General features: G+C 47.6%; 1 protein-coding gene across 1 annotated transcript; it reads right to left on the bottom strand.

Annotated features, from left to right (window-relative positions):
* Positions 1-45,357: 45,357 nt before the first annotated feature.
* LOC144172592 (luciferin 4-monooxygenase-like) lies at positions 45,358-104,621 on the bottom strand. The gene is made up of 10 exons (XM_077701248.1): positions 104,501-104,621; positions 90,064-90,189; positions 85,298-85,499; positions 82,433-82,536; positions 80,573-80,760; positions 69,522-69,690; positions 62,708-62,992; positions 60,421-60,568; positions 51,609-51,866; positions 45,358-45,641 (listed from the first exon to the last, which is right to left on the bottom strand). The coding sequence occupies exons 2-10, from the start codon at positions 90,187-90,189 to the stop codon at positions 45,505-45,507; spliced, it is 1,617 nt and encodes a 538-aa protein (XP_077557374.1). The 5' UTR covers positions 104,501-104,621; the 3' UTR covers positions 45,358-45,504.
* Positions 104,622-144,179: the final 39,558 nt, after the last annotated feature.

Raw genomic sequence — 144,179 nt, 5'->3', positions numbered from 1 at the left:
TTTGTGAGCGCTCGCGTTGCCGGTAAGCAGCCGCCGCTGCAGTTACTGCAGTACGCTGTATGATACGAAGCTGTCGTCGTCATCCTGTGCGGGCGTTTGGCCTTGAGCGTGAAGTACCGTTCTACCGTTTAGTCCCTCCTGTGTCTGTGCTACCCACGTTATCGCACCAGTGTCTGCAACAGGGGGCGATAACTCCTTGTTTATTTCTCGTAGATTACGCCAGCAAGTTATTAACGCCATGGACAGTACGGACGGGGCGAAACGCAAGCCACGCGACGGCGCGCGCTGCATTTCGTTAAAGCATATATGTCGAGCCGTGTGTCCCAAGTCCATGTCGGGCGCAAGCGTATTCGCCCAAATTGTGATCAAGTTGCCAAATACAAGAAGCAGAATTTTCGCACTTTTTGACCGTGAATGCGTACGAGCTGTAGCTTAGCTACGTGATGGGATTTAATATGCCACCTTTTCTATTTTTTTTCTCGGTTACGCCGAGATACCATTGTTAAATGTGTTAATTGCCACAAGTATGTTTTTGTCGCCTGTTTTTTGTTGGAGTGCCTTAAGTTGTTGTTTCGGACAAAAACCTTTGTGAATTAAATACGAATAGGCATCTGCTTTGAGTTTGCATTGTCTATGATAATTAAGATTCCACAGGAGTGTTACCACTGTAAGTTCAATTTCATTGTCCCGTTTATGCTTTGTGAATGAGCTGTGGTTCGCGATAGTGACATTGCATTAAGCTAGATTTCAGCGGTATGACCAGCTGCAACAATGCATGTGAAGACATGAAACGCAGCACTGAAATCAAATAAACCACCTTTCAGCTTTTTCTACACATGCGCATGCATATTGTTCACCAAATCAAATTCTTGCATGAGATGTGCATTATTGAAGCTATATAGACACTGCCCGCCTTGTGTTTGTCTCTTAAGTAAGAAGCTGCTGCTGCAATGGTCATCTGCATGCACGTGCTCTAAATTCAAAATAGAGCATTCAGGGTGGAAAACAACTCAGCATTTCATCCATTCTCACTGTTGCGTCACAAGTGGCCGCTGGAGCGAGAAGCTCGCTGCTCCAAGTCAAATAGCAAGCTGCTGCTTGCCACAGCACTGTTCGCAACTCAACTCGTGCAATGTCTACACATATATTAGGAGTGTAAATCACAATGACAGAACATGAATTGATGCCCACTTCATAACACAGGCAATGAAGTCTGTTTGAAGGGTTACGTAGTGATCTGCACTGATTGATGACATGTCGGTTGAGTTGATGCATGGAACCACACATATGGTACACATCGCTGCACTGAAACTGGTCAATGCATATCATACTTTTCTTGCTAAGCAAAGGCAAAATCGGATCATATGTTCAGGAGGAAATTTATAATCTCGCCAAATATGCACTACATGAAATGATTCCCATACATGGGAGGATCGATTGAAACCAACCTTGTTTCCCCTTCCCAAAGCTTTGGGGATTGTTTTTAACATTGTGATTCTGCATTTTATCCAGTGGAGTAGGCAACAGATAAAACCTATTTATCCTAAGTCGTGCGTAAGACAGCAGATAGCTAAATAGAATCAAATTAGAAATAAAACACCGAAGCAACGTTTCTTGTCCTCACTGCTGTATCCTGTCAGATTTGGCTCAGACAGCTAAACAGACGCACTGCTGAATTATGCATAGCAAATGAAACGAGCAATAAGACACTTAAACAGATTTATTTGTTCTCAATGTTCTACAAGAAGACAACTTGGCTCAGCCAGCCACACGGACACAGAATGTTCAGTTACATGCGTTCACGTAGGCATTTAATTTGCAACTTTGTTTCTGCATCCAATACACGCATAAGTGTCCAAACAATGTAAAAAACGTGGGGTGAAAACTCGAGCTAGCGTCTTTTCCTGTAGGTGAAACTTGCCTTTATAGCCATTTATATAGTGTCGCACAAGGAGCCGTAGAGCCACACACTACAGATGATTCTGCTTGAAGTGAATTTGCGAACTCGCTTGACTCTGCTTGCACACACATCATGCTACACATGCGAATAGCCATCCTCCCTGTGCAGCGAAAACTATCGCATAGTGCAAGCGTGGCCCTGCTTCCAGAAAATAGTTTGGAACAGTGTGGGTTTCCTCTAGCTCGAGATGTACAATTTTCTTTTATGGATACGTCTGCCACGCAGTGTCTTGTCAGGACTGCATTCATTCGGCCTAATTCCTGCACCACACTTGCAAGAAATGAAATCAGAAACCAAGCACTGCAACAGCCTTTTCTGATTCTCATAGCTACATATCAAGGCAACCAGTCCTGAGCCAGCACCACACAATACACCGCTCGGTTCACTACAGCAAATGATATCATGCATCGATTGTTGAAATAACTTGTCACCCTCACTGTCATACTGGAAAATCCCTGTCGACTCTACAACACAGCATACAACATTCAGTAATGGCAAATGAAATAAAAACCAAACACTGCAATTGCATCTTCTGATTCTCATAGCTACATATCAAAGCAATCAACCATGAACAAGTTACGCTGCACACACAGGCTGCTCAGTTAACTCCAGAAATAAGTCTTAATAACGCACACAAACAGCATGTCTGGTCTTCTCTGCTGTCTGATGGAGTTTCTTGCTCCTGCAGCTATGGAAACACACCTACTTAAGCTAAATTGCGCACTCCACACTAACTGAAAGGGGCAAAGGCGGCACTGGCGAATAGCTGGCCGCCTTACACATCTTCAAAGGACTCAATACCAGATAGGTCACTGTCGGAGTCCATGTCATCTTCATCCAGATGGATTATAATAGGTTGAACATGCGCACTTGCTCCACCGTCTCCCCTGAACTTTTTTTCAATGCTGATCACATGCTGAACTGCGTTTGCCCAGTGTTGAGCTGTTACCTTGGCAGCTTCTTCCCTCAGGAGCACCTCTACATCTGCCAGCTTAAATGTGGAATTTCTGGCTGCGACACCTCGTTTCATCTGCGCCCATATGAGCTCAATGGGATTGAGGTCACAATGGTACGGTGGGAGCCTAAGTACAATACATCCTGCCCTTTCAGCTGCACCGTCAATACGATATTTGATATACCGTGTCTTTACAGAGGCCACAAGGCTGAGGAGCTCCTTTTTAAGCATTTTTTCATCCCAAGCAAGTCCTTTGGACGTCAGCCAGTCCTGAACGACCTGTTCGCGCGAAGACGTCGTAGGCACTGCTTCTTCCAGCCGCGAGTGGTACGAGGCATTGTCCATGACAATTACACTACCTTGTGGCAGTTGCGGCAAAACGGCGCCAAACCACCTTTCAAAGCGGGTGCCGTCCATCTCCTCGTGGTAGTCGCCGGTCTTCGTACCCCGAAAGATATCCAGGCAACCACTGACGAAGCCGTCCTCGCTGCCGATGTGCGTTACAATCAGGCGCTGTCCTTTCCCTGACGGCTGCTTCAAACCTGTCGTCAGACCACGCATGAAGGCGTCGTGGTGGGAAGCAACCGTCGTGTCCGTCCAAACAGTCGATAGCGTGTGTCCCGCATTCACCCAGGTTTCATCAAGGTAGAAGATTTTTCGACCTTCCATCCTGTACCTGGCGACGTCGTAGAGGTACTTCTGCTGCCACGCGACAATGTCGTCCCGCTCGATCAGCAGCGAGTTCCGGCCCCTCTTCTCATACCTGAACCCGATGTCATTCAGCAGGCGGCGCACAGTCCATGGCTTGAGAGGAGTAACATCGCCGCTAGCGTTGAAATCCGCAGCAATTGCCTTCACTGTCGGAATCTCATTGCTGCGAAAAAAACGATGCACGGACGACCGCAATGCGCACTTCGTAAGTCGTCGTACACTACTGTGCGTCGTCTCTTTCCGGCGCTTCGCGGGCGCTTTCGGGAGGGCGTCGCAACATTTCCGTCGTTATTTTTCATCTCCTTCTTCACGTCCATCACCAAGCTCACGCTGACTCCAAGAAGATCGGTCACGGTCGCGGCCGTTTCTTCAACGCTGCGCTCTGGGTGAAGATGCCGCAAACGAACGTACGCGTTCCGGATCATCTCCCGTCCGCAGCTGCAGATGACACGGCCGCTTTTGTTTTTCTTGTACCATCGGCGTGGCGTATATAGATGGCAACACACCACAATTCTCAGTCGAGAACGATAAAGCACATTCAGATGCGACTTCTTCGGGATCCATGGCGGGAAATGGGGCCGGCAGTGCATAAAACCAGAAGCTGCCAGAAGCAAGCGGCTGAGGGAAAACCCGGAAGAGCAGAAATTCACCATCAGGAATATAATTGAAACTCGCTACTGCAGCTGACGATAAATTCTTTCACGCATTGCATTAAAACGGGCAGAAAGAATTTTAGCTAAGGTTTTTATCTCCGCTCAAAGTGAAGGCGCCCTTACGAACTACTTTTCGGCACGGACGCATTACGGAAAGCTTGGCTCCGAGCGCTGCCTGCAGGTGCAAGGCGGTCGGCCACGACGTCACCTTGATAGAGCGACACTATTGGCTGGAAGGGGGTGGTGGAAGTGGGGGATTAGGCGACGCCCCTTTTTTCTTGACTTGTATCCGAGTATAGTAGAGCATCTTCCGTTTCGTGTGCCTTTTTCCCCTTTTATGCTGTCGTCGTCGTGCTAAGTTCAGCGCTATTTGTTCCAGTATGTCTAGATACCAACTAGCCCAACACCAAGCTTTATTGAAGTTAATTTCTAGTACCTCGGGCCTCTCTGTTCCTCATCTTAAGTCAGCTACGCTGTTTTAGGAGATTTCACAGGCGTTGAACGGTAATTTTTTATAGACCGCTTACAGGGCGGCGACCTGGGCGCGGCCATGTTGGACTATTTGACGCATTCGCTTTGGTAGCCTACAAAACGCGTTTTTAGCCCTGGCCTTGGCTGATGCCCGTGCGCTTAGACGAGCGTAGGCGTGGGTTGATGGTGAATATGGTATTTTAAAGACGACCGTCTGTCTTTGGCTACTTAAACGCAGAAGTTTTGGTCTGTCTGTCTGTCTGTCTGTCTGTCTGTCTGTCTGTCTGTCTGTCTGTCTGTCTGTCTGTCTGTCTGTCGAGCCAGCAGGGTAAAGATTAAAAAATTTCTTAGACGTTTATATATGCAAAAATATTTCCAAACTACTTAATCTGATGGCAATGTTCATACTTGTCAACATTGTTCAGCGCGACACTATGCTCGGTTACAACTCAAGAACGGCACCACCTCATGTAGTGTATCACTCCGCCAAAGCGCCGGACCCGTGACGTCAGTGCGCGCGCGTTTTGAAAGGGGTTTGCTATGAATGCGTGATATCGTCTGCCTTGTCTCACGCAGCTTGTTTGTCGTCACTGGAGTCGTTTATAAGCATATTAAGTCCAAAAAATCACGGGAACAGCTCACGCCATGTTCAAAATATTCCCAGTAACGCTCTACTTGCGCCGCGCGGAGAAACATCCGGCTACGGTGATAAGGCACAGCGGCAACTTCCGGTGCCGTTCTTAAGTTGTCACCGAGTATACGCCTCGAGCGCGGCCTGTAGGGGCGCCACTGAAATCCCCCTAGCGGCCCGTTTCGAAAGCAGGCGCGGGAGTCCCCGGCCCGCTCCCCGCTGTCGCCGTTGCTTTTGGGGCTCGTTCAAGACAGCGATTTACCGTTTGTCCACGTTCGAAATACCGAATAACGTGCAGCAGGCACTCTGTTTGCAAGCGTGCTGTGTTCACGAGAGTATAAACGTTTATGACGCGATCTTAGTGAGATCGATATGAGCGCCGGGCGTTTATCACAGGCCGGCGTCCCGAAGCCAACATTTGCATGCAGCTGATTGCAATTCCGTTGCCCTGAAATTTAGTGGCAGTGTCTCCGTAAGCAGTGTTTCCTCCGATGGTCATGTTGCGGCCATACACACTATGATGTAAATCGACTTTGTGCACTTACAAAAACCAGCGGAGCACTCATACCTGACAGCACGCAAGTTACGCCTGCCAATATCACATATCAGATATTGGTCAGTACCATGAACAAGCCAATGCGGCATAATCCGCGTCCGTCACCAAACTCGTCTTCGAAACATCGTCAAATGACACAGGGAGACTAAAGAATCTAGCATAAACCGAAATCAGATACCCTTATCAGATACGACACTCTTCCAACGAGCCCGTGTGTACGAGATTTCGGCGCACGTTAAGGATCTCCAGGTGTTCAAAATTAATCCCGAGCCCTCCACTACGGCGTGCCTCATCGTGTCTGTTGCGTTAGCGCGTTAAACCCTGCAATCAATCAATCAACTCTTCCAACGACACCTCGTGTCGCTTGTGAACTGCCTACCCTGTATTCTTCAAAAAATGCGTCCGCCGAGTGCTCAGCCGTTCGCTGAAGGCGAAAAACAAACGAAAAGTGAACACGCAGCTTGTGTGTGTGATTACTAAAACGTTCATTCGTTGATTTCGCTCCGCATTTGTAAACAACAACGATAGTTGAGCGTCCTCCTCCTCCTCCTCACCCCCCCCCCCCCCCCCCCCCCCATGACTAGCGAAATATCATTGCATTTCGCATCTAGTTGGTCTGGTGAATACTACCTTGCTCAAACAAACGTCTTTAGCATTTCAGAAGCTGCACTCTGTTTTTTTTATTGCCGTGTACGACTATTCTATTTATTCCTGACTTGCAGACCATTCATTTTCCCGTGGTTTCATTAACATATACCTCGGTTCTTACTATAAGGCATGAGTGGGCACATATCTGACAATGCACAGCCTTTGAGTGTACTTAACATTTTCGCGTGTCTTATATTCCCATAATAGGCACAAGTTTTTGTCAGCTATTGGGTTATCACATCCCCGCAACATATTTTTCTACGACGTACATATCCGAAGCAAAGCCGCATTTGTTGTCTGCGCTGGAAAACGAACCAACCTCTTACAGTGCCAATATAAGGTCTAAACAAGACAACAATAAATAGAATTCACTTGTGCTAACGTGTTCGAAGGTGACAGCGGTGATATGCTGCTGCCGTCGCCGACGCCCGCAAGTGCGGCCAAGAAGCGCGCAGAACCGCCTCCCCGGGTAGCTCTTGTTGGCGTTAGAGCGCTCTGCCAAGACGCGGCTGTTTCTTTTAAGTGCCCTAAACGTGCAGTTAACTTACAGACGTCACCATAACAAGTTGTTTAGTGCGCGGAAAGGCAAAGAGAAGCGAAAGAGAACCAAAACACTGCATGACCACCTATCAGCCACGCAGCGCTAATCCCGCAAACGCCGCGGAGAAGCGGCGGCAGGCGGCGCAGCGATCGCGAATCTCGAGGCGTATAGCCCTACTGGCGGCATTCCAAGTAATCCAACGCTCAATAAAGATTCAACTGCGTTGCGGTGAAGCAGTGGAGCGCGCTAAAATTGAATTGACTGGAGCAAACCTCTGCCGTGTTCATCGTAGGAATATCAAAACAGAAGGCGAAAAGCGTGACAGGTGTGCGGGAAAGAGCAGGGAGGCCTGTACGTGGCAGCGGCGGCACAAGGATACTGTGTTTCGATATTTGCAACGAAGTGAGCAGATACGCGGTCAACTCTCCATTCGAGTTTTGCTGTGCCTGCGGGCTTAGCCTCCAATTACGTAGTGTCCAATGTTCAGAGATGACTTGGTCAGACACAATCGTTCATAGAGGGGGTTTAAGCTCTGTTTTCTTTGACGTCCTGTTTCCTGTTCGCGTGTTTGGGCCAACATGAAGCTATGCGATGACTTTAATTTTTTTTTCTTTGCGTGTGCAAGACCTCTGTTCCAGCAGCAAAGCTTAACGACTGTAACGTCGTGCAATATGACACATCATCTGCATGTATTAGTAATGGTTCTATAGATTGCTTATGAAAGTTTTCCTTTCCAGCGTATGCTAAAAGGGTTGGTTGCTGGCGCACAATTTTATGAATACGAAGAGCTGTAATAGCCTTTCAGGGGTATGAAAGTTCGTTCTCTTCGAGCGCTTCTGTTTCTTTGGGCGCGTGGTAAAACATCGGCAGCGCTCAGCGCCAATTGTCAGCTGACGTACTATTAACACGGGAAGCCTTGCATACCTATTCTCCATTATCACATGTTGCCTGTTCGGTGTGTGCTATCAGGAGGCTACACAAACACGCAAGTTCAATCTGCCATACTTCGCAAGCAGTGGACGGAAAAAGCGCGTATGCGTGACAATTAACGTGAAGCCGGCTCGTGCGCAAGTCGCAGAAATAAAACTTAGGGCGTGCAGTGAAGTTCCTAACCGCCCAGCTAGAAAGAGTATTTTCGTCGTTTTTTAGCATATGTTTTTTTTTTTGTCGAGCTGGCACTAAAGGCTGTTGTCGCGAGAATTTCCTTGCATCCTTGCATATGCATGACGGAATTTGCTTGACAGCTAAAGTGACATGATAATTTTAGGTCCTCCATGTTATCTGTTTTTCCTTCAGTCTTCATGCAGCTTGGTTGCCGTATCTTCAGCAATAAATGTTTTGTATTCCTAGCCTGGTTGCCTAAATGAAATAAGCATACATGCACGCGATTGAAACCTTAGGTAGGATTTTATTGCTGGGAGTTCACGCAACAAAATTCGCTTTTGGGGCAGCCATTCAGCTGCGGCGCTTCGTCAGTCTACGCTGAAAATGCAGCGGCTGATCCGCTTCAATGTTGCTAAGACTTGCGCTATGAAATGTATCACTTGACATTTCACAATTCAGAGGTGGCTTTCACAAGGTACAGTACTTGTGAAAATTTAGCAGGCCACGGTTAGCGTGGCCGGAGCAGCTGCGTGGTCAAATAGGGGCGCTGCTGTTGCCGCTGTCGGCTGGTTGCGCGGCTAAAGAGAAGGAGGGGAACATTAGTTCTGGCATTCGTAGTGTGCTGGGGTGGTAAGTGTAGCTTTCGGCCGGTTTCTCATAGACGGCAGTTTGTTTCTCATAGACGGCAGTTTGTTTCGGCGAAGGCAGTTCGCGCCGCAGTGACACAGTCGGTTAATATTACACAGTCGGTTAACACTATGTATATGCCACATTATGGCAAAAGTAACGTGGACTTACTACCTATTTCACCGCAGGCTGTAGCCATTTACTCATTAATATGAAGCACTTAAAATTGTGCACGTACTACACCACAGCTAGATGATAGCTGAGCGCTGAACAAAAACCGCTGTTTCTTCGACGCTTTGTGAACCAAATGCACAACTACAGAAAGGGGGTCCTGCAATTTCTTCTTTTCCCTAAAATATTCTCCTCTCGACGTTTTTAATGCTTTCTACGCTGTTGATATAGAAGTGGGATTCTGTTTTGTATTAAAGGACATCACTAATATTACGTCTTCGCTGCCTCATAAAAGTGCTTTGCTGCAAGGCAGTTTCATAGATGTCGGCGAATCTTATTAAATTTTATATGTGGTGTGCGCGTCTATTTTAAAGGAGCAAGTGCATCTTCGGTCAAGAAGAACCATATGTATATATATATATATATATATATATATATATATATATATATATATATATATATATATATATATATATATATATATATATAGTGGCGCTGGCTACCACCCTCAAGCGTCAGATACAGTTGTAGTATATATAAATACCCCAGAAAGTGAAGCGGAACACAGTCGCCCAGATAGCCGAATTGGTAAGGCATTCGAGATCTAATCGAAAGGCGTGGGTTCGGTCCCCACTCTGGGCGCGTGTTTTTCTTTCTTTCTTTCTCACGTAATTAATAATAATAAATAATAATGTAACCTCACTAACGGTAAAAAATATTCTAACCATTCCCCTATGCCTTCTTTGGCGTTGTAGACTGCCGGCATTTCTTCCTGTATTTTCTAACGAGCCCCTCATTTACAAACCCTATTATCATGCGAAAGCTTAGCGAGGGCCTCGGTTCTGGCAGCCTTGATGCCAAGGTAGCATAAGAGGGTTTCCCGCCAGTTACCCGCTTATGACAGGCTGTAGACGTTCGCGTCACGCCCCGGGGGTTGAAAAGAAGGTCCCCTTCTCCCCGTGTAGTCTGAGTGGCGCTGGCTACCACCCTCAAGCGTCAGATACAGTTGTAGTATATATAAATACCCCAGAAAGTGAAGCGGAACACAGTCGCCCAGATAGCCGAATTGGTAAGGCATTCGAGATCTAATCGAAAGGCGTGGGTTCGGTCCCCACTCTGGGCGCGTGTTTTTCTTTCTTTCTTTCTCACGTAATTAATAATAATAAATAATAATGTAACCTCACTAACGGTAAAAAATATTCTAACCATTCCCCTATGCCTTCTTTGGCGTTGTAGACTGCCGGCATTTCTTCCTGTATTTTCTAACGAGCCCCTCATTTACAAACCCTATTATCATGCGAAAGCTTAGCGAGGGCCTCGGTTCTGGCAGCCTTGATGCCAAGGTAGCATAAGAGGGTTCCCCGCAAGTTACCCGCTTACGACAGGCTGTAGACGTTCGCGTCACGCCCCGGGGGTTGAAAAGAAGGTCCCCTTCTCCCCGTGTAGTCTGAGTGGCGCTGGCTACCACCCTCAAGCGTCAGATACAGTTGTAGTATATATAAATACCCCAGAAAGTGAAGCGGAACACAGTCGCCCAGATAGCCGAATTGGTAAGGCATTCGAGATCTAATCGAAAGGCGTGGGTTCGGTCCCCACTCTGGGCGCGTGTTTTTCTTTCTTTCTTTCTCACGTAATTAATAATAATAAATAATAATGTAACCTCACTAACGGTAAAAAATATTCTAACCATTCCCCTATGCCTTCTTTGGCGTTGTAGACTGCCGGCATTTCTTCCTGTATATATATATATATATATATATAGCGAATCAGAATAGTAAATGAGGGGCTCGTTGAAAATAACACAGAAATAAGGGTTGGCAGTCGAGAAAACCTCGGAAAGCAAAGGGGAGGATGTGGTAGATCATTGAAACAGATTAAGAATTTGGAAAGAAAGAAAGAAAGTGAAGAAAAAATGCCCGCCAGGTGGGATCCGAACCCACGACCTCCAGAATACCGGTCTGGTGCGATAACCACTACGCTACCGGCGGGGCGATTTTCCCATTCACTTTCTGGGGTATTTATGTTAGGTATGTTTGTTTCCTGTGCTTGGGGGTGGTAGCCAGCGCCATTCGGACTAATCGGGGTGAAGGGGACCTTCTTTTTAACCCCCGGGTCGTGACTCGAGTGTCTACGACATGTCCAGAGTGGTCGACCAGCTTTGAACCCTCTTAAGCTCCCTTTGGCAACAAGACTGCCAGAACAGAGGCCCTCGCTATGCATGTAGCGAATCAGAATAGGAAATGAGGGGCTCGTTGAAAATAACACAGAAATAAGGGTTGGCAGTCGAGAAAACCTCGGAAAGCAAAGGGGAGGATGTGGTAGATCATTGAAACAGATTAAGAATTTGGAAAGAAAGAAAGAAAGTGAAGAAAAAATGCCCGCCAGGTGGGATCCGAACCCACGACCTCCAGAATACCGGTCTGGTGCGATAACCACTACGCTACCGGCGGGGCGATTTTCCCATTCACTTTCTGGGGTATTTATGTTAGGTATGTTTGTTTCCTGTGCTTGGGGGTGGTAGCCAGCGCCATTCGGACTAATCGGGGTGAAGGGGACCTTCTTTTTAACCCCCGGGTCGTGACTCGAGTGTCTACGACATGTCCAGAGTGGTCGACCAGCTTTGAACCCTCTTAAAGGAGTACTGACACGAAATTTTTATGTTACGTTTTTTTCGCTGCTATGCGTGCCTACCAGCCCACTAATCATAGAATGACAGATTAGACGGCCGAGCGCAGCGTAAACATTCATTTACGGCGTCGCTTATTCGTGCCAGTTTCGGTTTCGACTGAAAAACGCCGAGCGGCCGCCATGACAGCATGTATAACATGACGTCACCATTCTTGCCGTATCGCTGCCTCTCTGGAAGCGCGCGCGAGCGAGCGCACGCGCGCGCCCAGACCGGCCGAGGTCCTCGCCGTCCCCACAGGCCCGGGCAGCATGACGTCAGTCCCAAAACCATGACGTGTACACACGCCCGAGCAGCGCGCGCCAACCACAGCCAGCGCGTCGGCTTCGTCACGGGAGCCCCGACGTCGGCAGTTTGGGGCACGTAGCAGATGATGTCACGTCGGCCCGCTCTGGGCTTTCTCGTGCGGGCGAAGATTAAAATGGATTTTAAATATGTTTCGCTGAACGGTTGCTGTTGAAACTTGCTGGGAGATATCTCCTGATAAAAAGGAAGCGTTTTACATAGTTATCTCAGCTTTGAAATTTCGTGTCAGTACTCCTTTAAGCTCCCTTTGGCAACAAGACTGCCAGAACAGAGGCCCTCGCTATGCATGTAGCGAATCAGAATAGGAAATGAGGGGCTCGTTGAAAATAACACAGAAATAAGGGTTGGCAGTCGAGGATGTGGTAGATCATTGAAACAGATTTCTTTCTTTCTTTCCAAATTCTTAATCTGTTTCAATGATCTACCACATCCTCCCCTTTGCTTTCCGAGGTTTTCTCGACTGCCAACCCTTATTTCTGTGTTATTTTCAACGAGCCCCTCATTTCCTATTCTGATTCGCTACATGCATTGCGAGGGCCTCTGTTCTGGCAGTCTTGTTGCCAAAGGGAGCTTAAGAGGGTTCAAAGCTGGTCGACCACTCTGGACATGTCGTAGACACTCGAGTCACGACCCGGGGGTTAAAAAGAAGGTCCCCTTCACCCCGATTAGTCCGAATGGCGCTGGCTACCACCCCCAAGCACAGGAAACAAACATACCTAACATAAATACCCCAGAAAGTGAATGGGAAAATCGCCCCGCCGGTAGCGTAGTGGTTATCGCACCAGACCGGTATTCTGGAGGTCGTGGGCTCGGATCCCACCTGGCGGGCATTTTTTCTTCACTTTCTTTCTTTCTTTCCAAATTCTTAATCTGTTTCAATGATCTACCACATCCTCCCCTTTGCTTTCCGAGGTTTTCTCGACTGCCAACCCTTATTTCTGTGTTATTTTCAACGAGCCCCTCATTTCCTATTCTGATTCGCTACATGCATTGCGAGGGCCTCTGTTCTGGCAGTCTTGTTGCCAAAGGGAGCTTAAGAGGGTTCAAAGCTGGTCGACCACTCTGGACATGTCGTAGACACTCGAGTCACGACCCGGGGGTTAAAAAGAAGGTCCCCTTCACCCCGATTAGTCCGAATGGCGCTGGCTACCACCCCCAAGCACAGGAAACAAACATACCTAACATAAATACCCCAGAAAGTGAATGGGAAAATCGACCCGCCGGTAGCGTAGTGGTTATCGCACCAGACCGGTATTCTGGAGGTCGTGGGTTCGGATCCCACCTGGCGGGCATTTTTTCTTCACTTTCTTTCTTTCCAAATTCTCAATCTGTTTCAATGATCTACCACATCCTCCCCTTTGCTTTCCGAGGTTTTCTCGACTGCCAACCCTTATTTCTGTGTTATTTTCAACGAGCCCCTCATTTCCTATTCTGATTCGCTACATGCATAGCGAGGGCCTCTGTTCTGGCAGTCTTGTTGCCAAAGGGAGCTTAAGAGGGTTCAAAGCTGGTCGACCACTCTGGACATGTCGTAGACACTCGAGTCACGACCCGGGGGTTAAAAAGAAGGTCCCCTTCACCCCGATTAGTCCGAATGGCGCTGGCTACCACCCCCAAGCACAGGAAACAAACATACCTAACATAAATACCCCAGAAAGTGAATGGGAAAATCGCCCCGCCGGTAGCGTAGTGGTTATCGCACCAGACCGGTATTCTGGAGGTCGTGGGTTCGGATCCCACCTGGCGGGCATTTTTTCTTCACTTTCTTTCTTTCTTTCCAAATTCTTAATCTGTTTCAATGATCTACCACATCCTCCCCTTTGCTTTCCGAGGTTTTCTCGACTGCCAACCCTTATTTCTGTGTTATTTTCAACGAGCCCCTCATTTCCTATTCTGATTCGCTACATGCATAGCGAGGGCCTCTGTTCTGGCAGTCTTGTTGCCAAAGGGAGCTTAAGAGGGTTCAAAGGTGGTCGACCACTCTGGACATGTCGTAGACACTCGAGTCACGACCCGGGGGTTAAAAAGAAGGTCCCCTTCACCCCGATTAGTCCGAATGGCGCTGGCTACCACCCCCAAGCACAGGAAACAAACATACCTAACATAAATACCCCAGAAAGTGAATGGGAAAATCGCCCCGCCGGTAGCGTAGTGGTTATCGCACCAGACCGGTATTCTGGAGGTCGTGGGTTCGGATCCCACCTGGCGGGCATTTTTTCTTCACTTTCTTTCTTTCTTTCCAAATTCTTAATCTGTTTCAATGATCTACCACATCCTCCCCTTTGCTTTCCGAGGTTTTCTCGACTGCCAACCCTTATTTCTGTGTATATATATATATATATATATATATATATATATATATATATATATATATATATATATATATAACAACGGAAATAAGGGTTGGCAGCCGAGAAAACCTCGGAAAGCAAAGGGGAGGTTGTGGTAGGTCATTGAAACAGATAAAGAATTTGGAAAGAAAGAAAGAAAGCGGCGAAAAAAATGCCCGCCAGGTGGGATCCGAACCCACGACCTCCAGAATACCGGTCTGGTGCGATAACCACTACGCTACCGGCGGGGCGATTCCCCCCCCCCCCCCGTTTTCTGGGGTATTTATGTCAATGTAATTTTTTCCTGTGCTTGGGGGTGGTAGCCAGCGCCACTCTGACTTCTCGGGGTGAAGGGGACCTTCTTTTTAATCCCCGCACCGTGACTCGAGTGTCTACGACATGTCGAGAGTGGTAGATCAGCGTTGAACCCTCTTAAGCTCCCTATGGCACCAAGACTGCCAGAACAGAGGCCCTCGCTATGCATGTAGCGAATCAGAATAGGAAATGAGGGGCTCGTAGAAATAACACATAAATAAGGGTTGGCAGCCAAGAAAACCTCGGAAAGCAAAGGGGAGGTTGTGGTAGGTCATTGAAACAGATAAAGAATTTGGAAAGAAAGAAAGAAAGCGGAGGAAAAATGCCCGCCACGTAAGATCCGAACCCACGTACCCGTATAAGACATCATAATGCACGCCTCATAAATAGGGCACTGCACTGTCGAACGTATCTATTCTATTCGAGGGTAGCCAATGAGAGGCCTCTACAGTGATAACCTTATAACACTTTTTTATGTTATGTTTTTGTTATCGTCTTCCCATTCACAACTATGTTGCGGACACGGCAAGTCGTCATCGCTTTCTCAGATTTTTTTTGTCTGTGGCGAATTTGAAGTATATAGTTAAGCTCTGTCACCCCTCCTCCATTGTTTGGAACCCACCTTACAGAAGGCCCTACAAAGTGCCTTGTAAAAACTTCACAGTAAAACATTTTTATATTAACCTTGCAGAAGGTGGGCTATAGCCATACAGCGCAACCTTACGTAGCCTACCTAACATATTTGAGTTTACCCCAACCCACTAAATGTCTTGTGCGTCGATCGATTTATAATTGAAGCAACAAAGAGACTGCCGAAAGGTATCTCCCACGAAAGCAAACGTGTTATCCCATCTAAGCAGAAGAATGTCTTACTACGCTGGACATGTTCTCCCTTCTTACGTAAACAAGCACCTGTGTTAGGCCTAGCTGGCTTTCTTTATGCGCCGGTCCTTGTTCTGAATGGGGTGCACGTTGGTGGGCAGCGGGGGTATGTATAGACTGCCGTACTCTTTTTTCTTCCGGTATGTCGGTTTCTTGCCCTTGCTGTGCTTCATGGGTGATGTATAACGGGTCCACGATGTATTCCTGTAGAATGTTTGTTGTTGCCCGTTCTAGTTGAGCGGTTACGTGTGAAGGGAACGGTGAGGGAACGCGGGATGCTAATAAGGGAGTGGGAAATGGAGGTTGCTTCGTAGTGTGCTGGTGGGGAGGTTGCAAGGAGAGCAGAACTTGGGATCGTGAGGGGTCGAAGGGCACAGGGGGTAAGACACGAGGGAATGAGAAGGACGATGACTTTTGTCTCAAGTGCTATGAAACAAACCTCAGAGTGTGACGGATGGGAGAAGATAGCAGGGGAGGAGAGGTACAGATGGGAGAATATGACAGAGTGTGAGGGCAATAGAAGCAGGGAGAGGAATTTTGTGGGACGATAGAACGTTGAAGGAAGAAAGATATGAAGGTGAAGGGTGGTAGTAGAGTCAATGAATGATAGCAGGGAATAGGGAAAAGGATAGATAGCGAGTCGAGTGGATAGGGATAGTTGAAGGGAAAAGCGGTGATGTGTTGGGGAGCACGATGAGGAGGTAGGTGTCGTTAAAAGGGACCAGTAGGAGTTGGAGAAAGGGGAGGGGAGGGTATTTGATGCGACCAGCGGGAAGAGAACGAGGAAAACATGAATGGTTTACAAATATGGCCGATGCAGGAGTTTGAAAGGTGTGGAAGGGTTTGAATTAAGGCCAAGGCCAGAAGGGGAAGGAGTGGTAAGGGTGAGTGGCGTTACGTGCAACGGGCAACAGGAACGCATGTATTGTTGAGTACATTTGCAGCGAAGAAAGCTAATACCTTTTTATACTTTACCCACACGCAGACAGAACAATAACCGCACAAGTTTTTGTTCAAATAGACAAGCTCAGGCAGAAACATCCGCTGAGTGGTCACTCAAAATGTCGCCGACGTTGACGTCAGGGTGTTTCGCATTTGAATGTTAAGAGACAACGTTTAGGCATAACAAGCGACTGAATACTCGCAATAATCGTTTTCTCTATCTCTCTCTACGCAGAGTATATTGCACGTGGGATAGTATAATGACACTTCAGCGTACACAAAGAACACAGAGTTATTACATGTGACCAAGTTGAACTTTCTCTATAACATTCAAGAAAAAAAATTAGTATTTGTTTACTAGGTTACATACCGAGAAATTCTCGAGCGCCTGCAGGTTCACAAAGACCGTGTCGTTGGTGTGAACAAACAGACGTAGCGGTTGGTGCCCTTGACCGCAACGCTCCAGCACCCAGCGCACCGCATCCCTCGCTATGTCAGGCGCATTGTTGTCCGTGGGCTTGTGAGGGGACACGAGGATGTTTTCTTGACCGGCGATTTCCGCGCGAACGTACTGTGTGCTGAAAAAAAGTACGATTTTCAAGGTAAAAAGAATACAAAATGTCTTAACTCTTGAGAAGCAAATCATAGGAAATTCATGGCTTCGCAAATGTGAACGTTGTTGATTGAAGAACCGATGCCCACAAAACAGGAAACACACGACTGATGTGGAAGTTGCGCCGTTTGCATCAACATGCAGTAGCCGACGGCGGTCAACGGTCAACTATTCTCACAGCAGGGGATGGTGTTGTCTGGCCACTGTTACCCAAGCTGCATCTGCACGACCCGTTAGTGGTGTTTTTCCTACTGAACAGAAATCGCGCGCTGTGTGCTTACTGTCGTGCTGATTGAGGTTCCTGCAGCTGCGGTCGCAGTAATGCGGTACCATCAAGCACCCACACCTAACTATATATGGACAAACACCAGCATTCAATGGGTAAAGGAAGCTGAATATTTCTACGTGATAATGGCCACCAGCACTCGTTTTTTGCGAGGCCAATAACACCATAATATCCTCACAAGACGCTATTGTAGTCAGAAAGTTACTGTAGGTATTGCAGTAAAGTTATTGTTCGAATTACATTATGTCTTTATCTTTACACAAAAACCCATCTGGGTTCGAAGAAAATGCAAATTTGCGCAACAGGATTTTAAACATCTGATAATGCTCAGTTTGCAAACTGGCCGACTGGTCGACTCAGTTTGCAAACTGAGTCGACCCCATACGTCAGATGAGTGGTTATAGCAAGAGAGGTAGAGATGCGCAAGTCTGTTTAATCTGAACGCCTCAGTCATCCAACTGCTTGCGGGTCACGCCAGCTCGATTTTGCCATTTTTTTTTTGTGCGCAACATGAGAGATTTACAATAAACAAATTTTCCGCAGGGAAATGTAAGCAACAGTTCCTACCTTATTACAGGTGGCATCATATTTTATCACGGGTCTCCCGTTCTTTCTGCACACTGAGCAGTAATATTGAATACTTTCTTGTTCGAGAACAAGTTTTTTAAAACTAAAACTATGGCTGGTAGAATAAAATTATCATTCAAGCACAAGTAATTTCATTCTTCGAATGTTGAAGCCACGTTTGGGATTGTTCGCTGACAGCCGGCTCAGCATAGAACGCAGCGGTTGAGACCGATTCCGCAAACATGGCCGTGTTAACGAAAGACGGTTGTTATTCACTTCTGAAATTACCAGGTAAGCGCTGATGCCCATATACATAGCCCATTGAATGCAATCGTCATGGGAACGACGTGTATACACATGCACTTATTGTGGCAACGTCGCTGCAGCGTCTGCGAAAAAGGTAGGACCAATGCATCCAAGAATGAAATCAATTGAAATGAAGCAGGAGAAGGACATACTAACAGTACACACATTTCCTCTTAAATCAGCTGTATTGCGCTTTAAGACGTTCGCAGTGGCAACAATATTCTCAATTCTGGTCTTAAGTATACAACTCTAGAATAGCGCTTAAAATTTAATTTTTGTTTCGAACGTGGAATGAAATAAATTTATTGAATTAAAACAAACTCTTTGCGTGTTACAATCTTTGTAATTTGAATTTTCCTACAAGATGCATATTAAATAAGATACATAGTAAAGGCCTGTTCTGCCAAAGTGTGTTATCCGGCGCGTCCACTATGCTGTTTGAAATTCCGTCGGCGGAGATCGTCAGTGTACCAACCAAGAATTCTCACTTACTACCCCAAATGTATCGTAATCGTGGCGGTCCCATTCGTCAACAACCCAATCAAAACTGAATGAGCGCTTTGTCTCACGCGGTTTACATTGCATTTCTGTAGGATGCAGTGTTTCGCCTCTACCTGAGCCGAGCGGACCTGTGACCCCACGGAAGTATAACTTGATTACAGTTAGGGTAGAGTGTACTAGAAGTTTTAGAGTGGCCCGAGCGGCGGCCTCTCCCATTGCTCCGCCGGGTCGACTTTCGCGCAGAAAATAAAACCGGTATAGCGGCGGCGCTGCTGTCGTCAACAACTGAACAGCCGGCGCTCCCCGGCACCAGCTCCCTGCCTGCGCGCGGCAATATTTGCGTTGCTCGCTGCGGTGTTTTGCGCTTGCGAAGCTGATTTATTTTGGATTATGAGGTTTAACGCGCCGGCGCTACACAGGCGATGAGGCAAGCGCTACTGGAGGGCTCCGGATTAATTTTGACCACCTGGGGATCTTTAACGTGCGCCGAAATCTCGAAGACACGGGCGTTTTTCGCTTTTATCCTCCATCACAAAAGCAGCCGCCGTGGCCGGGAATCGATCCTGCGCCTTTGGTCAGCTGGCTTAGAAAGTAGACGCAGAAACGTTATGACTCCGCTTGAGCAAACTTTAAACTAGTACGACCCGCCATAAAATTATCGACCTCCCCTCCTCCCCCCCCCCCCCCCCCCCAACAATACTTTCTCATTTTGTATGCGTTTTCTGAAAACGTTAATTGTTGATATACAGTAACCTCTCGTTAACTCAAAGTCGTAAAATTAGCTGAAAATTTTCAGATAAGCGCGGAGTTTCGAGTTAAATCAAATGCAGAAAATTTGTAGCCAGGTCCCTGAAATAACAGCTATATATATAGTGCTGCTAAAAAAAGCACTATTGCACAGGGGAGATTTCGTAATAAAGGCAAAATAATTCGCAAGAAAAAGAAACTTTTATTATTGCAGAAGAAAGAAACAGCTGTGTTGCGCTCGGGTGATTCGCGTTCGCATCTGCATCCCAGAAAAGCGTACCCGAGAATTCTCAACGCATCGCATGAATTGGTGGTCGCCACCGCTACATTCTACCTTGTTACAAAGCAGACGCAGCATGTATGTTGTTTCTGCCGTTGCAGGCACTTCTGGAAGCTCCTCCTCGTCCGCATGATCAGCTGCGTCGTCCACAGCTATCTTATGCGCCAAACAGCATTAATTCCGGTAATGGGGACGCGTAGTCCGCGTAAACTTGCACTTCACGATCGCGTTCGGCGAGTAGTGGGAGTAATCATTCGAACGGGGACCTTATCAGCTGCCTGCAGCGGACTTTGGCTTGCGTACTCTCTGCCAGTATTTCAAGACATCCGTGGTTCTCCGAAAAAACGTTTTGAGATAAAGCGGGCAAATGCGTACCGCCTATGGGAGGTAAACACGGTGAGAAAAAGTTTCGAGAAGATATTTTGAGATATAGCAGAGTTCGAGTTAACGAGGGATTAATTTGACGGACAGGCACCAGGAATGTTCTTCCCTTCCCCTTCTTGACTGCGCATGAAGCAAAAGCGGCGGGGCGCACATTCTATGCTGCAAAAAGTTTACTGTTTTTTACGTTCCTATTTGGAACGAAAATACCAAAAGCCTTCTTCTGGGATACCCCTACCGTTGATGCGTGTACTGTCGTTAGTGGGCTTATTTTATTAACCCACTTTGTCGCAGGCACTTGGTAAGAAAGTGTGTACTGAAAACAAAGTGCCAAGTCTGCGGGACCAACTACTGCTTCCTGCATGCCAGGGGATGATGCCGCTGTGTTTACTACCTCTTGTAATTTGGGGGGACTTCTGAATCCTTCCGCGCATTTTTTAAAGTTTATTAGCGATCTCTAGGACGTTTTTACCGGTTGCTTCAGCGACAAGGAGCTCCACCATGACAGCGTTATAGATGTGCTGCAGCCCTTATTCACAACAAACACCTTAACGGCGTTGGTTGCGACCAGCACGTGAGACCTTGACCGCAAATTTGGTTTGGTCCTGTATACATTTCGACACGGATTCATTTCTACATAAAATGTTTAAACAAGTTCCGTGATTACATGCGGAGATGGGAGCAACACCTTAAACTTAGCCGTCGCTAATGATCGACGGCGTGTTATGAAAATGCGTTGACCAAAAATGTCAATTTAAATCTCCATGTTACCGTTATTTCTAAACCTTTACATGTGTAGACTTTGTGCATGATTTCCCGCGTTACATTTCATTTGCTGGGCTATTGAAAATGAAAACAAAATGTGTATTTGTTCCAGTTCCGTTTATTTGAACCTCCATGTTAGCCTTCTTGAACCTTTACCTCTATAGTAGACGTGTTATATTTCATTTTTGTCGTGGTCAATATATCTTCTGATCTATGTTTTGCATTTGTTTTATGTGCGTGTAATTGTACTCTCAGCATACTTGAGAATTAAATTTGTGTTAATCTGATTCAACTCCTTTCTTGATCGAATCAGGTGAAAGGTAGTGCCATTAATAGAACGTTGCGGGAATAGTTCTATGAAAGATGGTCATTGGGACAACTGAGCTAACTGAGTTAACCACTCTAAAAAGATCTCTCGCTTGCGCGTGTCATTTTCTGTTCGGCCACCACGGTGACCCGTAATTATCCCAAGCGGGCCACTGCTTAAATACTGCTATAATAACAACTCACGCAATAAAAAACAAACGCAACAACTTACGATAGTAACCCACATAACTGCAGTCCGAGCGTAAATTGCAAGACAATAACTAAGACATTTTTCTGAGAAGCTATCATCCCAGTCCTCATATTTTTTTCGTGTCATGTTCATCAAGCAGCCCAATAAAGACACAATCATAAAGCAATCATAAACTGGTTCATATTAGTTAATTCAACGCAAAATACGTTTTTATAGGAGATTGGAATAGTGAAAATGTCGCTGCAATTACTTTATTTAGAATCCGTTACGAATGCTGCACTGAAGGAAAATCCGTAATTTTCCTTGTTGTCGAGCGGGAAAGGCAAAACTAACGCAAAATGAGCTGCAGCGTTTATTTTTCATTTCGTTACCCACAGTCCACTGTACCTGCAGTACATTTCAGCAATTGGACGACCCACAGAAAAAATTTCCAGCGCTCCACGCGTAAAGCGTTTCCTGGCCCGGCTGGGCGCGCGGCCGTGCGCGCGGCCAGCCGCTTCTTTCGCTTTCAATGGTCGTTGACTACAGCGCCGCCGCTATTTTCTGCGCGAAACGAGCACCTCTCCGGGACCTGACGTTCAGGAACGGTGGACGAGCACTACTGCGCATGCGTCAACTAGACATCAAAAAACAAAGAAAGTGACTTTTTTTTTGCCGGATGTGACGTCATGGTTCAAGAAAAATGGCAGCTCTTGCGCGGTCATCTCGCTGCGCTCTTCTCGTCGTGATTTTTGCCTGCCGTTGCAGCGGTGCATAGGTGTTTGGCTTACGATTGTGATGAAGGTGCTCTCGAAGAACTTCTGGAGAGCACTTACGGGGGTGTACAGCGTGTGATCGGGACGCAGAGCGTGTGCGATTGCCTAATTTTCGCGTAGTACGTTGCGCCGGTGACCACGGGCGCTCTGCATCAGTTCTGCCGCCTCGATTTACGACAGTGATGAGTGCGTTCCCGTCGAACTTCTGCATTGTGTTTTATTAGAGCGCCGTGTTGAGGCCGCTGGGCGTTTCGCCGCCTACGTGCCGTGGCGAGAGGCAGCAACGCCGGTCAGACGAGGGCACTGGGATGGCACATGACCACTCCCATCGTAACCAAGCTAGCCACTGCAAACGTAGACCACTTCTACGTAGACCACAGGGCTGTGTTTTTGTCCCAGTAAAACGGAGTTAACCTGTACGAAGGTATAATGGTGTGTTCGGAGTCGTGAGGCAGGCAGGTAATGTTCACCATTGCGAAGGTGTAGTAACTATCATAATCTGTTTGCTAATCACTTTATTGGTCTGAAACCTTAAGCCAGCTGATAATAGGACATGCAGCCCGGTGGGAGGTAGGGCTGCGCACAGGACAAAGGTTTTTTTTGTTGTTGTTGTTGTTGTTACCAGCTGTAGGAACCAAGCCTTAATAATACACATCCAGGCTTCAAGTAGTGATGAGAAAATATTAACTAGTTGCACTTAGCCCTGGTGCCAAGCATTTTTTTTTTTCGTGGGCCCTTTCAAGCTACGGTTTTTAAAATTATCCCTTCTAAGGCACGTTCAAGCTGGTATAATGCCATGCATTCAACAGATGCTGGACAGTTCACCCAATATGTCCTTGCTGTGTGCTGTCACATGCCGAAGAACAATATTGTACTTCATTTGGTACTTTTAGGAACAGATCTTATGATGTGCAATGCTTTCAAGTTCATTTCTTCTGTGTTTAGCGTGACTGAGGACTTTTCTGCAGCAATCTTACCGCAAATAAGTTATTGCTTGTCGAACAGCACAAAAGTACCACTACAACTTAAAACTGAAATTAGTCAGGGATGAGGTTTTGCTTGTCAGTTTTCTCTCTCCAGCAGTGATTGCAATGGCAGCTTAGCAGTGGCGTTGCTGGGTAAACTTGCACCCGGGGCCCAGGAAATTTGTCTCCCCCTCACATATACAAAACAATTATTAATAATAAAACTAGTGTTATGGTTATTATTGATAATATTAATGTCTTCTATTGTTAGCATATGAAGGCTGGTTCACACTTGCGACTGGAGCTACCAAAAGCGATTTCTGTCACTCTTGTCACTCGGCATTTCTCTCATCGCGCAACAAGAGCGATTGGTCTCGACAAATTTTGTGTCTTTCATTTGGATACCAATGTAAAAAAAAATTTTTACAGCTACTTAATGCATGGGCTTCGAAACGTCGATGCAAGCATGCATAATATGTGACATGCGATGCGAAATGAAGCAACAGGATACCTGATGTGTAGTTATTTATAAAGAACTGGCAATATAGTATTAGAAAAGTAAGCAGCAAGATAAGAAGCCGTGTGTTATTTAGGCAATAATAGCTACACGAGCTTGGTTTAGAGAACCCCAGACGACGACTCTGGTGCAGTTCTTGATACACAACACCAACCTTTTCAGTGAATTAGGCATCGATAAAAATCCTGACAGTAAGGAGCATCATGGTGTGTCACTCGTGAGCACGAAAACACCATTAGCAGCCGAGAAAGGAGTGGCCAAGAGCTACTTGCAGCAGCACAGGGTGTAATGCGCCAAGCCAAAGTAGGGTAGGGGAAAAGTGAAGGCTGATATGCAGCAGTGTGAGAGTACCACATCTTACAGTCGATACCAAGCGAATGGATGCCTGCAAGAGCAATGAAGGTGTGAGAGAGTCTCGGGCCTCGTCAGAAAATGACACTATAAGGTGGTCGCCAGAGGCGTTCGGAAAGCTTTGCAGCCCGCTGTGCCGACTAAATCATGCAGATGTCCCATGGGCCTGGAGGAGGGTGGCCAGCAATGATAGGGCTGTTTAAAGGCAACACATGCAAGACAAATAGTCGCTTCATTCACATCAATTTTCCTGTGTCTAGGAACACACCTTGAACAAATTATGCTTGAAGGACCACAGGCGGAGCCTGGTGAAAGAAGGCTGGGGGAGAAATAGACGTTGTCGCAGCAAATAAACAACAGCTGGACTTAAAAAAAGCTATTTCCAAGTATTGTGCAAGAAAAGTGGTATACTATGTGAAAGAAACGGTCGCCCCATAAATTAGGAAAAACTGCCTGCGCCTGCCTGTTTGTCACTAAAGGCAGCCTCTGTGGCAGCATGCAACTGCTGGAAATTTCTCTAAGTGAGAATTTCAGTACGTTTGAAATAGATACATTGTCGGGTCTCTTTATTTTTATGGTTATGTGATTACTGAGAATGGAAGCAGATAGAAAGGGAACATTTAGCGTTGAAAGAGACGACTGGCCGTACATGAGTCGTCTAAGCGGCCAGTGCACGGCTAGTCGTGTGGATGTTTGTCTGCGACAATGTTGTCTTTTCCTTTCGTACGTTGTAAAAAGATTCCACCACACATTTGCAAATAAGTTAACATTGACATTGGCGTCTTGGGAAAATGAACACAGTATAACGTATAAAATGTGAGGTTCGGGCTTACCAGTGAAGCAGCCACCAGCCAATGGAGGAAATGTGAATCGAAGGAGGTTATGAGGCGATAAAGAAAGAACTCTTGAGTAAAATATCAGATTCGTACGGGCCCGAGTGTATCAGCACCACACGCTGGCTCACAACCGTTCGGTCGCGCCCATCCCGATGTGTTGGTGACGATTTCATTGACGTCGTTGTACAGTCGACTAGCTCAAGACAGATCCTAGATGAAACAACCTTTTCCCAGTAGCTGAGGAAATAATATCGCCCTCTCCAACCAAAAGTAATAACCAAGAACAAGACGTTTGGGACCAATCTCGATTCCCTCTTCCTTCAGGGGATACTGGGGTCGCGTTGTAGCGCCGGTCACTCACAAAGTGCCTCGCTGTGGAGCGCGGTGCCCGCATGTACACAAGTGGGAGGATTCGGAGGGAAGTATTTATGTTCTTTGCATCTTTTCCTCCAGTTGGTCACACTTCTGGAGCGTTTCACCGAAATCTCTTTTGTGGTCTGATGTTTTGCAGTACTGGGCGACGGTTTTGCAGCCGGACGTCGTCATGCTGCCTGAGTCGTTCCAGTAGATTTTTCCTCCCCAATGCATGGGGAGGGGCACTCAGCTCAAAAATCGTGTATCCGACACCGGGTGTCCTGTCCTTTGTCACACAGTCTTCAACATTTTTTTTCTAGTAATTTTCACAAAGCACTCAGCAGAACCTTTCACTAACACAGAAACTGCCCCTCACTCCCACCTCAATTATCGTGGGGTCTCCCGACCATATTCCGGGATGGGAGCACTCAGCGGATCGAATGCTTAATGATGGAAAGTGGGTGACGTTGTTTATCTTTTTGTTATGCACTTAATTCGTTGTCCTGTCCTTTTTTTTTTCTCACCCTCCACCATGAAAGATGAACCTACCAGAGCAAAATATTTAGGTCATCAGCTTCAAATATTTCTTCACTTAGAACTCCTTGGGACGGCCACACGAAAACCATGATAAAATGGAAAGAAGATGAACACACGGCTATCCGCTTTATTTATGTGCGCAACGCAGATACTCATTTATATTGCTCTTAAATTACAGGGGAATGAAATAAAAAAACGTAGATTTACCTGATTAAAAGTTAGGTAAATAAAATAAATGCCCACATAACTGTTCTATTTCTTGCATAATTTGTTCGACAAGCTAGTTGTCCGTTGTTCTTTTAGTTTAATTACACGGGGCCGCATAGGATACGCCCCTTCCATATAATGCCATCTTCGTACAATTGACATGTGCTGGCTGCGTCACTGGACACAATGAAGGAAAGTCAACGACATAAAAAATATGAGCTATCAACACCCGATATCAGATCCTTCGCGATTGCTTAAATCGCAAATTGGTTGGTAAGTGCAAGCACTGAAGGAATCTGGTGCAACCAAGGGGAAATCGCGACAACCCATTTGTCTCGCCTAATGTTGGACAACCGAGCTCCCACCCCTCCTCTTCCACATGCGCCCCTCCTCCCAACACAGGCTTTGTACAGTTAGCTCCCCCGCACCAACCTTCATTGCATGTTTCACACTTACTTTCGTTTCTTTTTAATTATCAGTCCCCGCTTCCTCAAGATTCAATCTTCCCCATATTTTTTTTTTTCCGGTCATTCTCACCTTGGTTTCCTTCTGAAAATATGACAACCGGACCGGGGTACACGGCCTCCGACGCGTCACTGTGAAGACTCCAGAAAATGCTAAACATTCACCATGACCCGTACACAACATCTCATGTGCGTAAAAAAAGCCACATAAATAACCTCCGAGGACACATGACCAAAGTCTCGTAGGCTTGGATGCCTCCCCCTTCACTCCTCTTCCCTACTGATCTCGTCCGCCACCCCAACAGTGGTTGTGGACGTGATGAAGGGGCTTTGTTAGGCCCCTGTCGTCCCATTGAAAAGCAAGCTCGCCCGTTCGACACCCCTCCGAGCGTCGCAGTCGTATACCGACACACCCCCTCTCCAGGAATCGTTCCTTGTTTGCATCCGCTCACCCTGCAGCCAATTAACTCCTCAAGCCACACCCATCCTCAACTACCGCGACATTCCTGGTTGCCAAAATTCTCCTCGCTTTCTTCCATTGTACCAGGAAACAAGTTTGAATAGACTGGTGGGGACGTAAATTGAACAGGCCAAAGCTGTGGTCTCGTTACAGTTGTCTTCCAGTTTTTGACGTCAGCATTACACATTGTAGGGGCACAAGTGGCACCCCCCCCCCCCTTTACCGAGGGGCTAGTACCCGGGGCCCAGGGACCCCCGGCCCCCCGTTAGCGACGCCACTGCAGCTGAGTGTTTTTTGTCACTACAAACCACAACTTACCTTTTTTATATATGTTTAGAGGTGTGTGATTATCAACTTTGCGTTTGCGAATTGAATACAAGTTAAACTTGGCTGTGAATTCAATAAAATATTTTTGAATACGAATAGTAAAAGCTGGCTGCGAATTGAATATTTTCAAACCACACTATCTTTGTTTTGGTGTTTCTAGAGTGTATAAAACATAACTACACCAAAAAAGACAGCTTAGGCAGTCAGAACTAGACACATCTCTGTTCGGGTACTTGCGCTTGACATACAAAAAATTTAATGTAACAGAGAAAATAAAACACAGACATGCAAACCAGTGCAACAAGAATTTTGCATACATTGCCATAAAGAAAAATGGGTTCCTCAAAATACTGTGAACACACTAAGCATATTAGGCATATTTAATATGATAGACAGCAGTCCCCCCACTCTCCTCAATGATTGAAAGGAGGCTAGTTGCCGGTGGGACCTCACCAACAAGCCAGCAATAACGTTTTATTTATCACTTCTGCTATTATATTTATAGGAAACCTATTTTAGATTATAAATTTTGCTTTCGTAGTGTTGCACTTGACCTAACATACACCACAGTTAGCAACACTTGCTTGGTGCAAGGCTTCTGCATTAGGCTTTTGGCACGGCTTCGGTGTCATGCAGAAAAACCAACCCGCAAGGTCTTACCATGTAGTGAAGCTTGAAAGTTTGCACGTCTTCAGATAGATCAAACATTCGTTCCTCTACTATTTGTAAATTTCAAATATTTGAAACAGAGCTGCAAATCGAATATCAAAAAGTACTCGCACAGTATTGTAAGTTGCGAATGTTCACACACCTTCAAATATACTGCCTGGTCATTTCAGTACAAGTGTATAATTTACACAAATAATTTCATGAATGAGAGTTAAAAATCCAGTAAGGTGTTTCATGCAAGTTTGACGCATTTATTTGAAATCACTGATAAGCATTGGGTGCAGTTTATTGGATACTTAACCTCTCTGTCTTCCCTGTACTATCTCCCACATCCCCTCAAACTCAACGGGCATGGCTTCTGCTTTCCTCTCTTTCTCCACCGGATTCGACCTCCCTCGAAGAATACGCCATTGCCCTTGCAATAGAGCACGCTACTCTTAATGTTCCTCCCACCACGCCAGTATATAACTTCTCCGACTGTCAGTCAACCCTTCGTAATTTCACTAACCATAAGACCCACCCACACACCACTGATTTTGTAACTCCGATACTTGCATCGAATCCTCGGCCACGCTTCACACTGGTTTGGGTTCCTGGCCACGCTGGCATGTGCGGAAACGCCTTAGCAGACGCGCTCACCCGAGTACCTTTCCCGGGTTTGCCCATGTCCTGGCCAACCTTGTACCACCCGCCGACGGTTCATACTCAACACCGCGCTTCCCGCCATTACCAATTACAAGCCCAACGCCTATTACGCACCCTGTACCCACCCCCCAGTTCCCGTCTAACTCGTGAGGCTGCGTGCCTCATTCGACAGGCTCAAACCTCCTCACTCCCCTCCCATCACATTCTTCACCGCATCTATCCGTGCCCTGGCCATCCTTCCTGCCCCAGGTGTTCTTCCTACTCATCCAACGCTCATTCTTATGGGGAATACACCCCACCATCTCTTACCCAATCCCTCGCTTTCATCACTTCCTGGGAGCTCTGGCTGTCTCCCCCGCTGAAAGTGAACATCCAGGCTGCCCAGGAAGCTCTCTACAAACACGTGCACCGGATCCGCACAGGCATTCGGGAGTACTACGTGGATCCGGTGAATTGAACTTTCAAATTAGGACCAGTCATTCAGGAGTACTACGCAGATCCGGTAAATTGAACCTTCAAATTAGGACCTGGCCTTAGAAATAAGTGTTTGTTCTTACTCTCTCTCCTTCCTTCCTTTTCAGGGTGGGCATTCATAGGGGCACTTGTTGGGTAATATGTTGTGTTGTAGTATGTGTGGGTTTGTAGGCATCTGTAAAACGGCTTTGGACTTAGAGGTTGGTGAGGGAATCTGGCAGGTCTTTTCTGCTTTCTACGAATCCGTGGCTAGTAAATTTGAGGGCAGCAGTGCGTGCCGCCTCATTCCCTTGTAGAAAGGCGTGATGTCCAGATGAGGTAGATGATCACTAGCTTTTGCATGCGTCGTAGTGTATTTGAGGTGTGATGCATCCTTCTTGATAAAGGGACATGCTTACTGGGAAGCACGGTGAAATCTGTCGTGGCTGTGCTTGCATCTGTTTTTTGCAAAGTTGTGGAAGTGGTAGTGGTGAGTGTGGCGGGCATCAAGGGTTTCTTATGAGTGATTAATGGTAGACGTTCCAGGGTTTTGTGCTTAAATATGCATCAAAACAGTGAACTGAACGAAGGTGGCTACGCAGGCTAGTTGAGACTTCATCTTGGAAATTTTGGTCAAATGTCAGGCATGACTCAAGGAAAGGATAGAGACAGGAATGAGCTTCATCAACGAAGCTTCATTTCCCTCTGACAGTGATTACAAAGTAAACAAAACCCTCATGTGACACTGCTTTAACACCACATGTAAAAAGCAATTACAGATGCTGCACACTTCACACTAATTATTCAGTATTCTATAGTGCATCTGTCTCCCACCTTTATCACATAAGCCTCAAAAATTTCTCATGCCTGTTTTGTGCCATACAACTTCAGCACTCTCGTCGTATCAAATTCTGGCATGTAGCCACCTGACGTGCATTGAGTCTTGGAGTGGAGCACCAAATCGGTTTCTGTTCAAGTCGTCAGCAATGCGGCATGCTCCCACCACCGCCTGTTAGGGCCTTGTCTGCCCTATGTACCATCAATATACATTGAAATAGGAACAACAAACCATGTGACTTTCAGTATATGCTGTGCATCATGGTGACGGGCTGTGTAGCCACAGGAGGAACGGCCTTGTCTGCCCTATGTACCATCAATATACATTGAAATAGGAACAACAAACCATGTGACTTTCAGTATATGCTGTGCATCATGGTGACGGGCTGTGTAGCCACAGGAGGAACAAAGTTACAAGAATTCGTGTCCAACAGTGTTATGGAAATAGCATTTGAGAATGTAAATTTGGCCCACTGCCACATGTAGTGCGGGGTCCCGCTACGGTTATCAAACTTTGTCACTGTGTAGGATCAAGCAGAACACGACGAAGGCTGATAGCAGAAGCACAAATGGGCACCAAATATGGCGGTGGGCGAAATAAATATTTTCACAGACCGAACAGTGCCCTCTCGACACCCACGTGCAAGTTGGTCGAACTGGAAGTGCATAATACCTTAGATAAACTGCACGAAGCTTACCATCACTCCCAAACCTCCCGCCTCAACCACCTACCAGACGAGACACCCTTGAACTCCTCGTATATCCAGCGCCCCAAGAACAGCTACAAAGTGTGCCCCTCCACATCCGTCAACACATTTGTACAGCTCCCATACCGCGATATCGCCAGGAAAGCAACCCTCTGGAGACCAACGAAACTAACGTGGATAATTGCAAACTTTTCATTTCTGCGCGCCAAGAGTCCTCTGCAATGATTTAACAAGAATATGCAGCAGGACCATGACCTCCTGAATATAATGTCCCGGAGCTTATGACAGCACGCAGCGATTACAAGACACGGGGTCCGACGAACCAAAGCGACGCGCAGGAATCACCTTTGTAGGTCGCAATAGTCTTGTCTTGTTAAACGACCGTGTGGTGAGCGACAAGAGTTTCGTGCGAACGATCGTTGATCGCTCGCGGCTGGCCATGATAGCACCGCCGTTTGAAGTTGAAGGCATACGCGCACTCGCACGTCGGAGACGAAACGCGCAGCGGCCTCAACACGGTGCTCTAATGAAATGCAGCGCAGAAGCTTGTCGCGAGCGCACTCATCACTCTCGCAAATCGAGGCGGCACAACTGATGCAGAACGCCCGTGTTCACCGTCGTAACGCACTACGCGCAAATAAGGCGGCCGCACACACTCAGCGTCTCAATCACACGCTGCACACCACCGTGAATGCTCTCCAGAAGTTCTTCGAGAGCGCCCTTATCACAATCGCAAGCCGAACACCTATGCACCGCTGCAACGGCAGACAAAAATCACGGCGAGAAGATCGCAGCAAGGAACAGCCGCCATTTTTTTAAAACCATGACGTCACGTCCGGCAAAAAAAAAAGTAGCTTTCTTTGTTTTTTGATGTCTAATTGGCGCATGCGCAGTAGGGCTCGTCCACCGTTCCTGAACGTCAGGTCTCTCCGGGCGGCCGGTCGGGCCACTCTAGTTAGGGTGAACACGGGAGCGCGTGTCATTCCGTGCGCGCGAGCCGCCTGTCGGCGTTCCGGGTAACTTCACACGAATACGCACGGCCGGGCTGGAGGAGCGGCGGCGGGCGCGCAAGGCGCGCAGTTTCATGAAAGTGCGCGCTCGCCGCTGCTCCAGTCCGGCCGTGGAATACGAGAATGCGAGTTCGTTTGCAACGAGGCTATGTGACGCGCGTGCGAAGTTACCCGCCACTCCGACAGGCGGCTCCCGCGCACGTAATGACACGCGCTCCCGTGTTCACCCTAAGTGTGATCAAGGTAGTACACTTGGGAAACACAAGTGAGAGATTACCGGAATGCCGGGCAACCAGTCAAAGCAGGTGTTCGCCGAAGCTAAACGCACAACCACCTCGCACGATATATGACGCAAAATGAACGCCTCTTAATGCAACAATGTCCACAACAACCGCCATACGAAGAATTAACACAGCGCAAGGCTAAGTCGAGAAACTACAAGCGCGAAGAGAATGCAGAAATTGTGCAACTCCCGGCGGAAGCAAAGCGCACGAACCGCCAACAAACATACGAGGATTTCTCGTACTGCACACTGAAGTTTCCTTCCAGTGTACAATGATCAAACCTTGTAGGTTCTTCTTGTGGCCGGGATGTAAACTAGTTTTGAGTTCGTTTGCTTCCCTACGCAAATTCAAAGTATATTTCTGAGCCTAAATTTCACAACATAACATGATTTCGTTAGGTGTACCTTAGCAGGAGAACAAATCAGTGTCACAGAACAGGGAGGATTTTAGAGAAGCAAAGGTCTAGCTTTGCCTGTAGTGCCAGAAAAAGCGTAGTGGCGGCGTCGTGAACTACCCAGTACGCCCGCTTGATGGCGCTGTAAACACGGCTTTGTAAACATGGCGGATGCTTTTTGCACAGGCCGCTTGAGCTCCTTAATAACATGGCTGCCCTCGCACGGCGGCCGCCGGCTCGCTGCTCCACGTATTCTAGTTCACTCTAGCTCCACGGCCGGACTCGACTCTCCTCCTCCCGCGCGCGAAAGGGGCGTCGAGTCCGGCCGTGGCTGCTCCTGCTGGCTCCTGGCTGGCACGCTGGTCGCGTGTTTACTTGCGCCGCGCTAGTGAAGTGATGTTACGCCAGGTGACCAGATGGCCTCGACTGGCACAGACCACAGTGAGCAGCAAGTGAGAACAAATCGTTTATTGACATCCGCAAGTTTACAGAGGCCAGGACATCATTTCATTTCGATCGCTGCAATTGTACGTCGCTTTCGTGACAACATTTTTTTTTTTGCCATAACAACTCGTTCACTTGCGCTAAGATTTCGAACGAAGGGCACAAATGAAGTATTGACGGCGACAACGGTTTCCTTTGCACTGTCTTTCTAGCGGAGTGCATAACACTCACCTTCTGTTGGAAGAATCGAATATTCTGGCCTCGACAGCTGCCTTCCGATGCGGAATTTCCCACATTTGTCATTCCACAAGCACTCAATTCCCGTGTTTTGCCAGTCCTCTCAACAACTGATGGACGCAAAAGCACATAACAGCAATAACAGTCACGAAACCGGTGCTCCGCGCACATTGAAACGGTCGGCCGTTGCAGCGGTTTCAATTTGAATTGGCGGCTTTGTGGTTGCGAATTCAGAAACGAGGTGGTGCACCAGTCGGCTGTTCGTAAAAAGTTGCGTACATTTTTGCTCAACGGATGTTTGATGCGGAACTTGTTAATAGTATTTTTAAATAACACATTGTAAGCGAACTGTGTGGGCTCTTTGAGTCACGGAATGAATGTTTTGTATTCTATACCAAAAGTAACATTTTGCCTGCGCCGTCTGGTGGGCTTGATGGTCGAAAACAGCGCTTTAGGTTGGTCACGTGGGGCGTCGATTTTTAGCCGCCTATAGGGAAGACAGGGAACGTCCAAGCTTGAGAGGCCTGTCAGTGTGTAACGTAAACATATATCAGGAACCACCTTCTCGGTAGGCTAATTCTCATTCTCCTGTACACCTGGCGTCGCGCTATCGAAGCGCCCACGTTTCAGTACTTCTCTCGAGTCTGTTGCCTTGGTGTAAGACATGGTCTTCTCAATCTTTCCATTTAAAACGGAGAAAGAAACGTGGTGACGTGCATCAGTGCAACTAGAAAGACTCCTCACCAAGAGATGCTGCAAAAAGAATGGGTCCGCTGTTTTACCCAACTCAGCATTCAGGGATGCACACCTGGTTTTGTCCTCGGGGAGGCCCATGTAGAAGAAATATTCCAAACCACGCAACCCAGAAGAGCCTTCGGAGATGCGAGCAATGCTTCGACGAATCGCCCTGCGCTGTGCACCTCGGTCGCCTGCTGAACGGATAGCGAGAACCACTACGGTGCTGTTCTGCGCGCAGAGAAGACTGGGGTAGTGTGACCACGTAGCGTCTGACGACCACGGTGCGTGTGACGACCACGGCGCCAGTCTTGGGCCGCAAACGTAGATTGTGAAGAGTGCCAAGGCAACCAGAAGATGGCGTCTGCAGCGGACTGCTCTGGCCAAGACTCTCCTTGCTCACGAACAGGGATATGCGTTGAACGATAAGAAATTTTAATAGTGCTCTTCAGTGAATTTTAACGCTAAATAAAAAAGAACGCCACCTGAGGAAACAGGGTGTTGTTTATTGATCTATGCAACGAAATGCTTTTTGCACTCTGAGCCCACATTTGGGCTCACCTATTTGGGAAACTGGAAATTAATCTGTTCGACACAAACCCGGCGAACGTTCGTAGTTTTCGTATGCTGAGATAATTATACGACAGCCACAGTTTCCATCAACGTTAAGAGAACCGTAGTAGTAAAAAAACCAAAGCTTTGGCGGCCGGAAATCGAACCCACAACGTCACGTACAGAGCACTAAACCGTTAGTAAAAAAATACCACAAAAAGATTCCTAATGTATCCCTATCTTTGATAGAGCATTGTTACTAAAAAGGACAAAAACTGGATGGTTTCCATGCGCAACTGTATGTACGGGAAATCGAAGCAAATCGGCCCTTAAAAGAGAACTAAAACACACATACATACGAAAATACTTTAGGTAACATTGTGTATACTTGCCTTTAAAATATCGTGCAGTATCTGAATATTTTAGGTAAAATGCGAATTGAAGGCACATACACCAGAACCTAAAATTGCCTGTAGTGTTGAATGTTAGGATGATCTTGGACTACAAAGGGGCAAATATACCTTTGGCATTGCCATCACGTGTTTATTAGATTTAATCTGCTCGCGATCAAATGGTAAGAAGTCGATTTAATATTTCTTTTCTGTCGGTTTTGAAATATCCTCGCGTGTTGCTGTCCTCATCACTCAACCGATGAACTTTCATGAATAGTGCTATTAGACGACACGATTGAAATAAGTGATTTGTTTACCATTTGAATTTCAAGGCAGCCTGTATAAAAATTTGTAATGAACATTTCGTGCTTGTATGTCTTAAAGTTGGGTCCTTATTGACTTTAGATGGCTCCACAGATCATCACGGAAAAAATTTTGGCAGGAAAACGCATACAATCGCACATTCAATCCTTAATGGATTTTTTGGATTAAACTCATGGATTTTTGGTATTAAACGTATTCATGCGACAACCATTACGCCAAAGTTAAGCCAGAAACGCATATCGTGCATAGTGACACGGTCGGCCGAAAAACGAGTCTGAAAGAAGATTTGGTACTGAATACGAAATTTGGTAACTACAATTTTTGCACAAAATGCTGCACGACATATTTCAGTTAAGAAGGTATTGCTTGAAAGAATTTAGCTAAACCCAATTTGAATGTCAGGACCATCTTTTTCGAGGGTACTGATATAGCCCGGGAAACAATTTTGTTGACTGCTTTCCGCCAGTCAAATTAACAAGCACTTCCTGCTGTCACTAGGCACACTATACACATACTTACTCGAGAGCACATTGACACACTACACAACATAATCAACACGATAATATGAACTGACACACCAATTTCTTTTTCTAGCTCCCATGCAGCTACTTCACGCCTTTAATCCCGCTTTCGATGATTGTTATCACACTTCACAGTAGGATTTTAGAGTAATTTAGATGTTGCTGTTCTACGACCACCAACAGTTTTCTTAATGTAGCAGCTAATCATCTGTTCTGTCGTTTTTGTTTGTACTAATAGCGTGTGCAGAAATTCCTGCAGTCCCATAATGGGATACAACCCTCTGCTTAAATGTTAATGTCACATCTGACGGCGAAAAAGTTTCGTTCATTTGTGCAATTCAAGTGCAATTTTTTCCGCCAAGAGTGGGGATCTTAGAATTTGGGATTACCTATTACAAAAAGTGGCATACAGCTGGTAATCTGAAAATTGTACCAGTTACATCAGACCCCAACCGAACGTCTGCCTTCTTGTCGATAATACCGAAGTCATTAACTTGAATACAAATTGTAGTAGGCCGACGAAGCAACCTTGTTGTGGCCTAAAAAGAACTACCTTGCTTTAAATGAGTTGATAATACAACTTGTGGGAGGCAATGGTGGCGGTAAGAGCGTATCACCAACTACACAGCATCTTGGAAAATAGGTTTAGTAATATGATTAGGGTAACCTCGCCAAAGTCATTCCCCAAATGAATTAAAGACTTTAGAGCAGGGCCAGTTCTCGAATGAACAATTTTTGTTCCCAGTCTTCAAATATTTTTTTTAAGAGAAGGGAGTTGGAGAATGAGAAATGGAATGTTGAAATTATCTGCGGTGAGTGCATTTTAATGCTAGAATTTCTAACCTTGGGAGAATCACTATATTAATTACTGCTCACGCATTCTCCTGTCATGAAAGTTCAGCGATAATAGCATTAAAGTGATTACTGCGAGTACTACGCTTTGTGGAAAGTACGCGACTGGTGTGTGTGTGTGTGTGTGTGTGTGTGTGTGTGTGTGCGTGCGTGCGTGCGTGTGTGCTTGTGTGTGTGTGCGCGCGCGCGTGTGTGTGTGTGTGTGTGTGTGTGCGCGCGCGTGTGTGTGTGTGTGTGTGTGTGTATGTGTGTGTGTGTGAAAGTGAAAGTGAAAGTGTGTGTGTGTGAAAGGCGGGGAGAAAGCCGGAGATGCTTTTGAACCGGGATTAGTAACCAGAGGATCCTTCCGAGGAGAACTTTAGTTGTGCAACTGAATATTCTTTTATAAAAAAGAGTATGATAAGCTAAGTAAAGTAATAATTAGGTATTTATAAGGAGTGTGGGCATTGGTATGAGCTACAGATGGAAACTCTTTTAGCTCGCTGGTTGGGGGACCTAGCGACCAGCCAACCGACCGTCCAACCCACTCAATGACTCATCATATTCGAACCAAGAAAGCTCGGCTCAGACACTCTAGGCATTACAATTGCATTATTATTCTAAAGTAAACAATGACTACGAGGAACCACCAGAAAATTGACAACAAGGGGAATCAAAAAGGTATACAGAACACACCGATCGCTCAAGTAGTTTAGCCGTGTAATTTTATCATATTTTATTACGCGACTAAAATTGATTATACTGATGTTTCAATGTAATGGTCACAATCATTTTATCAAAATTTAAACTAGACTGAACTTACATGCAGGTTGCTTCTTTCAACGGCTATGTGCAAATCACAGCAGCATCTTTACAGAAATTCACATATATGTACACGCTGTGAGGAGGTGTTTTCCGCAGAGAAATAGAAGCGAAGAAAATTAAGCGCGTGTACTGATATTGGCAAAGAGCACTAGACAAAAGCAAAAAAAAAAAAATCTCCCACCTCCCCTCGCGGGAACCCCTATGTAGATGCGACGCATAGGGGGTTCACGTTGCTACGTTGGACAGCGGAGGAACGGCGCTGGAACGATGGAGCGGAGCGGCGCAGGCACCGCGTTTTATAGCGCGCATAACGGTGAGGGGACGCGCCGGCGCCAGTGCGTCTGCCGCGGCTATGACGCAACACAATCCACTTTACTCCAATCCAATCCAAATCCAATCCAATCCAAGCCAAGCCACGCCAGGCCAATCCAAGCCAATCCATTCGAATCCAATCCAATGGCACTCGCGAGAGAGTGTTCGCTATCGGAGAAGAGAGGGGGTGAGCGGCGGAGAGCGCAGCTCACGCGGCGAGGAGAATGGGGGAGGGGCGGACGCCGACAACAACGCCGACGCCGGATGCAGGGACAAGGCGAGTGAATGAGATGCAGTAACATCTAAAAAAAAAGAGAACAGGCGAGGAACAGAAGGGACATTTCGCCGTAGTTGAAGCAGGAGGTGCAGGCGTTTCTCGGCGAGCACTGGTATTTTTTATTAGATGGGCTGCTACCAGCAGAGACCCTTCCCGTACCACCAAGGTATATCGGGTGAGCTCTCGGCTGGACTCCAACGCTGAGGAAAGCTCACAACGGAACTGCATTTTCCTCCTGGCCTTCAAGACTTCCTGAATTGGAAGAAGCCAAGCCGCCGGAAAAAGATGGCGGTGCGGAGGCGGGAAGAAGCACAGTGATGGGCGAGTTCTCGACTGGACGCCAGCGCACAGAGGATCTCAACGTCGAGCCGCCTCATCTACCTGCTTGCTTGCAAGACTGTCGACGACTGGCCAGCGTCCGAAGAACGCCGTTGATCTTTGACAGCGAGCGCACGGGCCACATCGCTCCGTATGGCATGGCTAGGACCGCGCCAACGCCAAGGAAACCGACGTCATCTGCCCACCTAGAAGATCGTCCCCGGACGTGGGCCCGGAGTTTTGTGAATAAGACTTTTTTATAGAAACTGTACCCGCAGATTTTTGCAATTCCATTTGTGCATTTTCTAAAAGTCTCGCGAATATACTTTACTCATATGTGCGACGCCAGCACGCTTCGTCTCCTCTCCACCGGGTCAGCCTAAATCTCCACATCCCAACTACATCATGCGGTACACAAGTGATTTACAATGCCAGGAAACGAGAGCGTTTGGAGTAGGAATTCGGCTGCTTCCCGAAGGCTTCATTAAGGAGGCTTGACTGGGAAAGCACTGGATTGCGGATAAGCGGAGAACACTGGAGCCATGGCAAACGACGCAGCCTTGCTAATGGAGTCTGTAGAACAACCGCAAAAATGCTCGAGGAACTGAATACAGAAAGCAATGCCCTGGGACTGAAACATTAATCTCGGGACATCTCCATTAACGTGAAACCTGGGGAGGGGCGAAGCATGCAGTGTATCAGAGTATTCAAAGATTGCAAGTCCCTCTCTTTCCACATGGCGTGCGCTGATTGGGCGCCCGAAATTCGCCGGTGAGAGAACGAATCGCGCGCTTGCTGAGGCGGTGGCGCCTTCTCCTGCGTTGAATAGGGTTTAAGCAATTTGCATACCCCGTCTGCCCAGTCTGGGGTAGTGGCAGGGGTCAGCGCGAGCGCAGTGCAATTCCCGCCGTGGAGGCTCGTCCTCACTGATCAGCAATGCCCCGGCACAACGTCAGTATGCCTTTTCTTGCTTCAACCGACCGCCCCGATGAGTCCTGACAGGCATTAAGTTTTATAACGCCAGGGCCTCAATTAGTAGGCTACTTCTTCCCCAATGCACCATGAACCCGTCCAAACATGCTTTCCATTATGATAACATGAGGAGTGAACATGAGGAGTTCTTTTTCGAAATGAATCAAATCAACAAACTAGAAATAAGGTAAAACTGTACACAGTTGCAAGCAAAACTCAGCAACCTTCCCCTACAAAAGAGGTTGGCACGAAATAGGTCCGATAAAACCCGACAAAAGCGTACGCGGATCGTATTCTTTATCAAAAATGAGCCAGACACTGTCATGGCGCGGATAAAAATAAGCCCTATCCATTTGCCCAATGGAAGTGTGCTTTTGGCGGGAACTTCAGACTGTGTTTTGGGTGTTTGCAAGTAGTTTTACTTTTTGGAGCTGGTGTAACAAGGTTTTAGTAGATGACGTACTTTCACTTACCGAGATTTGGCATAGAAAACTTCGACGTCAGTGGAAGCCCAAAAAGAGTAAGCTAGGCACCTCATCGGTGAGTATTTACTCCGTAACATGGCTTCTCTCAATTGTAGTGACTTTACACCGTGATCTTACGTAACCTGCCTGAGAGCCGCCTATGCAAGGTAAGCCACGTCGCAATGTTCAATTGTGGTATTACTACAAAATATCAAGTCTCCAAAACTTTCTCCCTTCACCTGATAAAAGCTTATCAGCTGCCGATTTTCACACTCACATAGAGATTCACAAATAGAGAACAATACCTACCCCAACGAACCCAGACAATTCTCAAACGCTTGTATCAAGTGCGATGAAATACCCACATTACTTCATGCAAAGTGGGGTTGCCCGACGAAATATAGACAGAGGAAATGCGTGTAATATATTCGTTTCTAAGATAAAATGTCGGAGCGTGAAACCCCAACCAAGTGCCATAGCTCATACGACCTTCTATATTTTTTTGATGTGGCGAAGGATGGTTCTCGAATACAGCCCTGTCTTCATAGCTTTGTGCGTCTTTGTGTGCACCGAAAGCGGCCAAAACAAGATAATAGAGCTTACTTCATGTTGAGTCGACAGCCCATGAAACAACGGCGTCCAGCAGAGCAAGAGTCGTTCTTCTTCTTCTTCAACTTCACCCAAAGGTGCTATTATTGCTCATAACGAAAAGGGGGATAGGTCATCCCTTGAGAACGACTATTTAGCTAAGAAACGCAATAATAAGAATACTAGGGAAAAGAAGAACAAATGAATAACCAGATTTGCTCCGTAAGGATTGTGGGACATAAAAAAATTTGTTCCGAGGATCAGGAGTACCTGATCTCCCGGGCGAGGGCTGCTGGGGGGCCTGAAGGCGGCCTGGACTGAGGCCACCACCCACTCTCCTTTCCTCCTCCCCTTTCCCTTAGAAAAATAAATGTTATTCCTTCTACTCCTCCTTCCCACTCTGTGATGAGGGATGACCTGCGAATCTCGACATAATAAACGAAATGCCCGAAGAAAAGAACGGTTGTTTGTAATGTGTGATCGAGCGATTAGCACTTAGCCCAATGAAACTTTCAAGGACTACATATTTATTCTAGTGGAAAAACGTGTCTGTTTCCTTCTTGCGTCGTAGGCATCTTACTGTCTGCGTACCACACCAACCAAACCCGCTCGACCACAGAGGACACCCGAAGGTTCACATTGGGGCGGAGGACGTAGACGTTTAAACCCAACGGCCATGTTATCATTGAGGGCACGAGACCTATTTCAACGCATGCACGGCCCCCGGCCCTTCCCTCCAATCCCAACTCGTGCCTGGTAAACCGTAAACCAGTTATGTGCGCGTGCTTAGAAGTCAAAAGCGCCGCCAAAATTATCGATCTCAAAGCCCTTCAAGCTGAACAAGAAATATTGGCTCAAGTAGACGTTGCTCCTCTTCGGGGAGAGATTCCCAGCTATTCGACGACCTGGAATTTGAGGTGGACATGGCGGCGGCAGCGGCTTTTAAATGCAGAGCATTTCTTTAACTCACGATGTCACCCGGCGTTGTCGGCGTGCCTCGGCGTCCGCAACAGCCGTTCCAGGTGCGCCCTCTCCCCCACTCCTCCTCTCCCGCATCACGCTACCCTCCTCGCTCTCAAAAACAGGTCCGCACCCCTCCCCCTACACTATATAAAAAATAATACTGGCACCTGGCTTCGATCCCACGACCCTGCGGGCGGAACGCAAGGTACATGGTGCTCTACCAACTGCGCCACAAAGCCGACACAGAATGAAAGGCTACGAATGCGCCTTATATCCTTGACTCATTCAAACTACGTCAAGAAGCTGCTGATACAACGCATTCACTACCACCAACTCCCCAAACACTAAACGTTAACGCAATACACCCACCCCCTATGCGACGCATTTACTCGAGTCCGCCTCGCGGGGAGATGGGCCCTTTTGTTGTTTTCGCACCAATTAGCGCTTCTGTTCCGGCAGACGCTCCTTCGATGCCCGCTGTTCTTCCTCCAGGAGAACGACCCGCATCGGTCTATAGGGAGCTAAAACCTTGAAGGACTGGAGCTTTACTCTAGTGGGAAAACATGTGGCGGTCCGTTTCCGTCCCGCGTCGTAGGCATCTCCCGCTGTGTAACACACCAGCCCAAACCCAAACCGCTGGACCATTAAAGACAGCTGACAAGCCGCACTGAGCCTCGAGACTTCCACGTTTAAATTTCCCGCCAGCACAACGTGCATGTCATCTGTAGCGGCATGAAGACTAGCTGTGCATGCCCGCCCCTCCGGCTTACACACCAACCAGTTCTCGCATAAACCGGCAACCAGTGATGGGCGCGCGCTGAGACGCGAAATACGCCGGCGAAATTGTCACGCGGAAAGCCTTTCATTCTTGAAAAGAATTATGGGCTCATGTCGGCGTTGAAAGCGGGCAGGCTGCTCTCGCAACGCCTGATAAGGGCGCTACTGCCGTTATCAGCGGATTAGTCAGCTTGTGAAGAAGGAATCGGTGGGGGAGAGGGGAGGAACAATTGTGAAAGCGGTGCCCGCGGTTGAGAGAAAGAGCGCTATACAGCGGCACCGAGTAAATCGGCTTCACCGGAATGAGAACGGAGGGTAGGAGCCGGAGGCGTTCAAATAAGGCAGGAGGATACAATTTATTTTGCTCCCAAAGGCGGCGACCTTAAAAAAACACTGCTCCTCGAATTTGGGTAATAGAAAATACGCAAGGGTTTCTTGATGGTAATTAAGACCTGCTTAGTCACGAGTTTGATAAAGCGATATCTTACGTATGTGAAAGACAGCCGTTCCAGGTGCGCCCTCTCCCCCAATCCTCCTCTCCCGCATCACGCTACCCTCCTCGCTCTCAAAAACAGGTCCGCACCCCTCCCCCTACACTATATAAAAAAATAATACTTACTGGCGCCCGGCTTCGATCCCACGACCCTGCGGGCGGAACGCAAGGTACATGGTGCTCTACCCACTGCGCCACAAAGCCGACACAGAATGGAAGGCTACGAACGCGCCTTATATCCTTGACTCATTCAAACTACGTCAAGAAGCTGCTGATACAACGTATTCACTACCTGTGGGCGGAGCGCGAGGTACATGGTGCTCTTCCCACTGCGCCATAAAACCGACACAGAATGAAAGGCTACGAACGCGCCTTATATCCTTGACTCATTCAAACTACGTCAAGAAGCTGCAGATACAACGCATTCACTACCACCAACTCCCCAAACACTAAACGTTAACGCAATACACCCACCCCCTATGCGACGCATTTACTCGAGTCCGCCTCGCGGGGAGATGGGCCCTTTTGTTGTTTTCGCACCAATTAGCGCTTCTGTTCCGGCAGACGCTCCTTCGATGCCCGCGCATGGAAAGACATCACGATGGGTTATATCAGCGGTCTTCTTCCGGCTTGCGTGTTTATTATTATATATTCTGTGACGTATTTTAACAGCGAAGCTTTTTAGCAAATCGTAATGTTTCGTGCCTGCAGTTTCAAAATATCAAGAAATTCCGGAGAACGCGCACGTGAGCGCGGAGCTCGCGGCGACCGCCGGACAGTTAGCAAAACCAAGAAAAAAACTCCCACCTCCCCTCGCGGGAACCCCTGTGTAGATGCGACGCATAGGCGGAGCGGCGAAGGGACCGCGTTTTATAGCGCGCATAACGTTGAGGGGACTGCGTAAGTCGGTCCCAGTCGATGACGACGTTGGCGTACTTGTAAAGCGGCGTGGACTCTAGGTGTTTGAGCCAAGCGGGTATGTTGCTTCGCCGGAGAACGGCACACCGGTTATATGCGCAGCGCGCCCGAAGGAGAGGAAACCGCGGAAGAGAGAGTACTGCACATGCGCCGGCCCCAGCGCGTCTGCCGTGGCTATGACGCAACGTGCCGCGGCTATGACGCAACACAATCCAACACAATCCACTTTAACCCAATCAAATCCAAATCCAATCCAAGCCAATCCAAGCCAATCCACGCCAAGCCAAGCCAAGCCAAGCCAAGCCAATCCAAGCCAATCCAATCCAATCCAATGCCACTCGCGAGAGGGTGTTCGCTATCGGAGAGGAGGGGGTGAGCGGCGGAGAGCGCAGCTGGCACGGCGAGGAAATGGGGGAGGGGCGGACAACGCTGAGGACAACGACGACGACGCCGGAGGGACAAGGCGAGGGAATCAGATGCTCTGCATCTAAAATGCGTAGCGCTCGTGTGTGCGTGCCTCACGACGAGCGCCGAGCGTCCTATGCGGGCGTTTGTAAAGCCAAATATACCCACTTAGGGAGAGTGCCCAAGATTGCGGCGACCGTCCGGCAGTTAACAAAACCAACAAAACCAACAAAACACCTGCGTTCGCCGTAACTGTGGCAACACTTGCTCGGAACGAGAAGGACTCAAGGGTTCGCCGTAATCGTGGCAATACTTGCTCGGAACAAGCAAGACACGGCATAGTAAACGCCCCTGCAACGTGGTGTCCAATGATTAACACACAAAAAAAAAGCTCACACTTCTATAAACAATAATGGAGTAAAGGTCGTTAATGTAGCGAAGAAGCAAATTGGCTGCAATTGCAGACTTAAACATTCGTGATGGTCGTGAAGGTAGCATACAGCTTCGCTGCCGTCAAGCCTTACGCGTTGGTATGAGCTGTCTTCATTTTGTTGAGGTTTGGTCACACCGCGGGCAGTCAACAGAAGTATTTAGTCGGTGACCTGAAAAATTCGACATTTATTTTGAAATCAGAACAACTGCAGACATATGAATGCTGCAATCCCAGAAAACAGGCCTGTCATTTTTGCAAATGTGCAAACTTTCTGTCATCATCGTGACTACTCGCATTTCACGCTGCTGATGTGGAAATGCGCAAGTTTTGTCAGTCTGCGAGTACTGCAAGCCACATGAAAGCCCCACGTATTTGGATACGAGAGAGTTACTCATACGACGAGTGCCCTCCGAAGAGCCAGCTACTGCCGGTACAATTCTTGAAAGAAGTGTTTAAAAATGTACACAGCGTCAGGATCACTGTTATTCAGTTAATTTCCCTTGTATATAAGGGCGTAGCCTGTCCGCGCTCCATCGTTGTGAACTCTGCGGTGCTGTTTGGTGCTGTTTCACTGTACGAGGTGGATGTTCCCGTTTATGGAATGTTATACGATGGCCACATCGTTGAAGGAGCTCTGGACGATGCAGATCATAATGAGGACGAAGACGAGTCTCGATAAGTGCCTACGACGACTGAAACAACAAAGATTCGGCGCCAGCTTCGCTCGAAGGTACGATGTATGGGTGGTGACCAACAATCGGTGCGATGCATTGAGCAGCAAGAGAACGTATCTTTGGACCAGCTACGCACGCGAAACAGGCGAGGACCACGCAGTTCTTTCTTTAGTATTAATGAAAATTGTTTTTCTCTGCGATCTTTTTTGCCTTTATTACGAAAGCTCCACTGTGCATTGGAGCTGTTATCTAATTTCAGTGACCTGGTCACAGATTTTTGGCATTTCCCTTAACTAGAAACTACGCTTATCAAAAAAATTTCAGAGGAGGGATTACTGTACATACAGTAATCCCTGGTTAACTTGAAGTCGTACAATCCGCCAAAAATTTTCAGAAAGCGGAGTTTCGAGTTAAGCGAAATGTCGAAGATTTGTGGCCAGGCCACTCAAATAAGAGCTAATTCTGGTAACAAAAATTGGAATATATACTACTGAAATATCAAAGGGTAGGACGTGGTACTGATTAGTCAGGGCACCACCTGTAAAAGAGGGAACATGGTGAATGTAACCTAATCCATGCGTTTAGTACCTTCACTTGGTAGTCCCAATGGCCTTGTTTAGAAAACAGATGCAACAACATAAAAGGTCCAGCGCTAATTTTTATTGCCACTTTAACCGGAAGTCAAGCTGGTATCTGTCAATCCCATAGTAAATATAAAACTCAGAGTTCACTTCAACATCCCTTTTACATGCGCTGTCAGCTTTGCGTTTACAACCCGCGACTAGTTGCTCTGAACATATTCTGGGTGCCGACAAGCGAGCGCCTCTAGGGAAGGTTGCCTCCTTTAAGGGAACCCATCAGCCTTCGCAGCACAAGGTAGTTGATCTTTCCCATGGATGTCCTAGGGATGGCGTCGGCAAAATAGACTCCACCATGTAAACCCTTGTGAACAGGAAGTCGTTCTGTGGGGGAAAGGGAGCAACAGGTTATGCACTGCGCTGATGGGGCTAATTTTTCCCTTTGTAAACAAATTTTACATAAAAGAGCCTTGGCTGATGGGTGTTCATTTCTTAATGTGTCGTATATAACTTCTTACGGGTCAAAACTATGTCGAAACTTGTGTTGCTAGTGGTATGTTCAACGTTTTGAGGCATTCTCAGTGTAATTCAGGAAACCTTTCTGGTGCAAAGTCTCTGTTGTATTTCAACTGATATACGATTATCACGGTCCCATTCTCTTCCTCCTAACGCTTTTTCTACTATGAATTAATTTCCTATTGGCACCACTGCAATTAATATATTCGTTTTTGTGCTGCCCTCTTGTCTGAAGATGCTGGCGAATGACTCTACATAAGACTTTCTCGGTACTTCCATTGCATCCTCCATGCCTGCTTTGTAACATGTTTGGTTTCAAAGTGCATACGATCTGTCTACATCCATGTCTTATTGGCACTACAGCTTCTTTTTTTTAAGAATCTTCAATCTTCATAACGTTTAAAATACGAATGTCAGCTAGCTTACTTTTGTAATTTAATTTCGGCAGCTCCAACAATCCTGCTTTTTAGGGCGCAGTAATACCACTTGAGAGTTTCTTCATAATTTCTTTTCTCAGGCCGCGTCCAAGTTTCTGCTGTAAATGTATCTCTAGAACAGCCACTGTTGACTCTGGGATTGTTGTTGGCATTCAGCCCGCGTGCCCTACCTTCACTTGCACTTGTACACACAGAAGTGTGTTCTAAAGTAAAAATTTCCCCGCATTTCCCCGAGGGGAAGAATGTGAAAGTGCGAATGCAGGAGTTGAATTTGCGCGGTTCGGTAATGTTCGCGAAAGAGAGATCACACACACACACACAACTACAAAGAAAGAAAGATGCATTTATTCACAGACACCTATTTGTGTTGTCGTTGTACTTGATTGCTAGAGCGGATCTCAGCTTTGAAATTTCGTGTCAGTACTCCTTTAAGCGGGTGCATTAGCCCCTCTCACGCCCGATTCCTGGCCAATCCCCCACGTGGGTATGTGCCGTGCACAGACACCTATTTGTGTTGTCGTTGTAGAGAGAGAGAGAGAAACTCTTTATTAAAGAGTACTTGATTGCTAGAGCGGATCTCAGCTTTGAAATTTCGTGTCAGTACTCCTTTAAGCGGGTGCATTAGCCCTTCTCACGCCCGATTCCTGGCCAATCCCCCACGTGGGTATGTCAGCGGCCAGGCAGCGCGCGCCCATCTCCCCCCGTTGCCAAGGAAGACGAGGAGATTCCTGGCCAATCTCCCCCCGTTGCCAAGGAAGACGAGGAGCGCGCGCACCCGCAGCTGTTGCTATGTGGACGGACGGCGGTCAACGGAATTCAGGGTCGCTTATAAAGTGCATTCGCACCTAAAATTCTAAACTTCTGCGCTCTTCCCTGAAGAGTGCATGTTGGGTTTTCTTTGTGTTTCTTCGTTCTTTTACAGAACTTGCCTTAGGCTGGCCATCAGGAGCCTCTGGTTAGAACTAATGATATTTTCTTCCATAGCTCCCTTAGCCCTCCGCATCCTACAGTCCATCCCTAACCCTCCTTACCTCTACATTCTCTGGACCCGGGGACATGAGTCTCTGGAGGGGAATTAGGCGGCTCATGCTGCCGCCTGCGCGCATATCTACCGGGCGTTCCCCTCCAACACTCCAGCATCACCGTCGGAAGTCCACCATTCTGTTCTTCAAAAATTCAAAGACATCCTCGAACATTACCGCCTCGAACGCCGCATCTATCCCCCACCCCAAGAACAGTTGACTAAGGAAGAAGCCACCACGTACCGCCGCCTTCAAACCAACACCTACCCGCAGGGCACCCTCCTCCACGCCATCCATCCCACCTCCTACTCCGCCACCTGCAAGTACTGTCCCCAACCCTGCACACTCTACCATATGGTTTGGGCGTGCTCCTACACACCATCCCTCCCCCCTACTCCCTTCCCCAACCATGAGCAGTGGGAAGGCATGCTAGCCAGCCCGGACCCCGGCGATCAGCTTCGGCTGGTTGAAAGGGCCCGCCTGTCAGCGACCGCCCAGGGACTGCTGGACTGAGAAGACCCCCCATTGCCACTACTAAAAAAACTAATATAGAAATAAAGTTTATTCCTCTTGCTCCTCCTCCACCCCAACATCCTTTCAGTACTCCGATGCCTACTTAGAATGATGTCGATGTATTACTTAGTCTCACCATTGATGGTTTTCTATGCTCGCTTACAAAGAAACGTATTCACGACCTAAGGGAAATCTGTCTTTCCAAATCAATCCGTGAACCCTTGGCTGTATTGAATGCCTTCCAATGCTTCCCACTTCTCATTCACCTCCTTACGTCTTTCCTATTTGAAAGTTAGAGGTTACCGCCCCTATTCCTTGGTCTTTCTTTATAAGTTAACGGTCTGGACTACGCGTGAAAACTGCGAACATCCTCACAGTCGTAGCTACAGGTTGACGCATGGGATTGTAAAACCTTTAAAATTGCCTTTTTTAGACTATTAATAACGGCTGCAGCTCTTTCGCCAATTCTTTAAAATTCTGCCAGCTTCTTTCCCATGTCTCTGTGGATGACGATACCAATCTTGTCTTCTGTCATTTAGCAGGCTCTTGGTTGCACAGAGTAGATTCGCTACTTGATGCCCCAATGCCCCACTCTTGCCCTTGTAACGTGGTATAAATATCTTGTAAAGCTGACGTACCCGCAAGTGAAGTGGACCCAATTCCCAATGCTTGGAACAGTATTGCTTTCCCATAGCAGTGCTACCAGCTACCACACTTACGACAAAACCGCTCCATTAAAGCTATGTTGCCGGAGTGGGTGCCCAGTCATGGAGGTGGCTGTGGCCTGGCTTCGGTGCAGGTGTAAATACGCCACGCGTGCTTTACCGGTCACGAGGAGCCATGCTTGAGAAGGCCGCCCTATGCAACTGTTATGCATTCGTGCGCAGAGAAGACCTCCTGGAGGAAAGGAATCTCGTTCGAGGAGCACTAAAAATCGGCACTAAAAATGTACCCGTTTAGTGTCCCTCAAGCTTTTGAAGTCTTTAACATCGACCATATTTAGGGGAAGTCCCCAAGGTGGAGTAAGTTTCTGTGAAAGAAAGTTTGACATCCACCTAAATGCAGCCACACGGCTACAAAGAAAACCTATACATCTTTCTCAGAAACTTCGCAGTTGAAGAAAAATTCGTCCTGGTCCAGGATTCTAACCCGGGACAACTGCTTAACCGGAGCGGTCGCTCTACCAACTGAGGTAACCAGGAAGGTAGTCGTTTGTAGCGCGAGAGCAAATTGATCAGCAACTCGAAGTGAACGACAGTTGTTAATCGACCAGATTTAGGGAAAATCCCCACGGTGGAGTAAGTTTCTGCGAAGGAAAGTTTGACATCCCCCTAAATACAGCCACACGGCTACAAAGGAAAGCTGTATGAGAGCTGTTTCTGAACGCTGTTTCTGAGAAAACTGTATGGCTTTCCTCTGTAGCCATATTGCTGCATTTAGGTGGATGTCAAACTTTCCTTCAGGGAAACTAACTCCACGTTGGGGATTTCCCCTAAATCTGGTCGATTAACACCTGTCCTTCACTTCGAGTTGTTGATCAATTCGCTCTCGCGCTACAAACGCTAGCCTCCTGGTTAGCCCAGTTGGTAGAGCGACCGTTTCGGTAAAGCGGTGGTCCCGGGTTCGAATCCTGGACAAGGCAAATTTTTCTTCAAATGCGAAGTTTCTGAGAAAGCTGTATAGCTTTCCTTTGTAGCCGTATAGCTGCATTTAGGTGGATGTCGAACTTTCCTTCTCAAGTCTTTACCATGAACACAACTTCTTTGTTCGTACCTACCCAGCTTATCGGCTACGCAGTCACCCTTACGAAAACAACAATTCGAACGTCACCCAACCCCGCCAAAGCGGACTTGCCTGAGAGTGGGATGTTTAGGCAAGTGTCCACATCTCCAATGTCAAACTAAAAGCATAGAAGTTACTGTTGGTGAAGGCACAGAACATTGAGACCATGGTCTTTATATTACTCTTAAATAATTTGTCTCTAATAGCGGCACCCCATTCTATTGGGAGGAGTTCATTAGAACGTTTGGCCTGGCTTGCGGCTCTTTTGAAGGCACCGCAGTTAAAGCATTTAGCAGCATTTCTTGTATTTTTATCACCGACAGTGCCACCTCTGCACAATATGCTACATTTTAGGACAATTATGCATTCACCCATACAAACATATCTTGGCTGCACCGCAGAACCAAAATAATAGCCCGAAGTTGGTTCTTCTTGGTAAGAACAGTGTTCAATAAAAACGGTTCAAGAAAGAGGCAGACAAGACGGGGCTACTCCAATGGTATTTTTTTTAAAAACACGCACAAAGGTATGGTACAGAATATATCATGTTAACTCTCACGAAAAACCAAGCTATAAAACCGGTTCAAAAAGTGAAAACCACCGTCAGATGCACATCGACTGAATAAAACCAATCTGCTATAAAAATCACAAAAATGAAAAAGAACAACAATATTTGTACAGCCATCGACGCAAACAAAACATACAACCATTATCTATGCAGCATATGACTGAACTAGGCGAGTTGTTCCTTTGTAAAGCTTGTAAAAGGCAAAAAAAAAGAAGGAAAACATCCCGCAATCTTTTTTTTGCGTTTTTCTTGCCAGTGACTTTGAAGTTCAATAAACACGACATGAAGACAAAATGAAAATTTGTTTCATTAGAACGACTGCTTTGTCCCAATAACAATGACACCAGTTTCATCGCAAACTTCAAAAAAGAAATAACGGAGATATTAAAGAAGACACGAGAATTAGTGGCGACCCCCTAGCCAGTTTCGGGGAACTTTTCTATGACGTCACAGAATCTTGCTTGTGCGATTGGCGGCGGCAGAGCTAACCAATCTCCAGGGCACATGACTGAACGATTGTAGTGGGGCCTCTAGTACCGTTTGATCGCACCACACCAATGGTAACGGGCGGTGAATTCACGGAAAATATTGTTTTTAGTGCTGGCCCGTATGACGCCACTCGGGCCCATAACAGGTCACCGTAGCGCGAAATTTTAAAGTTTTTGAATATTTCTTGCTTTTTTGTCGCATAAAAAACGCCTTTCGTGGCTGGAATGGGGCTGAGTGAAGTACTGAAGCCTAGCTCTTTAAAGTTAAACCCGCCGCGGTGGCTCAGTGGCTAAGGCGTTGCGCTGCTGAACACGAGGTCGCGGGTTCGATTCCCGGCCGCGGTGGACGCTTTTCTGATGGAGGCGAAAAGCAAAAACGCCCGTGTGTACGAGATTTCGGCGCACGATAAAGATCCCCAGGTGGTCAAAATTAATCCGGAGCCCTCCACTACGGCGCGCCTCATCGCCTGCGTTGCGTCGGCGCGTTAACCCCCACAATCAATCAATCATCTTTAAAGTTAAAGTTGTGTTTTGTCTTGATGGCCTTTCTAAATGATGTCGCAAAGGCGAAATAGTAAATTCATCTTCACTAGGCGCAAAAAACACGAACTAAGGCCTGAGGCAAACACAAACAGGGCACTGTGTTTCTGTTTACCGCAGTCCTTCATCCGTGTCTTTTTGCGCCGAGTGATGATGAATGTAAGCCAACTCGCCCAGTTGTCTGTTTCGATGTAATAGTAAAGTTCGAAATACGTTGCGATTATCCAAGCCTCGTATATGTTTATCGTTGGTCAAGAGGATATGGCTCTATTCGTAATCTGGCTGCAGTTATAGCGAAGACAGAAAGCAATAAATGTGTCGGAAAGACTATAAATAAACCAATGGTCCTTCATTTAAAAGCGACTCTTAGGCTGAGCCTTACTTGGGAGCTGTACGTTCGAAATGTTTTTTTTTTCTCAGTAGTATGTGAATGTTATGAGTGACCTTAATACCCGCTAAGCTAATGTTTAAAAAAGTTTTAGTACCCTTCACGTAGCAAATCAGGTCCTCGGCAAGCTGCTTATTGTCTGAACAGTCTGCCTCGGTGACGACCACTGCCGTCGGAGCATCACCGAAATGAGGTGCAGCCACGCCTACAACTCCCACATCTTTCACAACGGCGTGTTGTAGCAGGCACTGCTCAATTTCTGAAGGCAGCACTGTTTTGCCCAAACACCTTATAATGGTCTTTAGCCGGCCGCATAGGAACAGCCTTCCGTCATGGTCGTAATACCCGAGGTCACCTGAAAAGGAACGAATGCAATTAACCAAAGGACGTTTATTAGGGGCGAACTTGTGCCCAAAACAAGACAAAAAGAACCAGCGTGGCGTTCACGTTGCGAAGCACTGCCCAACTGCGCCCGCGTGATCCTCCACTTATTTTAAATGCAGAGCATTTCTTTAACTCACATGTAGCGTCCGCCGTCCGTCCGCAACAGCTCAGCGCGCAGGTGCGCCCTGTCCCCTACTCCTCCTCTCCCGCATCACGCTACCCTCCTCGCTCTCAACAACAGGTCCGCACCCCTCCCCCTACACTATATAGAAAAATAATACTTACCGGCGCCTGGTTTCGATCCCACGACCCTGCGGGCGGAACGCAAGGTACATGGTGCTCTACCCACTGCGCCACAAAGCCGACACAGAATCGAAGGCTACGAACGCGCCTTATATCCTTGACTCATTCAAACTACGTCAAGAAGCTGCTGATACAACGCATTCATTACCTGTGGGCGGAACGCGAGGTACATGGTGCTCTTCCCACTGCGCCACAAAACCGACACAGAATGAAAGGCTACGAACGCGCCTTATATCCTTGACTCATTCAAACTACGTCAAGAAGCTGCTGATACAACGCATTCACTACCACCAACTCCCCAAACACTAAACGTTAACGCAATACACCCACCCCCTATGCGACGCATTTACTCGAGTCCCCCTCGCGGGGAGATGGGCCCTTTTTTTGTTTAGATGTCGTTTAATCTGTTTTTATTGTGGCAATTATCAGCCCTAAATTGTACGCCGCGGTAAATGTAATGGGGTGTGAACATATGAAAGATACTATAAATGAACATTATACGCCACTCCGTATCAACTGCCGCTCAAGCGTTGCTATCGTCGGTGTTATCTTCACACCGCCCCAGGCAACGCGAACGTGGCGCCGCTCACTGCAGAAAGCGCCGGTGGATAGTTAGCTGCCTTCTAGAGATCGCGGTTGGCCGACACTTCGTTTGCACAGTTGCTGATAAGGAATCGTGATGATACTCAAACTTTTGAACTTCGCTCTTCTCCGGCCGAAGTGACGCAGCTCGCGGTACGCTCAGCCTGCCGCGGGTGATAGCTATCGAAGCCATTACGGCTAGTGGAGATTCTGAAGACGTCCGAAAGAATTTATTCCCGGGCATTGTGCAGGTAGCGGCAGGTTCGACGCAAACACAGCTTAGTTCGTTCGTAAGCGACATGTTCGACATGTGCGCTAATTTTCGCACGTTTTCAAGGGCCAGTCCAAATACGACGAACTACTGATATAACGACCACTTCTTGAGACACTTTCGAGTTCGTTATAAGCGCGTTTGACTGAATATCTAAAAAATATTTCCTTTATTTTATTGATTGAGCAGTTCGCAGCTCACTACGCCGTTCGACAGGTAACGATACGACCTTTTTGATTAGGCCGTGAAGTACCCGTTTCCTAAATAGCTGTTACCACAGGGCGAAGGTTCACCTCTCATTTTTTAAGAAGAACGTCAGCAAGTTTATGGATCTTAATGTTACCATTCGTGTTTCTACATTGACATACGGTATCACTCGCGTTCTTTTTTGCAGCGTTCTGTGAAGGATCAAGCTTTTCTGCGTGATCACTATTCTCACGAACAGTGCATTCAGCGCACGTTTTTACAGTGCCGCTATCCGACACTACCACGCTGCAGCCTGGGAGCGCGGAAGGACACGACTTCCTCTCCACGCCGTCGCAAATCACTGCACACAGTAGGTGCCCGCCTCTTCGCCCGCGCCCTCTGACCATAGGAGCATTTGCTACACAGGCTGCGTCTTGGAGTAGCATTGACTCGGAAGTATCTTCACACAATCGGACGAGAGGACAGCCCAGACTGCCTTCTATGCGGTTGTCCTGAGACTATCGAACATTTGCTTAGTGCTTGTCCAAAGTACTCTAGTGAGCGAATGAACCTTGAGACAGCTTTACTACGCTTGGACACTCGCCCTCTGTCCGAACAAATGATTTTGGGCACGTGGGCTGACAATAGGAAGCAAAGCCTAGCCGTTAAAGCCCTGCTTACATTTCTTGGTGACTTCTCTTTGGATTCTCGCCTCTAGGTTGCGACAAAATTGAACAGACTGCGAAATAATGTCTGAGTAGTTTCTTTTTTTTTTTCATAGATGATAGTCATGTGCTTAACAGTGAACTGTAGTCATCTGATTCAGCGCCCCGTTGTACGTGAGTCGTTTAATGGTTTACTGCTTGTACATAGTTCATTTGTCGCTTTCATTGTCATTCCCCATATCTTCCATATCCATTCCTTTCTCTTTGTGTCCCCAGTACCCTCCCCCCAGAGGGAAGTAGCAGGCCCAAGATCAATTTCTCAGGCCGACCTCTCCTCCTTTTTCAATAAGCATTTACTCTCCCCCTCTTCTCTTCTTCTCTGACCATAGTCCTTGGAAATTTGACTAGCCTACCATTTGAGGCCTCAGGTGGTGCATTTTTGGGGATGAAAACCTCGGGCAGACAGCACACCGGTCGACTGCAGCGCCTTTTCAGTAAACTGCCCGTCTTGCTAGTGGGAATTTTTTTTTCCAAAAACCAAATAGTCGTTTTGATACCTTCTCCTAGCAACATTATTTCTTTGCATCTTTTTTCGAGTCTGAATAACTGTATTAAGCAATTTTTAAAGTGTGAACCGTATACTGTGTACGCCTATCATCGTTTTCTCATCCCAGAGTGCAGACGACGACAGCTGAACGCGGCGTGGAAGCAGTCGACGGTAATCTTACACTTTTAATTGATAAAAACAATTCAGGGAAGAAAAAGTAAGCAAACAAATAAGTTGTAATAGAAAGTTACTTTAGCAGCAATTTAACAGCAATTAAGAGCAAGCGCGGCGAGTGCGCTGCATGGCGCTTTGAGAGGGCGCCCTGGTCCACCAAGGTGGTATTTTTCGCGCGCGGTCATTCCTGTTGGCGACACGCCATTGTAATGCAAAACTGGCCCGGATGGCAGACTAGCCAAATTCTACTATACGTTAACGCTCGTTGCGCGACATCGTCTCTTCGTTCTAACAATTGCTATATTCCATATAGCACCAGTCGCTGTTAAATCTGGAGAGAAGTTGTTTCCGTCAATAAATGGGTGGTCGCAGTGGGGTACTGTTGACCAAACAGGCTCAGACGCCCATAAAACTGAAATCGGCATTTACTCGTTTTAATTACGCCCTCTTTGAGTATGCTATGTGCATACCAAAAATGCTGCCTTTGCTTCGGATAATAAACACCGGACCGGAGGTTATAAATTGGTGAAAGTGGAAAACATTAGGTGAACCAGCACTCCGTGTTTTATTAAGAAAGGGTTGCCCGGAAATCCTAACATTTTTTTCAAATGTGACAACACATACCTCGACGAGACCGAGCTCCAGTCGAGCTCCACCTCGCGCTAGCGTTTAGCGACATGGTCAAGAATGTATAGCCCACGCGGTGATATACCCAAAAGCAGCAGTCCCTGAGCGACAGAAGGCGCTGCCACATTATCTTTGTGGTAACCGAAGACCTAACTCATTTACATGAACTTTGTGGCAACTTGACATATCGACTATTCTGCCACACATATCCGCCGACTGAAGCTATGTTCCATGTCATCTTTACAGTTCCTAGAAACGAGACTTGATAGAAAAGCTTTTAAACACCTCAAACTATTTTAAACCCTCTCGATTGGAGCGCCCAATCAATAGACTGGGTGGCGACACAACAAACCTTGCCAAATATTACTGATGTACATGCATCATAAATCTTCATAAGTAGCTCTTCAGTACTATTGGGGATATGATGACTTGCTTCATGCGTGCAAAGGAAGAAACGCAGAAAGTTTCCAGTGAAAATTGTCAGATAATGAGTTGGCATTTCTTCTAGCCGTCCTGCTATGCACAGTGTGATCTGTTACATTGACCTGACTGCCAGTCCCTACACATTATCGGACATTTCTCACACGAGACATTCTACGTTTTTTTAATCCACCGTTTTCATTCTATTTAGCATTGCCTCCGTGGTTTATTCTCAACCCTCATTCAATCTTTTCGCTCAAGCTGAATCTTTTTGTGAGAACTCGCTCTTAAGATCCTTCTCTCTATCTTGCACCCTGAAGCACTACCATTAATGCTGACCAGGTGACTATCAGTTACAAGAGAACCGCATTTGAGTGCCAGTATGACCAGTATGACCAGCGAAGCATTTATGCGTATTATAAAGGTTACGCAGAGTTCAATAGAGAGGTGTGCGGAGTTCTATTTCTGCATTGCGTTGACGGCGCTCATCCATAAGGAAGACGCAGAGTTACAGCCGTTTCCTGCTGAGCATTCGCGATAAATTTCCGTTACCGGAAAGCGCTTTCGTACAAGCCGAACAATAATGCCGCGAAGCTTGGCCTCTCTCCAATTCTCGATCGGGCTACTTCATTCTATACGTTAAGTAGCATCAATAAAAGAAAATTTTTTAATACTTCTTCGGGGCGTGTGCAGCCTGAGCAGTCCGAGCCCGGAGCTCCTTTCGTTATGAAGACCAGCATCCTCATGTGTTCAATGACTCTGCGGTCACCATCAAAATTATAGGCAGTTTCAAACATGAACGGACCCACACAGGAACGGTCCTTTTTCGATGCCTCCCGCTATGAAAGGGCTGACGCTTTTAACCAGTGTTGTACACGTTCCTCTAAAATAGTTCCTTCCCAATTTTGAAACGAGTTCCCGTTACAAGTTCCTTTATTGCGAAAGGAACGCGTTCCAGTTCCACTTCGAAAATTGGAACGTGTCGTTACATTAACGTTACAATTGGGTTTTTAAATTAAAATATAGGGTCGGATAAACCTGGGGCGCAATTAAGTGAGAAATTTAAAACTCACATCGAACTACGTGTATTATACGAATATTAACACCGCCGGCAGCAGATTATCTGTTGATAAAAATAATCAAAAGAAAATCTCCTAGGCGAATTTTTTCAGGGAGTACCGGGCAAACTCCAGACGGCTCTAGGACATTCGGTGCAGGATGTTTCGGTGCGGAAATTTCGGTGTACGGACATATCGGTGTATGCGCGCCTCGGTGCATGGACATTTCGGTGTACGGACATTTCGGTGCGCAAACTTTTCGGCGACCAAATTATCCGGTGCTTGCCTGTTTGCGGCAGCCGTTATATTTTTATTTCCGCTTAACGTGGGTGATGGACAACAATCTGGAGCAGGGAATTAATTTTTGATTTTTTTTAATTCTACATTTATATATTTTTGTTGAATACCTATTCCTGGTGACACCTATTATGCAGCCGACTGAATTATTTAGCACGCGTTTGTTTTTATTTACGACAGGTTGTTAATTTATATTCGCTCTTTTTAGCTAAGACAATTAACCGGTGTTTACGATGGTCCGACGCCTTTCTTGTATTTTTTAAAATTACACAACCTCAAATTAAATGAATTACATGTACAGTCCCAATACCCAAAACGTAACAAACATTAGCTAGCGCCCCATAATGCAGAAAACCTTATGAAAGGTATTACGTAGGCTGGGCTGCCTTGCTAAAATGAATTTGCGAACACTGGTCTAGGATATTGTCAGGCCTTTTTGAAAACAGCCGCAGCTTATAATGTCCAGATGTTGATTAAGCGCGTACGGGTTGTGCATACAAATTGCACCCATCCTGTTCGGGAAAACCAACATTCGTTTTATGTTTACATGCCTACATTCACCACATTTAAGTGCAATGCACTTCTTAAGCGACCCTGAACCTGCGTCCACCGGCGATGTCCGCGCACGTGGAGATGGGCGCGCGCAGCCTGGCCGCTGACATAGCACATACCCACGTGGGGGATTGGCCAGGAATCTCCTCGTCTTCCTTGGCAACGGGGGGAGATGGGCGCGCGCTGCCTGGCTGCTGACATGGCACATACCCACGTGGGGGATTGGCCAAGAATCGGGCGTGAGAAGGGCTAATGCACCTGCTTAAAGGAGTACTGACACGAAATTTCAAAGCTGAGATCCGCTCTAGCAATCAAGTACAACGACAACACAAATAGGTGTCTGTGAATAAATGCATCTTTCTTTCTTTGAAGGTGTGTGTGTGTGTGATCTCTCTTTCGCGAACATTACCGAACCGCGCAAAATCAACTCGTGCATTCGCACTTTCACATTCTTCCCCTCGGGGAAATGCGGGGAATTTTTTTAATTCTTTGTCCTAGCGACCCCCCCCCCCTCCCTCCTCCCCGCCTGCACGCTCGAATCTCGACCAGATTTTTTTTTTCAGTCATATTATTTTCGGCTTCCCCTGAAAATCCTACAGGCGTGGTGGAGTTCACGTTCTCCGAAGCCTCACCGCAGCGATACAGGAAAAAGCTTTGCATTCACCAGGAGCTCACTAAACCTCTATAATGTGAAACAAAAAGCCACCCAAAAAGCCGCTGAGAATGCAATGCCCACTATGATTCGCTGGCTACGCCCTTCAGCGCGTCGCGGTCATACCGATGGCGCCACCACTCCAGGAATCGCTCTTTCTTCGCCTTCAGTCTCCCCACTGAGAATTAACTCTTCAAGTCGCACATATCATGGACACCCCATGCAAACATTGCTTTCTCCCATTATAAGGAGCAAAAAAATTGAATAGGCTAGTGTGACGAGAGCGGCAACAGTCGTCTTCAAGTTTTTGAAGTCCAGTTGACGCAATGGTGAACCAAACGTGACGCCCCTCTCTCTCTACCAAGGGAGCTGGTAGCCGACGGGGCTCAGCCTTCCCCTCCCCTCCCCTAAGTAACGCCACAGTAATCGCGATCGTTGGTTGGTTAGTTTTAAGTAGAACCGACACCGAATGCAACGAATACGAGATTGATTGAGAAAATAATTAAAACGGAATGCACACGCGCCTAATCTACTTCGTTTCATGTGGCTGTTTTTTTTCGCGGATGTTTCGCTGTTGGGGGTGGTAGGATGGACTAAAAGCAGCAGCGTCTTGCACCGTTGGGTGAAGTGAAAGCAAAGCGCTTTGGTAACCCTTAAAGTAGGGTTGTTCACATGAATGTTAAAAAAAAGGTTGAACGGATGCAAATTAACAACGTTAATTTCTACCATCTAGTACATAAATTGGGTTTTACGTGGCACTGCTCCGCCAGGGTTTAGCGTTCGTTTCCACACACGGCGGCGCAAGCACAAGTCTCGAACGTTAAATCGTATCAAGTCACGAAATTACAATGTTAAAGCTAAAATGTTCAAAGAATTCCTGGGACATCCGTGACTCAAAATGTCTGGGCCAAGACGTCGTGCACCAAAATGTCCGTGCTCAGAAATGTCCGCACCGAAACGTCCTGCACCTAAATGTCCGACACCGAAATCTCCGCATCCCGTATTAGACAATCTTTCCCCGCCAGGGACCAATTCTATCAGCTAGATGCGCATCCTGGCCTCCCCAGGCAAACGATGAAAGGGGAAAAGCATTCTCGCGACTACGCTATTCACCCGTCGAACCGCGTAAGTTCAACCAGCATGAAAGCAAGCACAAGCTGCGGCCTGCTGCGTGGTTATTCTTCTGCCTTTGACCTTCGAGGAAGCACTTACGGCTGAAGGACGGGCAAATTGACCAGCTTATAGGAAGATAAACGCAGTAGCGACTTGTGGAGATTTGTGCTCGAGCCTTGGCATCAAAAACAGCCGAATCCTAGCGATGTAACGGCAGGAACGCCGTTCCTGCCGTTCCTTCAAAAACATAACGAGTTACCGTTACAGTTCCAACGACCCTTATGGAACGGTGGCGTTCCTCCGTTCCTCCAAAAAGGAACTAGTTCCAGGAACGCCGTTCCTTGTAACGCCGTTCCGTACAACACTGCTTTTAACACAAGTGCACCCGTAGGAGCGTTTGTCCGCAAATTCCACAAATACAAGGAACTCAGCCCATCTAGCCTTCGCTTAAAGTAACTACCTACCAAAGCAAAGGTAAAAATAACATAACTCTATTTCAGTGGTAAAGACACGGTTAAAAATTTCTGCACTGCGATGGGAATGACAATACATTTACCGGTGCTTCCAAGCAAAAAACATGAGAGAAAGCATTGCTCCAGTTCCTCGGTAGGCCCCTTCAAGGTTACCGCATCTCAATATAAATTATGACCTGGCGGTATGTGCAGCGACGTTTGGATGACAAAAAAAAGCTAAAAAGTAGTGTTCGGAGTCTGCGCACCAAAGCACCATCTACTATTTGCGGGGGGTGAGATTCTGCGTTACTGAAGTTGGCCAAGCAAGTTGATGCACTGGGGGCGGGGGGAATTCTCGCAACCTGTCTTCTTCCCGTAACGAAAAATGAATAGCGTTGTAGAACGGAACATTTTATTATCTAGTGCCACTTAATGGATTGTAGATTTGTTCGCAAATAAGACTGCTGTCGATAGTTAAACCGCCCGTAGGTCGTACATATACTTTCGGAAAAGATTTTAAACTTCCAGCAAGATCTAAATTCCATTTTTTTATAGCAGTTATCGTTTTTTAACTTGCATTCTACGGAGAAACATCATTCTCGTCCTTGCATGTCAGATAGGCTTACCTGTATGAATCCAACCTTCATGGTCAATAAAGAAATCATCAGGGCGTCGGACGTCACCGTAGCGGTCAGATTCCAGATAGTCAATATAAAAAAGTACCTCCCCGACTTCTGTGGGCGCCAAAATGTTCTTGGTGTCCGGATCAACTATCTTTAAACAAATGGAAGAATGGTTAAATTTTCTGCTCTGTTGCATAAGGTTGCCGTGTTTTACGTAGCCATATGCTAAAAGAGGGTGGTCACCTTGTAGTTTCATACCCTTGTTTGTTACTGCAATCGGCGTTTTTTATGCAAAAGCTGTAGATTTAAAAAAATGATTGTGCTGTCGTTACAGAAAAATGTTTTTTCTCAAAAACAATCAAAGTGCATTGTTCACCATACAGAGGTTTCTACATTTATCTGTCTGAACTAGCACATTGTTTCATCCTGCCAAATCGCGAGCTTGAAAAAAATTACATGCTTTCTAGCTTAGGCACAAACGTTGCTCTTTTTCATAAACTATGAACGCAGATATATTAGAAGTAAATAACGGCTAGGCAGGCAAAACGGCGAAACATAGTCCTCTCAGAATAAACATGACAGCAGCCTTTCCTGCAGAGTTTCTATAAACTATAACACCACTGTTCAAACGTTTCTTCTTGGTTCACGACGCAGTACGCACTGTCTCAGAAAAATGTTAGAAAAACCAAAATATTCAATATTCCTACTACAATTGCAGCAGTTTCATGTGTATCAAGTAGTTTCAATGTCACTGTTTCTGTTATAATAATCTTTCAAGTAGTGTAAAACTCGTGAACATTGCCTCCCAGAACAACAGATACTGATAGGGTACACAAGTACAAAACTCATACCGTCGTTCATTTCATCATTCAACTCATTTCATCATTTCATTATAGAACTCATCTTATCAATCAAATTTAGATTTATAACAAAAATTCTCGTTCTTTTTGCTTCTTTAGATAATATTACGTGCAAAAAATTATGCCGCCGTTCAATTTGAATGACATAAAACTAAAAAAATGACCCGGTACTTGTAAGAGCCGCAATAAATTCGGACACAACGTGTGTTCCAGCATGTAGTGCAGTGCACATAAACACCGTAATAAAACCATGGTACATAAATAACATAAAACAGCATTTGTATGGCTAGCTCGGCCAACAGCACTCTATGACGTATAAATAAGCTCCTTACGGCAGGCGGAAATGAGTGCTATGTTTCGAAAATTTCACTTTAGTTCCACAAAGATTCGAATGGTTTGCTCTGTAGTAAACGAATAAATGGCCTGCCGTTTCGAAAAAACTCTTTGCAGCGAAATAAACATTTTCGTTGTATGCCCGAGGCAATTTTAAGGGCTCGTCTGCCCTTCAATCTTGTTCCAAATTTAGCGACCCTTTTTTGCAATTCTTCCACCTCCAGCGCAGGTAAGCCATGCATTATCTCAAAATCTGCATATACCTGCACCGCAAAGATCGAAGATCAAGCATCTTCCTAGAATAATCTATTGTACAGAATACCCGCCCAAATTCGAGACTTGGACGTCGATACCCCAAAATTCTCCGCATTTAAAAATGGCGGAGGACTCCCGGTTTCATTGGTTTTTGTTATTTAAATATTTCTGAGGGGCGAGGCTTTCTTTGATGTCTCAACCAATAGGAGGCGTTTGGTGAAACCGCGCTGTTTTTTATTAATGAGTTTTGCCCGGTAGGCAAAACAGGCCTACTTTTTAAATGCGAACTAACTTAACTTTCGGGATGCGTGCAAGGTACTGAATGGCTGCCTTAAATCCGCAAGTCTCTGTGTTTCATGGAACGGGTTGTGAGTTACTGCAAACCGCGAGCTAGGGAAGAGAAGAGCTATTGTCAGGGGGCTGGGGCATGCGTCGGGACAGGTAGACAGCAGCGGCGGAGGACAGTAGGCCCACGCCGCACGTCCAATACAAGCTCCTCTGAGAGGTGAAGTTACTGCGTAGGACGAGCAGGAAGCCCCAGGAGATAGCGAACGAACGAAGCAAGCATGGAGGCGGAGAAGGGTAGCGAAGGGCGCAGCAACAAAGTTTGACAGAAAGTTCAACAGCAATATAGCAAAAATTTCCGCTACAATTTTGCCTTCACGTTCACAGACAGTACAAATGATCACATCTAATTCATGAGAAACTTATTCATTCAAATATTTTTCACATGGCAAGTTGTTATCATCCCTTCTTCAAATGAAACCTATGCGAAATTGCAAAAATGAGCTTTACTGCTTGGCATTGATATCTTGCGTTTGTTAGCGTGCGTTTAAACGTACCTTCATCTTTGACAGTGGAGCAGGAAATCCAACTCCTGTGCCGCAGATTTCGCCACTCGGAGGGACTGTGAGGAAGGCTCCCACATCAGTCATTCCATAAATGCAGCGTAGCTCTTTTAACCGAAACGTCTCAGTCAGTTCGTGTACGAACTCTTGCTGGGCCGGGCAGCCGGTCAGGAGTATCTTCGTGGTGCTTTTACGTAGAGCTTCCAAAATAAATGGGCAGTTCCCAATTTCGTCGAGCAAGCAGCGTAATTTCCAAGGCGAAGCAAATATCGTCGTCACCTTGAATACGACCACAAGCACATTGACTTTCAGCACAGAATATGTACATTTCGCACAGCTGTCACCTTTACTAGGTTATGCGTTGTAAAAACATTTTCATAGTAGCGTCTCCTGACGCCGGGTACACTAGCTTTAATATTTTGTGGAAACGCTTAATGCACTAAGTCAATTTTATACGAGCTTTCCTGTCCCACGCATAATAAATATTTGACCAATGAGTGCTCTTTGAATTTCCATTCACGATATTCATGGTGGCTTATTTTACATACACAGGGAAAAATTTCTGGATAATACATCTACGTCAGGTAACCTTGATAACACAGTGTGTGTGAACTGTGTGGTGCACAACGCAGACAAGATGAAAACATAAAAAATGCATATATGCGTTCATAAATTTGGTTAATCATAGCAGCCATACCGGGTTTGTCAAATCGACACCATCATGTACAAATAATTACTCTAAAAAACTTCATGTCTAGGTTTGTCAAATCGACACCATCATGTACAAATAATTACTGCAAAAAACTTCATCTCTAGCAGTATATTAAAAACCCGTGAATGCAAATATTACAGTCACGGATAATGCGAAAATAGTGGGAAACTACCAAAATGCCGAACGCAGAAAATGCGCAAATTGTCAAAACAGGCATCGCTACATTTTACCGTGCCACGACTTGTGACGTCACAAACTTCGAATGGTGCGACCGGGTATGAGGAGCTTTAACCGAAATTTCTTCAGAAACCCACAGTGAGCCAAGTTGCCCGTCACGCTCACCCAGTGATTATTATCGATATCTGCTGTATGATATGAACAATTATTGGCTTTGTTCTGCTCTTTCTGATAAAATATATTTTTTATACGCCACTGCTTCTGGGTGCAACAAGTTCGCGAAGGCATCAGGTTACCGGCCATTTGGGACCAAAAACCAACAAATCTTTCCACAACAAAGCTATCTATGGCTAGAGTACTCTGAATTTTTGTTTTACGTCAACATCTCGGCGTCAGCAAAAACACTGCCGTTTGTTTATCCGCACTTCGTTCACGTGTGTGCATAATTTCCTCCGACACCTCCAAGGTAGCGGCAGTTGGATGAGCTGGAGCGCATTCCTGGGGACCTGTGTACTTGAAGCGCGGGAACTGTTGGGGCATATGCACTTCTTTGTTCGTTTGCTTGTCCTCGTGTTGATTGGTTGGTTGGTTGGTTTGTTAGCGTGCTTGTTTGCCTATTTATAGGCGGCGGCTGTCAAAAGAGGCACCCGCCAGGTGTAGAATTACCTCCGACGTTGGTTCGTTCATTTCTTCATAAAACTTTTTTTTAAAATAGGACATCCATCTTTACCTCTGCCGTTCGAGCAGGCGACGATGGTGCCGATCAACTGGGGTCGTCGCCGCCGCTAATATTTCAAGCAGTACGGCCCGCGTGGTACAGTAAGGGTCGGCGTTGTTCCACGACTGCAACTCCAGCAGCAGAAAAAGAATCTATCGCCGCCCCGAGTTCACATGAATGTGTTCAAAATACTTTGTCCCCTGAGCTTCGCAGGCCACCCCTATTCACAGATTGGAATTGCTCATGGTTTCTTTTTAATATATCTAGCATTACCATGCCGTCCACCGGTTTTTGATGTCAGGGCATCTGTCGAGCAGTTTTCCCGTGGCAGGGCGTCAATACGTGGTATTGTCTGCATCGCATGTCTACTGGAATAAAATGATCTGACTTTCCGCCGTTACAATCCTTGCTCGATTAGAAAGAGTTTTGTGCGGCCGGGATTGACATCTGAAATGCAGAGTTTGTTATCCCGGTTATGACCCCATGTGCGCGTGTGTAAAAACCGTGTTCAAAAGGGACAATTTCACGGGCATCATCCGTAGCAACTAAGTTTGCAATTATTCATTTTTAACTTATCAATTGCGAGCTGCTATCCAGTGGGCATGCTCCAAGGCAATTCGAACATTTAAGGGTTTACTTTCAAAGGCGCCCAAGTGGCGTTATGAAGGCCGCTTCCGGGACGACCAATACGGCGTTGCCTGTTGTGAAACACATGTTCTTGCTGCTCGTAGAAACAAATCAGGTACGGGTGTGCCCATTCCCAGCCGTGTGACGTGACAGGAGAACAATATCGGTAAATGAAGGGGCAGTATAGTGTTGCAGAACCCATAGAATCGGTAAGGGGGCTCGGCGTGCCACCTGGTCAAGCTTTCCCTGATATCAGTTGGTTCAACCCTGCCTATAAACGTGGTAGCCGAAGGCAGCAATGATTAATCGAAAACCCCCGTGCAATGCAAGGAAGCGACTTCTACGATGTTAAAAGACAGGCGGGAGTAAGAGCTGCTGTGGCAGCGAAAAGGGAGGGCATGCACCTTCGTCCGTGTACTCCCCAGCAACTTTAATTGGAACGCAAAGCAAAAGGAGGGAATTGTATTTGAAAGCCGATGCGCACTGCTTCTTTGGAGGGGGGGGGGGGTGATAGATTTGTGCACAAAAAAGTTCTGGGCCATCTTCACTAACCTGGAACCTGGGGAGGGGTGAAGCATGCAGTGAATAAGTGTGTTTGCAAACGGAGAGTTTTTGCAAACGGAGATGAAACCGTTGGTGGGTAGAGGTATACAGCCGTGCTGTAAGTCTCGTGTCTTTGAAGCACGAAGTGTTCTAGCGCGAGGCGTTGGAAAATTAGTGTCCCGGTGTGTTCTTTTAGTACGTGTTTTTGCTCATGGAGATGAAACGTTCAAGCGCGAGGTACTGGAAAAAAAAAGTTCCTGCGTTTTTGTAGCCGCCCCTTTCCATAGCGGTGATTTCCCGTGCAAGCCGGGTGAACTTCCCAAGCGTTGTAGTCCCACACAAGGGCCGAGCTCCAGGCCGGGGAGTCGCTTGTACCTATTTTACGGATAGGTGCCCGGCGCCACCAAAGCACACGAATGCACATGGTACCTTCCACAGCCACGGCGGACGCTCAACTCGCAACCGCCTGTGGCAGGACATGCCGCCAGACTCTTTCACCCGCGCAAAGGCGCAACGCGGCATGATGGTTGGGGGCCCCGCCAGATGGACAAGGGTCAGGGGCCCCTCGCAAGGGTAAAGGCAGCTTTCCGGGCGTGGATTCCCCTTTAAAGGGTCCGCACTCGACCAGGGACGCCTGTACCTGTTTGATTGATAGTAGGGCTTAACGCGCCGACGCAACGCAGGCGATGAGGCGCGCCGTAGTGGAGGGCCCCGGATTAATTTTCACCTCCTGGGGATCTTTAACGTGCGCCGAAATCTCGAACACACGGGCGTTTTTGCTTTTCGCCTCCATCAGAAAAGCGGCCGCCGCGGCCGGGAATCGAACCCGCGACCTGTGCTCAGCAGCGCAACGCCTTAGCCACTGAGCCACCGCGGCGGGTGACGCCTGTACCTGTTAAAGAAACCGGTGGGTGCCCGGCGGTACCGGGATTCGAACCCAGTACCTCCCGCATACGAGGCGAGTGCTGTATCTGTGAGCCATCGCTGCGGTTAAAAGTTCCTGCGTTTTTGCAGCCGCCCCTTTCCATAGGGGCGATTTCCCGTGCAAGCCGGGTGTTTCAGTGCCATGACTACACGAAACGATGACGACGACAGGAGACGCCGACAGCCCGAGCCACTAAGGGGGATCGTCCTTAAAAAGTAAGTGGTGAGCTCATGGCTGGTTGTGGACACAATAAATTGTGTCACATCCCTCAGCGCTTCGGGGGCCTACTCCGCAGTGTCTTTGCCCTAAGATCAGTTCAAAACCGCTTCACCCACGTGCATGCTCTCCTAACAGAAATGAAAAGAGGCCAATGATATTCACGCCAATAAGATTTGCTCGACGGCGTTCATGCCGCAGCCGTGATGAAATTCCCAATTGTTCGTTGTGCCGAATTTATAATTGTATTTGAACGGGTCTAACTGTTAATATGCGAAATCGCTGAAGGGCATTGTTAGTTACTGCCCCGCTCCAGGGAACTGCGCCTCTCCCGTAGTTTATTGCCGCTGTGACACACGCAGCGTCACTATTGTCTTCTTCAAGCTCCCTTTGAAGGAGCACCAAGTGCAACGCAGTTAAAACCACTAGAAAAGAAATGCATTTAATATTTCCCCCAGTAATACACGAGGCTTCAAAGTATAATCGTATTCATACCCTGTAAAAGGCTTGTACGTGCCGCTGCAACGGTTACAATGCTAAAACGTCCGCGCGAGGCAGCTTGGAGCTAAGTGTATGAGATATAGAACCGGCTTCCAAATATTCCCTCCAAGCTATTCTATCGTAAAACAGGTTGCTAGAAGTTGTTAAAGGAGCACTGACACGAAAATTTTATGATACACTTTTATTGCTTTTATCGATCCTTAATGGTCTGGCCAACCTGAAACAGCACTTAAAATACTTCAGCGCGCGATAGTTAATTACATTGAACGGCCTGAAAATCGTTTGTTTCAAATTCCCGCGCTTGCATCCCGAACGGCGCATATCACAGACTGCCTGCCTGACCTCACCGCTTTGTGCAGACGTCACCGGCGCCCGCTTGAGAGGGTGTTCCGCCCGCTCGCCGCACGGTGGGGCCGCGCGCGTGAAGTGACGTCACGAGTTTTTGACGAGCGCTGTCGCGTCACTTCTTTTGAATTTCACTAGATGATGTCACGCTGATGTCCATTTGCTGAGTGCCGCTCCGCGCGCTGCTCCGTCGGCGCGATAAATGAGATCCAATTGAACTATGTTCTTCGCGTCGCAGGCCGCTCATATTTCAGCCAGGGTATTCTGTTGAGTGAAGGAGGCGAACTGTGCAATAATATTAAAGCCGAAAATTGGTGTCAGTGCTCCTTTAAAGGAGCCATGAAGAGAAAACACAAGTTTGGCTCATTCGAAAGATTGCCTCGTTAGAACCATAACGACACCACTTATAACGCAAACTTCGCTCAAATAAGCTACATAATTAGGAAAAACGGGAATGGTCATGCGACCCACCAGCTCATTTCCCGCAACAGAACCTATGCCGTCACATGGGCTAAGCTCTGCGATTGGCGGAGGCTGGCAGAAGCAAACGCATGTTAGGCAGGGCTTACAGTTTGCATAGCGAGCTAAATGCCCGTGAAACATACTGCACATTCTTTTTATGACGAAGAACGGTGGAGTAAACGGTTGAAGTTCCGAACGAACACGCAAGCGTGTATGCCAATGCCTACGAAACTACCGCCAAGCCGAACTCGACATCTCGCCGTCGCCACCGTCGCGCAGATGAATTTTCGGGTTCAAGGCTCTTCGGGGCCCACGAACCGTCCCAGCACGCACAGCCGCGACCTTGCTTGGTATCGTAATCCCTTCACAGGAGGTTGGCCGTCATATCGCCAACCAGCAAAGGTAAAAATAGTAACAAGGGGAGTAAGGAACACAGAGCAGCAACGAGATAGTGCCACTCGTCGCACAGGTTTCGGTATGGAGGTCGTGTTGGCTTGCTGCTGTCGTTACGAGCTCGTTTACAGTTTACAACCACTGAAAACTTCAGTTTGCTCGAGTACTTTACAATGAAATTTCGATGCTGTGTTTTGAAATGCCCATGTAGTACGGGAAAATCGTCGAGGGAGTGCGACATCCCCGCCGGTGAGATCTCCTTTCATGTGCTGCCCAACGACGAACCTCGGCGAAGCAAGTGGCTACGTTTTGTGAACTTTGCAAACGGAGGAGAAAGAGAGCTAAAGGAAGTACGAGTGTGCTCGCTTCATTTCCGAGGAAGGGGTTACGGCAGGGTCCCGGACATGCTGGCGCTCGTCGCCGACTTCGTCAAATCGCCTTTCAAAGCGCTCTGACCTTGGGGAAAAAAATTGCCGTACACACCGCGCATTGACGCTCGAATCTTTCTGGTCGGAGCAGAGAGCTCGAGCGAACGGCTTTCCATACACGACACCGGCCAACTGGCATAAGCGATACTGCTACTGAAATTGAAAATACGGCACATACGTACCAGTCTGTATTCGTCCGTCGCGACGGGGCTGACGAGGCAGCGGTGCCGACGGCTGGGCGTTCGTCTGTTGTGGCTATCGCGGAATGGTCGCTTTCCCGTCCACCGCGTATCCCACAACTCTTGCCGCTCGTGCACTTAGAAGCATTGAGCGTTCAAGTGGTGTGAGGTTGTTAAATGCAAGCCCGAGCTCCTCGGCGAGAGTTTTGTTCTCCGGATCAGGCGATTCCATTACTAGGGCTGCGGGTGCACTAGGTTTTACTAGTATTTTTAAAATGGCCGCCGTCTCGGTCGACTCCCGCGTGTGGGTGCTATATGGAGTCGACATACTAGGTATCTGTTTCATGGACCGGGTCGTATGACGCCATTGTTCACGTGACGAAATGTGCAATTTTAGCGGGAGATATAAAATTTTGACTTAAATTGCCTTATTTCTCAGTGAATAAAGCACCTTTTGCTTCCGGGAAAGCGCTTGGGGTACTATGAAACACCTAATCTTTCGAATAAAACAAACTTTTGTTTTCTCTTCATGGCTCCTTTAAGTCGCTGAAGGAAATCTGCTGTATTTTCTCTAAAACCTACCTGGAGGTTTTTGGCGGCCTCGTAGATTTCTTGAACAGCCGAGAAGGACTCCACTATCGTCACTGGAGCACCCACATAAAGTGCAAGAAAATACAGCGCAAACCCAAGGCAGGAGGAAATGTTGAGCGACCCAAGCAATGCGTCATCGGCGCTGAGCACTTGGGCAGCTCTAGAATAAAACCAAGAAGTGACTCAAAAAAACACTGAACTCTTAAAACGACGTGCCAACAAACTCGCACAGCACATAACATGGCTGCCACGGATCCCTCTCGGAAATATAGGCAGCAGTTTATCTAGTATTTTTATGCTTATTATTCCGCTTACAGACGGGGTTCTCCACAAGACAGCATATGTCACGAAAGAATAAAGTGAAACCAAATCTTAAATCGTGTCGTGTGCCATCAAAGCTCCACAAGTAACTCACAAATGAAGGCGTACTCCAAAACTATCGAAAATTCACGAGCTTAACTAATCTTTCTCTTATGATTGACAACACGCGAACATCACTACTCGTCGAGTTGAGCGACCATCTATTTTGATGGTAGTCATGCCTTGTCTGGGCATAAAAATTGGTTAACCGGCGATAAGCCCTGGCTGCTCCATTACCAATGGCAATCTCTCTTATCCCGTATGTCAGAATTCCAGGTTGGTATATTGCGTCGTAGTCCACTGGCGTGCACATGATTACATTGTCATTGAACAATGGCCTTCAGTTGGAATATCTACATTATTTACTGGTACGTTGACGTCGTTTATAGGGGAACTGGTGGCTCGGCAATGAGCTCTTGAAGTCCGCTATCATTGTTCCCAAACGGTTATGTTTAACGGCCTGTACTAATCCTTACGGTTAGGTGACTTTAATAATACGCCTAACAAAGTGCCTAACAAGCGCAGCTGTATATGCCAGAACAAACATCTGTGAGTTCCCAGCAGTGCATAAATCAGTGCGCATACGCAAAAAAAAAAAAAAAAACATTTGTAGAGCAGCTGGGAGCAAGATAAGGAGGAGTACTTGCGGTCTCATCTTGGTGGGGCACGCGCTGGTGACCTACATATACTTTCGCAGCTTCGGCACGCAGAGTACACGATTCAAGGCTGAGGGAGTAAAAGAAAAGGGACGTCTGGCGCTTTCGCAGCATCGATGGGACGCTACAAAGTATGCTGGGAGTGCACACGTAAAAAGTGTGAGGGAGGAAGGGCAGAATTAACGTCGCGTATGAAAAAGAGTGCCGCGACCATCGCCGAGAGACTGCCCGCCCCCGCTATGCCGGCAACTCTGCGGAAAAGGGGACAGCGAGGCCTAGTGCAAGCGTCAACGTCCGTTCTACTCTGCAGCCCGTCCATTGACGGTAGTTTTACGAAGCCGCGTGGTCGGTATTTAAATAAACACGTGATAAACCCAAACCAGACTTGGGCGTGTCTTCATTTCTCGGCGTAATGGGGCGCGCAAAGTGGCAAGTAGTGGAACATCACAGTTAAGAAGCAGTTACTGGCGTGATAAACTTTAGGAAAAACACCCTGCGGTACTATGAGGGCGGCACTAGTGCGTCATTGTGTCCGTTGAATCGAAACAGCCTTTGTTTGACTGATATGTCTGATGATTCTGTCCGTTCAATGAGTGCCTCGTCAAGCAAGCCCTGTTTATTTCCTTAGTTAAAAAAAAACAACCAACCCTTCCCCTAACGATAACAGGGGTGCGATTAAGCTTTTCGGCATTTCGTACAAATCAAACCAAAGGTCAAAATTAACGGGAAGGGAAGAGGTTTCAGAAGTAAGAAAAAAAGTTGGCTAGCTGCCGGTACGAATTGAATGGTTCCCGTGAACGGAATATTTTCACAATACCTGCAATACAAGAGGAGCAACACGTAAACAAATGTGACCGGATGCACCGCCTCCATCTGGGCACGCGATGCAAGAAGACAGAAGAGGGGAGACGAAAACCGACCGGTAGACGTCATAGCTGGATTTCCGGTCAGAGCGGCCGCCTGTGCCACGCTAAATAACTAAATAACGATCTAAATAAGCAATTTCAAAATTTTACAAATGCGTGGTGATGTGTCCTTCAGTTCTCACCTACAAAGGAATCCTGCATCTTGGCTTTGGTTAAAGCCTTGCGCGGCTAAGTGCAAACTTCCCCAGTTGAGCTGAAGGCGGTCTACAATGCTCTTGATGGCTCTGCATCTACCAATCACTGCGAAGAAGAGGACAACCTCTTCGATGCATATGACGACGATTAGTAGCACCGCAACTATGCAAGTAAACAATGATACCGAAACGTACATATGTATCGCTCACCTGCAACAGCTACGCCATTAAGCTTTGCGCCCGAGTGCAAGCTTCCCTGATTTTTTTTTGCACTTTCCCTGCTCCTCGTCCAAGTATGCAGGGCGCTACGTGAGCAGAACGACTTCAAACGGGGCCTTGTGCGCAGCGCCAACATCGTTCCCGGTGAATCACGCGATGCGATTCGAGGGGTGTGTCGCCGGAGGTGTGTCTCCGGTCAAAAGGTTTAAAGGGACACTGAAGTGAATTTGTAAACATTGCGGGATTACTAGCGCAAATTGTAGTTCGGAGTCCGTAGGCCTTGTTTCGACCACTCTGGCCTCGTTTACGCGAATTTATTTAGTAGAAAAATCAATTCGAAAATGCTGTCCTCCTCTCTTTACGCTCGCCCATTTTCTGTGGCGTTTTCGTGTGACGTCAGCAGGAGATGAGCTGGAAAATGGCTGCGCTACTGCACGGTTCGCCGACCAGCCGACCTACCGATCGAGTCAGTCGGCCCAGCGTTTCGTCCGCCGGCCGCCGACGGGTCGTCGCTATTCGCTCGCTCAATTTAAACTAAGCCACAACACCTTTGTGAATGAAAGAATTTGCCTTTCTTTACTTTGTTAGTTTGTAAACTGTGTCAAACTCAGTGTCCGGGTCGCTGCACACAAGCGCTGCACAAGTGCACATGCGACGCTTCGCTGACTTTACGCTAGTAGGAAAATCTAACGCCAATTGAAGGCGGGAGAAGAGTCAGCGAAGTCAATATAGGTACTATGAAAATAAAAACAACTGAAACTTTTACCGTACAGCGCAAAACTAGGGAGCAGGAAGCATTTTTTGCGCTGGGTAAACAAGCACAGCGGTCAGCAGCACGACCGCACATCTGCGAACGCTTTTCCGTCAAAGAAATGCAATTGCTAGACATGAGATATTGTGGAAGTTTGGGGGACGCTTACTGCAGGAGCGCTATACAACAAATAGTCACATAAAGTACTTGAAATTCTTAAAATAAATAAAAGTGTAAACTGGTTATACATTATAGACCTTATATATCCAACCCGGTCAGTGCCGGCTCGTGGCCCAGTCTCTCCCCAGCTCTCAGAGGGTGCAGTCATGCACAAAGACGGCTCCTCGAGAGCGGAAGGCGCGAGCGCGCCGAACCGGTCCTCTGCGCCACCCGAAGTGCCCGCCGCTCGGACGGGCTACCGTACCCTGCTTCCCACCCTGCCGACGGGTAAGCTTAGTGAAAACTCGGTGTTTTTGCATGGCGACCCGTCGGCACGGCCGTACAAGATCGACGACGTTGCAGCGGCTCTCAGCGCTGTGACTGACTTGAAGAAGATCACCGGCCTAGGACCTTTTCAGTTTAACCATGTATGGATGGTTACGTTCCAGTCGCCCGAAGAAATGAAAGAACTGGCCTCGAAGGGGGAAATCGAGGCGAAAGGAAAAAGGTGCCTGGTCATTGACCCGAACAATCAGGAAAAGACAGTGAAGCTCCACTGGGTACCCACAACCGTGCCAAACGAACTTCTGGTGCACCACCTGGAACGCTTCGGTGTCGTCAAAAGTGTTTCTTTCGAGAAGTGGCGACGCCCAAACATGGACCACATGGGAAGCACCACGAGGGTGGTGCAGATCGTGCCGAGGGACGCGAACTCCCTTGATGCGATACCCGACCAGGTCACCATCTACGGAAACCTGGTCCTAATAGAAGTACCCGGCCGGCCTGCCATGTGCCTGCGCTGCCAATTGCGCGGCCACATGCGCCGGCAGTGTACAACGCCCTGGTGTCGCGTCTGTCGCACGTTTGGGCACGACAGCGCTGCGTGTGTGCAAAGCTACGCCGCCAAGGCCAGAGGCAAGCGCGCGGAACAACCTCTCGATGAGTTTATGGACATCGAAGAAATGCAAGAAACAACGAACCCACAGCCTTCCTCCCAGGCAAAGGGCATTCAACCCGCCAAGGAAAATGAAAGGAATGAAGGCGCCGACAACGTCTCCCCCCCTGGAGAGACCTTGGATACAGCTGCGGGGAAGGAGGGAGGTGTCCCCGACTTGCCACTGGAGAATGACGCAGCCGCAACCCCCCGCCCCCTTCTTCAAAACGCCGCCGGAACCGAGCAAGAACAGGCAGCGGAGGGGGAAAACGAGCAGGAAACCAGCCGAGAAGAAAAGAACGCGGCGCCGGCGCCCATCAGCGACCCGTGCCCCTCCACCTCAGTAGCCAGCCAGGGAGCACCTCAAGAGAGAAGAGTCGAAACACGACGTCAGGCACGAGCCAAGCAAGCCGCCACCACCCCAGACGGTCAGGAGGGGAAGAGGCCCACCACAAAAGACGCACCACCGAGAATTCCTGAACAGCTCAGGGGGGAACAGAAAACAGCCCCAGCGCAAGACGGCAGGGCCGCCTCCCCCACCGGCTGTGCGGACACGACACCGCGCGACAATGGCAGCGGTTGCGGCTGAGCGGATAATCGGTAAGCCCTCACCCCACGATGACAGCCCCCCTCAACGCGGTTAAAATAGCTACTATTAACGTAGTTAGCCTAATTTCTTCCAAACGTAAGAACTGGCTGCTCGACCTTTTAAACAACGAGAATATCGATGTTGCCCTTTTGCAAGAAACCAAGTTATCATCAATCGAAGACAGCCAAAATTTTGTACGCCTATTCGGCCACAAATTCTGGTGCTTCCACACCTTAACTTCAGCCCGCGCAGGCGGTACAGCCATTTTAATACGGAAAAACCCTTCCCTCAAAATTGTTGACTGCGAGCTCGCAGAAAACGGCCGTTTTTGCCTCGTTGATGTCCTCGTGGGGAGCGAGCTGGTGCGATTCGCGTGTGTCTACGCGCCCAATGAAACAGCAGCTCGCTCGGACCTGTTTAACGCCCTGCGGCCTTACTTGTGTGTGTCTGGGGCAGTTTTCCTTGGGGGTGACTTCAACTGTGTGTTGAGGGCTAACGACAGAACAGGGAAAGGTGGTGGCGTCGACGCATCGTCCCGTGTTTTGAGCGCAGTCCTACGGGACAGCGACCTGTCCGACGTAGCCTTGGGGCGCAGCTGGCCAACCAAACGCTACACGCGCTGGCAGGGCTCGTCCCACGCGCGTCTGGACCGGATCTACGTGTCGGGGGAAGGGGTTACACGAGTGTCCGACTACACCGTCACTCCCATCTCGTTCTCTGACCACGGCCTCGTAACGTGCACCGTGGCCCTTAAAACATACACGGCTAAGCAGAACTCAAGTACCCGATGGCTAATGAACTCCACAGTACTTAAAAACGAGACATTTGTCGAAAACACTCAAAAAGAAATTGAAGCACTTCGGTCCGGAACCATTAGTGTGGAAAAGTGGGAAACTTTTAAAGCACGTATAAAAAGTTTTGCAGTCACCATAGGGCGCGAGGAGGCCGCACGAAAAAAAGAAAAAAAGGGCCGCCTCACGGAGACTCTCTGCGCGCTCATCGAGGCTGATGAAGAAAGACCAGGGGAGTTTAAAGACGATATCCGGTTAATTAAAGAAGAGCTCCGGGGAGAGCTTGAGAAGAGTTTTTGGGGAGCCCTGGTGCGGAGCAGGGAGCAAAAGGTAGAGTTCGAGGCAAGGCCATCGAAGCTTTTTGCAGCCTTCGAAAGGGAGAACTCGGCACAGAAAAACATCACGGAGGTCAAACATCCCGCAGGTGTGGCAAGAAGCAATGAGGAAGTCGCAAGAGCTTTCGCTGAATATTATGCAGAACTATTCTCTCGACGGTCAGTCTTAGATGCAATCCCAGCTGAAGTACTAAATCAAATTCCCAAAATACCTGAAGAAACCAAAGATTTGATCAACACCCCCATAACAGAAGCGGAAATAGAGCGTACCATCAAGAGCCTACCGCGGAACAAATCTCCTGGACCGGATGGTATCATCTCAGAGTTCTATATAGCCTTTAGAAAGGAACTGAGCCCCATCCTAGCCATGGTCTTCGAAGAAATAAGAAAACAGAAGCGCCTGCCATCCTCCATGCGGACAAGCCACCTGGCCTTAATCCCCAAAAAAGTACCCACCGATTCTATCCCCGACGTTGCCGATTACCGTCCGATCAGCCTTCTCTCAACGGACTACAAGATCCTGGCCCGAGTTCTCGCCAGACGGCTGGAGAGTGCACTAAGCGCTGTAGTTGGTCCTCACCAGACATGCGGTTTCAAGGGGCGGTCCATCAATTCCAACCTACATCGCATGAGGGTAGCCATCGAGGCGGCTGAATCAGGTCTGCTACCTTTGGCCATCGTTCAACTGGACCTGAGGAAAGCGTTCGATCAGGTGGACCACAATTTTCTACTGGATCTCCTCCAACACTGCGGAATCGGTGACACAATGATCGATTGGATCAAAACTTGCTACGAGGATATATCTACCTGCGTAGTAACAAATAGGTCTGTGGGAACGCCCATAGACATCCACAGGTCGGTGCGCCAGGGCTGCCCCATGTCACCCATCCTATTCACCCTCTATCTTGAGCCACTTTGCCGTATGGCCCTTGCATCCGAGGTCATCAATGGCCTGAAGATGGGAGACGAGGAGCTCCGTGTTCTCGCCTATGCGGACGACGTGGCCTTCATCTGCACTCGTGGATCACAAGTGGGCGAGGTAATTAAACTAGCAAACCAGTTTTGCCGCTTTTCGGGAGCAGAGATAAATTTACTTAAGTCGAGGGGAGCCTGGTTGGGTGATTGGGCTTCCAAACCAAGTCACCTATTTGGAATGGCCTGGGAAGAGGAGATGTCCAATTACTTGGGAGTCAACCTCAACCAAAGCGTCGCAGTCAAAAATTGGTGGAAACCCAAGCTGTCAGCTGCGGAAAGAAAGCTGCAACCATGGAGAAATAGAAACATTGCTCTATTCACGAGGGCTCATGTGTGCAATGCGATTGCATACCCCGCAGTGCTGTACGGGGCCCGCATAACTTCCATCGACGCAGACACCCTGAATAGGCTGCACCGGTCCTGGGCGGTGTTTCTCTGGCGGTCCACATTCGAGCCCATGCGCCGCTCAAACCTCTTCTGGAGCCTAGAAAAGGGTGGATTTGGGCTCGTCAACGCGGAGCTCAAACTCACTATCCAACGATTCTTGTACTTTCTGGGTCTACGCGATCCGTTCCTAGTGGCAGCCACGCAGTGCCTGGGCACCAGACACTTGGCCCCGTGGCTTGCCACGACAGCATCACTCTGCTTTGACACGCGCGGAACGAGGTTCTACAAAGAAATCGCGCTAGCCTTAGCCATGCTCGAGCAGCATTTCACTTGGGATTATCTGCTCAAAACAAAACCCAGAAAACTATACTGGGACCTCGTGGAGAAGGTCCTGCCGCCCCCTCTCTACAGACAACCCCCATTCCTAACGATGTCTTGAAGCGAGTAAGACGACTCCCTGTGCCCACCGCCTCAAAGGACTTTTTCTTCCGCCTCCACATGGGGGTGCTGCCCGCAAAGGCACGTCTGGAGGATAAGGGCTTCTTTCTCCATGGCGGCGCGGGTTGTCTCCTCTGTGGAAAACGCGAGACGGCAGAACACGTCCTCACAGATTGTAACGCCGCGGCCGTCTTCTGGGACGAGCTGCAGACCGCGTACACCGAGCGATGGGACCTGTCGTGGTCAGGCCTCCGGCACCTGAGTGCGCAAACAGAGAACAAGGCGCTTCGGGACTGCGTGCTTGTCCTGGGGCTCCACTCGCTGTGGAGGGCCCGAGTGGATGCAGTGGAGTGCGCCAGGAACCCCAGGCCTACCTGGAGGCACTTCACGGCAAAGGCTGAATGGACAGTGAGCGTGTTGGGGGCATCAGATTCTGACACGGAGCTCCGCGACTCACTGCAAAAAGGATGCCAAGCACTGCAGCGCTTTAAAGAAAAAGAGATGCAGCGCTGGCAATGACTGTGATCTTGCCTCACTAGTACTTTGTAGAGACGCTTTTCCCCTCTGAACAGGCTTTGTACATCCTTGCCCAGAGTTTACACTCATATGTGAACATGTTACCTTCACACGATTCCCAGTTCATGTACTCTGATATTACTCTGTCTCAGGATGTCATATTTTCCTGCTTGTTAGTTCGTTGTTGCCACCGCAGTCCCACTACGTTGCTTACTCTGCGGCTCAAGTGAAGGCACGCCTAAAGGTGATTGGAGTCCCTGCGGCGACAGTATGTACGCGTACCAGCATTGGTCACCGCATCGAGCGTGCCAGTGCATTATGTATATATGTATATCCTTGTAAATAAAAAATTGTGTTTGGAAAAAAAAAAAAAAGCCGGCTCGTGGACTAGTGGTTTGAGGCGCAAGGATTATAGTTTGAAAGTCACACGTTCGAATCCCCGAGAGTACATGTTTTTTTTTTGATTTTTTCCTATGCGGCCGATGTTTTCTGGACTGAGTTCACCCTTTTTGGGCCGTAACGTTCACTGCTCCACGACCGAGATCGCAGAACGCGCGCATACTGGCAATGACGCGCTAGCGAGTTCTCGTTGGCGTGCTGTTGCCACAAGCACCGACTGCTTGCGGGCAGTGGGCCCAGGCCTCAATCAGCACACCCTTGGCCTGGTGCAAACTAGCTTTTTACGAACAGACATGAGTGAGGCAAGCTCCGAATATGCGGGAAAAGCGCATGGCATTTGAGAGTCTGCGGTGACGCGGAGGGCGTTCATCCACTGCGTAGGCCTCGTCTAGTGATTTCTACGATTCTAAGCCGCCTTGGGAGGTTTATCTTAGACATTTGACAGCCGACAACATGGCAGAAGCGCGGTACGGCGATTACTGAGATATCGAGAATGGCCATCCAACAACGCCATCGGATGTCAAGCATGTTGTTTTACAGAACCGAAACCGAAACCGAAACTTGTTTGATTGCTAACCTTGGGCATCATCCAATCACGGTGCCCCCCCCTTCTGACGTCACAGCCTTTAGTTGGTGCGGCCGCCGCAAACCGCGCATGGTAGTTTTTCTTCTTTCGCGCTTTGTAAAATAATTACCGATTTGTCAACCGGATAAACGATGAATAGTGTGTTAATTTGAGCCAGTCTACACAGTGCAAGCAAAAACGGGAGCTTGACAAATTCACTTCAGTGTCCCTTTAATTGCGTATCTTCCGCGCGCAAAAGCGCTGAAGGAAAGTAGTAAAGCTTTGCTTTAAAATGACGGACACGCGGGTTCGCGAAACCTGCATGAATACACGGATAGCAGGGTTGGTCTTATATGGACGCTTGCGTTCGGCGTCGCGGGCCCCATATTAGGTAGCGTTAGCGGCACAACGGCGGCGGACAAACTCCCCAGCGCTTGTTGCTCCGCCCTCGTCGTAAGCGATGATTCCCTCCTCCCTTAGTTTGCTCACACTTGGTGCGTGCGCGCTTCCAAACGGTGCTCAACGGTGCCCGCACGCTGTAACTTGTTCTTCCTCCCGCAGAATTGCCGCGTGTCCACTCGCCACCGACGTTACGAGATTGTATGCACGTCACCAACACCTGTTCTCCGAGGTGAAGGACCCAGAACCAGGCATTCGCTCTCCCCTTGTTCCTAGCTCTTGTGCAACTTTTTTTTTTCGCACACGCACACTGGCTCCTGCGAAAGGGCCACCTGGGCACGGACGGGCGTTCCGCTTAGGCATACACAGCTTCTCTGTAAAAAGCAGCTTCGGCGAAAGATGTGAAAGTTTCGGCACTCAAAAGCTGAACTAGAACATACCATCGCATCTACTCAAACCTCCACTGGCTCCCTCAAAACCAGCTGCTGTTTCGTTTGCTAAGCAAGCGACAGAACGACTGAAGCAGCGCTCTGAAGTGCCGCTCATGTACAACCTTAGGCAGCTTCATTTTCACATAGGTAAGATATATGATTCTGTAGGTGTCGCATTAGTAGAAAAATTACGCCCATCTTTCCGCGAGGGAACCCTGATGGGATGCGACGCATCGAGGGGGTTCAATTGGCGTTTCCATTGGGTTCATTCTCTAAATCGCGTGAAACGTGTTATGAACGCGTATGATGCATTCCATCACATGCGGGTGTTCTCATACGCGGGAAGATGGGCGTAATTTTACTTTTCATGCGCATGCATACGCGACATGAGAAGCGAAGCACAAGCAAAGTCAAGCGCAGTCAAGCGAACGCACTTGACTGAACCGGCGCAGCGCGCTCACCGCTTTATATTCAGCACTTTAAGGAGAGGAGACGAACGGAGGAGAGTTGCGCATGCGCAGGGTTAGCAAATGCGAGATAGAAGCTTCAGCGAAGCGCGCAGCTGTTATGATAATGAGACAGAGAGAGCGCGTTGCACACATCTGTTGGCGAGAAGAACGTAGTAGAGTTTGCGCATGCTCAGGTGGTGTGCGGACGCCGCGACAACGACGCCGGAGGGACATACCCCCGAGCAAGAGATGCGTCACATCTAAAAAGTAGAGTTGGGATGGCACGGAACGCTAAGAAATGCAGATAGACCGTATGGGTAATAGACTGGTTACCTAGTGGCGGGACGGCAAATAGAAAAACACAGAGTCCTCAATTTCGGGGTGAGATGAAGAAAAAGGGGGCTATACAGAAAGTGAGTTCAGACAGCACTGAATGGTAGTTTTTCATGTTTGCCTGGGAGGCCTCGACCCGGCAGTAAACATGCTTTTGCTGGCGGTAATGTTGTGCAGCCTGCTTTCTTATGCCCGTTGAGCGATTACAATCATCTTGCGCTATTTCAATCAGTGTTGCTTTCAGGGTATTTTTATTGTGGACAAGGATTTGTGAAGATTCCATGAAGAATACTTACTCGCTGCACATAATTTGCTGCAGAAAGTATTTCTCAGGGCGTTCTGACCACTTCGATGGGCCCGTAGTTGCAGATGACCAGTCCACAAAAGTGCAGGCCCCTTCTCGTATGTCTCGTACTCTTGCTGTGAGATAAAAGTCCCTTACACACTTGAAACCCGGTATTCGCTCACGTACGGTAAAAGCGCCCTGGGGAAGATCACGTAGAATATTGTTAGTATTTGAAAAAAAAAGCACTACTGGTGTTCCTTTCGTAAAAAAAAAATTCAAATACGTTTTCTTCTACGAGTGAATACTTTGGACGGAGCCGGTGTAGCTGGCGGAATCCGGAAATAAATACTCTATAAAATAATTTTAATCCCGGCCCAGCGCGATAAAAGTTTTCCCTAATTTCTTTTCGACGTTTTGGGTTATCACAAACAATTTGTATTGGAAAGTAATAATTATGCACCTGTTGCCGTGTATCATCGCATAACTTGACAGGGCGTTGTTCTGCGTGTTAATTTAACTAAATTTGGTTGCATGCTTGTGTTAATTTTTAGACCCGTAGCGATGCTTTCTGAGTTGAGTTTCCGAAGCATTTTGCAGAACTACCGGCGTGACCAATGAAACGTAAAATATCATTTGAAAATTTGATATGGACCAAGGGTTCTACATTTATTCGTCATCCTAATTTTTCCAAGTGGAGTTTCTAAAGACAATGGTAAGCACGGTGTAACTAACTTCAGGTATCTTTTTTCTCCTTCCCCAACTCCTTTCCAATAAGAAACTGAATCAGGGTTTTGCCCAGAATGGCGGTACCCATGCACATTTCATGTACATATTCGCGCATACGTAGGTTTTCGGTGTTCAATGATTTATTTATTCTTACACCACCATTGTGGCGGTCACGGAGACAATATCTTTGTCACTGGCTAAAAAGGCCACACATAAAGTTTTATTCTGGGTGGGAAAAAAATGCTCGCATAGAGAAGTGAGTGAGCAAACTTTTACTGGAGCCGAGTACAAATAAATAACAGAAACAGAAGGCGGATGGACTGTCCTGAATCGAGACAACTGAGAGTTGCCACAGCTTACAGGGACCGTAGGATCGGGTGTTCTTAAAATTGAGGGCGCGAACTGGGAAGTTCGCCCTCCTACTGCTCTAGAGACGGAATGCAAGGGGCGTTGGACGTTAGGGGCATTCCCACACAAAGAGGTGCATGGTGCAGGGAGTCCGGCAGGAAGGCCAGTTGTAGAGGTATCGGATAGGAGAGTATACGATGAGGTATTAAATTATGTTTTGATTCGGAAAATGCGGGTGTCGTGAGGGTTACGGGGCGGGTAGAGTGAAAGATAGTGGAAGCGGCTGTGTCGGTAGTGGTAGAGAATTTTAGTGTAGCAAGCGGAAACGGGTTGGCTGAGGGGTAGTACTGCCGAGTCCTACACCCTCAATAGGAATTCCCTGCAAATGACGTCGCGGAAAGCGGCGTAAGCCGCGTCATTTCCTGGGAGGGAGAGGTATCCTAATGTCCATACGATTAGGATGTAGAGGAGCACTGGAACTGTTTGAAGAAGCTTAATAGCGGGGAGGATATGCGGCTGTATGGCTATTGCGGCATGCTTGCTGACAATCTGTTATAACCGTGACGTAGCCGCCCGGCGTTGTGGGGGCTGCGAGAGTAATGATGATTTGCGGTTTCCGGTAGGCGGTTTCCGATAGGGGAGTAAAACAGTGTTTTCTCCTCCAGTACCTTGGCTAGATGTGATCATATCACAAGGCTGAAAATGTGTAGTTGTGCATTTTTGGACAAAACGATCACATTTTATGCCCTCGCCTAGCCAATGAACACCTGTAATAATGAACATGTGAAGTACTTACCGTTAGGGGGTGGTGCTCCTTTATCCAGAAAAAAAGGTGTACATATTTTTCTTCAGTAACCACATGTGTTGCACAGGCTTCTTTCATTCGTCTGTGTATTTCGTCTGCAACGTTGTGTTCAAACAACCATTATTTAGGGTTCTCTCAATCATTGCAGATCACGTCGGAGTGAAGGTTTTCAATGTAGAGGGTTTTTACATAAGAATGTGACCTAACAGCAACGTAAGAACGTTTGAAAGCCGCAGACGGCGCCTTCACGGAGCCCTGTTATTGTTGCTGCCTCATTGTGCAGATGGAACAAAATTCTAAAGGCTTTATCTGTGTCAACTGTCAATCAAGCGTGTCGGATGCGGTACTCTTGGCAGCGATGCTTATGTCAGATGTAAAAGGCACGCGCGTGTTATGCCGGCTGTGTGGGTGCCTTCGTTTCACTGGCACTCCTTCACATAGTCAGTGAGGTAGTTTGAGACCAGAGAGGGTCAGTTCTAGCCACAACCACACTATGTAGTTCCCTTAGCTTCGAAAGGAACAACAACCCGCTAGGCAAGTTGTGGCACTTTTTATCCCATTTTGTGTCCCTTCGTCGGTTCCGGAAAGAAATGGACACTGCAAAAAGTGCGGGACATACAAATTGATTGGCATTTGATCTGCTATATATTAAATGCCGATAAGTACTTATGTTACCGAAAAAAACGTATTGGAGTGTTTATGATGCGTACCCGGAATAAAAAGTTACACGCTGTCTACTGACGTAAACCGAGTGACTTGTATGCTGAAAAAGAAACGACGAAGACTGAAAACACCGCACCCGACGCCCGCCGCACGCGGGGTGGCTTATTCGTCTTTTGTAACACCTGTTAAAGGGGAAGCGCTTAGTAAATTTCCCTGGAAGATGAGTTCGTGAAGCTTTGTGGTAACGTTGTGGCCAGAGAAGATGGGGCAAGAAACGCGATATTGCGTGGACGAAACATGAAACGCGTGTCTGCTTTTTCTTCCCCCGGGGAAGCAACCTGCGCGACGTTGCTTGTTTTGCACTGACAGCTTTGATTTCTTCGTTGAAAGCAAAAATAGAGGCATGCAAAGTGTACAGTCGCCTCAAAATTTGCAAGAAAGAAAACGCCATTGTTGATTGGGCGGCCACTTTATTATTATTTATTTATTAGATTATTTATTAGATTTATTAGATTATTAATTATATTTATTTTTTATTATATTATTATTTATTAAATTATTATTTATTAGGTTATGTTCCCAGACAGACAACTGTTCAGCGGAAATTCATGTTTCTAGGAATATCAAAAAAATTTGGGTCCAGTGGCAGCAAATATTTTTGATATTCCTAGAAACATGAATTTCCGCTGAACAGTTGTCTGTCTGGGAACATAATCTAATAAATCCATGTTTAAGCGGTGGCACGAGTAACGCTGGACAATGATGCAACGCACTACGCGTTCTCAGGTCCGGGGGCCACTCGGTGAAGGGGGGTGGTGGCTTGTAATTAGTAATTATGATTTCTTGCACTAGGTCTCTGATTTATTACTGCGTTATTAGGTCTCTTTGAATATGCAAACATGGTTTTAATGTGGTTTAGATAGGCTCGAGCTCCCTAAACACGTTCAATGTTGTTTAGTGCGCGGGAAGCCATTAAGAACAACGGGTCGAATTCTTTGGCGATTCCAAACCTGTTGGTGCGACTGCATGGAAAGCTGGACTCTTTGTGTACACTCTCTGTCCCCCGCGCAAATAGACGAGCAAAGAACCGAATACCTGCTCTGCTCCCCCAAACCCAAGCAACCGTCTCTGCACAGGTGGAACCTGCAGTTTAGCGAGCGCAGACGAATTGGAAGCATCTATTACTTTGCTACATGTACGTTGGGTGCATACGCTTGCTCTTTTTGCACAACTTCGGTACATAACCCTACGTGGCTTGTACAGGATATGGGTAGCGGGTAAAATAGTGTTTTCATTCACGTGGTCTAGGTTACGGCAGATTTATCGACGAGAGTGCAGAAGACGCAATCTTCTGTTCCGGCTGCATGCTAGTGCTGGCCTTTCAGTGAGTGCTACACACGTTTTATTCAGCGTAAGGTGGAGGCAGGGGGTGTTCTTAGCCTCCTTTGTCCCGGAGGCCGGCAATCTACGCTGCTTCCAAGGCGCTGGTTACGAGTGCTCGTTTTCTCCGGCGATAACTACCGTACTTGTAAAAGCGATGAATGCGGTCGAATAACCTTCATAAATTCCCCATTTGTTAAACAGTAGTGAACGAATTCCATCTTACAATCAACTTGCAGATGTCGGGCTAAACACCGCGTCCCACCTCTGTAGGGACCTTTATTACCTTCGAGAAGTATTCTAACCCCACAGACATTGTCGTACACCATATAAAACAGCTCGGGCTTCAAAGTTCTCACCAGACAGAATATTGTAACCTGGCGGCAGAGCAGATGAGACAAACCATGAAGAAGGGGTACAATCTATTTACATTATTTACATAACGACGATCAGACAGCCAGCGCAGGGTCCGCCAGCCCGTTTATCTCCGTTGTCGTCACTGGTCCTGTTTAATGGCGCTAAGTGGTATTCGCCTCCACTATGCCCCGGGACATGCTCGACTCCCGGAGACACGTAAATTCCATACGCTGTATTCTTGCTGAAATAACATAAGCTTCACCGCCAACGAAAGTACTTTACTAAAAATGGGAAGTTACTTTTATTAGCTACAGAATAACGCAGGAATAAAACGTTTTCTGAATATCGAAGTACAACCTGGGGTGTCAAGCAGCCGCCCCAAAACCGCGTTCAGAAAAGCGTATCTTTAAGGTACTGGTTGCAACAGGTGAGTGCTTCAAAATGCCGGATGATTACCAGCGTCCAACCAGACGGCTGAGGTTACGAACGTTGCTCCCACGACGAGCATGCCGCAGATGGCAGAGAAGCTCTCGATGCCGTTGTCGACATGCACGTAAACCCGGTCACCTGCGCCAATGCCTTCGCTGAGTAAGCCGGCGGCGCATGTTTGTATCCTTGTCAAGAGTTCAGGGTACGCCAGTCGATCTTTCTTGTGGGTCTGCACACGATGTCGTCGTGTAGAACAAAAGCAAAATAGACAAATTTGGTACAAACAATGTGATTCAAAAAATAATTATTGGAAACAAAAAGGGCAATCAGAACCGAAGCAATCAGAATTCCACCCAATGAACTTTTCACACTTTTTTTCTCCGTCCTTATCCCAGTGAGATTTAGAAGTGTAACAACAAATCTTGTTTATTTTTACAAAAAAAAAATTGCTTCGTTCGTGAGCGCCTGTACACCGACGAAGTTCGGGAAGCTCTGTATCTGTTTTTTTTTTTTTTTTTTTGAGCGAATGTTCGGTGTGGGCCCTTGGACATGCCGCCATCCGTGACAATGTAGCGCCCCACGACGCGGCTCGCGATATGACACACCGAGTTCTTGCCGACTGTGGCCAATCTGCCCTCTCCCCCCTCCCAAAATCAACCCCACCCCCTGAGTGGCTACGCACAAATTCTGGCTAATTGCAAGCGAACTCGCTGCAGCCTCGTGCGGCCGCACTGGCGCCTCTCCCTCGAGGGAACCACAGCTCGGCGAAGACTCCAGAATAATACTTACCCCCTGCCACGCACCCCCACCTCATCTTCCAACCCAACAACCTTCAGTCTGTGCTTAGCATCTCTAGCCTTTTAAGGGCATTCGTTAACGTGTCCTTACTAAAGTAGGATTTACAGGGGCGGGAAAAACATGATTTGAAACAAACTGTTGGCAAGTTGGGGCCGTCTGATCAAAAATTAGAGCGCGACGTAGACAACGACACAGCGCAGAACGACGGAACATACGCTTGTTCCGTCGCTCCTTCGCGTGTCGTATAATGCGGGCTATATTTTTTGATCAGAACGTCCTTTTTCACAAGCTTTGTGCAAATAAGCCTTGAATCTCTGGGGTGTTGGCATTTTTAGGAACGCTCTGTTTGAGAAAATTACAGGGAAGGCTCGGTAGATGCGTTTTTAACTGTGGATACATGTTTGCCCACTTGTTTCGGAGTCGTTCAACGATCCCAAACATTTTTAGTGAAGCTGTTAGTCCCTTCGCATAAATATGGGCGGTGATGCTGCTCACGCCCAGGGCGTTCCCAGAAGAGCACACCGACCCTGACCAGGCGCCACAACCTATCCCCCACGCTACAATGATATACTAGACGATTACTACCTCTCACGCCGTACACTCCACCTCCTCAATTTTGCCCAGGAAGAACAAAACACTTCCCGCCGCACAAAGGCAAGCAGGTTCGCTCCCGAAATACGCCTCCACCTCATGCTCCCTACTAAAAAAAATTGGCTGACGATTATGGTAATCCCTGATGCAAAATGTGTGCGCAGATGAATTGCAGTCTTCTGGGTGACGGCGCGTACCTGCGACGTCTAGCGTAGTGATCGCAGCGTTAGCGAACGCATGAAGGTGCGTGATATACTGTGGCGTTGTCTCGTCGCGCGCCGTCGCGGGGGACCATTTATCACGCCTTTCGCCATATACCTTCAACGTCCGCTTTCCTGCTCGCTCCATCTTCGATGATCTAATCGTTGTCGTGGTTATTTCGTAGCACGTCACCGCCGGGGAGAATGTCTCGCGCCGTCTCGGCATACCTCCCTCCCTCCCACACTTTCCCCATACTTTCTTCCTCCACTTTCCTGCTCGATATATTTCGTTTGTCTTCGGTGTACCCTTCGTTCACTCGGTTACAACAAAGGATGCCGATGCCGTGAAATCACAAGTCCGGGCGCTTAAGTGGGGGAGCACTCAAATTGCTCTACATGCACCTGCTGCCCCACAGGAGCCAGCTTGTGCAACATAGGGTTGCAGAAACACATCGTTCCTCCTCTACAATCCTTTCCTACCATAGAACATTGGGCGGTGCCCTGACCAGCTCCTGGCTGTAGGAGCAGAAAGCGTTAGAGAGCCCGGAGAGCGGCTCGGTCACAGGGGTACCTGAATGGGGGTATTCCAGCCTCAGGGGAAACGGCTCCAACCTTCAGCGTTGCTAAGTCAAATTTGTTCCTTCCCCTTTTTCCGGCCTGCGTTCTTGTTAACATAAAATAAATAGTGGGCCGTATTCCCCATAGGGAGCAGCGGATTACTACACATTGACCTTTGAATGGCGGACCACCATTACCTCCGCGTGCTGGTGCTGCGTTTTTTTAAAAAAAAAACTCTGCTGTTTGGAAGTTGACTTTCGATTGCATGATTACCATAAAAAATTGTGGTTGATCCCTCTTTCATAGGAATCGGTGTAAAACACGAAAGTGAAAGGTGCCTTCACAGGAGCAGTTGAATGTTAAAGGAACCTCCTTCATATGCGAAGGGTTCGCGAGCCTAACCTCGCCAGATGAAGTGTCGCCGACACGCAAGAAACAAAAAAGAAATATCCGGTTTATTCCGGGACAACGAAACCAAAAATGACGTACACAGAAACAGCAGCTTGAAACACAACGGTCACGGGAATAACGCCAGCGCGGAGGGTGCCTCAATTTACCCGCGTCCCCCGTACACGAAGGCGCTGGCATCGAGACGCCAACTGTCGGCGCTCATTAGCGTCATGATGCACTACTTCGCTTCGCCTCTCGTAGACGGCAGCACCACCTGAATGAGTCATGGGGAACGACATAAGGCGCGTTCTTAAAGCTGGTCACGTCTCTGCTCGCATAGCGCAGTCGGTGGAGCGCTACGTACTTCCCTTTTCGGCGAGAGAACTCGAGAGGACATGGGGTCGAATCCAGGCGCCGCAGCCTCAATGGCACTTTTTCTGGTGACGTCACTTCCGCGACGGAAATGACGTGATATCTCGGCGTACCCGGGCATAAAACACTTTCGTGTTAACATGCCCTCTTTCTAGCCACATTCCTTTCACAAACTCTTGTGATGTAAAGTGAGGCTTCATGTATGCCATCTATTAATGCTTTGTGTGATTAAGTTGGTGAGGAAACCCCTGATTCTAGTGCAGAGAAGCAATATACACGAAAAAAACGACGCTAAACAGAACCTCCCCTATACATGCAAAGATGTCTTCAAGGCTTCAGTTGCTCCAAAGCAGCCACCTCATTGGACAAATTTTATACGTGCCTTTGTTTGATTGTTCGGGCTTGTTATGGCTAACAAAGCAGAATTTTAAAAACTAAATGCACGTTTTAATCAGAGCATTGAACGAGTTGCGAGGCAGTCGAAACTCATCCGCCGCCCTAACTATCCCACAAGTACCATTTTATTAATGTAAAATCCCGCGACCAGCCATTAATGACATTAGCCTACATTCCGACGCATCGGAGCTCTCTTTTTTTTTTTAAGGGAACGAATGTTGAGTGAGTAAGAAGGGCAAAGACGCGTCGCCGTTGCTAGACAGCGCCGACGCGCATAAGGCACGGGCCGGGCGCCCCTACTGCTGAGAGAAAGAACGAACGTAGACGCGCCCCCCTCTTTACTCGTAATTCCTCTTCATGCTGTCCGGATCCCACCTATGCGATCAGCTCCTGCTGGTTGAGAGACCGGTAGCATCCAGGACGGGTGCTATTGCCGAGGATGCGCCCCAATCTTTCAAAAAACGCAGGTCATTTCAAGACACAAAGATAAAATAACAAGAGAAATAATTGAAGCCGCAGAAATATTGTGCAGAAAAGATAAATGTGTCAGCGTTCCATCCTTGTCCCTCTCGCAGGAAGAGATTAATTATCTGTCCCTCGGTAGTACAGCAACTGTTTGTGGCACATGGCGTCGGTGAAGCGTGACGAGCGGGTTGGTATCTCCCGCTATCGTGAAATTTTCTGCTTTTCTTGTGTTTTTTGACTATTGGCATATATGTGAAAAGCCAAGGAATAAAATTCAGTTGTAAGTCAGCGCTAGTGTTTGTCACATTCTTCTTCTTGTGTTTTTGTGTTTTGTCTGAGTTTGCGCTGTTCCCCCTTTTTGTAATCCAGGGCGCCGCATGGCTAACTGCAACAAGGCTCCACTCACCCGAGGCTCTGCTCAATAAAGAAGTTTCACACTCTCTCTTTCTCTCGTCTTTCCACCACGTGTGGCTAATTCTCATCGCTGCAGTCAGGCGCGTACTGCGACCGTTACAGCTGCATCTCTCTTCTAAACAGGTAGTAGCCGTAGGTGCATGCACAGCTCTGGCACTACCACCGCAAAATTCTGCCCCAGACACCCTTCCACACCAACCTGATGCACAATAGGAAGCGGAGATTGCGAAACAACGAATAAAACTTTAATTAATTTATGCTCCGAGTGCTTCTAAGGACTGGTGAATGAAAGAAACGCAGCCCAGCCGCAACCTTATATGCCGACATTTAGGGCAGTAGAGTAGAGAAATAAATTGGTTGAAAATAGGTAAATGCTGCCTGTAATGTCCTGGGTACGCGGGCACATGTGTCCGTTCGCTTCCGTTTTTGCTTGGATGCATGGCACTTTGAAAATTTGGGTCTTATCTCAGACACTTCGCGACCGTACAGGGGAACTTCAACCGACCTTCTCATGTAGTTTGAAATAATTAATAATTAGTTAATTAATATTTATTTCCTCATTCATTCATTAATTATTTCATTATTCGGATCGTTAAATATATAGCTTACCATGGCAATTTTAGAGCCATATTTTTCCACCATCTCCTTCAGCACTGTCAGTATAGACTTGCATTCCTTGGAGGCGCAGTCAGGATACGGAGATTGCACAATGCCGTTTTGAATTTTCGGCTTCATCTAGAATAAAAAAACATTCGCAGAACTGTAGCACCACTAAACTAAAGTGTACTTAGCAATGAATAAGGGTTTTCACTTCTCAGGTCTTTTTACAGCGAAGGTGTATATGCCCAATCGAACCTAAACGCCCGTGTCGAACGAAAACTCGGGCACTTTGTTCTCAATGGAGGAGCATAACGATTAGCTTTTCCTGGCGATGTATACTGTCCGTTGGTAGCCAGTGGTTCAGTCTTGTGCTCGCCTCAGTTTATTCAGCGGCGAGCGTTCACCGTGTGAAAATATTCACAAAGCATAGAAGAACGGCTGAGAGCCTCTATATTTTTATGTTTTATAAGGCCCCTTGAAAAATGTCTTACAAGCAATGCATTCGTACTGAGAGGTTCACCGGCTTCAACCATTTAACTCGCAAATCAAAAATATTGTGGACATAAGCGAAACAACTGCGATTCAAAAAGTGCGCCAAACTTAAACGTGCTGCGCTTAATTTAGCAGAAACAGGCCGTTAGCTCTTCATTTCGGCTAAATTCAAAGACAGAGGGCACCAAGTGGCGCTTTGTTGACAGGAATTGATCAGTTTGACGTTTACGGATGCTCTCGAACTCGACGGAAATTTGGGTTACGTTGTATAAGCCGGTCTTAAACATGGAAATCGATATTTTTTTACACCTGTAGGAAGAAATATGAGGAGCGTGCCGCGTGGTTATTATTATGTATTAATTAGCCGAGAAGCGAAGCAAGTCGCATGTTAGCAACGCTCCACAAAATTGTTCGTTTACCAGGCAATGGTATAACTAACGCACTGCCTATTCTGCGGACCAGACCACAGATGTTCAGCTTTATTGTATGGACATATATCTGATGGTGGCGAAAACCGAAAACGCCCGTGTGTTCGAGCTTTCGGCGCATGTTAAAGATCCCCAGGTGGTCAAAATTAATCCAGAGCCCTACACTACAGCGCTCCACGTCGCCTGTGTAGTGTCAGCGCGTTAAACCGTGTAATAAAAAAAATTCAAAGAATTCCACTCAATGTGAAAGCTGTCGGAAGTGAAAAGCAGTGATTCGCCATAATGGGCTGCAGCGTGGTTATCCGCTCACTGCTGCATTTCAAATTTCCCGCCTTCGCAGTGCTCGCGCGCCCCCCGCCAAAAAATTGCGCCAGCGGGACCTCTGTTCCTTTTTGCGTTTGGTTTAACTTCGTATGCTAGAGCTGTTATCGGTCATTTCGAACGCGAAATTCTAAAGCCAGGCTTTCTAGCTCTATCAGCCAATGGTTATTTCGTGGCGTGCGGGCCAACAAACTCCCAACGCGTCGGAGGCGGGGGAGGGGGGCGGAGTGTTGCAGTCACGGACCACACTAGAGATGGCGGGGCGTTCGCGGAAGTATGTTTGCTTTAGCGACGGTTGTTTTGGGCCCGTTTTGGTGTAGCTTTGCGTCCATTGTGCGGTGCCTTCGCACGGCTTGATTAACTTCTTCGACAACATCTCGAGGGTAACCCGAACCCGACGGAATTAAGTGGTCGTACGTCAAACCTACGTTAAGGATTTGTTTGCAGGGCGGGAAAACAAAATGTACAAACCACATACAGACATCTGGCCGCTAGACAAACGCTTCCTTTTGCGCACTGCTTGCCACGAACGGGACGCCGTTTTCTAAATTGGTGATCCCCAATTCGGTTGTGTTTTACGACATATTACAAAAGGTGAAAGTAGCAACTGGTTCTGATAAATGGCGTTTATAAAAGTTCCCTCAGCTTTCTCGCAATTCCCAAACTTACTAAACTAACTAGTTTAAATAGGTATAAATGGGAATCACTAAGCTCACATGCCGAATGGTTTCGCTGTCAGCGCTTGTGTCGCGCAGTGGCGTCGCCCTAAGCTAGTACATCGGGATGGCTAGGTTCCGCTGTCTCACACTTCGAAAGACGCTCCTCTCCGTTTTCTTTCTAACGCGTCACTGCCGGGCTGCAGCGGCGGCGTCCGCCGCTCTGCCCCGGCCGTGGCAGACGATGCTGCTGCGTTCGGGACGCCGCCCCCTCGAATTCTATGTAACGGCTGGCAGAATCTCTGGTTTCACTCTATGCAGAGCCACGTGTGTGAATTCAAGTGATGTCGCATGGGCAATTGTTCTGAGTGTCGTTTAAAGCTTTGCTTTCCAACCACCTTCACAGCGTGGGTTGGAGGCATTTTTTAGATGCAAAGCATCTCTTAGTCGACCCTCCATCGTCCGGCGTCCGCACCTCTCCTCCTCTCCACAACAGCTGTGATAACGCCGCTCTCCCTTCCCTCCTCCTCTCTACACCACCTGCGTGCTAGCGCGCTGCTCCTCCTCTCCCCTCGGCACACCAGCTGTCCAATCACGCGCATGCGCGCTGCTCCTCCTCTCCACTCCCTCTGCTCTGCAAATAAATCCGTCCGCGCTCCGCTCAGTTGCTCCTTCGGTACTGCGCCGTCCGATGGCTGCAAATGGACGCCAACAATTCCGTCAGCGATCTGGCTGGCACACCTTCAACTAGCGCCAGCCAGCACACTGTCAGAACCGCGAGCACCTCCGAAGACAAGGCTGCAAAGAGGAGAGCTCGCGACGCCGAACGTAAACGGTAACGTCGAGCAGCGGATTCCTCGCTTCGAGAACGAGAAGCCGCTTTGAAACGCCAGCGGCGAGTAGCTGATCCAGATGGCGTTCGGCAACGTGACAACGCTTCGAAACGCCAGCGTCGAACAGCTGATTCCTCGCTTCGAGAACGAGAAGCCGCAAAACGTTCCCCACTACTCGATAAATAAAAAAGACGTTTAATGTGCTACTACACGTGTCTTTACTCTAACAAGCAATTAACACGCTACTACCCCACGGCTTTGCATCCCCTCAGGGTTCCCACGTGGGAAGATGGTGGAATTTTTTTTTTCTTGCGCGGCCGGAGCCTTTCTGTGCCATTTCCAACGCTCCATTTCTTTCTTGCGCGCCAGCTTTTTCGCTCACTATCGTATATAAAAACCAACCCAACGAGCGTTCCAAACTAAATGAACGCGGGGCTGCCGGTTATATGCACAGATTTTGCTTGAAATGTACCTGCAGTTTTCGCGCCAGCTTTTTCGCTTACTATCGTATATAAAAACCAACCCAACGAGCGTTCCTAACTAAATGAACGCGGGGCTGCCGGTTATATGCACAGATTTTGCTTGAAATGTACCTGCAGTTTTCTTTGCGCTAAATAACGGTAAGATGTCATGACAAGCGCCAGCGGTTCACGAGGTTTGAATGGTTACGACTATTTAAACCGCGTGGTTTTGGAAACCTCGGCGTGACTCCCTGACACCTGTACAGAAGGCTCTACTTTGGTCCGTTATCTCGCTGCGCCGCCTGATTCCGGCAGCCGCATCGACCTTCAGCGAGCTAAAGCGACAAGGGGAGCCCATAAAGTGCTCTGCACTTAAAAAGCCCGTGTGCCCGATATTTAGGCGCACGTTAAAGATCCCCAGGGGGTCAAAAGTAATCCGGAGCCCTCCACTACGGCGCGCCTCATAGCGTGCGTTGCATCGGCGCGTTAAACCCCATAATCAATCAATCAAAAATATTCTGTGGAGCAGACCACACGGGTATTTTCTGTATTGAACTACTGCTAAAAGGGCTCCTTGTTGGCTTCGGTGGCGCAGTGGTTTTGGCGTTTTGGCGCCCTGGGTTTTGGCGCTCACGCTCTGAGTTGAAGTCCCAGCAGTTGTGAAGTTTTTTGTTCCCAAGTGATTTTTTTTGCTGTAACCTGTTCTCTTAAGTCAATTCTACGCAATATTTATGTAAGTTAGTGTGGAATCGTGTCATTTAAGTCGCTTTAGACGGGTGGGGATCAACTAAACCGATGTACGGTCCACAGAATCAACCTGAACTTCACCCTGTGTTCTTGTCTACAAAGTAATGCTGGGCATTATCCTGTGTTAGTGATCATCATCATCATCATCATCAATATTATCAACCTATTTAAGTACAATGGTCCACAGAACAGGCACTTCCCTAAACAAACGCAGCTCGCGCTGCGCGCGGGTGTGTCTCCTGCCGCCCGGCTTGCGCGCTTCTATCATCGTAAATATTGGCGGATGTGGTATTTTCGTCGAAATTGAAGTGGAAGAAAGTATTTGGCGCGGAACTGAAGCCAAAAACACTCAGTTCTTTTTCCCCATCAAGATCTTGTAGTTCGAATAGGGTACGTTTCCGAGTACAACAACGTGCGTGTGGTCTAGTCTAATTTTGAAAGATTTTTCTTAGTAGCAATGGGCACAGATAATTTCCATGGAAAAAAAGAAAGCGGACAGATGCGTTGCTTTTATTCCGCTCCCTACTCGGGACTCAGGTATTCACTGTAACATGATTACTGAAACACGGATTGTAGGTGGGCCAGTTGGTACATATTTCTGAGATAAACAGCTTAGATTGCGCGGCATTTTGTTTGTGTTTTGTTTGTAAATCATTTTTTGTTAAGTCTAGCGTCACGTGTCACCCTCCTCCTTCCTATTTATTGCTGTCCAGCGATAATAATACTTCAGTTGTTAGTCAGCGCTGTGTTAGGCTACTCCTCTGTTGTCCCGTTCTTTCGCGCTGTTTATCTCAGAAATGATTACTGAAGTGGGGAGCACGCTCACACCCCAAAAGCGTCACTAAGAGGGTTATCGCTCGGTCGGTACCAGTCTACTGCGCTGTGGACTCTCATTGTTAGCTACTAGAACCTTCTCTGAGTCAAAGAAAGCAAAAGGCTAATTTATCTGATAGTCCGGTTCACCTTTACGAGGCGCCACGAAAATTTCTCTCGTGGTAACTTCCCCTTTTGGTATGCAATGGATGTTAGCGGACTAAATGATTAGCTTCAGTGCACGACAGACGGCTTTGCACTGGATGGAAAAACTCTAAGCTACTCAAGGGTTTTCACGTCCATAATGTCAAGTCCTGAGAATGATGAGTCAAATTCTGCAACAGCGCCCGCTTGGAAGGCCTCGCTTTGTCGCCAAGAAAAAAGAAAAAAAAATGCCACCTTATGATGCACGTGACAAGAACATCAGTCATTGACCAGTCACACTATGAGTACGTGCCTTTGGATCTCCGCCGCATTTATAAAATGTGACAAGAGATCGCTACGCCCGGTGACATACGGCAGTCTCCACGTCCATATCAATAAACCCTGGCGTTTGACTGTTCCAAATGGCGAGCAAAACTGAACTGTTTTCTGATTTTGCACATCCTGTAACGTTGCGTAGAAAGTGAGCGATCAGTGAGAAAGCTACGCACGCTTCTCTTTGAGCCCCTACGTCTTACCGTTAACTGGTACACCAACTTATTGTTGACTTCGTCTGCAACCTTTAGTCTTTTACGAAATATTACGATAGTTGCTTTGGTCGATCTTTTCCCGTTGTAAAAAAAATGAAGGAGCAGAAAAATTTCGCCTACCTTTTTCTTATCTTGGCAGTTAAAGGCTTAGTGGGGCACTAATACAAATTTCCCGTGTTAATATTATTACTCAGTTATCTTAGTTCTCTCAACAGAATACCCTGCCCGAATATGAGGGGCCTGCGACGCGTGGAACATACTTCAATTTGATCTCGTTTATCGCGCTGACGGAACAGCACACAGAATGGCGCGCCGCAAATGGACATCGGCCTGGCATCACTGCGTGGTAGGAAAAGGTAGTGACGAAGCCGTGTGCCTCCAACACTCGTCCGAAACTCGTGACGTCACTTCACACGTGAGGCCAAGCTTGGGACGACTGGGCGCTGGCGTGTTCATAAACTCATGCACGTAGCCAGAGCTATCAGCATAAACCGCTGCCCAGAAAGGCACTCTCGCCAAACAATTTTTTGCCCGTGCAAAAGGTGCCGACACTCTTAGGCAAAAAGGACTAAAAGTTCGTCCTTTGGGGGACTAACTGCCTTTGCCACAATCATTAGTCCTTTTCGGGACTAAATGTGAGGGGACGAACCGTTAGTCCGCCAATCGGTAGGTCCGTTCCGATACTCCCCAAGGACGAACTGCCGAGAGTCGCAGAGAAAAAAATTTCGTCCACCAGCAGGGATCGAACCACCGACGCCCGCAATTGTATGCAAGGAACCCGGCGCGCTACCACGACACCACGCCGCCTCTTTTTTTTTTTTTTGTAACAATAACTTTGTTTACAAATATATACAGAGCCGTATGCAGTGATTACAGTGGTTTCCGAGCACATCAAAACATGACTTCACTTAAACATAAAAAGGAGGCGATCGGCTATCATGCGAGGAGAGGGTCAGAATGCTTTGCCGAGTGAGTGTACGCCAATCGAGGAGTATTGCCCGCAAAGCCACAGAGCGTTTTTGAAAATTAATTAAGCAAGAGATATTGCCTACAAAGCTTTTGTGTCATTGCACAAAGTTTGAAGTGAACGGGATAGAGGGAAGGAAGAAAGTAGAGTTCTTGGGTAAAGCCATTTCTTGGTATAACTGGGCTCCAGCGTTACCCGAAGCTAGCCCTCAAATTGCGTCCTATCTCCTCTGCTGTTATGACTTGAAATCCATGAGAGCTCGCGTTCCCCGATCCAGTGCGTCGCGTAGCTCGGAGTCTGCCTCAGCCCCGTCGAGGGCGGCGGTTGCCCATTGTGCCTTTTGGACAAAGTGCCGCCACGCCGGTCGGGGGCGTTCGGTACATTCGACGGCGTCGACTCTCGCCCTCCATAGCGAGTGGAGCCCTATTACGTGGATACAGTCGCGGAAAAGCTGGCGTTCCGAGTCCGCATCTAGGAACTTCAAGTTTGTCCAAGTGATTTTCCAGCGCGTGTTGAAGGAGCACTGCAGCTCATCCCAGAACTAGAACGCAGTGTTACAGCCCATGAATACGTGCTCGGCCGTTTCACTCCCTCCGCACAGTAGACAGTTGGCCCGTCCTGGCAGAAAAAAAACCGCGTTCCTCCTGTCTTGCCTTTGTAGGCAGTATACGCGTGTGAAAGCGGAAGAAAAAGTCCTTCGAGCCGGTCGGGATAGGGAGCTTCCGTACTCGCCGCACGACGTCACTTTTCGGCCGACCAAGGGGTGGTAGGCGGTACATGGGCGGTGGGGGGGGGGTCTGCTCTACGAGGTCCCAATACAGCTTCCTTGGTTTCACTGAGCAGATGTATTCCCACGAGAAGTGTTCCTGTAGGAGGGCCCCCGACACTTCTCTGTAAAAACCTGTTGTACGGGCACCACTTCGGAGCTCCGCTGTTGTTACGAGCCAAGGGGCGAGGTGCAACGAGCCTAAATTTTGCACTGCCGCCTGGAGGAAGCCATCTCGGTGATATCGGAAGTACAGAAATCGTTGCACAGTTAGTTTAAGCTCTATGTTAACGAGCCCAGGCACCCCGGCTTCAGCGCTCCAGAAAACGTTGGTGCGGCGCATGGGCTCATACGTGGATCGCCAGACAAAAACAGCGAACAACTGACGTAGCTTGGCCACTGAGCCTGCGTCAATGGTCGAGACTCGGGCCGCGTACAAGATGGCCGGGTATACCAAGGCGTTGCAGACATGTGCCCTAGAAAAGAGGGCAATATGTTGCGCTCTCCAGGGTTCCAAGTTCCTTCCAGCAGCTGCCAGTTTCATCTGCCATCTGGGGGCGGTGGCTGTGCGGTTTTCTAGGTTTACCCCGAGGTAGCGGGTGATGGCCTCCCTCCATCGAACTCCGTAGAGTTGTTGTGGTTTGGTGGGCCATTCCCCTAGCCATGCGCCCTCTGACTTCAAAAGATTGAGTTGGGCCCCCGAGAATCGACAAAATGCTTCAGCCAGTGCGACGACCTCCCTGCCTGCTCTCTCGAGGAGCACACAAACGCAACATCGTCCGCATAGGCCAACACCTTGAGCTCTTCGTCGCCTAGAACCAAGCCTTTGGTTGACTTGGACGCTATTTCCATCCTGCAAAGTGGTTCAATATACAATGCGAAAAGGATCGGGGACATAGGGCAGCCCTGCCTGACTGACCTTCCGATGTCGATGGGCGACCCCACCTCCCCGTTTATGATGATACTGGTGGTGATGGCGGTGTAGCAGATTTTTATCCACTCGACCATTGTATTCCCTACCCCACATTGGCCGAGGAGCGTGAACAGGAAGGCGTGGTCAACCTGGTCGAAGGCCTTTTTAAGGTCTAGTTGTAGGACAGCTAAGGGGTGAATGCCTGATTCCGCCACCTGACAGATGGTCCGCATGCGGTGCAGGTTGGTGTTGATGGAGCGTCCCTTAAACCCACATGTCTGGTGAGGACTTACCACACTAATGAGGGCTGTCTCGAGGCGTTGTGCCAGGATGCGGGCTAGAATTTTATAGTCGGTGGAAAGAAGACTAATGTGCCTGAAGTCTTCCACGTTGGGTGGCGTGTTATGGTAGGTTTTTTTTTGGGATAAGGACTAAGTTACTGATCCGCATGGAGGGTGGTAGCAGTTTTGTGTTTTTGATGTTATCAAAGACCGCCGCCAATACAGGGCTGATCTCTTCACAGAACACCTGATAGAATTCCGAGATTATGCCGTCGGGCCCCGGTGACTTATTCTTTGAGAGTTTCTTGATCGCGCACTTCACCTCTTCTACCGATATGGGTTCGTTTATTGTGGCCTTTACGTCCTCTGCAACCGTTGGCAACGCGCCTGTGACTTCCGGTGGAGGAGCCTCAAGATGAGCGTGCGGGGAAAACAGCCTTGCGTAGTATTCACTGAAGGTAGCCTCCACCTCTTCGCTTCCACTAGCAAGGTCACCAGCGTGGTTCACCTCGGGAATCCTTTTAGTGGCTGTCTTTGCTCGTTCGAAGGCGCCGAAATGCTTCGATGGCTGTTCCTCGGACCCCACTCGTTGCTCCCTGCTCCGTAAAGGAGCCCCCCAATACCGTTTTTCGAGCTCAGCGCGGATCTCGTCTTTCACGTTACGGATGTCCTCAGAGAATTCCCCCGGCCTCTCCTCGTCCGCTTCTACGAGGGAGCGCAGGCACTCCACCAGTCGACTTACTTTCGCCCTTCTGTCTCTCGACTCCAGTCGCTCGATCGTGATTGTTGCATCTTTCACCTGCTGTTTGAAGCGCTCCCACGCGGCTCCATCAATGGGCGCCGTGCTCATTGCTTCGATTTCACCTCTTACGCGATCGACGAAGGACGCGTTTTCGAGGACCGTGAAGTTCATCAGCCAACGGCTGCCGGCCTTTTTTCTAATTTCGCGCTCAGTTCGAATAATACATGTCACCAAGCCGTGGTCCGAGAACGCGACAGGAGTGACGGCGCAATCGATCACTAATGGCAGCGCGTCCCCCGTCAAGTAAACCCGGTCGAGGCGAGCCTGTGACGTGCCTCGCCATCTAGTGAAGCGGGTGGTTGACCACCCACGCTGAAGGGCCACATCGGTCAGGTCACCCTATCAGAGGACCGCTTTCAAAGTCCGCGCCGACGCGTCCACTACACCCTTAGCACCTGCTCTGTCGCCGGCGTTCACAACGCAGTTAAAGTCGCCCGCTAGGACAACACGGCGCGTGTAGTGCTGTGCCAGGTGATGGTTTCATTGCAACTGGTCCCGGAATCCCTATCCGTGCAAGCGACCGTGACCGCTATTTGCGCTTTGCGCTTAGCGCTTTGCTAACTTGAGGGACCTTTGCTCATTTCGATTCTAAGTACAGCCTCACAAACAGTTTTTTCTCGTAAAGAGCAATCAACTCCTCGCCTGTTGAGATAGATGGCTGGGTCATCGGACGACTGATTTGTTTCCGCACAAATTAGCGCGAACTAAGTGTATTCTTAGTGCTCGATACATGCGTTAAGTGCTCAAGGTATCGTGTGTGAAAGCGGTCGTCTGTGTGAGTGTCACAATAAGGAAATAGACCACAATTTCCTGCATCGGTGAAATCAAATTTGGTGTTGCTTAGCCTGAATTCTTCAAGTTAGCGTCGCTAGACGATCGGAACTGGGAGATGAAACTGTGTTTTACAGCAGTTGCAGCATTGTCATAGCTTTGGTGCACAAGACAATTATGTACCGAGTGTAAAAGATAACTTCAAGACGCTTACCTGTAGCAAACAATTTTATTTTGCAGTTGCAATCAGCAACTAATGCGTTTTTTCTCGTTTTTGAAACATACATATTAATTACGCTTGGGGATCAACATTTGCTATTGTCACTAATATTTGTGTTATTGTTGACGGGCTTGACATCTTTCATTAGCCGTTATTACCTCGCCTGAATCGGATGCAACACAGCGTATCAACATAACCTCGCCAAGAAGCGTCTGTCGATAACGCATCGCCGCTCCTTGCCATTACCCGCCGCTCTATTAACCCTAGGAGCTATTATTGTAATTAACATCGAGATTTTTTTCCAGTGGCACCATTTAAAGTACCCACTGACTGCAATGACTTGTGTTTTGGAAATCTGAAACTGTCCACAGACATATACGCGAATTGGCAACGACGACGCCATTAGGGGATTAACGACGCAGTCAAGAGACTAAATGCATGCGTTTCGTCTTCCCGTTACTCCTTACAGATCGGCGGGGACGAACAGTTAGTCAGCATTTGTGCACACGGCACTCACCCTGCTACAGATACTCCCATTTAAGATGAACTGTTGCCCGCGAAGACTAACAGCTGTATTTTAGTCCTTGTTTTAGTCCTTTTCGCCTAAGAGTGAATAATATAGCCCCGAATCGAAATAGAAATCGCCAACAGAGCTTTTATTCAAAACGGTGCACAAATATCGGCCACAATGGCAGGCCTTCACGCCTTCAGCTAGCTCAGCCGCTTAACTTCGGCGGCGCGGTGGTCGAAAGAACGCCTCCACCTTCCTCCGCAACGTTTTCACATGCGTACAAAACGGTGAGGTCATACCATGATTCCGTCATACGCGTCCAGGGCTGGAAGCGCGGGAAACCAAAACTTATGATTTTTCAGGCCGTTGAATGTAATTAATTTTAGCGGGCTCAATAATTTAATTTGCTCTTTTGGGTTTGCCAGTCCCTTTGGCATCAATAAAAACAATAAAAAAATGGCCGCGTATCTCCTCCTTTCGTTGCACATGCCGACGCAACACGGCAGTCGACTGGCGCCCCTGCCATGTAAACGCCTCCCTTTTCTTTCCCGCTCAGCCCTCATGCCGTTCCTCTTCCGTCTCGTTCCTCCCCAGATACCACGCTAGAGGCTTGTTCAAGTAATTTTGAATTTACCGCGTTCTACTGCTCCACGCCAGGTGCCTCGATGCCAGCGTTGCCGTACAGCGGAGACGCGCGTGGTTCGAGGCACCCAAATATAGTGTTTACAGAACCACGTTGCGCTGCTCCAAGTGCATTCCAAGCAGAACGCGGAACCTATCTAGTGGAACCTTTCATTAGTGTTGCGGTTTGATTTCTTAAAATTCCTCCAGGAGCTATAGTGGCATGGAGAACAGCAGGCGACGATTTTCTTCAGCTAATGTATTATTTCATTTGATATTGCAAAAAACAAACATCCGTGAATTTTTTAACAAAGGAACACTGAAAATATCACTTATGAATTGATTTTCATCCTCACATTTTCGTAGTCTTCTTCTTGTTCAACAATGTTGACAACTATGAAGCTTGCCACCGGACGTAGACGTCTAGATTTGGCTGTGGGTATATAAGGCTATTGCGCAGCTTCAGTTTCACTTTGGTCGGGTGTCAGAATCGAGTCACAGACAGACATACGAACAGAAATAGAGAAAGGCCAAAATTTCTGCGTTGCAGTAGCCCAAGAAAGACTATCGTCATAAAAAGGAACATCAAATTTTGGTGTCAGTACTTCTTTGTGTAGATCGGTCTCTAAGATGATTTTCCCACATGTTGCACAGTAGAGCATGGTCATCTATGGGTATGATTACAGGTTCATTTTATACTCCCATCCACCGGTGCCCCCTCTCTCCCGAGTCAGTACACCCCACGCCTCACGTGGTGCTTTGGAACCCCGCCATCGCCAATGCCGTGTGTTACATGCTGCCCGCCACCTGTGCTGCGCACTAGAGCCTGCGCTGTGATTCGCCTAGCCGCGCAGTAATACAGCATCGTTTCCTCTGCCCAATAATCGTGTGTGTCCTTAGTCTGTTTCGTACACATGGGGCCACTGTACATGTAATTGAACATGGCAAATTCCCGCAATAGGTAAACCCAAACAAAGCCAATCTAACCCCACCGCAGATTTGCTGGAATTCCCTCTTTCAAGAATGAAAGGACTCTGATTTTTTAGCGCACTTAACAAAGAATGCATGACGACCATACAGTAAATGCACAACTATGCAGGAGAGTTAAAATACATCAAGAAAGGTCCTGCCAACTTGGATATTCATGATAGCGGCACGCAAACGTTGTTCCTATCCAAAGCTGGAAAGAGCCCGCAGAAACCTCAGCACATCAGACCAAACCTGTCGATTCGAAACTCCCTGGAAGAAAAAATCAGATTGTAAATATAAACGAAGTTGGTACTATCGGTACCAAGCGGCATTCGTGTATTCTTTGTTGTAATTACGTCTATGGGTTTCCGCAAGCAGGTGTTTTGAGTGCGGGGAAGTGCCCATCAAATGAACTTAATAATTCTGGCTCGAACGAGAGACATTCTATGGCACCTTGCGACGAAGAAAGACATCCCCATGTTTAGTTATACAGGTTTTAGGAATAATGTGAACCATGATCACGGCAACATAGTTACAACTGTGGAAAACTTTGTTTCAGTTAAAGTATTGGGTGTTTTATGGTATTCTCAGCTCTTGTCCAGATTTATACAATACACAATGCAGTAATTTCGGTTACAAGTTTAACTCTTCCGTGCACGTGGATGTTTCGTGCCGTCAGCTGTTATGTATTCTAGACAGGTATATAAAATAAACTTAGGATCTTGACTTCATTCGGACTGGAATGCTCCATTACACCGCGAACAGAAACTAATTTTTGTCCCGATGCAGGAGGCCATGTGAAAACTCGTTTGCTTTCCGTCGCTCTTCCCGTGTGGAGTAGCGATGCTGCTTTGTGAGTTGTGCTGCTCAGCTTACTTCTGGTCGGACCCGCACGTGCCGTATTTTATGACGGTTTATAGTTATTGTTTGAAGAAATGTTGGGTATCACGCTACAAAGAGGTTCGCGTAAACAGCAACGCTTGTTGCACTCAGCCGCTGTTGTGTTAGAAAATCGTTCGCGCACTAACGCTGTTTCGCAGCGTTGTCGGGTGGCTGTTCCCTATACAGCGCGTGTATAGTTACTCGTTATTTTGGAACTTCTATTGTTTTCCACGCCATTTTTACTGCTGTAAAATATAATACACTACATTCCAAGCGTGCATACCTCAGATTGGAAACTGATAACCGCTCTCTAAGTTGCACGCAGCCAATCTTAGAAGCACGTAGTATATTTTAATGCGTCATATCTCTAGTATAGAATAGGAGCTCGTAATCCTTATGACTATTCTCTGTTTTTCTAATTCCATAGCTTATTTGAGCAAAGCTGGCGTCAAATGTAATAGTAGTATTTTTAATACACATCAATCTTTCGAGTCAATCAATTTCTGATGTTGTTGTCATGTCTCACTACCGGCAAGAAAAATCCCTTCAAACCGCATACGCGAGTATAGCATGCAGGTTTCAGAAAAAAAAAAATATTTCACAGATATGCACCAGCTGTGTACAGAACACGCTACGCAGTCCACAACACACAAGTGACACTCTTGATACCTCGTTATGGTGTGATGTTGGGCTCGTTAGTATCGGTGACTACTCGAAGGGAGACAAGAAGATTGTTGCCAGTACCCTTCAAGCTGTTTCAACAGCTTTACTCCTGGTCTTCCTGCGACGTGGTTGTAAAATAAACTCAATTCAAACTACAGGGGACCACCACAGCGCGGCAAGACCTGCACGTCCTGTACGTTCTTTTTGTCCTAGGGTTGTCCTGTGTAATAAACTGCGCTCTCTCTTAGAGTACGTACCGTAACTCATGTTATTTTTGAGAGCACCAGGCTAACCGCCTTTTAAGAGTAAGCGTGATTGAAGTCCGTTCATTCAGTTTTCCACTCCGAGTGGAAATTTCGTACCTTATATCCGACGCCGTTTTTTGTTCGACTGCTTTAAACTGAAAGTCGATAGTGCAATTGAACAATGACATTTCCAGTTTTGCCTAGGCACAGCTGTCTCTTGCTAACTGCGAGCAAACGCCAGCCTTCTTAATAATTTCCCGCAAAATGAAACGTTCTTATTCGTGTAGGAGCTCAGTTTAAATTACGACAGCTTTAGCGAAAGAATAGTTTCCAGCACTTCTGTATTATACAATTTAAGCAGGCTCTGCTGTCAAAATGTTTGGGTGACTTACTGCGCTTCGTTTCACCTTCGACGTTATTTAGCGGAGTTGCGTCCTTTGAGCAGCAAAGATTGGCCAGAGATGAATATGGAGCTGACGCGAACGGAAACGTATGTGCGGAAACGGAACATCATTTCAACTGCAGGGCGAACAACGCACGGTGCGATTATTGCTCCAGGTGTTCGGTCGTCGGACCGCGAAAACCTAAAAATAAATTTGCTGACGACACAAAACTGTTCGTTGCAGGTGTGCGATCGCAGCCGTACACATTTTCTTGATGCAGGCGTAGCTTTCCGGCTTATCGCAGTTTTTTCAGATGTGATTACTCTAGAGTTGTTCAGTGTAATGCAATGCATTTTCGCACAGCTAATACTGAGGGGAAAACCCTTCATTGTGCGGAGTTTCAAGCTTTGCACTTCCCTGCATACATTCCAGACTCATGGAAACTATCCCTTTGAATGTTATGGGCCACAACGTTTCACGAAAAATACAGCAAAACTATTGAGAGTTCTGCAAAGTTTTTTACAGTGTTAATGCCGAAGTGGTATGATTGCCTGATATTTTCGAAATATGTCTTGACTGCAATGGTTTCACTTTTTCCCGAGAGGTACAAATTCTGAGCCAGAAATCTGCAGATGTGCCCAGGCAATACAGGAGTTTGATGGCGTCAGGACAAATGTTCATTGGGCCACTTCATATGTATGTCAGAATGACGGCGCATATTTTCTCCAGGAGGCAAAGGTGAATAAAAAAACATTAAAAATTGGGCCCATCTCCCCGCGAGGGGGACTCGAGTAAATGCGTCGCATAGGGGGTGGGTGTATTGCGTTAACGTTTAGTGTTTGGGGAGTTGGTGGTAGTGAATGCGTTGTATCAGCAGCTTTTTGACGTAGTTTGAATGAGTCAAGGATATAAGGCGCGTTCGTAGCCTCCCATTCTGTGTCGGCTTTGTGGCGCAGTGGGAAAAACACCATGTACATTGCGTTTCGCCCGCAGGGTCGAGGGATCGAAACCAGGCGCCGGATAGTATTTTTTTATATAGTGTAGGGGGAGGGGTGCGGACTACGACTACGGACGTCAACGCGGGTGACATCGTGAGTTACTGAAATGCTCTGCATTTAAAAAACGTCTTGTGTTCATAATACCTTGAACAGTGCGTGTCTGGCTTGTATAGGGAAAGCAAGCGCATGGGCCCTGAGCGTGCTGGAGACATCTGCTGGAGGTTTCTGGGTTGGAGATAACGTGCCATTGCGCGTGCGCAGATGTCAGGCAGGGCGGGCTTTCGCATAGACCAGTCTAATTTGCAGACGCCACCACCCACGGGGGGCGGGGCATGTCTTTGACAGTAACAGCCGTAAGCGGCGATAGGCCAGATAGACACGTAGTTTGACGCGGTTCATTATCACCGCAGGCAGTTACGTAATCGATCGAAACGACCTGCGCCAATCTTCTGAATCGTACTCCGAGCCAACGCCACCTGTATAAACATTGCCTAACACCTGAGCTAAAAATGGCCAAACAGCCACTCTCTTGTTGCTCTCTCCTACCCTTTTCCCCTCCGTAGCCTTCCTGCGTGCTTTCATGTCCACCGACCAGCGCCGCTTCTCTGAAACTATGCAAAACAGTGGAAAGTTTGTTTAGCGTTTCCCAGGAGGCGCTCCTACGCCGTCTTGTTTTTCACCATGCCTGTCTGTCGTTGTCTGTCGCTGATAAAACCGCCTTTTCCACGAAGCAAAATCACTTGTGCTGCCGTAGGGTGATGCCGGCTTTGCGCGCTTACATGGATCAGAGGCCCCGACATTTTTTGAGTATGGCATCCCCCCTCTGTCCCCTCCGCATTTCGGCCTCGTTCTGTCCCTGCTGTTCGCACTCCGCATGGGTACGTGCTTCTAAAATCGAGGACTGTACTGTAGAAGCGCCCGGACAGCGTGGCGGGATCCTCAGCGGCTTATCCTTTTTTTTCTATAATTTTGCGAAATTTTTCAACGACGTGATATTATTGGAAAGTAATGGTAGAAGTGAACGCGTGAAAAAAAAATGTGTATGCAATTTTTTCTTCTCTAAATACTCCAGAGAGATAAATATCAGTAAAGTAATGGCTGCCCCATCCGAAAATATCGTTTTTCTGTTAGCTATATGTCTATCGGACAAGCAATATGTTGTTGCACTATTTCAGTCCGCCTCCGTCAGTCCTCTTTGGGAAAATGCAGCAAGTATGAAGCGAGCGCACACTGAACGAGATCCCCAGTGCACCCAAAACTTTCGCCCCGTCGCGGCTACGATGTGAGCGAAACGGCCCTTGAAGCCCTACAGGCAAGCTGACAGACACACGTCGTAGGAGTGGGTGCAGCGTTCGCGACTCGCGAGCAGTGAAGTAGGGCGATATGTCTAGAGTTCCTGTATATCGCTCCCCTAGGGGAGCTATATACAGGTACTCTAATCCACTGGCACGCGCCACATAGCGGCTGAGTGCCTGAACTAAGCGTCCCTACCCTTCCCATTGAAAAGCCTGCGACGCGTTAGGCAATGTTTATACAGGCGGCGTTGTCCGAGTAAACGAAAAGTATCCAGCAAGTATTCCGTGCAGCGCTTTCTATCGAACCTTTGTGTGATTACCTAACTGCCTGCGCTGATAATGCATCGCGTCAAACGACGCGCTTATCGCCCGTGCAACCGCTTGCGGCTAGCACTGCAAATAAAGGCGCCCCTCGCGGGTGGTGGCGTCTGCCGAATGAGTGGCCTATACTAAACGACCATAAGCCGAGGCTGTACGAGATTCGCGCACGCTCACTGGCAAGCTATCTCTAAGCCAGAAGTTAGCAGATGTCCCCAGCATGCTCTGGAGCCGCGTGCTCGCTTGCCCTATACATGACTGACGGGCACTGTACAATAACAGTCGCGGTATACCTCACCCTCTTCTAGAATTTCAGGACAACCTTAAGAAATAATCTTACCCCGCCTTCATGAATGCAAATGCTTTTATAACAATTCGATAACAGGGCTGCAGCTAGCTTTATTTTGCGCGTACAATCAGCCCTAATGTCTTCGTTATGGTGGCTTCAATTTAGGGCCTTTATCGCCAGGTATTCTGGCACACTAATAACTGCATCTGAACACACTGCGTGAGCGTTTAGCGCTTAGCTTTTACAAAATCATCGGTAACGCTGTGTGTCAGTGTGCCCCACAAGTGTCATGGATCAGTGTTGGACTTGTGATGGTCCTGGTGCCACTGTCTAGGCGAATCTGGCGCCACTGTCTAGGGGAGCCGCGCTTCAGCGTGTGTTCTGTCATGCAGCGAGCAGGCACATTGCACTTGTTCTTGGCGAGGTTCCAGAACAGGTTGAAAAGTGGGCTGTGGCTGCAAAAAACTAACAATATCGAGGTAAAAGATTATACAAAGTTGTTTTGTTATTTTAAAATTGAACCTCGAAAAAGAATTATCATCGTGATTATTTGGAAGCTTCATGCACGTTGAATAAGAAAAAAAAACTTTACCTTTTTTACGGATTTTGGCTTCAGACAAAGAAGAAGCCACATGGCTAGCCAAGCCAAGTAGGCGAGGAACGTCGCTAGTTGGAATGGTGCACTAACGGCAGCCCCTGGTTGCAGCGCCAGATCTCCCTCTGGTATATATTACTATACGGCAGCAAACCTTCGTGACATCTTATTTAGCCTTAGCCCAAATAAAGCACCTGGTATCGATAAAGTGCGTGTTCACGAACTGCAGCGTAATTTTTTTGGTGTTGGAAGAAGTACTTCTGCAAATGATAAATTGTTTCATAGAACACTCTTATATACCGAAGGAACTAAAAACTGCTCTCGTAAAGCCTTTACATAAAGAAGGTTCATTCAAAAAAATTGAAAATTACAGGCCTATTTCCATTGTGTCTACCGTTGTCCAGATTCTTGAAAAACATATTCTCATAAACATGACCAGTTTTCTGGAAAAGTTTGATGTCCTATCGCGAGAACAATATGGCTTCACTCCGGGAAAATGCACAACTGCACTTTTGGAAGACTTTTCTGATTTGCTGTGTTCGGCGTTCGAAAATAACGAGCTTTCATGTGGCCTCTTTCTTGACGTAAGCAAAGCATTCAATTCCGTACACCATAATCTCTTGCTAGAAAAATTAAATCTTCTGGGGTTCCGGGGTCCTTTTAATGCACTGTTAAGGGACTACTTGGACTACAGAACGCAGATTGTTTGTGTGGGTGATTACTCTAGTTCTAAATTATTGTTAAAATCTGGCTTGCCTCAAGGTTCCGTTTTATCGCCCCTTTTGTTTAATCTTTACACAAATGATCTGCCTTCGGTGGTGACATATTGCCGTATTTTTCAATACGCTGATGATACTGTCCTTTTGTTGACACGCCCCGCTTACTGTGAATCAATTAATGTACTTCAAAAAGATGTGCCTTCTGTTATGAACTGGTTTGATGTTAATTCCATCACGGTAAACTCACAAAAAACAAAGCTCGTATGTTTTTGAAATCCGCACAAGCAAATTTCACTCAATCTACCCCTTTTTCTACACCCTTCATCATGTGTTTCCTGCACTTGTGCCCCGATCTTGTATTCCGACAGTGTAAAATATTTAGGGATCTCTTTTGACTATGATATGACATGGAATACGCATTTGACTAATATCTGTAGTAAGCTCAGGGGATTATCGTGCATTTTTTGTAACTGCCGACATCTTATGACATTCCAGACTCACAAAATCATTCGTCATGCACTTGTTTACAGTTGTTTATGATATGCCATTACTGTTTACTATCATTGTTCAACTACGTGGCGTTTAAAGGTCAACTCCATTTTGAAAAACATGCTTCGTAGTGTCGCCTATAATATCAATCTTCCAAATGACAGTAATCCCTTTTCAGCGTTACACTTGCCTTCCTTTGACAACTTATTTTTACAAACAGTGGTTTGTGCTCATTTCTGGAACAGTGATTTCCTTGTTAATCATGTACCTGCAAGGCCATTACGACACCATATGCGCTTCGATGTACCCAGATGCTTCATCCGATTTGGACGCTTCGTTAGAAAATATTATGTTCCCGCCACTTTCAATTCACTTCCTGATGCCATATTTGCTGTGCAATGAAAACGATCTTTGAAATTATTTATCTGTGGAAACCTGTTTTGAAATGTGAAATGCTTCCTTTGCTACATGTTAGTTCAGTTTTTTTTTTCTAGTTACCGGCAGGTTGCAGTGCACTGATGTATACGCCTTCTGTATCTGCCTCTGACTGCCGGGTACAGCCCGACAAGCCTTTCTGGCTTGGGCTGACCCGACAATAACTGTATTATCACTATGGATCAATAAACAAATTATTATTATTATTATTATTATAAAGCTGTATGGGTCCCCTACAACAACAGTACTGTTCATGGTTGAAAAATTTCTGAATAAGTTTATTCAAACCAGAAAAAGTATGAGAAGAAATAATATTTCCAGGAGAAAACACCGAAACAACAATTTAATTTTTAGAAAAATGTCTCAGTAGCAAAAAGGGCCACTTTACTGTGAAGGCGCTGCAGTCGACCGGTTGGCTGTCTGCGCGAGGCTTACACCACCAAAAGCACCTCGCTGAAGGCCTCCGACGGCAGACTAGCGCGTCATCCAGAAAGAGCAGCCGCCACACCCGAAACCCGGTCTGCCTGTCAGCTCACTCGATGCGTAAAACAGTCGCAAACTAAAACGACGTCAATTCTAGACCGGGGCGCGAAATATAAGAATGTATCCCCGGGGAGTTAACTGCAATCTATAATGTAATTTAGGAATGTATTCCACTACCACGCTGCTTTAAAACGAGGCCCGTGAATGCTCCCATGTTTAGTCTTAATGCGAGCAGGCGCTGGATAAGCAATTTGTGCTGCCTCAATTGCGTGAGTCAACTAAAATTTCTTGTGTTGCGTAACTGATGTCATTTTTTTGCACATCTGCGTGGTAAAATCGGCGTCAAATTTTCTTCCCAGAATTTTCATCAGTAAACTTACCCGGGCGTCACAATCGGGGGTACGTTAGAGCCATACTTATACATTATACCTACGTAAAATGCATTGTTTTTTTAGTGCTTAACATTTATGGGTAGGGAGAACAGCACCCTGGTTCAGGTGCCTTTATCAGTTACATGACTATTAGAGCAATCTAATAAAAAGAAATACAGCTAATTCACTTGACTGTAATCGGCAAAAATGCACCCTAAGAAAACAGGAAGAAATTTCATGTATCGCCCCCAAGCTTTCCCATGTCAAATCTCAACGGGGAAATGCCGGCAATTATACCTCGCTAACACGACACTGTATAGCAGGTTTATTTTTGCAAACAATTAAGTATCTCCCTTCGCGCAGATAGTTACTACGTGACAGCACCTGACGTACGGCAGTTGCAGTGCTTTTTTTAGGGGTTGTGTCACCAGCACTTAAAGGGACCCAGAAAAGCCTTCTGTAAAAGTTACAAAAGGCCTGTATTGTCACGTAGCACCAATATAGCGATGCAATGCCGTTGGAATTATTGATCTACATTCAGTATTAGCTGCGCCAGAAGCAATTAAATGCACCTCTCCCCACTTGCCGATCGACTCCTCCTCCCTCTCTGCCTCCTTCAAAGCAGCTAGCTACATTCCTGCGCCTAGGCTCGCGTCAATCACTGCGGACCAGGCCTTTGCCGCATTTGCCTGGGGATCGCGCAGGAAGGAGGAAGAGCAGCCGGAAGCCAATTGCAGTGACGCCGCCGGCGGCCGACCTTGCCGGCGATTGGGCGAATCAGGGGGCGCCTTCGCCGTTGCGTCACCCGCGGCCGCCGTTGCGTCAGCCGCGGTCGGCTCGCTGCGGCGTCGCGCTCATCGGCTGAGAAAGGCGATCTTCAAAAATTGTTTACAAATTATCTGTACAACGTATGGGGCTCACAGTTGGCTCAAAAATCCCCCGTTATGTGTTCTACCACCTGAATGCATTTGATTGCCACCTTCACAAAGCTTTTCGGGGTCCCTTTAACAAATGAACACCCGGTCAATCTTCTTTCTGTGTACATAAACGCCGATGAAGACGAAGCAGAAGAGCTCTGGAGGCGACGGAGCTGCGCGGCGCGCAATGGCAGCCGAAGCCGAGTAGGAAGACCGGCCGGGGGCGACGTTACAAGAATTATTCCTACGCGTTCTCCAGGTAGCAACCCTGGGGCCCGTGGGGGCGACACGCATATCTGCGAGGACATTCCGGGAGACCTCCTGCGCTTCCGCAGCACCAACGGGCCCTACCTGACTGCCTGTTTTCTCAGAGAATAGATTCAATCGGTGAGAGAGTGTTTCCGCATTCAATCTTGTTCACCAGGCAGCACGCGTTTATCCTGTACGGCATGCGCTAATGAGATGCCCAGTGAATATAATCGCTTTGCTCAAACGCACCATTTCTTACGGTAGCACATCTTCCACGACTCATCTTCCTAATGTTGAGTGCCTAGTATTCTGCGATACTATAGCTGCTCAATGGGTTCCTGTTATGCTTCAAGGATATGGGATCTATTAGGGGCCGCCCTGTGCGAAAGTACTGTACACGCTTCATAAACCAGAAATCCTAAATGATTATGCTTACCAGTTTTGCAATGCTTCTATAAAATTATCTTAGAAGCATGGGTGTAATTCGCACTCACGTTTAAATCTGTGTGCATGCAAGGCTGAGGATGCTCACTAGGAGGCTTGGGTCCCTTCTGTCAGAGCCTTTGTATAGAAGGCTCTGCCTTCTGTCGGACAGTAGCGCCATCTAGAGGTACAAAAAAAAAACAATGAAGACAGGCGGTTCACAATTGCTGCTAGGAAAGGAGCTGCTATTCCTCACGATGTAATTCGTGCTACACCTATAGTCTTTGCAAGTGTTAATTTTCCCTATCGCAATGTTGGCTCCAAAAGAAGTTCAACGTGAATACCTCTCGTAACCTCGCGGTCACTGTATTCTTTACGCGTACAGTGTTCGCATGTGTTTCGAACTATCTTTGGAAAGTCGGCAGCAAACATTGGTTGCGTCCTTCGTAGGTAATGTCGAGGACGGAAAGGCCACATTTGTATATGGGAGGCATGCGAAACGCATAACATATCCTGTTACTATCAACAAAATGTCAAAATTCGGTTTCACCCTATTGGATTACAGTACGGAGCTGTCCAAGCTCCGTCACTGCTTCGCGCAGATTGTAGATTTGCCTTCATAGCTAGCTCGGGATTTCCCGGCGATAAATGTTTTCAGGGTAATTTAATCCTGATAATTTTTTTATTTCAGAACTTCTCAACATTTCGGAACTAAATTAGTTTTATTTTCATGCAGCAAAACGTTCATATACGATGCATTCTAAGAACATGTTATTTACTGTTTTATGGTAATGAACTTATTGCCACATGCGTGAAAAACAAACGTCCAGGAGCGTCCACGACAAACTCAAGGATACTATCAGGGCACTTATTTATGCGAGTACCGATGCCCATGCAGGTGCGCATTACGGAAGCCATGCATTCCCAATAGGTTTGTTTGCAACGAATCTGAGGCCAATGCGCTTGACTATGACGCTCGAAAGATGTTCTCCAGACTAAACGTGCGATATTTAATGATAACACTTGGTTTGAGAACGGTGGCATGATACATGCGGGGAATCGTAAACACCATTGCTTTCTACTGCACGCGCGATATTTAATGATAACACTTGGTTTGAGAACGGTGGCATGATACATGCGGGGAATCGTAAACACGATTGCTGTCCATCTTCTCCCTTACTTTCCATGCGAAAGCGGCATTTAACTCGGTAGGTTCAAAAACCAGGCGTCTCTCACAGAAAGGCGGCCCAGAAGTTGGTCGAGGACTCACACAACTATTAAGTGATTGGGTTGAAAAGCAGTTAACTATTTGTGTCTGGGAGGCGCATGAAGCAGGAATCTCATGAATGCAGACCTGCACGCGTCAGCCTACACAACCGAGGGTGGGCAAGCCCAGTTGACCTGAGGTGGTTTTAAAAAATGCGTTTTCGCCTTCGAGTTGTAAAATTCGGGTAGACACATGTACGGGGGATGAGGCTGAGTAATTTTAGAACGCTATGTACAAAGTAGCAGTTAGGCAAGTAGCAAAGTATGGTCCCGCTAAATTTGCTTGGCTATGCCAACTGGGCACGGACCGAGTCGTGATAACAGAGAGAATCAAACGACCCATAAAAGTAGGAGAGCAGCCATAAAATGTGAATTGGGACCCCTCACTTATCAACATGTATTAGATGCATGTACAGGGGACTCATAAATAATCTGGCCACGGTAGTTGCATACTTTGCAATTTTGGTACAGTGGAACCCTGATAATACGACTTTCAAGGGACCGCGAGAAAGAATCGTATGACCAGGGTGTCGTACGACCGGGGTGCGGGTACATGCCAACCTAGTAGGTGGTGTCACGTGACAGGTGGGCTAAGAACCTATTTAAACTACTATATTTAGCACGTTCTGGCGTGATTTGCGGAGAATTACCTCAAATTCCCCAAGTTAAAAAAAACCAACGCTTATGTTGTGCCCCACTCCGGTTTAAGGAGTGGGGCAGCTAGCCCACCAGCTGGCCCACCAGCCAGCTAGCCCACCAGCCAAACGCCGCGCATTACGCGATATAAGGTTGGTGTGGTCGAGCAAATTGAGAGGGGAAACGGCGACTGTGAAACTGCAAAGGCCAAGCGAAACGAACGATAGTACAAGGCGGAGATGAACAAAAACGGCATTGCCATACATGGTGGAGACACCCTTTGAACGGTCCCGTGCCATCACTATCGGGTCATATAGTGTTCACTACACAGCTGTTTTCGTTTCCCACAAAACCCAGCAACGCGAAATAGATAAGATAATTGAACACCCGAAAGTAAATCGTGTTTCGGTGAAAATTGTAGCATGGTTTTGCTATAGTGACTTGCTGCGGTGGCCAGCGAGTGCCCAAAATGGCGGTGGCGACGGGTACGTGTCTACCCATCACCTAATGTATTTTGCTCCACCCTTGCGGCGGACGCGCCTGAATTGAGGCACTCTAGCAAATAAAAGAGCGGAGTGACAACGCGGCTTTGAAAGACACTGATAAGCAGAGAGCAGAGATATAGGGAGAGATAGCGAAAGGAAGGAACTTTGATAGAGCGGGCGGGGAAAGCGGCTGTCGGTCATCGCCGTGGGGTTGCCAGGGGTTGCGTCGTATGTGTTTTTGCGTTCGTCGGCGCCTCAATTAACGAGAGCTTCGAATTCACGGTCCACCTGCCACCTGAATTTCGACACCTTGCGGTTGGCGCGTTGGCGTACTGCTGCCGCGTGGGGCCGTCGCAGGTTAACTCCCGCTCACGAGTACCCGCCTGCTTACTTGCGTGTGTTCAGCAAGTGGTCTGGGCCGCCTGCGGACCTTTGCACATCTAGCAGCGTCAAACGGGGGTTAAGAATAAAGAAGGTCTGGACGAGGCGGCGAGGCGGTGTAAAATATTGGAAAAGCGCCGGTTTTTCCGCGCCAGGGTCCGCCGTATGAAGCAGACCGCGTGCACCCGAGCGTCGTATCATCTGGGATTTTAATGCATTGTTTTTATGGGGAGCTTGCCGGTACCGCGGTGATCCGCCGTAAGAAGCGGGTCATCGTAAATCCTGGGGACGTATCAGCGGGGTTCCACTTGGTCTGGAATAAAGCCGCTTTCTCTTGGGGTTGCAAATTCGAATATGTATCCTGTCACGGTATTGAGAAAAGATGACAAAGACGACAAGGGTGAAGGAAGATAGAACATGATTATCATCATCAAGATGATCGTAATGACAGACGCGCTCGGCGAGTTGACGCTCATGCTTTTGAAATCAAAAACATATTTATTCATTTTTTTTACTTTTTCTTCCGCCTTTGCTTTGGCTCATGGTTTTGTCGCCAGCACAGCTGTTTGTATTCTCGGGTTGAGGAATTAAAGCCGGTATTAACCTGCTAAGGGCACCCCGTGGGACTTCTTCACCTAACGGCAAGCCCAAACCCCATGCACAGTAATCACGTCAAGTGCGCTTGAAGCATTAAACTTGCCTCCTTCTCCTTAAGGAACGCATGACTACCGCTAAAAAGAAAGCATAGGCTAGCACTCGTAAAAGAATGAAAATCTCTGAGCGTATACAGTTGGTCACACATGCAAATGCACTGCACGTGCGTTCCAAGTGTTCAAAAAAAAGCCCAAAGCTGTTGATAATATGGGACCTTGGGAGTGCACCTAACGGCGCTAAAACGTGTCCCACTATAACAAAAAAAAAAAAAAAAAAACGAGCAAGAAAGCGTAAAACGTCCAACCCGTCCAACCCCCATTGTCTAATAGCGTACTGCGAGGAGAGAAAACAAGGCAATATCCCTGGTGAACTACGCCGTAACATCACAGTGGCCCCCTTGCCAAGGAACATGCACCCGCAGTTCCACGAGGGACGGAGAGAGGCGCGAGTTAGAGCCCTGGAGAAAAAATATGGCTCCAACGAAAATGTTTTTTACACGGACGCTGCAGATTATGTAAGACGCGGAGTCATGGTGGCAACCGTAACGAAGATAGACAGCCACGTCACGAGCCTCACTCTCACGAAAGTAACGACGCTGCAGGCCGAAGAGGTAGCTATAGCACTGGCGATAACGCAAACACCTGCGGAAGTAGTCATCACTGATTCTCAGTCAGCGTGTAGGAGCTACCTCGAAGGCCGCATCTCGCACACCGCAATGAAGATCTTGAGCCAGAACCCTCCAAAGAAAAGGGTATCGGTTGTCTGGACACCGGCTCACACTTCTCTCCGTGGCAATGTCTTTGCCCACGAGACTGCTCGAGGTCTAACCAGCCGGGCGCCGCGAGAGAGTTGGCTAGAGACGGCCATCCCCTTGACATCATTCCAGGAGGTGACGCAATACTACAGGCTAGCCCGGCTTACGCTTCCCCCTGCACACCCCTCTCTCAGCAAGAAAGAGGAGCGCTACTGGCGTCTCCTGCAAACGAACACCTTTCCCCATCCTACCAAGCTGCACTTTATCTGGCCTACGCAATATGACCCGCAGTGTCGATTCTGCAAAGCACCCTGCACTCTATACCACATGGTGTGGTAGTTCCAGCTCAACCCCTCAGTTTCCGCGATTTTTAACCCCTCGGTTGAGCAGTGGGAAGGAGAACTGGCCAGCTCGAGCGCCGAAGAACAGCTTCGGCTGATTCACCGGGCTGAGACGGCTGGACGCTCCAACGGGGTCCTGGACTGAGGAAACTGACCACTTGCCTCTTTTTCTTTAATAAAGTTTACTCTCTCTCTCTTGTAGGCCTTGTTGACAACACACCCAACTGCGAGTTGGGCGTGTTGGCAAAGGTTCACGTTGAGAACAGCGCGAACAATACTTGGACAAGGAAGAAGACAGGACATAGCGCTATCAGAAAGTGAAAAGTTCAATCGCAAACACAAATGCATATATACATACATACAAAACCTCAGTCAACACATAGTGTCAATTACAATCTACGACGCAGCAAGACAGCGGCGAAACAAAAAAACTTTATGCTTCACACACACCCGTGCATATGCAATCATACCACACACAAGCAAACGCAGCGCGCACTCCATCAGCCTTTTTCCAAAAATGCAAATTCCGCTTCCGATAACATGACAGGCGGCTGACTTACGCATATCTCTCCTTCTTAATACTAAACGCTTCCATAATGTCTCTTGTGGCTCGCTTTTAGTGTGCGTCAATAATGAGTGTCTGTGGCAGCTCCGTATAGCACGTGCAGTCCTCGTGGTTGTGATTGGGCTTATCATCAATTTGCGTGCGCGCCAGCTCCGGACGGCCCGTGCACTCTCCGTAATGCAGGGCTAAATGCGAACATGGTGCCCACTTTAACGAGCTCTGATGTTCGCGAAGGCAACCATTAAAAAATGGGCCAGTCTGTCCTATGTATTTCTTACCACACTTGAGAGGGATGTTATAAACAGCGTCTTCATGGCACCCAAAAACTTTGTGCCGAGTTTTACTCCGCAGCATTTCGTCCATTCTTCTTCTTTGGCATCTAAACTTTGCACCGCTGGTTTGCACATACACTGCTTCGCAGTAAAAGGACGGAGGACTGCGGAGTAAAACACGGTACAAAATCTAATGGGTGCCATGAAGTCGTTGGTTACAGCAACACCCTCAAGCGTAGGAAAAAATAAACAGGAGAGACAGGCCGCTGCCTTTACCTTCGCCTTCGCGAACATCAGAGCTCGTTGAAAGGGGTACCATATTGGCATTCAGCCATGCATTGCAGAAAGTGCACGGGCCGTGCTGAGCTGGCGCACACGCACAGTGACGATAAGCCCCATAACAAGCGTGAGGACTCCACGTGCCGTCCGGAGTTGCCGCAGACACTCATTCTTGACAAACAGGAAAAGCGAGCCATAAGAGAGATTATGAAGGAGTTTTGCATTAAGAATGAAGGAGACACATGTGAAAGTGAACCGTCTGTCATGTCATCATACGCTGAATTTCATTTGTTGGAAAAAGGCTGATGGAGTGTGCGCTGCGTTCGCTTCTCTGCATACCTCGACAAAACTGAACCCCGCCCACTCGCACTCACACAGAAAAATATAGTTTTCCTCACGCACTCACTCATTCTCACACTCGCCAGTCACCCTCACCACTCGCACTCATCTCGCTCTGGCTTAATTCTCTTCGTAACCTCTCGCACACACTCACGCTCTCCAATCGCCGTCACCACTGGCACTCACTCGCGCTCGCACTCACGACTCGTCGTCTCCTCTCGCACGCAAGTGTGTGCAGTAGACTTTGCATGTTCATGTTCAACAGTGTTAGTGCATTATGGCGTCAGAATCCCATTCAATGCATATTCCCAAATCAACACGCCACCAGAGAATTAATTCTAGGGTGACCCATAACTGGAGCTCAGTGACAACATATTTCCGAAGCTAAAAGCAATCCCGCCATTAACAACCATCACAGCGAGCGCCTCCTGCGACGAATAGCCAACCGCCAGTACAAGCGCAATAGTGGCGCCCACCGCGGTAAGCCCCGCAAATGGCACGAGTATCGCGAGTGCACTCGCGAGTGGTGAGCGGGGCTCCCCGCGAGTTGCTCTCGCACTCGCGAGTGGTAAGTGGGGCTCCCCGCGAGTTGCTCTCGCACTCGCGAGTGGTGAGCGGGGCTCCCCGCGAGTTGCTCTCGCACTCGCGAGTGGTAAGTGGGGCTCCCCGCGAGTTGCTCTCGCACTCGCGAGTGGTGAGCGGGGCTCCCCGCGAGTTGCTCTCGCACTCGCGAGTGGTGAGCGGGGCTCCCCGCGAGTTGCTCTCGCACTCGCGAGTGGTAAGTGGGGCTCCCCGCGAGTTGCTCTCGCACTCGCGAGTGGTGAGCGGGGCTCCCCGCGAGTTGCTCTCGCACTCGCGAGTGTTAAGTGGGGCTCGACGGGAGTGGCACTCACACTCTCGAGTGATGAAAGGGGCTCACTGCGCGTGGGGATCGCACTCATTCGCACGCACACTCGCCGGTCCAAATCGATGGAGAAGCTCCCTCACCACTCACTCATGAGTGGTGAGTGGGGGTGTATGAGTGCACTCGGAAATGCGCCTGCCGACCTATGCTTCCTTTTGTACACGGGTAGTGTGATTAAATGAAGGTTTTTTTTTGGTTTCCCCGCTATCACGCCGCGTGGGAGATTGTAATTTACACTATTTTATTACGGTGGCTTTGATTGTATGCATATGCCTGTGTGTTCGCGAACAAACTTTTCAGTTGCTAGTAGCGATCCATCCTGTCTTTTTCCTTGTGTAAGTAATGTTCGCGCTTTTCCCAACATTATCAGATTTTATTACATATAGAATCTTGTTGCAAAGAATGTTTTTATTGGCATGCTGTCCCCCGAGAAAGATTCGACTCGCTTCCTGTTGAAGTCCTAGACGCTTAAAGATGCACCGGCACAAAACCTCCGCAACTTGTTTTTTGTTGTTGTTGTTGTGAGAAGTAGCTAATGACCTATTTATCACGTGTGAAAACCTTACGTGCTTCTTCAGTGCGCCATGGTAGTTCAATTAGAGGCGTTTTTAATGCGGCCAATCGCAGTTTCGGTTTGAGCGGGTGCAGCGAAATGCTTTATTTTCTATAGACAAAGCTGTCCACGTGACTATCGGACGGATGTCACAGAGCAGAGCTGCCTTAGCAGTGCCGATTCCCCGTCGGCGGCAGTTTCTGCTAATGTCCCTGCGTGCTGATCTCGTCAGCCGCTTAGTTAAAAAGCGACCGTGGACGTTATGCAAGCGCCGCGAGTGCAAATTTCTTCCGTGGCTAGAGAACTACGCGCGACGCTCGAGGAAGTTGGTGGAGCGACGCTAGTTGGGAGCAGCCGGCCCGTCTACCTACATGTCCGCCTACGGATGTTAAGCTTAACACTGCGGTGATTATTCGATTGCCGCTCTCACAAGTGGTGAAGATGACAATTGCTAATGGAATTTGCCATCACATCATCGCCTCCTTCCTCGCATCTCCAGCTTTGTGTGCGCCATGAGTCGCATTTAGTCAGTGTTGTACGCAACGGCGTTCCAAGGTTCCTGGAACTAGTTCCTTTTGTGAGGAACGGAGGAACCCCACCATTCCATTAAGAGTGACTGGAGCTGTAACGGTGACTCGTTATGTTTACGAAGGAATGACAGAGGGAAGTGCGTTCCTTCTGGAAACGTTCCATCGCTAGGATTTGGCTGTTTTTAATGCCAAGGCTTTGCGGCGCTGAAGCTGGGACAAAAATCCACAGGTCGCTAATGTGTTTATCTTCCTATAAGCTGCCCAATTGGCCGCCCTTCCGCAGAACGTGCTTCCTGGAAGGTCAAAGACAGAAGAATAACCACACAGCGGGCCACAGCCTGTTGGTCAGGCTGCACCGGGTGCGCACGGCCTTGTCGCTACGTCGGCTGCAGATGCGCATGAGACAGATAATTAGACGCTCCTTTGATTCATCTACAGCCACGACCTCTTCTTTTGTGCATAAGAGTGGAACGCGAAAGCCGAGCAGGGGAAGACGTGACTGTATCGTGTTCACCGCACATGTGTTATCTACGGTACAGGCAGCCGTGCCAACCGAAGAGGCCGTACGATACTTCTCTGCTGTCTGTCAATTTACACCTGGGTCGCCGGCGTTGCGCTCGCGGCGTGTAAAAATAAGGCGTTAAATTCTGCGCCTCAGATTCTTGAAATATTGCCGCTGCCGCCCAAAGCTAGGCGAGATCTATCTGATCTCATGCGCGACAGCAACCATCCCTGAGAGTTGCCAGCCGAATCTGACAACGGACTTTCTACCACCATACGGCACGGCCATGACACTCGAACGCGCCGCCGTAAACTTTCTCACAGACCAAGCGGACCATCAGTGTCGTGATGTGCCCACTCGCAGGTTCGCTTTGAGAACTGGTTTTGAAATTTTGCTGGGAGTTATTGCACCGCCTTTCCTTCGCATCCTAGCAGTGCGACGATTGTGGTGTATTGTTACGGTCCGGTTCCGACCAGTGCTTCAGGCGGGCACCGATTTCGAGCCGAGTACTGTATACTGACGTAGGGTTACCAACCGTCCCGGATTTTGCTGTAGTGTCCCGACTTTTTATACAACGTCCCGAGTCCCGCGCCGTCCTAGCTGTCGGGGCAGCTATATGTCCCGGATTTGTTCCGGACCGCCCAGTTAAGAATTGTTTTCGGTCAAAAGCACACTCACAAAGGAGCGTGACGCTCCGCAACACAAAGTTAGCGCAAATTTGTTCAGGCAGAGCTTCAGGTAAAGCTGAACATCCGCGTGAAGAGCGACAACATTTACGAGTACATTTTCAAGCAAGAGCAATTGTTGCGAGCAGCATGTAGCCAGATGAAGTAGCACTTCAAGAGGCCGCAACCATAAAGGAACGATGAATTTTTCTGGAGGATAACCGCCATAAAGAAAACTGATTTCACTGCCTCCATATATGTTAAAGTTAGCTGCCTTCCCCCCCTTCCATTTCCCGGTCCCGCGGCCTTCGTTGAAGAGTTAGCCATTGTAAGCTGGTGGCTGCTCCCGTTCTCGGAGTTCCTCTGTTCCGACAACGAGATGCCGCAGGCCAAACTTAAAAATTGTAGTGTAAAGTTACAGCAGACAAGGCAGAGGCAAAAAGGCGACCATGAAGTCTCAATCCGGCCAAGTACCACTCTGAAGCTCTGTAAAGGAAAGTTTGACATCCACCTAAATGCAGCCATACGACTACAAAGTAAAGCTATACAGCTTTCTCGGAAACTTCGCAGTTGAAGTTTTTTTTTCTTCAACTGCGAAGTTTCGAGAAAGCAGTATAGCTTTCCTTTGTAGCCGTATGACTGCATTTAGGAGGATGTCAAACTTTCCTTTACAGAAACATACTCCACCTTGGGGATTTCCCCTAAAATCTGGTCGATTAACTCTGAAGCTCTGTGGTTGACGCACTGGTTCCGATGCTCGCTCTTGCGAGAATTTATGGAGCAAACCACAATGGCCAAAGTTATGCGCATGGCAGCACAGAGCGTTTTAATGACCGTCAAACAAAATATACACAAAACAACCATTGTTCGTGGAGAGGGCGGGTTGTAGGCTAGCACACGTCAATGAGGCATGCGGAGGCAGTTTCCCGAGCCTTCGAGACTGAACCAACTTATCCTCAAGTACAACACAATGGAACCGTCAAGAGCTTTGGTTGAACGGCTCTTCAATATTACCAACGAAGTGTTGACAAAAAGCGGGTTCCGCTGCCCTACACCAACCTCGGACAAAAGAAACTCTTGCTTAGGTAAAACAAAGGAGTCTACTAAGTTGCGAATATACGTATTCTGGACATTCTTTTTTTCACTCATACTGTAATATTAAATCAGCATTCATTGAACGCCTATGTATTGTTCCGTTCGATGCGGTTTTTTATGCAACACATTTATGTTCGTGCATGCGAGTAACTTTCTATTTGCACATCTGACTGCGAATTTGAAAACCCAAGTGGAAAGCACCATATGTTGTCCACTTGTAATAGACGAGCACCACACTTGCAGTTAAACATGTATGGAATAATGTCCGGTGCTCCCTGAAAACGTGTCTAGGAGCGTTTTTCCAAATGTGCTGCCGCGGGTGTTCATATTTGTATCATATACGTAGTTCGATGTGAGTGTTAAATTGCTCACTTAATTTCACCGGTGAAATTATCCGGCACCGGATTTTAATGAAAAAAAAAATCAAATGTAACGTCAATGTAACGACATGTTACAATGTTCGAAGTGTAACTGGAACGCGTTCCTTTATCAATATAGGAACTTGTAACGGGAACTCGTCTCAAAATTGGGAAGGAACGAGGAACGAGCTTTCGTTCCTATTTTAGAGGAACGTGTACAACAATGCATGTAGTGGAGGGATAACAAGCTATCACTATAGCTACTTGCACCGGCCTGCGCCACACGCGGCCGTTGCCTCCGCCTGAGCACCGACCGGGCTGGTGGTACACGGGGATCCCTCGTGCTCCCGGCGTGTTTTCGCGTCCAGTGTAATAAAAAACAATAAGAATAAAGTGCCTAGAATCGCTGTAGAACTTAGGTTGCGGCCAGCTGCCCGATGAGCCAACTAAATCCCAGCACCTCCGCCACCAACGACGGGATCGTTTGTAGCTCGAGAGCAAAAGCACTGACCTCCGATCGGAGCGGCGAGCCGCCAAGAAACGCAGGCTGTGCGCAAGCGGCCAATACAAACTCGTTACGTGTAGGATGTTGTTTATTTACTCCACATCCCAGTTGATTTCGATGTCGAGAGGACGTCTGGTGGCTACTCGGTTGGGTTGTGTACACTCCAAAATTGATTTTAAATATATTCTAGGCTGTATTTGCCGCTTATATTCTGCAGACGATCTATGTGTGTTCCCACCAATCTATATCCCAAGTAATCTTGGATTTAAAATTTTGTATCCCTATTCCTTTAAAGGGATCCTGAAACACCTTTCTAGCAGTTTTTTAAATCTTAAATGCTTACAGAACGTAGTCAACCACCACATCCAGTACCTATATTAGGAGATCGCAAGTACCTCAGCCAAAAATTACTGCTGTATGCTCATCAGATAGCATGGAAACTTGCTCAAAATATTTTTCTCTCTTTACTTGTCTTGGCGTTCTTCGACGGCTGGATAAATGTCATTGCAGAGGTGTAGCTGCTATTTGCCAGCTTTTTTTTTTAGTTGTAGCAATGAAATCATTCGATGCCCACTTTACAAAGAAAGTCACAAAAGCAAAGCAGAAATTAGAGGCGGATCTGCTGGAACGAGCCATGCTGGCTATACCAATAGCTTTCTCAGTGCACGAAGTAAAGAATGAAAATTTTTATATGAGCTGTTGTAGAGTCCTATTAGGTGTTTATGAATAAGCTGTAATACACTGATAACATTACTGTTACTTTGACAAAAGAGCTTCGCTAAACCTGGCCACCACACCTCGATCCTGCACCTGGTTTTCCGTTATAAGAAACTGCAGACAAATGCAAGTTATTGAAGTACATAATAAAGAATACACCGACCATAAGAGAAAATAAAACAATGAAATTTCGGCACCCCGAACGGGAGCCTTGTTCACACGGTCGGCGTATTCCTTATTATGTACTTCCTTATTATGTACTTCAATATCATTCCCGACCAGACGTGCGTCCGTCGAAGCCTCGATTTCAAATGCAAGTTATTCTATGACTGCGAGACCTTCACTGAAATTTATTTCGGGGCAGGAATTCTTCAACGTAAAGTAAAAAAACTGCGCGATTTGGGACGGCCACAAAAACGGAGGGAACACAGGACAGCCGCAGACTTGCAACTAACTTTTGTTACACCAAAGTCACATATAAGTACATCCGGCAACACCGCCACTGCGCATGCGCAATACAAAAACAAATAGGAGTTCGCATAATGATAATAAATATCAACAATTCAAACACCCTAACTCCGGTCATCAATAAACTTCATCTCACTATTGTGCAACCAGATCGACGATTCGCTGACGCACTCATGACCCAGCTTTTTTGTGTAATATGCTTCGCGTATCTCTCTCGCGCGGCTATCACGGCACCGACACAGGACCTTCACCTCCTTCCAGAGTGGCTCACACGGCTTGGAGGTGCATGCCGAGCAACTAGTGAGTGGGAAGATGCCCGCTCGCGAAGTTCTGTATTGATAATTCATGCTTCCGCAATCTCACATTAACGCATCTTCGCGTTTGGCCCACGAAACCTTGCCACATATCAGCGGTATTTGATAAAATACCCCCGTGCAGCAATCAACGTGTGCATGGGTGTGCTTTTTTCCGCACCCTTTCAGTCCGGCGCGACTTTTGCCGATGCGCGAGCACATCCCGCCTAGCTTGACCGGTGCAGGAAATGCCACCTGAACGCCATACCGTTTCATGACCTTCTTCAAATTGTGGGACGCTTTGTGCACACAAGGCACAACTTCACGTTTTTTATGCTCGCGTTCCCTTTCAGGTTCACGATTGGTATTCTCGGCTTTCATTTTCTTTAGCACCCCCTCCACCGCTGCTCACACCACCGAATTAAGGAATCATGCCTCCTCTAATCTTGAAATCTGTGCGTTAAAGCTTTCGCGCACTTGGTGTGAGCATGATCTTTTAACAGCTGACGCGATGCACTGGGTAGCTATCGCCCGTTTCACCGTTTCGGAATGTGCCGATTCATACGGCAACAATTCTTTCTTGGACCTTGGGTTATATTTCCAGCACAGGTGACTGTCACAGAAGGTTATGGCGATGTCTAAAAACTGAATCATGCTGTCATTAGTTAGCTCATGCGTGAAGGTTAGACCTTTGCCATGGCGCTGAAAGAGATGAAAAGCATCTGCGATGTCTCGCTTTTTTAACAATACAAGAAAATCATCAACATAACGGAACACAGTAAGAACCTGGTCACTGTCCAGCCCTTCGCGGACTGTTTTGTCAAATTCAGATAAAAAGACATTGCACATTAAAGGAGCGACACAGGAACCTATGCGAATATCTTGTTTCTGCACGTAATGGGCTTCGTCAACCTGAATAAAAGTAGATTTGAGGAAAAATTTTAGCAGCTGTAAAAACCTATCTACCGTCAGCCCGGCCGAATTCTGAAAAGCTACTTCGCCATTGAATTCAATACATCTTCTAACACCCTGAAACAATGGAGCGTTGGATATCTGCGTATGACACCCCACGCCTTATTTTGGGCCTTCCGCGCAAGTCTGCATTCCTCATTCCACGAAGGCCTCCGAAGATTACGAGTACCGCTCGAGCTCTGCGGAATGGCGCTTTCGGCAGACTCAAGAATATGCGAGGTGAGGAAGCTACAAGATTCATCAATGCCTAAATGGCTGATAGTAGTGTAGGGGAGTTTTGATTTTTACCTAAACTTTCCCCAGTAGGCATCACATTTTCTGAATTTTTTATGTGGAATTGAACTGTGGGGACCAGATTCTCGACATCTTAGGGTGACTGGGAAGTGGTCACTTCCGTATGGGTTAGTGTCCACTCCCTATTCAACAAGCGGAAAAAGAATAGAAGAGCCTATAGCCAGATCGATGTGTATGTGCGGTGTGTTGTACTGGAATATGTGGGCTGTTTTTTATTGAATAGGCAGGCTCCGGATGATAAAAGAAACTCTTCCAGCAAGCGGCTTCGGGCATCCGTGCGTTCCGACCCCCAGAGTTAACAGTGAGCATTAAGGTCGCCTACTAGTAGAGAAGGTTCCGGAAGCTCGCCAATGAGGGATTCGAATTCTGAACTTGACAGGTGGTAGTCAGGAGGAATGTATGAGCAGCAGACTGTAGCTAACCCATTAAAAATTATTGCCCGGACAGCCACTGCTTCGAGGGGAGTAAGTAGCTGAAGAGATTGGCAGGGAACAGATTTTTTCACGGCAATTGCTACACCACCGGACGAGTGAGTGCAGCTGTCTCTGTCTTTCCTGAATACCGCGTATGGAGTGAGGAAGTTGGTTTGTGTGGGTTTTAAATGTGTTTCTTGTAGGCGCATGATATTTAGCTGGTGTTTGTGCAGGATTTCATAGACGTCATCGAGGTTTGTCATTAGGCCCCTACAGTTCCATTGGGCAATGTTGTGAACTGCCATAAAAGTCTACAAAGAAAATTGATGCTGCTAGTAGAGTAGTTCCATTATTCAAGGGGTCTTTTATGTGCGTATTATGTGTTCTGTGTAGGAGCTGTTACCCTGGGCAGTGGCTTTTTTTGGCGCTCAACAGAGTGCCGTCTCTCCTTGGACGTCTGTGATGCCGGTGAGGATGGCTTTAAATCCATTTCATCATCAGATGCCCTTGGAGTTGCCATTGGGTCACGTTCCTTCGGACGGGCGCCCCGAGGGACGCTCGGTGGCCTTGGCCCATGTGCAGGGCGCGGCGGGGCGGTTGACGAAGCGGCAGCCGCTGTTCCCATGTCAGAGTTCGTAGTACCCCCAGAGCCACAGAAGGGCATTGGAACAGGCACAGGACAGGCGACACCACCTCCGAGCGTGTTTGTCGCCGCTGTGACTGCGGAGTCCGCAGGCACTGTGGTGGCCGTGAGCAGCATGGTGGGGTGCGGTGGCGGGATCAGGTCAGCGGTGCTGTACTGGGTTCCCACCGAAACCTGACGCCGCCCCACCCCCCGGCGAGCAGCGTCAGCGTAGCTTCCTGAATGAAGCATCGCGTGTCTTTTCCGAGCCTCTGGGTATGAGATGTTCTCAGTTACTTTTAAAGTTATTATTTCCTTCTTGTATTTGAACTTCTGACGCGACTGAGAGTAAGCGGCGTGGGGCCCATCACAGTTACAACATTTGAACTGTGCTGTGCGGCAATCGTCCCATCTTGTGATCGTGCTCTGAGCATTTTGCACATCTTTCTTGGCCTCGACAATTGTTATGCTCGTACTTGCTCGTAATTGCCATGCCCGTACCGTTGACACTTAAAGCAGCGTCGCGGATTCGGGATGTATGGTCTCGTCTGGCAGTGGAGGAAACCTGCTTTTACGGACTCTGGCAGGGTGCTGCGGTCAAACGTCAGGATTATATGTTTGGTTCTTATCTCTTTTCCATCACGCCTCTTTGTGATACGTCTGACTGCCGTAACACCTCGCTCACGCAGGCCTTCAAGGATATCAGCATTACTTTCATTAAGAAGTTCAACTGACGAGATAACTCCTTGGCAGCTATTGAGAGTACGGTGGGGTGTCACAGTGATCGGTAGATCTCCAATGCTTGTTTGCTTTAGTAAGTTGGAAGACTGTTCTTTACTCTTGACTTCAATCAGCATGTCACCGGAGGTTAGCTTTTTTGCCTCGTAGTTTTTTCCGACAACACTTTCGATAAATTTTGCGATCAGGAACACGGACTTGGTGGTGATTGGTGTTTCTTTGTCAACTGATTGCATGACCAAAAATCGTGGGAAGTTCTCCGGGTTTGCGAACACAAGGTTTGAAACTGGCTTGAAGATGGCTTCGGTGCGGATCCTCTTCGGGGCCTGATCAGGTTTAGAAAGGGGTGTAGAAAATACCATGCGAAAAATTATAGAGCAGGGAACAGGGGTGCTTTCTTCTCTAGCCTTACCCTGATAACTAGAGAGGTCCCGGAGCTCCCCGCCCGCTAAACGGACAGGGAGCCCATCGGCCGGAGCTTGACCAAGGCTCCGACGGCCACCGTTATACTCGGTGACAACTTAAGAACGTCACCGGAAGTTGCCGCTGTGCCTTATCACCGTAGCCGGATGTTTATCCGCGCGGCTCAAGTAGGGCGTTACTGGGAATGTTTTGAACACGGCGTAAGCCGTTCCCGTGGTTTGTTGCACTTAATATGCTTATAAATGACTCCAGTGACAACAAACAAACTGCGTGAGACAAGGCAGACGATATCACACATTCATAGCAAACCCCTTTCAAAACGCGCGCGCACTGACGTCACGGTTCCGGCGCTTTGGCGGAGTGATACACTACGTGAGGTGGTGCCGTTCTTGAGTTGTAACCGAGTATAGAGGCTTCTATCCCTCCGCCTTTCGACTCATTGCCACGGTTGGTCACAGCGTGAGTGTGGGGGCTCGGGATCCGCGGTGTCGCCAGTACCGTCACCAAGATTGCTCAAGGTGCCCCGTGCGGGGGCCCACCAACAAGTTCTTCTAAACTACAAAAATTCTTGTTCCGCAGATGGTCTATTGAAATTTCCAATTTAAGAACTGCCTAAAAACCGTGACTAATGGAGTATGAGTACGTTGCTTCGACAGTATACCCGGTGTTGGATTTACTAGCAAATAGTGACCTAAGCTAAGAAACAATGTTGTGTACTGACATTTTTCATGCAGATTATAATTTAAATTTCCACTAGCTGTTTATTCTTTATTGCATCCATACACATTTTTTCAACTAAATTTTAAGGAGTCGCCGAAGTATTTCTCGCTACCTCATTACATTGAACCTAAAACACAAATTAACTCTAAAATTGTTTTTTTTTTCTTTTCAGTGTCATGGCTCCACGCACTACGCTTCTTCGCTCGTACGCTCTCAAAATCAAGGAAATTTGCCCCGAACTTCCGTCAGTCGATACATTGGTTCGCAAATTCAGGTCGCCAGTTACAGGGTTTGGGGATCACCACCTTACGTTTCCAATTATGTGCACAACCAAGAGTGGCAGCGAAGCTGGCCAAGTATGCCCCGTATTTCGAGAAATAGCGCTGTGGAATGAACTTCTCGCCTTTGTAAATATGGAGCTGATAGAAGTTGCTCCAGGTCGGCTAAATGCCGCTCGGCTGCCTGGAGCAAATAGGATAATAGGCAAGCCGCAAGATACCCAACGCGCTGCAGTGTGTGTCCACTGGCTCCTCGTCGAACACAAGTGTGTCGAAGCTATAGAACCAACGGGCCGCTTGCTCGACAACTACCCTCAACTCATTATTGATGCCCTCGCGCGAAGCAGCTCCGTGAAGTCTGTGCGCCTCAGCGGCCATGCCATCAACGTTGACGTGGCTATTGACCTATTTAGCAGAACTTCTAAGAAGATTCAAATAGAAGAACTGCACCTTGAGAACCTTGAATTCCTGGGCTACAAGAGGAAACTACAGGAGTCTTTAGTGCTGTGGTTGCAAACTTTAGCATCCTTGAAGTCCTTAAAGCTGACGAGACTGTGCGGGCATTGGGATGCCGACTGGTTCGCCAACGCGCTTCAGTTACACGCAGGTATTTCAACACTGACCGTCGATATGCACCTGGTGGTAGGAGTAAAGAAGGTATTCTCCGCATTCTTGACGAGCAACACAGCCCTGACGGAACTGGTTCTCATCGGAAGAGGCTTCCAAGGTTATTGTGATGCGCACTCTGTGCTGGAGGCGCTTGGAAGCAACAGCGCACTGCAGAAACTTGGCTTTCATGACTACAGCTTTGACGTGGTCGAAGCGACGCAGCTCTCAGACGCGTTGGCAGCGAACACGACGCTCGAAGAGGTTACATTCATACGCTGTTCTTGGGACTTCTTTGCGCATACGATGTCTCGATGGGAATTTCGGCGAGGCCAATTAGAGGATGCCAAGCGCCGCTGGGGCCTGTGGTGGCGCGTCGATCCATTTGTGAACGCCATCAGAAACAGCGCTTCGCTGAGGAAGCTGTATTTTGACACCAATCATTTCCTCGATGCCGAGCTGACAAGACTCCTGCAAGCAGCCCAGGACCGTAACTCCTTTCGGGAACTGCACTTTGATCAGCTAGTGCGGCCGTCTGTGGGAGAGTTTTGGTCCTTAATTGAAAACAACGGAGCTTCCGGGAAAGTGAAAATCGGCACCTTTTCGTCGAAGTCTGAGTTATTTGCTGACGGTCTGGACGTACTTCCAACGTTGCTCTCAATTGAACAGCACGCGTTCTATGACCTCAGCTCCACGCACATGTTCAGTATATGTGGCGCTCTAACGTCAAACGACTGCATCTCAACACTGCACCTAATTCTCACCGATTCTCAGGATACCGTTAGTGAGCAGTGTGCCATTTTCCTTGCGGTTTACTTGGCTTCTACGGCGTCGCTGAAGGAAGTCCACTTCCATTTCGATGCCACAGGTGACGCTGTCCACATCATTACGGTAGGCCTAGCCAAAAACAAAAGCCTCGAAAGGCTCAGCCTCCAGGGGTTGGACATCCGCAGAGACGACGCATTCGCCATTTGCGATTGGCTTCGGCAAAGCAGCACTCTTTATCAGATGAAATGGCTTTGTATTTTTGGGCGCCAAACGGCCAACGACATTATATGGAAACTCTCGGAAACCCTGCAGAACAGCTACACTCTGACCTCCCTTCGCGTGGACTACTTTTGTCCTTCAAACCCGCAGTGGCAACAGGTGAAAAATATCGTCCGTCGAAATTCCGCCCTCGTGGAGCGCGCCGCACACTTTGTCCTCGGGGCCAGAACCAGGATCTGTGCAGCCGCATACGAGATCGTGTCGTGGCATCCGCTCGTACTTCGCAAGGTGGAGACATTTGCGTCCGTGGGTGAGGAAGAGGCCCGTCAAAAACTCACCGAGGCCGAGCAAGCTCTTCAGAACGACTTCTGGCGCCTCTCTGGCGTCGTCAAAGAGGAGCTCGCCTGCGAAAACCTTGGTCATGGCGAAGTGCAAATTGACGGACTCGGAATGGACGCGTGGCTTACTGTGCGGAAGTTCCTCAACGTGTCCGACATAGTGGACGCTAAACCGATACTGAAACAAACTCGCAGCCAGAAAGCGAACATTAACTATTGACTTCCACAACTACGGTCATGGGAGAACTGACCCGGAAGCGAAATGGCGTAATGCGTTATATAATTATATTTAATATCATTTGAGCCTTACCGAATGAGAAATTATTTTTCGTTATTTGAAAACATGAACGGAACTGTTAGTGTGTGGGTACTAAGCCTTTCCTTCATCCCACCTAAATTATGGAACTTTTTGAACAATAAAACCAATAAGATGATGTTTCGCCTCTGATAAAACTGTTAATAAAAAGCGACATATCTCTCAACAGTTTGTGAAACAAACCTTGCGAGTTGCGTCATGATGCTCGCCTTGAATTATTTTTCTTTATAAACCTTGTGTGTGCAATCGAAGGACAAGTTGGCATCCAGGTCCTCAACTGTCTTCATAATAGTCTACTCCGAGTGCGTTATTACGGGCAGGCCGCTAAAACATGCCAAACGGCCTGGACTTACCATTTCCCTAAAGCACCTACATTTGGGAGAACCTGACGACCAGCACCGGCTTGGATGCCCAGGAACTCCCGGTGTACATGGCTGAGTCAGCAGGGTCGTCCCACAGTCTCCTGCAATGAGGGACCGCTTCCACATCACCAGGCTTTAAATAAAGCTTTTCTTCCTGCTCCTTCTCCTCCTCTCTGTTCAGCTCCCACGGCCGGCCAAACAACGCAGGCACCTTTTTTTACGCGCGTGAAGTACAATCCGGCTAGTTCTACCGGATGTACGCGAGCGAAACCACTGAACGCAGTAACTGGCAGTATTGTCTTCCATCTCTTGACCAGGCAGCTGTGTGCGATTTAGACAGTTACCCTGCGGAAAGCGCATGCCCGCCTTTTCAGGCTGAATCTATCAGCCGCTCTACGGTAAGGGTTTTTTTTTTTTTAATCTATGGGTGAACAAAAGGTGCACGTATATGAGGTCCCGGGATTTCTGGGAGTGGGGTGTAACCTCATGCGTTGAGGTCTAATATTGTTAACAGGCACCTGTAGTTAGACGTAAAATGGGTTTCATCTTGCTTGCCACTTCGATATACTCAACGCTATTGCTACCGAACGCAAGGCTAAGCAACAAAGACATGCGACGTTTACAGGTGTACTGGGCGAGTTTGACTCTCGGGAATAAGGAATCCCCCCGTGCTACAAAAAACGCAGCAACACATATCCGCAGACATGCATCAGCCGATGCTTTCCGGTATTTTTAGTGCGTTCGGATTTCAGTTGCAACTACGTTAACAGGTAGTCGAAGAAGTACTTTGACATTATTTGACACATTAGTTGTCTTATCCTACCGTTCAGTAGCAGAGGTATCGTCCCAAGTCAATTGGCCTTCGCTAACAGCCGGGAATTGTCGTTTCGCCTGAGTACCGATAAAATATAGTATTACTGGACCACAGAGCACACACGCCCACAGACGTGCATTGCCCAACTCGTACCTCAGCTTTTACGGCGAAGCTGTGCGTGCCTCGGTTTCCACATTTAGGGTGCCTCAGTAGATCGGCGTAGAATGAATTTTTCGTTCCCAAGATCTATGATTTGGGTTTTAGATGAGAAGCATCTAATTCTCGGGGTTGTGTCCCTCCCTCCCTCGTCGTTGTCCGCCGTCCGCACTCTACTGCGCATGCTTGTCTCTTCAGCCCCGTCAGCGTTTGGGCTGACGTCAGCGCAGTCCACTATACAAAGAAATAGTTAGGCGGCGCCCGGTTTCGATCCCACGACTCTCTGGCCGCAGCGGGACGTACGAGGCGCTCTTCCCAGTGCGCTACAAACCGAGTCGGGAGCATGTGCTACAAACGCGCCTTATGTCCTTCACTCATTCAAACTACGTCAAGAAGCTACTGATACAACGAAGGCACGCGAAGCTGAACGTCAACGGAAACGACGAACTGAAAACTAATGGGAACTTCAGTCAACCCCATGGCTGCTTCGCATACTACTCGGGGTTCCCCTAAGGGAAGATGGTGTAATTTTGTTCGTTTCTTGGCCGGTGCTTCGCCCGTTTTGATAGAACAGCATCCTGAGCGGCCTTTTGGCCTGTGTCGTTACCGTCTTACCACGCGCAAATCACTGGCTTCCCGTTTATGTATGCATGGTTGGGGTTGGGGGGTGGGGTGCTGGAGGGTTAGAGAGGGCGCGAGCACATGCAGCAGTCCTCACGAGCTCGCCGATCCCACTCCTGTTGTGATCGGTGAGCTCGTGAGGTGAGCTTGGGGGAGATTTAAACGGGGTCGCCTGACTGCCCGAGGCCTCGGTGAACTAGCGGTTTGGGTTCGTGTTTTACACATATAGGAAGATGCCTACGTTGCGAAAGGGAAACGGACAGCACCAGGTAGTTTCCTTCAGCTATTGCCTAGGAAAGCAAACGTGTTTTGTTTCAGGCAGTCCGCCCACGGCGCCCAACTTCACTGGTCATCCTTCCCGACAGAGCGGGAAGGCACTTAATTTTTTCTTCTTTCCGTGAGTAGCGCGGAATGCAAGAACAAAAAATACCAGGTAAGCGTTTATCAAACATAATGTTACTATAAAGTAGCTCGGTCATATGCTCCCAGGGCAATATCCCTATCGGCCCTGGTGGTGTCAATTGGCGGCATCACATGAAAGTTCGTCTAGCGCACAGAGAATGAAACCAAAACTGGTAGTTTTTTGTGGAATTGACCTTGAATGATGCCTATCGCGATAGATATCACTGTTCTTTCTTTCTGGAGCTACACGCTAGAAAAAAGAAATAGCTCCAGTGAAGTCCAAATTATGGCACCAACGCTGGAAAAAATGGCGCTCTCAGTTTTATTCCCAAGCTCGTGAATCTACAAATACGCGCACTACGAATCTCACTTTTTGTTTGTAGATTCATGCAGTCATAACGCTTAGAAAAATGTGCAAAATCGATGTCTTTGCTGAAGATAGTTGGCAGATGTCCTATTAATTGCCCCATTAGCAAGTCGGTTATTATTTTTACTTCCAGCTGCATTTTTGGGTTGTGTGCTTATGGGACCCTATAATTTAGGAAAACACACAGAAAGCACTGTTTTGCTTGAATAAAAAATAAGCGCTGAAAGGGATATATGAAATATCTTCATTTTTATGTAACTTTTGGTTTCGCGCCACTTCCGAAATTCAGACAACGTAGCCGAAATAGAGTTAAATAAATCTAGCTGTTGAGCTACTCGATTCGCAACTTGAGATGAAAAAGGGTATGGCGCTATACGGAGAAAAAGAAGGGCAGAAGCACCTGCGACAACGTAAAGCTAATAATTCAGAAAAAAAAAACAGGCTTAATAAATCTCACCCAAGCGTGAAGATAAAATAACAACCAACACCACAAACAAGACCTACCAGTCAACTGACCTTTCACAAATGTTGCGGCAGCCTTCATACGCCATCTTGTGCGACTCCTTGAGCCACGTAATTGACAAACCCATGTTGCTTGCGGACGCATGAACAAAAACGCGTAGGTTGAATCATCATTTCAAACAAATAGCGTGGCTAAAGGTTAGTTAGTATCAGCCATTTGTGTGGCCTGAAAGTTAGCTATTGGGGTAGAGTTAGCTGTGCCGCCCTTCGCCTTGCTATTGTTTCGGTGACAGCACTTTTGGAAGCGCTGGCGAGGAATGTTGTGGTATCACGCGTACGGATGAACATTTGCAGCAGTCATGGTTTCAGCATTAGAAAAAAAACTTTTCAACAAACATTGATCATTTATGTTACAAGGAATAGATGCCTCTGCTATGCCAATTATGCATATTTGTGCTGATAAGCGAAGTTAAGCTGTTGCTGCTCTCTGAAAAAATTTTTATTTCTCCTCGTTTTCGGATATTTTACTCGAAATCGAAAGCGGGCGGTCCTTTTGATCGACTTTTTTGATGGCATCAGGTTGTTTCCAGCTTCTGTATTCGTGCTCTTTCATTTTTTGGTTTCGTTGAGCAAATATTTACGATAACGTTACCGCGAATAAATGACCACTTCTGAAATTACCGGTTTTTGTGCAGGTACGAAAGTTTATACCGGTGGAACTTTTTGATAATTTTTTAAATATTCTTATTGTCTTTCTGTGTTATTTTTGTCGTAACTTCATGGAACGGTGTTTAATTCAACCTTCCTGATTTGAAGTATTGATTTGAAGTGTTCGTTTTTTTCTGTTTTTTTAACACCTGTTTGACATTGGCCCTATTTTCATAAAAACTACCCGAATTTCGTAATAACGTATTTTTTCACGTACTCAGCCTTATATGGTGGTGTTCACGCCGATTTCTTTTTCTTTCTGATTGCTTTTGTTGAAAAATAATGGCGCGCGACTCCATGAGGACAGAGACAGAATGATACCGCACAAGCGCAGAACTTTCATCGCAACACTTCTAAGAAGCGACAACGCACACATGTAGCTCCCACAATCATCATCCTAAAACAAGATGAAATCCAGAAGGTGTAACAAAAATCTAACAAACAATATAAGAAAACAAATCGGCAAAGCGGGGCCTAAGAAAGGGGAAATTACGATAACAGACTATCGGTATTGCTGAAACCTGAATTACATATTGAACATGTCGCATACCTAAAATAAAAGTTGCAAACAAAGCCAACAATTGCAGAAATCTACCTAGCAAAAAAGCTTACACCTGGGAAGTAGAAACGGAGTCCACACTGTTCGCTGTCCAAAAGGTCAGAAGCAAAAGGTCAAAAGCAGTTATTTTCAAAAGGTCAAAAGCAGTTATTTTCATATTGAACAAGGCCGCGTAAAAACATTACTTTAATTGCAATAAGGTGACCGGGCCCTTTATTGGGTGCGCCTTGAATTAGGTTGCAAGGTCTGGGCTTGCCCTTTTAGCTTCCTATTCCGGTCCTCCGTTTTTACGCAGCATTTGTTTCGCAAATATTGTGTACCAACTAGGCAGCAGTGAAGTCGTTTTGCGTCTTTTTTTTCGGTAGTTTAATTCTGTCAGAATCTCCTAAGGTTGTGCTTCAGAGGGCCTTTGCGATTGCCTTTTTAGAACTCTGAATTCTTTTTGTACTTTTGCTTTCGTTTTTCTTCGGCAACTATTTTGCGTATACACAATAAAAATATTGAACCATAGACTGCTGCTGTACATAGAGCTAAAAAGTTTGTAAGAAAAATATCTCCCCTTTACAGAAATTCTAGAGCCGAATACGGCGTCATGCGCAGAAGAGATCCCGGTACAGTGAAATCTCGATATAACGAACTTCAGGGGACCGCGAAAAACTGCTCGTTATTCTGAAAGGTCGTTGTAGCGAAAATCGCAAAATTTAAGACAACAAATAACATTTCAATGCCTAAAATGACCTACCTGTAGAGCTGTGCATCCTTGAAGTCATTTTTCAGAAAAAATGCACAAGTGATCATGAAACAATGTGCGTTTATTTAAAGTAGTTGGCAATTTTCTTCTGGTGCGTGCAGCACAAGCTTCCTAGCACGAAGGAATCGAACTCTTCCATATTCCTGTGGACTGACTCCGTGGCCGCGCGGTTTTCTCCGGAAATGTGCGATTTTATTATGCTGTCCAGCACATCCGCAGTCGTCAGGTGCTGGTCGCAGTATTCGAGTGCTGTCGCGGCACCCTCAGAGGCATCGTCGTTCATGCCGTCCTCGCTGCCTTCTTCATCCTGAACGCTCATGTTCTGAAGATTGTCCTCTTGGGTCAGCTCCGCTGATGTCCGTTAAGATCCAGCACTCAACCCGAGCAGCGGCGGAACGTAGAAAAACTCGAGGTGGGGCGCGAATAGCGCGGTCACGGCTTTCTGGATGGTGGAGGTCACCCATGCTTCATTTTTTTCCCTTCTCCTCACCTTATTTTTTCTCTCTCACGCATAAGCTCGCGCATTCCGAGGAGCAAGTTGCAAGACGTCCTCTTCTGCGCTGCGCTTTGCCGTGTCGTCTGCTAGCATACGGCTCCGGTTGCCGCGATTGTTTAACGGAAATCTAAGAATCTCCGGCCTTGAAAATATGAGTTTGTAGTACTGAGGCGTTGTTAACATGGCAGGGAACTAAATAAAACGATCGTTATTTTGAAAAGTTCGCTATTCTGAAGTACGTAGTAGTGAAATAATTTTACATTAAAACTATGAGCAATCGGCGTGGGATTTCTTAAATGATCGTTAATCTGAAAAGTTCGTTAATGTGGTGTTTGTTGTACCGAGATTTGACTGTAGTTGGTTTTCTGGAAGGCGAATACCACAACGACAGATAAACGTTGATAATTGCAGTCACTTCGAAGGATAATGCGTTCCGCACAAATGTCTTTAAAAGATAAAGATTCCTGTTTTATCTTTTATTCGTGTTATCTTTTCTTATACTTATCTACACTTTTGACATTATCGTTGATATTGTGTAAAAATGTTGACATAATCTAGTTTTCCATCGCTGTGTGCTACACCACTGCTGTTGTCTTATGTAGGGCGTAAGGGGCGCTGAAGCTGCCAAGGGCAGCTTTTCTCCTTCCGTCTCCTCTCATATCGTATTTTGCTCCCTACAGGGAGGAATAAATAGCTTATCTTTTCTTATCTTATTCCGCCACGTGCACTCAGTGAGGTCAACCCTCGGCTTTGACCGTGGAGTGAAACATCGCTACACACGAAGACGATAAGGGGGAGTGTACACTACGGGTTGCTCACTACGACACAAACATGCGGGCCATAACAGCGACTGCTCTCTTCAAGCGACTCTGCGAATTTCGTCGCGCAATCTGGATTGAAACTTCATGATAAGATCAAGAGAAGGCGGGTTATTAGCTCCCAAACCCCCTCTCAACGCCTACGTCAATGCTTATTACGGGCACGCCCCCACACTCTTTCTTGATTGATTGATTGTAGGGTTTCACGCGCCGACGCAACGCAGGTGATGAGGCGCGCCGTAGTGGAGGGCTGCGGATTAATTCTGACCACCTGGGGATCTTTATCGTGCGCCGAAATCTCGTACACACGGGCGTTTTTGCTTTTCGCCTCCATCAGAAAAGCGGCCGCCGCCGCCGGGAATCGAGCCCGCGTCCTTGTGCTCAGCAGCACAATGGCTTAGCCACTGAGCCACCGCGGTGGGTCTACACCCTTTCTTGTTCATCCAGTTATTACGGAGTTGTTTTATTTGATTAGAAACTCATATACCATCAAAGCCTGCAGCACACTTTCCAGGCATTTGGAGTCCCAAGGGAAAAAGAAATGAAGGTGAGCAATCCACCCCTGAATGGTAGGAATACCATGTCATAACAGGTCATACCATGGTGTTCGTTATTCACTGGTTGCACTATGACTTCACGACATGTTGTTTTCTTCTCTGCAGCATTTTTTTTCTTCCAATAAATTTTCCAAGCTTCCAACAACTGAACGGCGCAGCCATTCCACAAAAAAGTTCTTTTTTAAGCTGATGCACATTTTAGGATGAATGTTTGTTTTAGAGGTATGACTGAAACGTCACTGTAGCATTATGTTTCCGGCGACACTTGCGCGTCGTAGCAAAACTTTGTAGAAGGTGGCGAGAGCTCCGACGTTGGCATAAAGCTGCCACAAATACACAACCAGACGTGACTCATCATACCATAATCTTCACGTACAGCGAGAGAGAGAGAGAGAGAGAGAGAGAGAGAGATTGAGAGAGAGAGAGAGAGAGAGAGATTGAGAGAGAGAGAGAGAGATAGAGAGAGAGAGAGAGAGAGAGAGAGAGAGAGAGAGAGAGAGAGAGAGAGAGAGAGAACGATCAAACCTGTTAGACGGTGGACAAACAAGATACAAACCTTTGGACGAAGTCGCCGCCTCCGAGGGAAGGTGAATGACATTAAAGGGTGGCGAGAGATAAGCCGAGCGCGAAATCAGGATCTGTTTGAGCGGAGCAAAATTACGAGAAAGAAACGGTGATATATCTGTTGAAACAGGACAGTATACGGAAGGAGTATGCAGGTTTGGACAGCACTCCTTGAAAATCAGAAGTTAAAGGCTGAGGTCTTGGCGTAGAAGGTGTTTTGTAGTGACGCCGCGGCACCTCAAGCAAGGCTTTCGGGAACGCCAGAAGGAATGAGGTGGCACAGGCGAATTTTTGCTCCGTTATCAAAAGGTCCAAAAACTGACAGTTAAAGAAAGAATGTTTCAAATAATAGCACTTTCAAATAAGGGAGAGAGAGACATTCCCGGAAAAAGCCATTTGTTGGAAGAAGGAAATATGTTGACGAAAATCAATAAGGCTCGAAAGCGGCAAAATATGACACATTTTGACGGAACAGTAACTTTCAGTGCTCAACTGTGATCTTAAAAGGGTACACAAAGAACAAAAATAAGCCGGAATGGGAGTAAAGGGCTTGTTGTATAACTCAGTACCAATGCGGAGTTCTCATAACTCCCATTATTTCCGCAGTTTTTTCAGTAGCAATGGGAGTTTTATTTTACTGCCACTACAATGGGAGTTTTCAGGGGTACCATGGGGGGTGTATTGTTTCCTCCAACTGGGAGTTTTCAGTGGGCGCGTTGGGAGCAGTGTTGACCTGCATTCGAGTTATTTTTTTTGTTTGTTTTTGTACGCTTGATATAAGCGCTGCAGAGGAATTTATTACTGTATTTGGGAGTTCTGAATGATCGCACAGGCCGCATTTTCATTTTTTTTGTTTAGGATTACGTAATTTCTTGTCTTTTTCCGCTTCAAACGTTGAATGGCGAAACGTGAAAAGTTTGTTTTCTGCACAGCCAATTTATTGAATAAAAATTACATAAATACGATATACGTGTGAACACGTAAATAACACAATGAAAACACTGAATCAACAAAACACCTACATCGAGAACACCAGGTATCTTGGTAAGAACTTTATCTACTACAACACTCCTCAACGAAAAAAATGTAAGCCATTTGCAAACAATGAGGTCAGCATGTCGTCGGTGTGCTGTTTGCTTGCACCTGCCTCCCAAACGCTGACGTTGCCGCACCTCCTGGCACGTTCCCCAGGAAGCCAAAGCAGCACATGCATTAGAGGGATAGCAAAACGCTTTAAATCTGCGGCAACAAATACAGACGCATACTGGGCATCTGACCTGAAAAAATAAAAAAATAAATAAACGGCATTGTAAAGACGCTGAACTTATCGCTCTTGTGTCCAACTTTCCGTAATATCTGAATGTTTATTTAAAGCTACGCAAAATTGCACTTCCGTCCGAGACACCTGCGCTCACTAGTTCGTCAAAACGAAGTGCTCTGCTGTTCGAAAGGGAGAGCGACCCTTCTGGCGACAAACTTATCAAAATGCTTCTTTTCCCTCTTCTCCTCGCGTGTAGTGGTCTGCGAGCGAGCTTCCGGTTTTACCACCAGCACTGCCCCTATCTCCCCTCACCCAAGGTTAAGGAAAAATTTCGGTCGGTGTGACGCCTGCTAGGGTGCCTCGATGCGCGCCAGCTCCACGGGTGCGCATCGAGGCACCCTAACGCCTGCGCCTGCCCTCCCTTCAAAAATAAAATAAAATAAAATAAGCAGTCATCCGTCGACTATACAGAATGCTCCCTCGAATGGCGTTTGCTGGTTATAGCGCGTCTAGCGTACGGAGAGCTCCCACGGGTAGGGTGCCTCGATGCGCCCCCGCTCCGCCGAGGCACCCTACCCCTGGGGCCCCGACCTTCTCCCTTTCCAGTGAGAGCAATTAATCGCCGGCGGCACGCGGCGGTCACCCTCCTCGTAGCAGGCGCGGCTGGGACCACACGCACTTCTCAAGAAAAGCGGCCGCCCTGCGATGTTTGACCGCCCAACTTCACCTTCGCCTGCCAATAAGCCACAGACACGGCCTAACAAAAACACCTTACAGCCGCTCACAGTTCGGACAGTTTTCATTCTGCTCGCGAGTGTGAATGAGTAAGTGTTCTGCTCTAGACCCGCGCAAATACGCATTGCTTTCACACCATTCGGCCTCACCAATGACGTTCCGGGCATGGCACCCTCTCTCACGCACAACGCTCACCTCCAGTGGCGGAGAATCCCCCGTGCAGTGACGCGGGAAACACGTTGAGTTTATTTGACACTAGAAGGGGCACACGTTTTCTAAAATGTTGCGTACAATAAAAACAATTTCCCGCATTTACCCGAGGGGAAGAATGTGAAAGTGCGAATGCAGGAGTTGAATTTGCGCGGTTCGGTAATGTTCGCGAAAGAGAGATCACACACACACACACACACACAACTACAAAGAAAGAAAGATGCATTTATTCACAGACACCTATTTGTGTTGTCGTTGTACTTGATTGCTAGAGCGTATCTCAGCTTTGAAATTTCGTGTCAGTACTCCTTTAAGCGGGTGCATTAGCCCTTCTCACGCCCGATTCCTGGCCAATCCCCCACGTGGGTATGTGCCATGTCAGCGGCCAGGCAGCGCGCGCCCATCTCCCCCCGTTGCCAAGGAAGACGAGGAGCGCGCGCACCCGCAGCTGTTGCTATGCGGACGGCGGCGGAATGCGGACGGCGGCGGACGCTTCAGGCTCGCTTTAAGAAATGCATTCGCACTTAAAACGGAAAATCTTACCTTCAACCACCTCGCAGAGGCACAACCGCGTTGTTTTTAACGAGCCACTCTCAGCGATCACTGCATTTAGGCCTCGCGTCGGCTCGCTGGCGTATTCCATCGGCTGGAAGGTCGATGACACGGAGGCGACGTTGCAGTGTGTCGCACGTCATTGCAGGCTGGTTCCACAATGTTCGCAACGAGCTTCGATTGTCGGGAAGCACTTCACATCCATTCGTGCGGCCGCAAGTTCACATCGACAATAAATTTTCGGGGACGCTGGAGCTCACACGACACACGACACCAACTGGCAGCCATTCTGTAAGGACGCGTAGAGGAGGAAGGGGTTAAGGAGGAGGAGAAGGAGATGGAGGAGGCGTGGGAGTTTTTAATACTCCCATTAGGACAAACGCAGTATTCACAGCTAGATACTGCGTTTTGTAACGAGGTACAGTCGTGGTAAATGCGCCTATCTACGACGGCTTGTGGCCCCTGGTGTAAACTGGCAGTTTTTAAATGCAGAGCATTTCTTTAACTCACGATGTCACCCGGCGTTGTCGGCGTGCCTCGGCGTCCGCAACAGCCGTTCCAGGTGCGCCCTCTCCCCCACTCCTCCTCTCCCGCATCACGCTACCCTCCTCGCTCTCAACAACAGGTCCGCACCCCTCCCCCTACACTATATAAAAAAATAATACTTACCGGCGCCTGGTTTCGATCCCCCGACACTGCGGGCGGAACGCAATGTACATGGTGCTCTACCCACTGCGCCACAAAGCCGACACAGAATGGGAGGCTACGAACGCGCCTTATATCCTTGACTCATTCAAACTACGTCAAGAAGCTGCTGATACAACGCATTCACTACCACCAGCTCCCCAAACACTAAACGTTAACGCAATACACCCACCCCCTATGCGACGCATTTACTCGAGTCCCCCTCGCGGAGAGATGGGCCCTTTTCTACCATAAACTACCACACGTGAGAGCAGGCCGTCTGCCGTGAGGAGTTTAAAAGACGTATTCCAGCCAAAAAACTCCTATTCAGGCTAACTTGTGTTTTGTGTGTAGCCCCAAACAACCCTTTCCGGTTTCATCCCGCCAAGGTTCCCCTTACTCCTGGAAAGCCCTTCCCATTTGAGCCCATCTCGTGTAACCATTAACATTTCCCGTTTCGAGAAACGTGCAGTAGCGTTGCTGAAAGTGTTCCCCAAAGTTCGCCTTCCAGGAGCAGAACGTGGATTACTGTAAGACCCTTTAATTTATCGCGAACCGGGCAAACGGGACACATGATTTTGATGGTTAAATTGAAGCAGGTGTATGATCTTCCGGAGGCTCGAGATAAAGGCGTTAAACCGAATTTGTCCCTTAGAGCCGTGCTTAAGCTGTCCTCTGATATTTGAAGGAGGCGTGTGACTCTGTGTGGCTTGCAAGGTAAATGTGACTGGTTGCGAAGCATCGGGCGAAAAGCGGTTCAGAAGCTATTGCCAGCGACATCAACACGGGGAGTTATCGAAGTGGCGATTGAAGCGCGACTAGGTGTAGAGGGTACAAACATTTATAACAAAAAACCTAGTTTTTTCTCAACAATAAAACAATATTTATATTTTACGAACGAGATTTATTTCTGTATCACATTTATTTAGGCACAGTCTGCAAAGAGTTTATTAAAATGTTATTCGTTCTCAAAAACCTTTTTTGTAGCGCCCTCTGATGAATGGCACGTGCCATTGCTCCGTAATGCAGCCCTTGTAGTGTTCTGAAAGGCGTGCGTACAGTTCGTCTGCTAGGAAACGCCCCTCACGTGTTTTCGTGTTGCGCATTTGCATTCGTTTGTCCTTATTAATTTGGTGAGAACTTAATTTTTGCCGCGCGTGGAGTTGCGAGGTGCATTGTACCGCGGGTGAACACGTGGGGCACGGTGTCCTACGGGGCGATGCTGCCTGTTCTTCGTCAATTCGTTTTCTTCGTCAATCGTCAAAGCTCGTAGACAGCTATTGGAATCAACTTTCCATTAAGTACTTCCTAGTGGTCCCACTAATGATTATAACCGCATTGTCGAAGATAAACGTATAGATTTGTATGGTCGCCCCATGCGCTGGCCGCCCCAATGTTTCTGGCAGTAGTACTGTCACCGAGAACCTCTTCCGCTATGTTGACTCTCTTATTCGCGATATTTTCCCCAGATATCGGTTCTTCATGAAGGATACAAATGATATTCTCTCAGATTTCATGACGATACAAATTCCCAACAACGGCTTACTTGTTATCCTCGATGTTGCGTCACCGTACAGTGACTTTACGCATGCAGAAGGCATCACCGCTGTATCATACGCGTACGAGCAGTCGGTGTGTGACAAACCTATCGATTCTCTCGCCATTAAAACTTCCCTTCATCTTATCCTTGAACTCAACAATTCTGAGTTTGACGGTGTCAATTACGTTCACGTTAGTGGAACCGCAAAGGGAACCAGA

This window comes from Haemaphysalis longicornis, unplaced genomic scaffold (genome assembly GCF_048455015.1).
Source record: "Haemaphysalis longicornis isolate Haplotype H1 unplaced genomic scaffold, Haemaphysalis longicornis Haplotype H1 scaffold_244, whole genome shotgun sequence".
Taxonomy (NCBI): Eukaryota; Metazoa; Arthropoda; class Arachnida; order Ixodida; family Ixodidae; genus Haemaphysalis; species Haemaphysalis longicornis.
The sequence above is the reverse complement of the archived record's forward strand: the minus strand, read 5'-3'. Positions and strand labels throughout refer to the sequence as shown.

What these genes read in the sequence shown, in the direction of transcription:
- LOC144172592 (XM_077701248.1), bottom strand. Translation starts at nt 90,189, where the DNA reads ATGAAGCCGAAAATTCAAAACGGCATTGTGCAATCTCCGTATCCTGAC. An exon ending in CAGCAAATTATGTGCAGCGA is followed by an intron (nt 69,691 to 80,572) that starts GTAAGTATTCTT and finishes GTTTTATTCTAG; the next exon opens with AGCTGCCCAAGTGCTCAGCG. An exon ending in AGGCCGCCAAAAACCTCCAG is followed by an intron (nt 62,993 to 69,521) that starts GTAGGTTTTAGA and finishes GTCGTATTCAAG; the next exon opens with GTGACGACGATATTTGCTTC.